At 36.8% G+C, this 144,179-nt stretch overlaps 1 protein-coding gene across 6 annotated transcripts; it reads right to left on the minus strand.

Annotated features, from left to right (window-relative positions):
* Nucleotides 1–5,437: 5,437 nt before the first annotated feature.
* Nucleotides 5,438–97,532, minus strand: UBE3A (ubiquitin protein ligase E3A). Of its 6 annotated transcripts, none has more exons than XM_060155334.1 (14): nucleotides 96,955–97,532; nucleotides 69,242–69,305; nucleotides 66,411–66,530; nucleotides 64,837–65,032; nucleotides 63,249–63,293; nucleotides 38,448–38,752; nucleotides 31,229–32,475; nucleotides 22,041–22,185; nucleotides 18,739–18,944; nucleotides 17,948–18,112; nucleotides 16,716–16,871; nucleotides 16,547–16,620; nucleotides 8,423–8,566; nucleotides 5,438–7,392 (listed from the first exon to the last, which is right to left on the minus strand). In XM_060155334.1, coding segments are annotated over exons 5-14 (2,565 nt in total). In that variant the 5' UTR covers nucleotides 63,251–63,293; nucleotides 64,837–65,032; nucleotides 66,411–66,530; nucleotides 69,242–69,305; nucleotides 96,955–97,532; the 3' UTR covers nucleotides 5,438–7,271. The 6 variants fall into 6 exon arrangements, with proteins under 6 accessions (XP_060011317.1, XP_060011307.1, XP_060011346.1 ...); XM_060155324.1 differs by having other exon boundaries at nucleotides 64,824–65,032; XM_060155363.1 differs by having other exon boundaries at nucleotides 38,448–38,556; nucleotides 96,955–97,531.
* Nucleotides 97,533–144,179: the final 46,647 nt, after the last annotated feature.

The raw sequence follows: 144,179 nt of genomic DNA on the forward strand, positions 1-144,179 counted from the left end.
GAAGGTTTGTGTACCATGACCTGTAGGATAACCCCATGAATGCAGGGTTGGTACAACATACCAAAATCCATCAATGTGATAAAGGACAAAACCCACATGACCATCTTAACAGAAGCAGAAGCAGCATCTGACAAAATCTAATATCCTTTCTTGAGAAAAAACACTCAAAACTAGAAAGGGAAGGAAAATTTCCTCAACCTGAAGCAGCTATGAAAACCTACCGTTAGCATCACACTCAATGGTGAAAGATTAAATGCTTTCCTCATAAAATCAGGACTAAGATAAAGATATCTGTTCTTGCCACTTCCATTCAATATTGTACTAGAGGTGCTAGCCAGGGCACTTAGAAAAGAAAGAAATAAAAAGAACCCAGAGTGAAAGGGAAGAAGTCAAACTATTTCTATTTGGCAGATGCATGATCTTGTATATAGAAAATCCAAAAGAACAAAAAGAATAAAATACTTAGGAAAATATTTAACCAAAGAAACCAAGATTGTACACTGAAATCTATGAAACATCAATGAAAAAATTAAAGACCTTAATAAATGCAAAGACAACCATGTTCATGAATTGAATACCTTTATATTGTCAAATTAGCGATATTCCCCATATTTATTTACAGATTCAACACAATCCCTATCAAAATCCTAGCTGCCTGTTTTGTAGAAACTGATAAGCTGACCCCAAAATTCACATGGAACTGCAAGGCACCCATAATAGCCAAAATGACCTTGAAAAAGAACAAAGTTAGAAGATTCACACATCCCAAATTCAAAACTTACTACAAAGCTACAGTAATCAAGACAATGTAGTACTGGCATAAGGACTGACATATAGGTCAATGGAATGAAATTGAGAGTCCAGAAATAAAGTCTTATATTTACGGTCAATTATTTCTCCATAAGGGTGCCAACACTAGTCACAGGGAAGTAAGTCTTTCAACAACTGGTGCCTGGACAATTGGATATCCACATGCCAAAAAATGAAGCTAGACTCCTACAAGGCACCATATGCAAAAATGTATTAAAGATCTAAATATAGGAGCTAAAACTACAAGACACATATGATTCTTTAAGATATGACACCAAAAGCACAAGCAACAAAAGAAAAAATAGATAATTTGGATATCACCAAAATTAAAGTCTTTTGTACTTCAAAGAACACCATCAATAAAGTGAAAATACTATCCAAAGGATGGGATAAAATATTTGCAAATAACTTATTTGGTAAGGGACTTGCATCAGAATTAAACAACTCAATAATAAAAAGACAACTCAATCAAAAAATGGGGAAATGTTCTGAATAAACATGTCTCTAAAGATGATAAAACAGCCAAAAGCACATGAAAAGATGCTCAACATTAGTCATTAGGAAAGTGCAAATCAAAACTGAGATATCGCTTCACTCCCACTAGGACAGCTGGAATCAAAGTCAGATAATATGTGTTGGCCAGGATGTGGAGGAATAAGAACTCAAGTTGCTGGTGGGAATGTAAAATAGTGCAGCCACGTTGGAAAACAGTTGGCAGTTCCTTGAAAGGATTGGGCATATGACCCAGGAATTCACTCCTGTGTACATAGCCAAAAGAAATGAAAGCTTATGTCCACATAAAAACTTGTACACAATGTTCATGGTTGTAGTACTTATAATAGCCAAACAGTGAAAACTACACAAATATCTACCAAATGAACAAAAATATGGTATAGCAATACAATATTATTCAGCTATAAAAAGAAATGAAGTGCTGAAACATACTGCAACATAGATGCACCTTGAAAACATTGTTCTAAGTGAAAAAAGCTAGACACAAAAGGCCACATGTTGTATGATTCTATTGATATGGAATATCCAAAATTGGCAAATCTATAGACAAAAAGTAGATAAGTAGATTAGTGGTTAGTACTTGGAGAGCGGGGAGAGACAGTCACTTTTAATGGGTATAAGATTTTTTTCTTTTTTTGCAGTGATGAAGATGCTCTAGAATTATATGTGATGCTTGCACAATCTTGTGAATATTCTAAGAGCCACTAATTATATACCTTAAAGGGGTGAATTTTATTATGTGAATTATCTTAATTAAAAAAACAAAGATGAGGGAAAACACTCCTCCTCCATTTTGAGGTAGATGAGGGTCAACTCCTGTAAAAGAAATCACTACAAGCATCTCCAGCCTCTCAATGGATTCCCTCTTCTGTCTTGCAACAGGTTGCCTAGCATCTGTATCTCAACTTCACTGAGTCCTGGATATGATAATCCAAGCTGAAGGAAGGGCAGGGCCAGGACTGAGACCCAGTCATCCAACTCTGAAGGTTGTACCCTCAATCTGTGCACTATTTACTAGACACATGCCCATCACATTTTCTATGGTTTCCTGGAGACTGGAAGATAGGATAATTATTCCAGATCCTGTTCAGCTGAACTAAGAATCCTGATTTAAGGGTCAATTTGTAGCAATGGTTATAAGGTTCTGGCAAAACAGGTATTCATCATGGTGAGTGCTTCATTTAATATAAAAAACACAGTATTTAGCAAAGAATAGCTCCTTGATGTGAGGGTTTGGCAACAACAGGATGGTGTAAGACACCCGCTCCCATCTCCACTGGGAGAGGAGTGTAGCCACAGAGGCTGGCTGCACAGAGGCTCCTGGTTGCCAGAGCACATCCATAAAGCAGGAAAATCTTGCCTTCAAGGACTTTGTTCTTTTCATCCTTCCCCTCTTAGTAACCTACAGTTTCACAGGCTGAAATGACAGAGCCGGTTATTCTGGGGAGCCACTTCCTCCAAGAGCAAGTTCTTTAGCCACTAAATATTCAAATATTTAAAATAAAAACCTTTTTGGGGGAGGAGGGAGAGGAGACAGGAGACTGAGGCCATCTTTAGCGGAAAAAAGAGAAGCTTCATTGAACATTCTACGGCATGCTGAGTCATTTTCAATCATTCATCAGGTAGTGATTGACAAGCTAGTGGAAAAATAGAGCTAATCCTTTAACAAAGTTATTATGCAACTACTACATGGCAGAGGCACAAAGATAAACAATCTTCCCCATGAATCTGCCCACATCAGGTAATGATTATGGGAAAAAAAGAAAAATCCCAGTGATTCCTCACTGTTCGATGTGCCCAACCATGCATGAACTACCATGGAAGTTTGGGTTGCTGTTAGGTTACAGAGACACTCTGGGGGTTGATGAAGAAGTCTTTATGGGTGAGGCGCTTTTAAAATTTTGGCCTTCAAGGTTACTTGAGAAATGTGAAATAATTAAACACAGCATGCTAAGATGTGGGTGGGGATGCAGGGAGACATGCCTGTAACTGATGGTAAATAAGATGTGGGTGGGGACGCAGGGAGACATGCCTGTAACTGATGGTAAAATTGGAAAAGGAGGTGGGGCTGAGCCTATGGAGGGTTTTGGATGCAGACTTGCAGATTTATTCAAAGGGGAACAAGTTTTGAAGCAAAGGATATTTAAATTAGCAAAATTGTGTTTTGGCAGAACAAAAAAGAATGCAAGAGGACGTTAGTCAGGCAGATGAGTTAGGAAGCTACTAACAGCATCCAGGTGAGTCAGAGGATCAGGGGCTGAAAGGAAGTATGTTGAAGGATGGAGGGGGAAAGAAATGATACAAGCAGTGATAACTGAGGGATGAGGGATTCTGAGTTGAAAATGATGCTTTTAAGGAAGAAACAATAAATGGTAGGTACAGACATAAGAGTTTCATTTTTAAGTGCATTGATTTTGAGGTACCAGAAACATATTCTGGGGATAGAGACTGAGCAGAAGACATGGATTTGAGGAAGAATCTTTTTGAGTGGTGGAGGAAAAACAGACAGAATTGGGCAGGTACAGACCAGAACTTTACAATTATAGTAGTATCCATCCAACTGAAAAAGGGACAGTAGCAGATGAACCAAGTTCAGGGTGCTGCCAAGGTTACTGGAGTTCTCACTGGCAAGTAGGAGGCTATGAGTATCTTTCAGGAGAGCATTTTTAGTGGTACAGCAATAGTTTAGCAGCATTTCTCACAGGGACACATCTGCACCAAAATCTTCCTACAGTGGTTAACAAAAGTCAACTACTGGATTTGAATAGGGGAAAAGAAAAAGTCTTGAGATTCTGCACTAGTAACACTCTCTAGCCTCCCCAGGAAATTATACACTAACACTGTAGTAAAAGACAACAAGAGAGAGAGCCAGAGGAAGCTGTGCTTTGAATTCTCTGGCAGCTCAGGGAAGGGGTAGGGAGGGTAAAGATGGTCCTTAGAAGCCAGTGGAAGGTCAAAAAAGAAATTTAAGGTAAACAGGTAAGGGGAGCATGACTACAGAGAGCAGCCTTGGGAAGACACTCCTTCCAATGACAGTTTGAATGAAATTCTTGAGAAAACCCCTTAAAGGGGCCTGAAATCCCAGCACAGTCATGGTATTATGGGAACAGGGAGTCATGTTGCCAGGTTACAATCATGTCTTTTCTAGTAAGATGGACCTGTGCCAATGGGGAAATGAATACCATCAGCAAGTGCTGTTTGAAGCCTCATTTCGTGTATCTCCCTGCTTAGGTATGTATCCCAAAATAAAGCTAGGGAAGTTGTCATTGGATTTTATCACACAACTAAGCACAGCCCAGGAAAGTATATAGGGGAGGAAATCCAACTCAATTTGCTGAAGCGGCCGGGCTCCAGAAAAGTTTGGCTACAGGCCGTGTTTTTTTTTTAATCACACAACTAAGCACAGCCCAGGAAAGTATATAGGGGAGGAAATCCAACTCAATTTGCTGAAGCGGCCAGGCTCCAGAAAAGTTTGGCTACAGGCCGTGTTTTTTTTCATCACACAACTAAGCACAGTCCAGGAAAGTATATAGGGGAGGAAATCCAACTCAATTTGCTGAAGTGGCCAGGCTCCAGAGAAGTTTGGCTACAGGCCGTGTTTTTATTGTATGTTTGAAATACTCAGTAACAATGATATATAAGAGAAAGTTTGTATTTTATTTGGAAAACCAATTACTTTAGTTTATGGTTCTTTATTTCCTCCAGAGCTTCCTGCTGATCCAGGCAAAAGAGTACTTTATAACATGACATCTGGGGTAGATATCTACTACAGTCAAAATTTCTATTTTTTTTCCTCTTCCTAAAGATATTGTTCCGTGACAGTTTTGTAAACAGTAGTGAAAAGGAGGCAATGATAAAAAGTGGTAACATGCCCAGGATAATTAGTTACTAAGCAAGTGAGAGCAATTAGTCTAGACAACCAATGAATTTTTCTCTTAAAATATTTTCAAGAGTAGGTTTATTTTCAACTGTTTGTTAAAAGTCTATTTGATGTGAATTCTATGTCTGATAACCTATACTCAATTACTATTCAAAAACTTCACACAGATATTATTACAACTGTAGAACTTCAATACTGTAGTGATAATAAAACTTGAGAACCAAAGAACACAAATTTCTTCATGAATTTATTATACAAAACGCCCCCAGAGTATTTGATTTCTCTTATTCTCACTTTCATTATACACAAGAAGCACAGGAATGAGAGGCCTTTTAAGATGACTGTAGTAGCATGAGGGTCCCTTGCATCAAGGTAGTGTACATACCTTAACAGTGTTCTAAAGGCTGGCCCAGAAAAACCCCATGTTACTTTATCACAATATGGAAAGCAATGTCTTCTTTTTCCACTAAATTATGGTGAAAAATGTCACTTTTATTTAGCATTATGGTACATAACAGTTAAGTCTCAATTACTAAAAGAATTAAAATAATTCTTAAAGACATCCTCTTTCCCCCTCCAATGATTTGAAAGCTGTATTTTTCCTGCCAATTTCAAACAAATCATCAAATTGATCTGTCATAGTCAGTTAAAACAATCATCGAGGCACAAGCTCAGCACATTAGCTGTAACTTGTAGTAAAAGGATATATCAATATGTCTCTTCTCAGTTAAAAATACATAATCCTTTTATTTTATATTGCAATAAAAGAAATTAACAACACAGACACAGAAGACTAGAAAGGGGAAGAAACTACTTACTTCTGAATGTCCAGTAATTTAAACCAACCTGTACTTTTCCATAGTACATGAAAGTATTATTTAACACTTACTTTTTGAAATAAACTTTAATCTTTGGGGATAGACAATGTAAATAGGACTAAAGAGTAATAGTTCCATTCACTTCCAGGTCTCTGCTTACTGTATGATTAGGTAAAACAAGGCACAGTAGCCATCCTTTCCATTATGTTCCAACACTGATCATGTGCCTTGATAAAATGGCTGATTAGATATGATGGCAACATGAAGGGAAGACTTTGGATTGTCTATTTAAAATGCGGGTAATAAGCAATTAATAAAAAATTTATTTTAAGTGCACTTTCACATGCTTTATGTTTATAATAAACAACAAACTTCCTACCTTTCTTGCAAAGGGTTTGACTACCATTTCTTTTGGCCAAATGCACTTTTCCCCAGTAAACTTAAAACAACAACAACAACAACAACAGTGACGACAACAACAAATCCCTGTCCTTCCATATACTAAGAAAGAGGATTGGCTACTGAAACAGTTCATTGCAAGACACATGAAGACAACATACTGTGGCATGAGTTGTTTTTAATTCGTTGTGCTGTTACTAAAGTAAAGTTCTGAGGGCTGCAGTTAAACATTTCAAGTTCTCCCTTCCATCTTTATTGATTTTAAGATTTTGCACAGAAAACTCTTCGGGGACTAGAACAGCAGCAACTGCATCACACTGTTTTCAAGACTTCAAGTTTCAAAAGCAAATTGTTTAAAAAAAAAAATACAGCTCCTGATTTGAGTTAGATACAGGGACAAAAAAAGTAGCACATACTTGAAGGTTACATGGTCTACAAATGGTGGCAATATTTTCCTTGGGAGAGTAGTTTGTTGGTATATATTTTTTAAATATGCAAAAAGGCTCAACCTCAAGCAGTAATAAACACAAGCAAAAGTGATTTAACCCTTAAAATAAATATTCAGAAAAACCTCTCTGTACATACAAGTGAAAGAAAAAGTAACACTTTCACGCAAAAAAATAAAATAAAATAATAATAATAATAAAGGATTTGTTCATATAAGTAGCTGAAATCTGCTGTTCCAGCCCACATATCCCCAATAAAGAAGGGAGGCACAGACATAGGTGACTACTGTGGTTCACTATTTTACAGCCTTTTTGTACTGGGTCACTATCACCACCAATTTTATCCCTCTTGTTATATTTATTAAAATTTTAAATTTTTTTCTCCCCCCCCCTTTTTTTGTTTTTTTACAGCATGCCAAATCCTTTGGCATAAGTGATGGCCTTCAACAATCTCTCTTTAAGTTTTTCTTTGCTTGAATATTCCGGAAGTAAAAGGACATTAAAGCAAGTATGAGATGTAGGTAACCTATATAGAGAGAAAGGGGAAAAATAGGAAAATAAGTCATGGGAAATACGCTCAGTATTAAATGATCCTACTTTAGATGGTATATATGTTGAGATGGTTTGCAATGCAGACTATACATTAATACAAGTCATGGATAATCTTTCTGCTCTTGCCATACAACTACCAAACTGCAGTTTGTCTCTATCTCATAAATTACTCAGTGCTAATAATGATGATGGTTGATGATAACATATTGCATCCACAAAATTATTACTACGTACCAGATACTGTTTTAGGTACTTAACCCTGAGAGCTCATTTAACTAAATTTTCTCACAATAAACCTACAGACTGGGTGTCAGTTTCCCCACTGTAGAGTTGAAGTCACTGAGAAATTAAGTAACTTACTCAAAGGTGGAGGTAATATATTCAAACCTCGTTTCCAAAATTTCGAAGTCTGGGCTCTTTAATGCTTATTAGAAATATTCTTGTATGACTATGTAATTGATTTGATAACCAATAAACTTACATTAATACCAAATAATACAGACAATACCAAATAATATCAAATAATGTAAAAAACTAATAGAAATGTTTCTATACATTCAAGCTATTAAATATACTACTGCTCACATACGGTCACTATGCACCAAATGTTAACTTACACGACGGAGAGGAAACACAATGTAAGGACTATGAAATTCGTCATTCTAGCATAATATAGGGCTGAATAGACAATCTCCTGAGCCTCAACTTTACTATTCTAAATAGATGACATAATATGGCTTTCAATTAAAAAATTCTCAACCAAAAACTAATCACACCAATTTTTAAAATTTCAAATCAAGTGAACTCCATAATAATTTTTAACCTGGCCAGTGTTTAAAAATTTTCTCAAACATTAACAGCAAAATATTCTCTGAACTAATGTTTCATGTGATTTGGAGATTTCTATATAAAATTGCAAAAGTGCTCAGAAGCTTCTGGATACGTCACACATGTGTAATGTGGAATGCAAGGTTTTCAGTATACAGTCACAATTTAATAATTACCTTTCTGTGTCTGGGCCATTTTTGGCTATAATCATCTTTAATTTTCCTAGTCCGCCCACAGGTGCCCTGTCTGTGCCCGTTGTAAACTGCAAGAAGAGTCTTTTCTGCTCATCTGTAAATGAATGAACAATTTCCCAGAACTCCCTAATAAGAAAAGATAAAATACTGATTTTAGTTTGGCATTCATTATAACGAGCACTAATATAAGTTTATGATTTGCATTAAAACCATAATAGGAGATAACCTGGAAGTTAATATCAAGTACCCTGAAGATTCTTTTCTGGTCATCTAGGACCTAGGAATTCCACTACGCAAATTTATCTTAAGGAAACAGTTTTTAAAAATATAAAAGCTTTTGTTCATCACTACATTATCTACAACAGCAATAACTGGTAAACCTAAGTGTCCAACAAAAGGAAATAATTATGTAAACTGTAAATATATAATCAGTAACAAACAAAAGACAAAATGTGTGTACTGTGAAAACTTAACTCCTGATGTCTTCGGGGGTGTGTGTGTGTGTGTATTTTATTTACCCCTCCTTTATTTTCTTTGTCTACGTGTGTGCATGTGTGTATACATTGTATTTACCCGTCCTTTATTTTCTTTGTCTGCTCATATCTTACACAACTTTGGGGGAGAAGGTGATACAGATAACAGACAAAAGAAAAGGAAAAGAAAAAAATAAAAACAACCCACACACCTAAAAGTACTAATAAAAAAGTATACAATTATTATATAATCAATATCAATAGTGTGTGCTGGGGAAGGGGAGATGGGGTATTATTCTGATATATCTGTCATCTGCAGTTATTTTAAGAGAATAATTTAATCCCTGGCATTCCTAAAACCTATGTGATAAAAGTCATGTTATAATGATGCTTGTTAAACTTACTCTAAAAACAAAATGCAAGCATATTAAGAGCAATCCTGGCATGCTTGTTTGAATAATAATCCATAAATTTAACATACACACTACTTCTCAGATAAAAATTTTTAAGATTTTGGAAAACAATTAAAAACATTTTTCATTGGTGAAAGAATGCATTTTTTAAATTTAATTTTTATTTTATATTGGAGTATAGTTGATTTACAATGTGTTAGTTTCAGGTGTACAGCAAAGTGATTCAGTTATACATATATCCATTCTTTTTCAGCTTCTTTTCCCATATAGGTTATTACAAAATACTGAGTTCCCTGTGCTACAGAATAGGTCCTTGTTGATTATCTATTTTATATACAGTAGTGTATATATGTTAATCCCAAACTCCTAATTTATCCCTCCTCCCACCTGTCCCCTTTGGTAACCATTAAGTTGGTTTTAGAAGTCTGAGTCTGTTTCTGTTTTGTAAATAAGTGCACTTGTATCATTTTTTTTTAGATTCCACATATAAGTGATATCATATGGTATTTGTCTTTCTCTATTTGATTTACCTCACTTAGTATGATCATCTACAGGTCCATCCATGTTGCTGCAAATGGCATTATTTCATTCTTTTTTATGGCTAAGTAATATCCATTGTACATATGTACCACATCTTCTTTATCCATTCCTTTGCTGATGAACATTTAGGTTGCTTCCACATCTTGGCTATTGTAAATAGTGCTGCAATGAACACTGGGATGCATGTATCCTTTTGAATTATCCTTTTCTCCAGATACATGCCCAGGAGTGGGATTGCTGGATCATATGGTACCTCTATTTTTAATTTTTAAGGAACTTCCATACTGTTCTCCATAGTGGCTATATCAATTTACATTCCTACCAACAGTGTGGGAGGATTCCCTTTTCTCCACACCCTCTCCAGCACTTATTTTTTGTAGATTTTTTGATGATGGCCATTCTGACCAGTGTGAGGTGATACCTCATTGCAGTTTCTATTTGCATTTCTCTAATAATTAGCGATGTTGAGCAGTTTTTCATGTGCTTTTTGGTCATCTGTATGTCATCTTCGAAGGAATGTCTATTTAGATTTTCTGCCCATTTTCTGATTAGCTTGTTTTTTGATATTCAGCTGCATGAGCTGTTTGCATATTTTGGAGATTAATCCCTTGTTGGTCACTTCGTTTGCAAATATATTCTCCCATTCTGTGGGTTGTCTTTTTGTTTTGTTTATGGTTTCATTTGCTGTGCAAAAAGCTTTTAAGTTTCATTAGGTCCCATTTGTTTATTTTTGTTTTTATTTTCATTATTTCAGAAAGATATTGCTGCAATTTATGTCACAGAGTTTTCTGCCTATGTTTTCCTCTAAGAGTTTTATAGTATAGTCTTACATTTAGGTCTTTAATCCATTTTGAATTTATTTTTGTGTATAGTGTTAGAGAATGTTCTAATTTCATTCTTTTCCATATAGCTGTCCAGTTTTCCCAGCACCACTTACTAAAGAGACTGTCTTTTCTCCACTGTATATTCTTGCCTCCTCTGTCATAGATTAATTGACCATAGGTGTATGGGTTTGTATTTGAGCTTTCTATCCTTTTCCATTGATCTATATTTCTATTTTTGTGCTAATACCAAACTGTTTTGATTACTGTAGCTTTGTAGTATAGTCTGAAGTCAGGGAACCTGATTCCTCCAGCTCCATTTTTCTTTCTCAGGATTGCTGTGGCTATTTGGGGTCTTTTCTGTTTCTGTACAAATTTTTAAAATTTTGTTCTAGAAAATGCCATTGATAATTTGATAGGAATTGGATTATCTGTAGGTTACCTTGGGTAGTATAGTCATTTTGACAATACTGAATCTTTCAATCCAAGAACATGGTATATCTTTCCATCTGTTTGTGTTGTCTTCGATTTCTTTCATCAGCATCCTATAGTTTTCGGAGCACAGGTCTTTTTTCTCCTTAGGTAGGTTTATTCCTAGGTATTTTATTCTTTTTGATGCGATGGTAAATGGGATTGTTTCCTTAATTTCCCTTTCTGATCTTTCATTGTTAGTGTATAGAAATGCAAGAGATTTCTGTATATTAATTTTGTATTCTGCAACTTTACCGAATTCATTGATAAGCTCTAGTTTTCTGAAGAATGCATTTTAATATTTATTTGAAAGTTCTTTCCAGAAACTTGGCAGAGAATGTCATACTTCCTACATCCATAATTACAATTCTAGTTTTTGATATTCTAGTATTCTAGAATACAATTTCTATTACCAAAATGCTAGTATTTTTGTTGGTGCAATGCCATTATTTCTAACATAGCTTAGCAGCTTTATTAGCATTCTTGGCTCTCTCCACTTCCCTTCCCTGACACTCTAATATCCTCCCCACCCTTCAGTTCTTGTAAACCCCCTATTCACCTAGAGAATTTTAAAGAATTTTAAAATAACTACACAAGAGGAAATTGGACATGGAATGTATAGGCACATCTCTCAGGAAGGAGAGAAATCATACCACAGTTTAGGTCATTCCTTTTGGGTGGCTGGCAAGAAAAAGCAAGTCTGCTGTAACCCAGAGCCCTTTGTCAGGGCAGAAAAGCTTCCTCACCCTTCAGGAGTGTTCTAAAGCCATACTGAATCAGCCACACCTGAAGAGGCAGACCAACGGGTGCCCTTGAGTAGAGGAGACAAACCCTGAAGGAAACAGCAGACCAGCAGTGGTCACTGTGACAAGTTTAGCTGTTTTTTTGGTTCTTTCTAAAAAATTAGAACTTAAAATATTAGGGTTACTCCTATCAGTTTATATAATGAAAACACTTACTGAGCAAAATTCTTCTTTTCCTATAAGTGTTACGTTCTACATTAAAACTGTGAACTAAGAATGCAACTATTTAGAAAACTGAAAATGAAAAAAAGAAGCTTTTGTGTTTCTACATTAAAGTGGTAGCTGTATGGATTGCATCCCACTCACATCTTCTAAAACCTATCCAGTACATAAAGGAGACAAATTCCAATAAAAACACCCATAATCTATGCCTAAGTTAACTAGAAAAACAGAGTGGAAAACTCAAACTGACATGTAAACTGGAGTTTATATACACCTGAGTCCACACCAGCAGAGTCCAGCAGCAGCTATGTGGAAGAATGGGGTGTGCAGAATTACATGGGCTAGGGTTCACCCCAAAAGGGCACCCCAAGAGTGAACTACTAAGGGCAGGTAAGAGCACTGGCAAGAGGAAAGTATCTTGGACCAAATATGGCAGTCTTAGGAAGACATCATGCCTGAAAGGGATAGGGGGCACCCTGGAAAGCAGAGGTGTCCCCTAAAAGTAGCTTCTGGTTGTAAAGGGATGAAAGCAGGTGACAAAAATTGGCCCTAGTCAGGTAGAAGGCACTGGGCCACATAAACACACATGGAACTCAGTGAGAGATGGACAAATCTGAAATAGAAATTAGAAGTCTCTAAAATACTCAAGAAATATGCAAAATAAACTTGGAAATAAAGCTAATTTATGTGGTGACTAAAGGAGAAACAGTATGACTAAAATTTCTACTATGGACATAGGAGGTCAGAAACAGAAGAGCAAAAATAAAAAGTATTTTAAAAAAAACTAAAGAAATACAAAGTATTTAACTGCATAAACATAATAGTTTTCATTTGCAAAACACCCCTGTAAGCAAAGTCAAATGACAAACTAGGAAAAAATATCTGCCAATTTATTCAAGTGCTGATGTCCGTAATACAAATATAAAGTTTCTAAAAATCAAAATGACTGAGCAGCAAAATGAGCAGAACTATAAAAATTACTAATAGCTTAAATATAAGAAAAGATGCCCAACCTCCCTCATTCATAATGAGAAAACCACAAATTATAACTACACTGAAATGCCATTTCTCAACTAACAGACAGGTAAACAGCTGAGTTTAACAACACAATGGGTTTGGGAAAATTGTAAGAAATGAGATACTCATATATTACTGGTGGGAGTACAAAATGTCACAATTTCTGTGAAGGAGAATTTGGCAGTATTTAACAAAATTACATATGTATCTACCATTTGGTTCAACAATCCCACTTTTAGCACCAATTCCCAATTTAATGATGTCTCTACATATGTATGGAATAATCCGTATGTAAGATGATTCACTGTGACTTTCTCCTAACAGGGTTGGAAATAACCAACATGTCTGTCTACACAATACGACAGTATTCAGACACACTTTTTTTTTTAAACTGCTAAAGTAAAAAATGTAATAGGACCCAGGGTCTCCTAACAAAACAGCCATAATGTCCACCATACAATCCAAAATCACCTGTCAAACCAAGAACCAGGAAAATCACAAGGAAGAAAGAGAATCAACCAATGTCAACACTGTGATGAATAAGATACTGGAATTAACTGACAAAGATTTTAATGAGGTCGTCATAAAAATGATTCTACAAGCAATTACAAGTTCTAGTGTTTCAAAACTGAAACATCAGAAACTCTCAGCAAAAATTATAAGTTATAATAAAAAAGAGCCAAATGGAAATTACAGAACTAAAAAACAGAGTAAGAGAAAAATACGAGATGGGCTCAATAGTAGAGTCAAGATGACCAAGGATAAAAATCTGAACAAAAGAGAAAATAGACTGAAAAAAGATAAATAGAGCCTCAGGTACATGTGAACAATGACAAATGACTGAATGTTGGTATCATGAGAGGCATAGAAAGAAAGGAAAAAGAGGGATTTCTCTGGTGGTACAGTGGGTAAGACTCCATACTCTCAATACAGGGGGCCTGGGTTTGATCCCCGGTCAGAGAACTAGATCTCGCACGCATGTCGCAACTAAGAGTTCACAAGCCGCAACTAAAGATCCCACATCCACGATGAAGATCCCGCATGCCACAACTAAGAGTTGGTGCAGCCAAAATAAATAAATAAAGGAATATTTAAAAAAAAAAAAGGAAAAACAGAGTGGTACTGAAAAAGTATTTCAAGAAATCATGCCTGAAAACATCCCGTGTTTGGAAAAAGACACAAACCCAGACTTAAGAAGCTAAGAAACCCCAAATAGCACAAACAAAACTGTTCTTCAGAAATAAAGGGGAAGTCACCCTTAGGCAAAGGAAAACTAAAAGAATTTGTCATTAGCAGATCTGCCTTTGAAGACTAACTAAAGGAAGTGATAAAAGATGGACTCTGAGGCAAACAGAAGAAAGAACAGAAATAGAAGAAATACAGGTACATACAACAGACTACCATCCTCCTCATGAATTTTATAAATCATATGTGATGACTGCTACAAAAATTATAACAGTAGTAATATTCAAGACAACGATATTTAAAGGTGGGGTTTCCATACTTCACAGGAAGAGATTTTGATAGCAATATCACATATGTACAATGTAATGCCAACAGCAACCATGAAGAACACTATACTAAGCAACATACACAAAAAAAGAACACTAAAATCATGAAATCCTTAAAATGTTCAAATAACTAAGTATCCCACAGAAGGCAAAAAGATATCAACAAGGAACCATAAAGAAGAAAGAAACAGAAAACAAATAAAATGGCAGACTTGAGTCCTAACATATCAATAATTACCTTGAATACAAATGGCCTAAATATACCTAAAGGCAAAGATTGACAGACATGACTCAGCTATTTTTAAGAAACTCATTTCAAATTCAGCAACATAGATAGGTTGAAAAGTAAAAAGACATTAAAAGATATACCATGCAAACAAAAAGCAAAGCAATACAAAACCAGGAATGGTTACAGTCATATCAGATTCAGATCAAAGAAAATTACAAGACATAAAGAGAGACCTTACATAATGATGGGGGGTGGGGTGGGGAGTCAAATTAGAAGTATGGGATTAACAGATACAAACTACTATATATAAAATAGATAAGCAACAAGCATTTACTGTACAGCACAGGGAATTATACCCAATCTTATAATAACCTATAATGAAATATAATCTGCAAAAAAAAATCACTATGTTGTACACCTGAAAGTAACACAACATTGCAATACTGCAAATCAACTATACTTCAAAAAAAATTTTTTTTAAGCATTCACATATGATCTTAAGATATGTATCAAGTAGCAATTATGTTATTATAAAAGATAGAAATAAAATTAAGACCTTAACTTAAAAAGTAATTTCTCCATAAGGAGGAGCACAAGATATCTTCAACTATTCTAAGGGAAACATTAAGATGCTACACAGTCATAACTATCTGTGAACAATAATATCACTAACAGAGATGCTGCTGTGATAATACTCACAAGTGAGGTTATCCTTTCATCATGTTATCTCAACCCTTTTATGGGTCACCTTTGAACTTCAAGTAAATAGCAGAACCGTGGTTGCTAAAAGTAAAAAAAGCTCACGACTGCTGCTAGAAATGACCAAGGGTGTGCTAAATAGAGGAAATATCAGTAACCTCCCACAAACCAGAATGAAGAATAAAGTAACAGAACAAAAGTAAACAAGAGAACATAAAATAACATATTGTTTATTTCTAGATACAACTGATATTCATTATGGTTTTCACACACTTGAGTCTTAGAGTAATAACCTTCAGAGACAACCTCCAGGAATGCCTTCCCACCTCACTCCACCAGTGACTACCAGAAGGGCATCTTTGTCCCCTTAAACCCACCTTGGTAGGAGAGGAAGAAGCCTATGTCTTTCAGGACTGGACAGTAGTAAAGAAAAGAAGACAATAGCATTTGCTTGGAAGCAGTTAAGACTGGGAATCTCTGCTTCTTTCTGTGAGAATCTGGAGGCTTCAGATGTACAATAACAATTCTAGTATGTACCTTGCCATGTTGTAAGGATTAAATCAAAGAATGTACCATTTCACACAAAAGATGCTTCATATAGGGTAGGTAAGTAACATTTCACAGAGTTCAAAAGAAAAATACTCGGAAGTGATAGTTCTATTTTCCTCATCATGTAACTGGCAGTAAGCACATTCTAACCAGAATTACTAGGAATATTAGATACGTTATATCCCCAATGCAGAAAAAAACATGCCACTTACATAAAACACATTAGTCAGGAAATAAACCACAAGATTAACAATAAGAACTGGTGACTGATTATATTACAAATATACCTCCAATTTTATAGATTGAGAATTTGTGAGTTTGCTTATTTGGGAAGTAAAACCTGGAGACAAAGGTCTAAAGCATAAAGCACACATCCCTTTGGTGAATTAAATCTTCCTTTTAAGAATTAAGCACTTACCTAATCACAACAGAGTCCCTGGTATAGCCACCGTCATATTCTGTAGTTTCTTCTAGTGCTTGGAAATCTAGATTCTGCAAATTCAAGAAAACATGTCTTAACATCTACACCACACCATTACAAACAATTAATCAATAGAAGATATTTTTGCAAACCCTTGCTTTCTTACCCGGCTTCCACATATAAGCAATTCAATTTCCTCTGGTCTGAATAAGTACTTTAAAGGAGATTCATTGGTCACCATATGAAAACCTCTCCGAAAAGCCTTGAACTGTTTTTCTACTGATTTATTGAGAATGTAGTCAGAATAGAGATTGACAAATTCCTGCAGAAAATATTAACCACAAGAGCATCTTATAATATGCAGTACAACAAAACACAACGAGCTACAGGGCTGCATAACTTGTTTTTATTTTCCCAAAGAAAAAACATTCAAGAATATTTTTTAAAATTCAAACTTTACACACACAAAGGAAAATACCTTTAACAATTTCACAGCCCTCTATTATAGTCAATACTGAACTGTAAAAAGGCCATGCACAAATAAGTTGATACAATTTTAAAGTTCTCTCAATTAGGTATGCAAACAAAGAGACATTTAAACCATTTATACATCAATTTATAAAAATTAACATTTTTAATAAAGTGCAATGTACTGGATATGTATAAGCAAACAAGGAAGTCTCATGTTTTCTATTCTAGAATATTTGGGGAGCTGCCTACTGTATCCAGTTCAACAAAAATATTGGTTTTAATTGATGCACAAGCTACTATACCAAATCATAAATGGAAAATATACTTTTGTATCCTAACTTAGTGAATATAATATTTTATCAAAAATTATATTAACATAAACACACACTTACTAAAGGTTTTATATATATCATAATTTCCCTGTTATGCTCTGGGTTATTCCCCTCTGTTTACAGATGCATACTTTTCTAGTCAACAGAAAACACAAAACTGATTTCTTTAAAGTATTCTTTAATACTTTTCAGACGTATACTTAAGGCACATGTATGTGTGAGTACATTAAATGCAATTATCATCTGTTTGGTTATAAGGACCTTAATTACAAGGTCCCTGTTTCCCTCCCCTCTACAGCTTAATATGAGAAACACCCCACTTCATGCTTTATACCACAGCCACACTGAGCCATTCACTACCTCCTACGCATGCCTTCTTTCTCTAAAAGGGGCTTAATGCCCAACCATGTGCTCTCATACAGCTTACAGCCAAAATTTAGGAAACTGTGGTTATTTCCTTTATAATAACTTGGTTACTTGATTTCTTGGGTCTCTGTACGGATATTAGATACTCCTTTAAAAACTAGAAGCATATATGATTTAAAATTCTGTTAATAAAGAGAAAAGACAAGGATGACATAAAAACATTTATTACCTTCCTGTTTTCATTTGTAATTGGAATTTTATCACCATTTTCCTTTAGATCATACATCATTGGATTACCAAAAAGATCCGTCTGAGATATCTGGAAAGTGATCATCATATCATCTTCCACATTCCCTTCATACTCCAGTAAGTCTTTTAAACTCTGATATAGAACCTAACAATCAGAAATGGAAAATTAAGGCTACCACAGAACTACAAAATACAACAGTTTGTATCACTCTTCTTGGGAAAAGATTAAAAAAAAAAAAGCCTTTAACAATAAAAATTAAAGCATAGATAGTATTCCTGCCCCAATAGTTTATATGTAGAAACTAAAGAAAGACTGTCAGTCATTGGTGATGTCCCATTCTCTGCTGAGAAACCCCACACTAGCTACTTAGCAATGGATCTCACACTGTGCTCTTATGAGAACCTTAGAGGTGTGTCTCAAGGTTAAAGAGCGGCTGTAGCCACCAGCCCCTTACTCAGCGCAGCTCTGATTTAACTGGGCAATTTCATGATTTCATTAAAAACAAACAAACGAACAAAAAATTAAAAACACTTTCCTACAGAATCAATCTTTACAAAGCCAGCTTGCTGACAGCAATATGTAAAAAAGTTCCCCTTCGAGTTTTTAAGTGTTTATGGTACTTCAGACAGATTAAAGCAACTTTATCTTACTAGGTATAGATATTAACAAAGGTTCCAAATGAAAGCTTTAAAATTTTTATATAAATGAAACTCTGTATTTGCTTTTAAATAAAATCTAAAAGAGAGAAGAAAAAATGACCAAAGACTTACAGGGTGCGAGTCTCCCAGGTCAAGAAAAGTTCCTTTTTTCCCCATTAGCTTCCTGTAGACAACCATGGGAAAATGTACATCCAGTATACAGTTATTGTAAATAGCCAGACCCAGTACTATGCCAATCAGAGTGAACTGACCCTCAGTTTCAAAAGAGGATGGATTAAACCAAAACAATTTTGTAGATTCATCATACGTGAACATACCTATAAGAAATGATTTTTAAAAATACATTACTTTCACATTTTATTACAGACTGATGAACAAATATTTATACATATAAAATATAAAAATATACAATAATTATACATGTAAGCTTATGTGCACTACGTATAGAAATATTTTTTCTCTTAGATTAACACTTGAGAAAACAAAGTTCAAATACATATGAATGTTATAAATTGTGGCAAATGGTAGCATATATTTTTAAGAAGCCAAAGAAATAAAGTAATAAGGCATTTTGGTGGCATTTTCTAAGAAGTTAGGGAAAATGTTCATTAAATTCAAGTTCTCTAATCTTCTACTAACACAAATGAAAAGTTAATCTGCATTCACACTTTATCTACTCAATCGTTGAAAAATAAATGCAAAAGGAAAAAAGGCTAATCATACTTTGAAAATGTTTCACTTATAAAAACATATTCAATCCATACATACCGTTTTAAAAAACAATTTTGAATTTCATTAAGTAAAAGTCTGTTTTCTCCCCAAATTGCACAACGGTTCCATGAAGTTTTTCCAGCACCTTTCTAACAAAGATGCCAAGTACTTAAACTCAGGTAAACTTGATAAACTTAGATTATGCCCCAAAATCAAACCCACTTAATACACACATTAACTGTGAGCCAGTAAGTAAAACAAAAGTAATTTGTATTTGTAGTCTTCTTTCAGTTTCACATGGTCTTCACTATTTTAAACGCAAGTTTGGAAACCTTTTTGATATCACTCATTTAAAAATAGGAATCTGAATAGCCATTACCAAGGTAGATTTATCTCCTTCCCTTTAAAGAAATATCTAAGATAAAAGTTAAATGATATTTTAATTGAATTAACAATTTCATTTTACTAAAATGTTTTTCACTTGCTACTGTGAAACTGAATGAAAATATTTTAAGAATTAGGTCTGGAAAAGAGGGGGAAGTTCCAATAGAACAAACTTTAGAAATCAATAGAGCATATAAATCAATTTATAAGTTTTTTAAAAGTTTTGAAAATGTTTCTTCATTTTCACATGCAGTTTAAGTTAAATGTAAAGGGAAATTTAAAAGGTCCCCTTGATCATAAGAACATGAATTAAACTAAGACATTTTTCTAATGCAATTTAATGTTCATGAAATAACATTTTATAAATTATCCAATTCATACTTGAATTTCACAGTTTACATCCAAATTTTTTTACAGGCCTAAGTTACAACATCTACTGAAGTGCTTAAAAACTTCATTTAATTATAAATATGGTATTAACAGGGTCAGAACAGTTAAAAATAATTACAATTAATAACTTTGATGAAATATCACAAATGCATGTCCTTGGTCTCAAGGGCAATAAATTACAAATTAATCAGAATGTAAATTACATAGGTCACTACTCTCATCTTTCTGTGTGGAAGATAATAATATTAAAGTTCAAGGAGATACCATTTGGGGCACATTTATTTTCAGGTCCCTGGAAGAAAAGCTCCATAAAGCGTGGCTCTTCTAAAATATTCCTTTTTGATATTTCTATTGTCATCATTTTAATTGTTTTACTATCAAGTGGATCTGTTTAATGTATGGTTTTTCTTAAAAGTATTTCTGCATATAATGTAAATATACTTTATAGCTAATGTTTAACTTTTTTAGATACATCAGAACCTACAGCTAAAGTTTACCAAATTTATGAAGGTCATAAATTTTCTGTCTCAAAAAGGGCATGGTTCTATGTGTCTAGGTTTACTTTGAATGAATTACATACAAAATGGCATAGCTTTCTGATTAACAAACATTAGCTAAAATACAAAGTCTTAACTATTATATTTATGTCATGAACTCAAAATGTCTATTTTCATTTGCAAGTAGACTAAGAACAATTACAGAAGTCAATTCACTGTACATACTGAGAATCAATAGACTTTAACGGTTCAATTCTCAAAGCTTAAGGGAAATGATCTGTAGTACTCTCTGCCACATTCTTCACAATTATGATGGTAGCTTTTGAGAAATTCTTTTCCTATAACTGTCATGCAATCAATTTTAAAAGTAAGCAAACCCAGTAATCAAGTAGTTATACTGTAGAAATTGAATCAGATCACAATTATACAATAGTATACTACCTAAGAAGCTGTTATCTTTTTCCTGTTCTACTTTGCCAAGTCTGTCTATTACTTCGTCTATCAGTGAAACCCAAATTCTTCACTTTTAGACTGATATATTATAGATCAGTTTTTCCCAAACTGTGTTCAATGAAAACTCTTCTGGGAAGCAAATACTATTAGATACAGGATGGAAGAAGGGTTCTGGAGTTCAAAAAGTTTGGGAAAACATTACAATATTAAGCCCAAGAAATCCTATAGCAAATAAACCAAATTAATTTGATATCAGCCAGTGTTTCCAAACTTTGAGCATGATACACTTGTGAGACATTCTCAACAGTCTTCAGACCATTATTCTATGAAACTCTTGTCTCAGAAATGCTATGGGTCGGACTTCCCCGGTGGTCCAGTGGTTAAGAATCCACCTTCCAGGGGCTTCCCTGGCGGCACAGTGGTTAAAAATCCACCTGTCAATGCAGGGGACATGGGTTCACTCCCTGGTCCGGGAAGATCCCACATGCCACAGAGCAACTAAGTCCGTGTGCCACAACTACAGAGCCTGTGCTCTATAGCCCGCGAGCCACAACTACTGAGCCCGCGTGCCACAACTACTGAGCCTGCATGCTGCAACTACTGAAGCCCACGCACCTAGAGCCCATGCTCCGCAACAAGAGAAGCCACTGTAATGAGAAGCCTGCGCACCGCAACAAAGAGTAGCCCCCGCTCGCCCCAACTAGAGGAAAGCCCATGCGCAGCAACGAAGACCCAATGTAGCCAAAAAATAAAAAATAAAATATCTGTTTAAGTTATCTAAATAAGAACTTGAATAAATGAGTGATGCAGGACCAATCCCCAAAGTCCACAAATTCAGTCATTATCTGTGACTCTAGGTAATCCATACCAAAATCTCCTTCTGCTGCTCTTCATAACTGAAAATATTTATAAACCTAGGTAAATAAATTCTTAATTCAAAAAGATATGACACCATGATCACATCACTAAAATATTTACCAATATCTGGATTGAAGATTTCCTCCACAACCAGCTGAAAAAATTCTTTGGAAACACCTCCCTCATCAACTCCTTGTTCTCCTTCAAATTCCACATACAACTGTTTCTTCAAGTCTGCAGGATTTTCCATAGCGATCATCTCTAGCTAGTGAGTGAAAAGATAAAGTGAAAAGGTGAATGCCAGTATTAGGATGAAAGAAAATAAAAATAAGGTGTAGGGGTAGGGAGCAAATAAAAGATAACGTTTTTGATATATTTTAAATGGAAACAGGAAGCAAACTGGTAAAAAGCCAGCGAAGGCAAAGATTCAGTCTCACAGATAATGGAAAAATAGGACAGAAGAAAAACCGGCATCGAATTCTAAAGGGTTACTTTCTAACTACTGATCTGTTATGAAATTAACATACAGTAGAAAATTAGAATTAGGTTTTCTGTTAATTATGTATATAACAAACCTGGGCAGTAAGATTAGGACATGGAAAAAAGTCAAGATAACAAAAATGCCTTAAGTAACTACTCAAATTATTTCAGGAGAAACAACGGCTTATAGAAGTTTGACTTCAGAACTGTTCACTTGTAGTTCTTTATGTTTACTAAAATAGAAACTCAAGAATTAAGTCTTAATATCTATTAAACCATAAATAAAACAATTTCAATTAAGAAAAATACATTTAGGGAAGCAGTTTATGGTCTCCTAATAGCACCTTAGGTACAAATTACCATTTTAATGGATTAGAACATATTTTATATCCACTTTTTTTTAAAGCAGATGAGACATACACTTGCCTATATCCTTACTCTTAACTTCTAACAGTTATCAAACCCCAGTTTCAACATTTCTTCAACTATAAATCTTTACCAAATACTTTTTGTATCTATAGAATATAATGATTGCTCTCAGTTACTGAGATTAATCATAAAATCAACACTGTATTCTAATGTGAAATATTTATACTGTAATTTGTTGTCTTATGTGTCTGAAATTTACTAACAGCATGCCTGACTGATCATCCACCTTATTTGCTAAAGTGACTTTAAATCTGCCAAAACAGAACATATTTAAGGGTGTTCAGGTTTTTGCAACTATTCCAATTAGAATCTTTAAAATGGTTTTGAGCAATGCAAACATCATCAGAGTAAGTGTACTATAGTCAGTCCTAAAGTAATTACTTTAAGTAACAGCACTATTTTGTACATTCTAGTGTGTCTATAAAAAATAAAATAAAATCTCACAAATTCATGATTCAGGTCAGTTGCCCTAGATCAATGTTTTTCAAGCTGCCAACTGCAATTCATTAGTGGGTAGTCCAATCCATGTAATGAAAACCAAATAAGGGAAAAAATCAGAATGCATTCCACAAAGTACTGGCACCTACTGTTCTGTGAAACTTTTGCTTCAATTATATGTACAGGCAGATATGCACATGAGTACTGGAATGCTATGTAAAATATCTCTTACTAGGGGCTGCAATCAAAAACATTTGAACAAAGCCAAAATGATCTCCTGGATATCTTCGACTTTTGGATTCTATGATTCTGTGAATTTAGAATCTTTAGCTTTAAGGAATGTCTATCCCGTACAACAGTGGTTATCTACCATTTGCAAAATCATTTTTATGCCAAGTTGTATTAAGATAATTTATCTTTGAGACAGTGCCGTTGTGGAAAGATTGAGTCAAATACTCTGTATTAGTCCCAACTGTCACTTAACATAATTTTTAACCTTTAAATTTTAGCAAGGAACTCAGCTGAGCCTGTTTCCTCATCTGCAAAGGGGGAAAAAAATTAGGATGGTATTCTTCACACTGCGAAGTTGTGAAGGCTTAATAAGAATGTATGAGAAAGAGTTCTAGAGTGGGTGATATTAAGATAACACATCATACTGTTACCTTTTAAAACACCTCTGCTCTTTGAACAAAAAATTCTCAATTTGATTTTATAGCCTAGTCTCAAATTTTGAAAATAACTTAGGGGAAAAAAAATAGTTCCAGTTGGAAACCTGTTTCAGGTCACTGGCTATAAAGAATTCCATGGACTAAGTCAGAATTATCATCTTAGCTCAAATGTGGTTTACCCATCAGGCCAATATCCTGTATTGCCATGAAACGCATTGCTAATTTCCTTCTCCCAGTTTCCACCTGCCTAGGTGTTATAGAAATGTACATCAATGTTTATGTACACCCTTACAACACAAAGACAAACCTGCTTCTATCAGGTACAGCTATTCCAAGGTGGAAAAAAATAATTATCTGTTATTTAATTATGTGTCCTGTATCTCTTCCTCACTAACATTTGTAACTGAGAGCTGACTCTGTGTCAATGTGACTGATACTTTTTAAAGAATTTGGTGTAGTTTCTAAAGAATTCAGAGGCCCCGTGTTCTAGTCTTAGCTCCACACAAGACACTTCGTATCACAGGTGAAGCAAATTTATCTTCAGTCTTAATAAAATATTACATGTCTCTCCATTCCCACCAATCTTCACTCCATTCCACACCTTGAATGCCAAAAGAATTTAATGCAATATGTTCTATTATTATGATAATTATAAACAAGTCACTTTATCTCTTTTAGTTTCATCTGTAAAATGAGCATAAAAATATATCAATAAGTTAATGTATGCGAAGCACAGATGAATTCCCTGAACAACAATTCTTTATAAATACTAGCTCTTGGGCTTCCCTGGTGGCGCGGTGGTTCAGAGTCCGCCTGCCGATGCAGGGGACTTGGTTTCGTGCCCTGGTCCGGGAAGATCCCACATGCCGCGGAGCGGCTGGGCCCGTGAGCCATGGCCGTTGAGCCTGCGCATCCAGAGCCTGTGCTCCACAACGGGAGAGGCCACAACAATGAGAAGCCCACGTAACACAAAAAAAAAAAAAAAAAAAAAAAAATACTAGCTCTTATTATTACGTTTGTTTTATTGGCTCTCAAATTTTTTTCAGGCTTGGCTGAAAATTTAACGACTCAGCTATAACAGAACAAAAATATTCCGGTATTAACAACAAAACAATATACAGCACTTAATATGCCAGGACACTTTACACGTATCAACTCATTTAATCTTCATAAGAATCTTATCAGGTCGGTAATATTATTAACCCTATTTTACAGATGCATACCCTGAAGTAATGAGATTCATAAACTTGCTCAAGTCAGTCAGTAAATGGTAGAACAGAAATTCTAGTCCGGGCACCAAGCTCTTTACCATGCTTTACTGCCTCTCCTCAATGACTAGCAACAATCTTTTTTAAAATATTGAGTGATTTTCATTGTTATGCTCTTCTGTATGCTTCAATCTTTTTTTATTACAATAAATATATATTATTTTTAGAATCAGGATATATTCAAATGTAAATATTCACAGAAAGAATGGCTTGAAAAATAGACTGCAACTGAATTCCGTGGGTGAAAATTTCCCATTATTATTTATTTTAGATTATCATTCTCAGATATACTACATGGTTCTCTAAAATATGGTATAATTTATGACATCAGTAGCCTATCTTTTATAAAAATTACATTTGTGGTAACACATAACAAAATTTAGCAATAATTATTTTGACAAAGGCCATTATGAATGGACTGCATTTATTTTTATTTTTCTTAAAAACAAGCACTTCTAATTCATTGTTCAATTAGAGAAGACTTAAGAATTAAATAGTAAAGGTATATCACTTTATGTAATAGACACATACCATTTAAAATTCAATTTTTTTAATCAAAAGCTATCTTGAAGGCAGGAGAATATTTGGAAATTGGAAGCATATGTCAATGAACAGTCTGAAAAAGGAGAATTTGCATGCATCCTTTAATTAAATTCATTTAGTACACAGACCTGGATTTTTACATATAGGTTTTCTTAGAGTACACTTTGTATTAATTTAATATGGAGACTGGCAAAAGACAGATTATGTCAAATGTATCCTGATTCATAGTCGAAAAAAAAATTCCTAATGGTATGGATATTTAAGTAGAAGTAGCAGTATTCAGATAAAACAGACCTAATACTTAAGAATGCTTAGGATCCATAAGAATGGCTGGCTTAAACTACTTCAGTCAACTTACTAGAATTTACGTTTAAACACTTTGCTAGTGAGTACATTAAAACTATTGACTGGAATGAGATTTTTAGATCACCTGGATATATTTAGCTTTTTCATTTCTCTGTAAAGAGATTAGGAAAAGTTGTTTATCTTAAATATAAAGTTTAGATGTCTGGGTAACAGCCAAATCATATAATCACATCTGCCTGTGAGACCAGGAACCCTGAGTTCTACTTCCAATTCTGTTATTAATTTCTGTAGGTCAGAATCTGAGTTTCATTTTCCTCGCATGTAACAACTAAGAAGTTTGACAAGTTTCATTGCTTTAAACTATTTTACGATGAATCTATGTAGATCTGTTTCACTCTCTTGTTCTAATTAAAGGACAAAAATCAGGTATGAAATTCTTCAATTCAATTAGAATAAATCTTAAGAAACTATAATGGCCATTGCATTAAGCACAATATAGTGAATGTAGATGATACAATTAAACATACCTAAACATACCTAAAGGAGCACAGAATAATCTTACTCCTAAAGCACTGTAGGTCAATTGACAAGAATCAAGTTTTGTTTCAATAATAACTAAGGGTGTCTATCAAGAAAAATGCTGGGGACTGGGTTAGACAGTATTGGTATAGCAGAGCCCAGAATAAAATGAGTGAGTGATTTTTAGAAGAGATTGAGCATAACCTCTTGGCAGTAGGGCTTGCATTTGTACCTACCACCTTTAATATGTTCTAGTTCTTATTTTTGGACTTTCCTATCCAATTCTACATCACAGCCATTTCTTTTGGTCTTTAGATCTCTACTCAAAATTCTAGGACTCCCTGACTAATCTGAACCAAGTCTCATATCACCCCTTACCCCTATGCCTACAATCCTCATCACTCTCTTAAAGCCTGCCAGTTCCTAAACATGTAATTGTATATAAAAATGGCCTCAATAAATATGTATATATAAACTTGTACAAACAGCCATCTCCCAAATACTGGTTTCCAGTCTGGCTTTATCAGAATACCTGGGGTTACTAACAGAAATATATATTCCTAGGCTATACACGAGAGCTCCTAATCTGAATCTCTAGAGGGTAGAACTTTGGATTTTTTTTTTTTTTTAAACAAATCTCTCATTCAGATACGAAGGCAGTTTGGGGCACCTCACAGACAAGCAATACTGTCTTCCAAAATACTCATACCCTTAACTCAATTTCCTAACATAAAAGGTAATTAAAAAAAATTTTTTTACATCTTCTTACCTTGAAGATGTTTTGTCTAAGAAAAAAATGACAAATTATCTAAAAGATAATTTAAAAGAACACACAAATAGATAAATGTTATTAGCAAAATACCATAAAAACCTCATCACATTAGGATCGTTCTCATTCAAATGAAAGCTGAGTTCTGAGCCCGTTTATCACTGTACTATTTCCTACGGAACAACAAAAAGTAGTGAAAATAAGTCCTAGGGAGAAATATTCCAGTAATTTAAGGGTGTAGGGGTAGTTTTTTTTTTCGGTACGCGGGCCTCTCACTGCTGTGGCCTCTCCCGTTGCGGAGCACAGCCTCCGGACGCGCAAGCCCAGCGGCCATGGCTCACGGGCCCAGCCACTCCACGGCATGTGGGATCTTCCCAGACCGGGGCACGAACTCGTGTCCCCTGCATCGGCAGGCGGACTCTCAACCACTGCGCCACCAGGGAAGCCCCTGTAGGGGTAGTTTTTAAACGATTCTGATATCTATTTGTGGAAAGACAACTTATATATTACATTTCATTGATTTTTAAAATTTGCTTTTGTTTTCATATTTTAACGTCTCTGAAATCAGGATATAACATAAAATTGACAGCGTCTCAAAACTAAATTGGCAGCATTTGTTCTTTTTAGCTGTATTAAAATAACAGTGTGTCCTACAACCAGTGAAGATATCTCAGGTTTGATAAAATATTGTAAACACTAATACTCTTATTGTCATCAAAAACAGTTCCTCTAAAAACTCCAGTTAGGAAACAATTTGCTACTCTGGTTTGAATTATATGGTACATGAAAGCAAGGAATATATTTTTCTTTAAATAAAAAAAAATCTATAATCATTAAGTTACTACCGTTCCCTCCAAGCTAGTCAGTCTTACAATTAATAACTGAAAAATAAGACCCAATAGAAATACTCAAGAGTGCCACAGTTTCCAGGAAATAGTCACTATTTTCCAGGCCTCATTTATAAACTAACGAGTAGATGAGCTCCAAGGCTCCCTTTAGCTCTTAAAGTCTAAGGTCCTATAACCTTGATTATTTAATTATTAATATTGAGCACACCACAAAGTTTCTCATTTCCTCTTCTCTTCCTGACCCTACTCTGTAGTTCAAAATTAGCAGGTCATAAGAAAGTGGTCAATAGGTTTATTTTGTTTGTCAAACTGTTATATAAAAAGATGAGGCTTAAAAAAGGCAAAGTAGGGCTTCCCTGGTGGCACAGTGGTTGAGAGTCCACCTGCCGATGCAGGGGACACGGGTTCGTGCTCCGGTCTGGGAAGATCCCACATGCCGCGGAGTGGCTGGGCCCGTGAGCCATGGCCGCTGAGCCTGCGCGTCCAGAGCCTGTGCTCCGCAACAGGAGAGGCCACAACAGTGAGAGGCCCGCGTACAGCAAAAAAAAAAAAAACAAAAAACAAAAAACAAAAGGCAAAGTAGATCTTACTGGGGAATAAGATGTTGAAAATCCATCAGTACTTCTGAGAGTGTACCTGAGAGGATCACCTTAAACTACTTTTTGTTACTAAAACACTATAACTTTATCATGATCATCACCTGCTAGGAATGTTTCCCCAAAATTGGCAGATTATCAATTTGACTTCCAAGACCTATTTTGATGCTTTTTATTTTTTAACCTTTTCACACTGTGTTATTAAAGAAGGAAAGAAGGGGAGGGAGGGAGGGAGGGAGTGGGGAGGAAGGAAGGGAGGGACGAGATGGGAGGAAGAAAGTTAGCAGTAAAATCTGCTTAATGTGTACCCCTAAGAAGCTCCTCAGTGGTCATGATTCATCTTTACATCTCTATTGCTTAGCAAAGTGCCTTACACAAAGGGTTTCTGAAGTGGTAATATTCAAGTACAGATATTATCTAGTGAATCCTAGTTTATAATAGGTAAATTGATAATATTTAGCTTTGACATAATTAAGCTGAACTAAGAAAATTTGTTAGCATAATTTAAAAGCTCACAGTTAACTTTACCCTAACACTTGCTCAAAGGACATCCTTATAAACTAAAATGGTTGTTTCCTCAAAATTCTAGAGGATAATTTTAAAAATAGAATAAAGTAAGTATACAATAAGCACCTAAAGTTTCGTAGGTTCTTAGTCTTGCTTTACTGGGGGGGGAAATGTGGGGATGGTGTGGGGGAAGACAGTAAGGCTCAGTAGATTTCTGAGAAGGCAGCTAAGAAAGGTAGACATTTTTTTAAAATTCTGGATTGAATGTCACAGAGAGTAATTTCATTGCTTTTAAAGGCCAGGTACAGCTTTTGGAAACAGATGAAAAGATCCTAACCCAAGAAGACAAAGATAAAATGTGTAGTTTGGGGATTTGTAGTTCTGCTCTAACAATGGAAATTCATAGATAGACCTCAACGTGCTTTCCATAAAATATCATCACACCCTTATACAATACCCTATCATTCTGCTAAACTATGGAAAATAAGTTGTTGGCTGTGTGATGATCTGTTATTAAGTATATTAAGTCAGACTTATTCATGTAGCTCAAAACTACTAAAGTAAAATTAAAAGGGCACCAGAAAGCAAGCAAGCAATAATTACTCTAAGCAACTACTGCCCCTTTCTGTCTCTGGTGAAAAACTGCCTGAGTTGCTTAAATAATGAAGACTCCTTTTTCAACATTAGAGACCTATTTGGTATTAAAAAAAAAAAATAAAACGGTAACAAAGAAAAGAAGCACAGAACCTCTGCAACTTTTAAATTTCTAAGATGTCAAACAACTTTTTCCACTGGTTTAGTTTTATAAATTCTCAGATTTAGATAAATCCATTCTAAAACTAAAATATATTTTGAAATAAATTTCATTACTTTCTAGTTATCTGTGTCATGGGTTCTTTTCCTTTATTAGTATAGAAGACTGACTATCTTAATTTTAGTTGCCATTAAATTTTACTTGAAGTTGATGAAAAAGAACTAGCAATGCCAGGTACATCTAATATTATAAATACAATAAAATCCTGTGATAAAGAACCCTATAACAAATGTAAATGTTGGTACAATGTGATTGGCAATTGGTTTCTGTCTTCTGGAAAGGCTTACATTCTTAAATGGGGGCACTAAAATTCTTATTTTCTGTGGAGGGAAGGAATGAACAAAAAGCAACCCATCCGGAGAAACAGGGAACTAGAAGGTGGGTACCTGTGTTCTCAGTATTCTCCCAGTTCAATCTCCCTGGATTGGGTTGATAATACAGACACCACTAATTACAAGATTCCTGGAATAGTTGCTGTTTTCCCAGAAGTTCCAACCAACTCCAAGACCTGGTGTAGTCCATATGTATATTTAATTGGAAGAAACTACTACAGTCAGGCAGTGCCAAACAGGGACCTTCTGAGTGACCCCGCAGGAACTCCTACCAGCAGCATGCACCACCTGCCCGGGTCACTTCATTAACCTCACAATAATGCAATACTCAACCTCACATGATGGCATTTTTAGACACCACTTATTATTTCATGGTGTGGTTTTATTCTACCATTTCTCCCTATTAAGACTTTACATTCATACTTATTATTGGGTATCTCCACAACCCCCTAGTTTCTGTGCTCTGCAACATCCACTTCTCTTCTGAATGACAAAACTTTGGGGGTTAGTTGTCAAGATTTAGAAAATTTATTCTTTTTCAAAGAGAGAGTGATCATGACACAAGACAACCAATATTTTGTGGAACATTTATGAACTTGGACAGGAGCAACAAAAATATAGTACTTACATTTACAATAAAAAAGTCCATGTGTTCCTATACTATATAATCATATACATACATTTTCCCCCCAAAGAGTCACTTATAAAATGAATTCACTGAACTGTATCACAGTCTCCCCATCATTAGGTATTCAATCTAGTACTAATTTTTAAACAGTAGCCCAACTTACCCGGACGAGGGCATCATCTATGATGTGGTCACGTCTGACTTTGAGTCTCAAATATGGATTCAACTGCTGTCCTTGAACTAAGCTGTAGAGAACAGTGATTCTTCGTTCACTGTACATGCGAATTCTATTGTCATAATACAATCCCAAATTCTTTGTGACAGCATTCAATATAAAGGGACATGTCATAAAAGAGAATTTGTTCTCTGTTTCTACTTTGAAAAAAGTATAATCTTTATCCATTTCTAGAACATCATTCAGTGGTTCATTAATAAACTCTTCAAAAGGGATAAGTGGTTTTCGACAATCCAGAGTTTTAACAGCAAGTTCAGTTTCTAGTGGGTCCACTCGAGGACCTTTCTTGTTCCTTCTTTCTTCTCCCAATAGCTCCTGAAGTGTCAATTCACTGGACTCAGGAATGGGCTCTTCATCATCTTCTTCATTATGATTTGTGTCCACTTCCCCTCCCACTACATTTGCATAGTAAACCATTTTCAAGCACTTGGAAGCAGCAACAATAGCATCATCATCGTTCACTAGATTTCGATTGTTAAAGTCAGTGCTTATGACTTTGTATGTAATAAGCTGTTGAAATGTTTCCATCATTCTCCGAATCTGGTCTGCGCTGTATTTAGACCACAGTCTGACCAGTTTTCCTTGGGCTGCAAGGGGTAGCTTACTCATTGCTTTGCAAAACAGTGGCAAAGCCATTTCCAGATATTCAGGACTGTGGAGATTTCTATTCTCCATGACAATAATGAATAAATTCAGATAATTAGGATCTCGGGAGTATACATTGTGATATGTCAAGTCACATTCCACATTAGGTGACAAATACACAAGTGCATTGAGAAAGGCAGTTTCTATTTTTTCATTAGAGAGCAATCTGGTGTAGACCCTTCTAATGGCCTCAATATCCACAGACACATCGTCAGGACCTAATTTTTGTAAGTTATTATCTCCTTGTGAGCTATCACTTATCCTTGAGGAAGATGCTTCTGAATCTTCTTCCATAGCTGCAGCAGAACATGCAGCTTTTTCCTTTTCATCTTCATCTTTGTCTTCATCCTTTCCTTGAAGAGATTTCAGTTCTTCCTTGGTGTGTTGTTTGACTTTCCGAAAGCTTTGTACCAATGCCTCAGCACTAGAAAAAACTCTTCCAATAACACGAATTAAAGGGGAATAATCCTCCCTCTCTCTACATAATTCTAGAATTTCATATACCGTCTCTTCTGTTAGGTAAGTCACATCTAGAAAATTAGGAAAAAAGAGAACATTTATTTTCATAATATATATGTATGTTTGCTTTCTTTTAATAAGTTCTAGTGAAAAATAAAATTGCCAAACATTTTGCAATAAATACCATTTATGATTTACAACTCTTAAAAAGTATCTTAATACTTAGGTTCAACCAACAAAATATGCTTACCTATTTTTTTCAATGTACTACTAATATTAACAACTTTACTCATTCTTTTACATTCTATATGTATTCTTATATATAGCTTTTAATGAGCTCAAGCTCATTTTCACAATGATGGTATATATTAACGTGCAGTTTTAACTGTAAATATGAACCAAGATATCATGTGCCGACTCATCACAATATACCTCTTACAAGTTCGCTTTACTTTAGAGCAGAAACACCACTATTTTTCTGAGAGGTTTCTTCCTTATTTCACTACTCTGTTTCAAAAGACTAGGAAGGCAAGGTTTTAATAAAGATTTCTTCAGAGTCCTCTTTTGGAAACAGCCCTTGTCCTAAAACCAGACTAGTTCCTTTCTGAGTCTTCCTTTCTGAGTCTTAGTTTTTTTTCAGGGTGGCCATTCTGTGGGTGACTGAGAAGGATTAATATATCATTTCCCATAAGCTCTGAAGTTGACAGACACTGCCATCTGCAGCCAGGTTGGAATAAATCTTACACAGTGACAGGAAATAGTTACAAAGCAGTGAAAACAATAGGGTGGGAAGAAGGCAACTTATGAGCAGACAAGTGAAACAGACTACTATGTAGTCACCAAAATCTGTTTCGTCTCCTTCCTGGGCACAGAGTTGGACACATTCTCCAGCTTTCCCAGCTTTTTGAGATAAGTGCTACTTTCAGGCTAATGCTTTTCTCCTTCTGGCTAATGGGATGATGCTTCCAGGATGGTTCCGAAAATCGTGTGTTAAAGATAGTGCCATTACAGCTGCAACTCTGAATGACTGCATGAACCAGAACTCTCTGCCAGTCTAAAATATTATGGCTGTTAGATGAGCTAGAAACAAATTTCCACTGTTTGTAATAAGCTAGTATTCTTTCTGGGGTCTACTTAATATTGTATTCTAGCTGATCCTTACAAGTAGAGAAGCCTTTCATTTTCCCCATCTTGCCCTCAGAGTCTTTAAAGTACAAGTAATGACCATCTCCCCCCTAAAATGATATATTACCACTGTTTTTACAGCTTGTAGTATTCAAATCCATGGGAGTTTTATTATGATTTTCTATTATATCCATTCTTCCCCATAAAGAAATAACATCATAAAAGGCAAAAATGACAGCAGGCCCTGAAAGGCCAGACTGAATATCAACTTACTACACATTTTCAGAGTTACCGTAATGTTAACAAATTAAAATTCTAATGAAGTCACAGAAGAAACAAAGAAGAAAATACTTCAAGGACTTTTTGAGATAAAAATCTCTGGAGCCATGGACAGTTGCAGGGGTGAAAGAGTTTGTTGCAGTTTGCTGGAATTCATTTTACTTCCTTCTCATATCTGTCTTTAAATATAGTGGCTTAGGCCTCCACTGTCAGCTTTTGCCATTAGACTTTTTACATTTGCTATTATTCGCTTTCAGACAAAACCAGATAAACCTACAGCTCCCATTCTCTTTAACAACAAAATTTAAATCTATACATATACTCCCTTGAGAGGAACAGAGTAAGTTTGGAGGTTACAGAATGCATGAGTGCTTAAGGTGAGTGCCACTGCATGAAATACATTAGAAAAAGAAAGAAAAACTCCATGTGTTCCTTCTCTTACACTTTTCTTACTCGAGAAAATACAAGCACACACACAAAAATGAATTTTAACATGCTGTTTCCTAAAACTGCAAGTTCTCATCTTACTCAAATGTTGATTTATTTTGTGCAGTTTAATATGAGCTTTCATAACGTTTGACTTTTTTCAAAGAAGTTACCGAGTACAATGACTGGAGTGAAAAACAATGTAAAACATTCAAACTCAAAGAGTAGTAAATCCCAATGGTTGGGAATATCATACAATAGGCAGTGGGTTGATTCAACACCTCATATCATAAAACTCCCTGGCACTTACCATGAGTTTCAACTAAAAAAAAAAAAGAAAAAAAAAGAAAAAAAACTAACAATTTTAAAATGAAAATTAGCTTAGCTATAATGTACTCTACCCTCATAATGTTATCAAAAAAACCAAACCCACCCTACATTCTCTCACTTATTTTCTGAGATAAGCCTATATAATTACAAAATTTCACCTACCAAAGCTGAGAAATATAACCCAATAACACTATTTTTTGTTATGACTTGCATGAATATTAGATTACTAGATATAAAATAAAATGTTTTAACAGTCAACAATTTATTGCATGCAATAAACAGGAGCATAAACGATTGTATTTTAAATGAAAATACAGAAGTAAAAATATTTCAATCCTGTAGTCAAATAACTACATTAATAAAAGAAGTGAAAACAGCCTTTAAACAGAAGATAACCAAATTTCACTTTATAAATCAATTCTAATAGCAAAGAAAACAATGAATGCTCTGGGCAGAGATAATTCAAAAACCCTGAAAGGGGGTGGCTGGGAGTGCGCATGCGCGCAAGCGTGTGTGCGTGTGCGCGCACGCGCATTGTGTGTGATCCCTAATGACTATAAAACATGTCTGGCATTACTCAAAGTACTCAAATGTTTGACAGGTAAGACTAACCGATTACCAAAAGGATATGAAACCTCTAATGACCGACCACAAGATCTCATTCTCAACTAACAGAAAGCTGAGTAATGCTGGGTAATACCCCAAGACTTTTGTGTCCTGATTAATAGCAGTTTAGTTTACATGGCTATATCAACTTAAATTTTCATTGCAATTACTTCTAACTCCAAAGCAAGTGCTATCATTGTTCTGTATCTGAAATGTGATCCTCTGAAACTGCTCTCTCAACCTCCAGCTCTCTAATATATCTGGGCAGACACTTTAGGCTGGCTAACTCCAAATCTATTCACCATCTTTACCCCGACATGCCATTGTGATAGAAACTGAAAACTAAACACTAGTATTCCAATCCTCACTTGCATTGGGGGCGGTATGTGACACAGGTCTGCCAGTGACCTAAGTGGAAGCCTACTGGTGGACTTCTCAGGATTTGTTTTCCTGATAAATGAGACAAATATGACTAACTCATACTTTGAGTAGAAAAAAAAAATCATTTATTCTTATTAGCAGATGTACAAAATAAGCTAACTAATATAATTTTCAAATTACCCAAGCAAAGACTATACAGGTCTCTACAAATTATAAAACTGTCCTTCAAATTAAAAAAAAAAAGTGTTTACTAATATTTTGAGACCACTTTTCATACAGGCCAGTAAAAATTATCGAACTGTGGAAGAAATAAAAATGTAGCACCCCAAATAAAGAGGTTTTGCCATTTTGAATTAACTATTCAGGTATGTTATTTTACAGGAAAGAGAACAAATGATATATTTTGTCTGTTAACTCTAAGAAGATGTACTGGCAAAACAGTATTACTGACAAAAGTCTTAATCCCTTTAATCAAAAGAGTGACAGCCTTGTCATCAAATACTTAGGCAGAGGATAATTTTAGAGTCATGTAGATAATCCTATCTTCATTGTGTCAAATGGACCCTTATACTTGTAATGAACACATATAAAATTTCTTAATATGATTCCTACTTCTGCTTTTGTATTTGCTTCATAGTAAAAGATAATACAAAATGCAAATGGTCAGTGAATGAGCAGCTTCCAAAAACTGAACCACAAAAATACCAAATTTTATCACACCACGAATCTAATCTTTGGTCCTTGCTACCAGACTGTCAACACCTTCTTTTATGGGCCATAACTCTTTAAGAACGGATCCTTAAGGTTTGTTCTATTCAGGATATTTAGGCATCTTCTGCTAAACTTCAGTAACCTCTTCCTGAAGTGTGTGAAACTGCTAACTGGGAGCTTATTTCGCACTACTTTAGTTGGAAAAAATTATAATATGTTCTTATGAGACCAGGCCCAAAAAACAAAAACAAAAAACACCTAATTTCTTAAAATGTAACCAAAACATAGTAACTATCTATTATAAATAACTATCCAGTTAGGATGTAGGACACTCTGTATCCTAATCATCAAATAATAACGTTAACGAAGAGTTGCCTTGCATGTAGTAAATATGGCTTATCTTACGGATAAGCAGCGTTCTAGACCCACGCACCCTCTGTTGGCATGACATGCTCTTCAGAACATCTTCAAGTGATTCTGACATTCTACTAATTCTACATAAAATATACCAATACTTTATTCACGTGGTGTTTTGTTTAAAATGTTAAACTGAGTTTTTCAGACATAAATGTAACTTAGTTAAAAAACACTGCATTTTGAAATATAAACATTCATTAACGTTTGGGTATCAATAAAAGGAGGTATTCTACTGAGAAAACAATAAATGAGACATTTTTGTATGACATACCTGTATATTTTATGATATATGTGTATTTGAAAAATACTCAATCTATAAAATTTTAAACTTAAATTCTTATGCAAAAAGAGAGTTTGGGGCAGACTATTCAACACCGGAAACTTTGTAACTAGAGCTAACATATATAATTAACACTCAAAATAAAAGTACTAGTGCAGTTAATATATTTATAATTCCTAGTAAAAATATACTATAGTAAATACAGATGTTGCAGGAAAAAGGGCGCGGGGGGAAAGAGTGTAGTATGTTGGAAGAAAGTACAATGAACTGCTAAATTATATAAACTTGAGCTTAAACAGTACACAAAGACTGAGGATAATCACCCAATAAGTACCTCTAAAATGAACCACATAGCCAAAAAGAAGATGGGTACGTCCATCCTGCACTATAACCCCCATATGGCTTCCTGCCTTCAACTGTGGCAGCACATCCTACATTCACAGTAACGGCTGTTCTTATGGTGCACACTTGCTGGGGAAATGTGTATAATGCAACTTCCACATTAACATATTGACAACGTTCACTTATTTATCTGGTGTGTGAGCTAATTCATGGAATAGAAATATTCATGCAATAAGCTGTAATAAAGTTATGAAAACAGCTTTATTATGGAAACAGAGAAGCTATTAACACAATTCCATTTCACTAATTAATTTAAACTTGATTCAAATGACGTTACTGAAAACTTTAGAGGTAGTATCTAACTTCTATATATCCTAAACAAAAAGCTTCCTCTTTTAAAATACAATTACCTCTGGTAGGACTGTCAGTCATTCAAAAATCTGATTAACTTGTTTCTAATACCGATTTGCCTTCACTGGGAAAAAGAAAGCTTGAATTTTATTAAAAAGAGAAAAAAGTATTGAAATACAGGATCATTTAGAAAGAAAAATAAGGCTTGGGTAAGACCACCATTGTTAGGTAATGATTCTTGGCAGTATGAGTGTGCCAAATGCCTGGGAGAAGGTGAGCAGGATATAGGAAGAATACATTAGAAAGAAAAATTGATTATTTCTCAGGTAACTATTAACAACATTTTGCCTTGCCTTCAGAAACAGAAAAAGACCACTAATCAGTCTGCTACTTTCACTGTATAGTGCTCGGGTTCCAAAATGCATGCCAGATATTTAGTCCAGCTATTCCAACATCTAAATGACTTTGTGGCCTAGTTTAGGTTATTAACTACTACTTAATACATTTTTCCTAGTGGAAAATATTTAAAATTTCTAATCAATCCATTAGCAAAGGAACTTTGGGGAATATAATCTGCTTCTAATTGAAGATCATCGGAACAGTAAAACAGAGTGAAATCATTAACTCAACTATTAGTTCTGTCCTCTATCACAATAAAAAATCGATTCCACCATACTATCATGTCCGAAGGTCAAAAATGAGACAAAAAAAGCAAACAGCAACACCTCACACATTTTGAAAATCTCCAATGTGGTTTTCAGTCCAAAATTCTCAATTAAAAATAGAACGTCTTACCTTTAAAATCATCTCTTGCTCCTTGTCCATCCTTCTTGTTCATTTTCATGTCAGAGCAGTTGTTAGGGGCACCTTTAGAGTTTTCAAGGTAAGCTGAGCTTGCTCCTTTCTTGGAGGGATGAGGATCACAGAGTTTTGCATTAATCTTATAAAGCTCAAGGGCTTTAATAGCTGCTGCATTGTTATCCATACGACGAAAAGTTGGACAGGAAGCACAAAACTCATTCGTGCAGGCCTCATTTCCACAGCCCTCAGTTAACTGGTGGTAGTAGCGTTCTATTAGATGTTTTGCAGCTGCTCGCTTCCTGTACCAAACATTCAAACAATAAGCACAGTGATTAGTAGAGCTCTCAGGTACAAAGCTCAACAGATCATCAACAAGGCAGAAGTCAGTCAAGCACTGAAGTAAATAAACCTGCGTATTAAGATGAGGTATAGAAAATGGAGATACACTATTTACACAAAACTTTTAACTGGTGAAATATGTGATACTTATTTCCTAAGACATATGATAAAGAATATCAATGCTTGTCAAAAATCATTGTTTTAATATAATATGCTTTCCTTTGGTTTGGGGCGCAGTGGAGGGGCGCTTGTTTGATGTGCTTCAATTGTTTAGCACCACAGCTGAAAATCACAAGTTTTATGACTAAGAGTTTTAGTATTCTATCACTTTAAAAATTAACATTAAGAAAATGAGAGTCTATTTAAAGTATCAATCCAGCTTTCCTTTATATAATCACCATTTTGTTTCAGCAGCCTGTAAATACTTGACTTATAGTTAACATAGAACTTCTATGTGGAACAAAGAAGGACCCCCCCCATTATCTACTATACGGAAGATTTAAAAAGAAATTTATAAATAAAATATCCAAACCTTGTGTTATATTACAAGAAAGTGGCTCAAAACATACAATTTTGAACCCAAAAGGTATCAGTAAACTTCCTCATTAATACCATGTCATAGGAACATGGAATATTTTAAATTCCTTTTAGAGCAAAATCTTATGTTACTCTTACTTTGTGAACATAAAGTATGCGAATTAATGTTCCATTATGGCTCTTCTAGCAGACCTAGCAAGGATATTGAAGAAGGGGTTATTTCGTCAAGCAAGAAGCTGGACTAATTTCTATCTCTATGGCTTATTCCAACTCTTAAGATCTATACTTCTACTATTGATGATATGAGATCACCATAACTTGAGTAGTCGACTGGATCCAAAAAAACATAATTCACAGCTATTCCTTTTGTTTCCAAATAGACATGCAGGAATAAAAACTACAAATAATCAAAACTATTTAAAAAATAATTTATCTAATTTAATTCTCAAAATGTTCCTACAATGATCTCACAAACATGTAGGACTAAATGGCAAATGGTATTAGAATTTACATCTTGTTAATCGTGAGATACATCTTGTTAATCATGAGATACATCTTGTTAATCATGAGAAACTGAACAACTTACAAGAAGACAAATAAGAGACACACTAATAAGTCCAATTTTGTCTCAAAAGTAGGACTTTGTCTCTAAACTATCAAGGTAAGTGACAAACAGTAATAACTCAAACACATTCAATTCATTCTGGTGCTGTTTTTCATATGTTCCATGCAAATTTACCACTCAATGCATGCGAACAGAGAAAAAAGAAAAACCCACAAAACGCACTTAGATATTTTATTATATGTAGCTATAAACAATTCCACTCCTGAAAATTAAAACGTATTATTTCAGATATATCACTGTGCAAAATACTAAAGTGACAACATGTAAAGAAAGAGAAATATAGAATTTACAAGGCTTATACCATACACTGCTATTCTTCTTCCAAAACGCTATAGCTTTCCCTAGTGAGAATGTAAATAAGTATGTATTTCCTTTCTGGAAGAAAATTATGAACATTTATCAAAAGTCTTAAAAATGAATCAGAGGATGAACCATATGAATCAAAGATCCCATTTTGGGTGAAAATAATTGGACAATTTTGTTTCTACAAAACCTGGAAAAAAAATTGTCATGCCCAAAAATAGATTACTAAAATGAACTGATAACCATTCACACAATGGAATAAACAAAAATTATCAAGATCTGAATTTGGCATAGATCACTAATTGATCTTTTAATTGTAAAAGACTGTTACAAAGTAGTGTCATATGAAGCCATTTTTATTTCAAAGTGTTAACAGTCATTTCCCTGAATAATGTGATTGAATCAGTTTTTTAAATTATTCTATCATTTTGCTTGCAATTTATTTTTTCTATAACATGCTACTTGTATATTAAAATTAATGAATATGAAAAGGGAAAATGTTAGTGGTTTCAAAACTTCATATACATGATTTGAATGGCGTCAAGGTTTACTAAATTGTCCATATGAGTTTTTAAAGATTAGTTTCAAAAATCAAAATACCAAAACAGTCTAGCTATTTTTCTTATTGTCCTAAAAAAACAAACAAACCAAAAATACCGGTCATACACATAATGCTTCTGAATGTAATACATAAACAAGTGTTAAAAACAGAACAAGACTGAGAAATCAGAAAACCGGCTTTAAGAATCAAAGTAGCTGTACTATCTGAACAACTCTGGGCCTAAGTTTCCCATCTTTAAGACTCCTTTCAGTTCTAAATCTGTTAATAGGGAGGTGAGCAAGGAACTATAATTTGTTGAATGCCTGGTAACATACTGGACACACTGCAAGGGACTTTCACATAGGTTATCTCATCTGAATCCCATGACTTTGAGGATGATCTTCAGGCCACAGCCAAAAAAGGAGACAGAACTGAAAGAGTCAAATCACGTATCCAAGGTCGCACAAAGGAAAGTGCAGAACTAGGATGAGAGCAGGAGTCCAGAGGTCTTCCAGCTTCAGAGTGTAAGTCGTTTCTACTATATTGTCTTACAGGTGATACATTTCAAAATAATTCTTAACAATAGTAGTACTAAAAACTTTTATGGAAAAAAAATCCCATAAATAATGTGTAATTGAAAAAAGTAAAATGCCTTCTGAAAAATCATAATTTGAATCTCAAATTTATGCATACCTGGTATCACACAAGAACACAGTTTCCTGAAGAACAGGTAGCACTATATTCTGTAAATTTAATATATTTATGATTTGTTGAAGACCTACGTGCTAGGCTTACAGATGTTCTTGCTTTAGACGACAATAAACCCTAGAAGTTAAAAGTTCACACTCTGAGGCCAGATTGCCCAAGTTCACATGCTGGCTCTGCCACTTAATAACTATGTCACCTTGAATGAGTTTACTTAACTTCCTGTGTCTCAGTTTCCTCATCTTAAAAATGATGGCATACAGAAGAATTATTATGGCTGTGAGAGAATTAAATGAGTTAATATATAATAAAGTGCTTAGAACACTGCATGGCACATAGTAATTATGGCACATAGTTAGCCGCCATTATTGTTACAATTTTTATTAGCATCCTCACAAGTCTATGATTAGCTATATTAACCTGCATTCTGCTGATGCTCAGAGCTGCTACCTAACAAGTTACATATCTAGTAAGAGATCTGAACCCAGGTTTGACTCAAAACTTGGGCTTTTAATACCACTAAGGGTAGATTTAATATAAAAGCAGCCCCCTCTATTTGATCTGCTTTGCTGCCCCAAGACTTAGAAACGGCAGCTAGACTGATGAAACAGGACTGAAAGGAGGCCAAGACAGAACCTCCACGTTATTAGTGGAATCAACCACACCAAGTATTTTTCTTCTTTCCTCACTTCAGTGACACCTTGAACTACCTGTATATAATTCTGTATCCCCATCTAATTTAGAGCACATAAAAAAGCTCTACATTGGGAATATGTACACTAATAATGACATTTTGGTAAATAACCTGTACAAGGTTAATCCCTATACATCAAGTTGCCAAATCATAGCTTATGGACCAAATCTAGCATGCCACCTATTTTTTTATAGCTTGTTTGGTTTTTAAATTTTAAATGGTTGAAAAAGTCAGTAAAAGAATAACATTTTGTGACATGTAAAAATTACACGAAATTCAAATTTTAGCATCCACAAAGTCTTACTAGAACATAGCCAAGCTCATTCATTTACATATTGTCTACTGCTGTTTCCACATTACAACAGCAGAGTTGAGTAGTTTTAACAGAGACTGTACAGCCTGCAGAGCCTAAAATAAATACCACCTGGCCTTTACAGAAAAAATTTCCCAACTCTTAATTTAGAGACTGTGCTTTCTGCCCTCCAGTGACACTTCCATCCAATCACATGGCCTCCTACTCTTTCTTTTCCCTCAGCAAATCATTTTATGCAGTAAAATGTATAACTCCCTCAAGTATGATTTCAAAAAACAAAGGAGAGAGGGAAAAAGAAAGATAAAGAAGAGATGAGAGAAAAAGAAGAAGAAAGTGAAATAGAAAAAAGGAAAGAAATGAAGAGACATCTTTTCCCAATGGGGTCCCCTTTAGTGACACCTTATCTGTCATTCAAAACTACCCCAAGAGGGGCTATGGCTAACTTTCTATAATTTCCTCACATCTCACTGCCTTTTCTTCTATGTAAAAAACAAACCAAGTATTATACTTTATAATATACTGATTTTTTATAAAGGGATTTTTTCTTATCAAGTCAAGTGACATTTAGTGATAGCGCTCTCAACGCTCTTGAGATTACTTACACATTGAAAACAGGTAATACTTTCCACTGACTTCTTTTACTTCTATGACTGAATCAGTGAGACAGTCCTACAAATAAATGTTCTGTGGAATAATAATATAGAGAGCCAGAGTTACTCTAGAAAACTTGGCGGAAATCTTTTAAAAATGGTTTCACCTTAGGGGGAAGTGTACTGATGTCAGCAATTAACTTTGAAATGTATGGGGGGGGAAGATGGATTGATAAATAGAAGGGTGGACATATGATAAAGCACTGTAAATATTAAAGGTAGAATGTAGATGACAGGCATATGGCATCAACTGTGCAATTCTTTCAATTTACCTGCATGTTTGGAAGTTTTTGAAGTAAAACACTAGGGGAAAATACTGTTGCCGTATTGTAACTTTTTAGACAGCAGATCAAATGGCAGAGGAAATGGTTTCAGCCATCAGGGGAGGAAAAGGAAAACCAATGTCAACATCATCAATGGTACTAATACCACATTTGCCGACTCTGTTTTTGGAACAGTCCGGTACTTAACAAAAACAAACAAAACCCTATAATAATAATGATAAATACAAGAGTTAAACTCTGACCACATTATACACAGCAACTTAATTTGCCTGTCAAGGAAACAAATACTAGGAAAGTATGTTTAATGTTCCTATACCAATGGCAAACCACTGGAATCAGAACCACTGAAACAGCTGCCAACAATATAAGAGATGTTAGTGGAAAATGATCTTAAATTGAACTTAGTAGGAAGTTGGAAAATAAACAATGAATACAAGAACAAAGAAAATGAAGAAATAAAAATAGTAACTGTCAGGGGACTTCCCCGGCAGTCGAGTGACTAAGACCCCGAGCTCCCAACACAGAGGGCACAGGTTTGATCCCTAGTCAGGGAACTAAAGATCTCACATGTTGCATGGCATGGCCAAAAAAAAAAAAGCAACTGTCAGAAAGTGAAGATGTATCAGTGAACAGTGAGCAAACAAGACTGTAATTATAATACAAAACGACAGAACTTAAAAGAAATATTAACTGTGACGTGCAACATAAGAACTATTGGTGGAGGAAGTACAGAATAATGAAAGGAGATTAAAAGGCAAAGATCAAAAGAACATGTGAACGTTAAGTAGAGGGGCTTTAATTGAAAATGAAGTCAAATGAAGACGTGAGGAATCAAGAAGCCAGAGATAAAACAGAAAAGGGCCCAAGGCTTATATAATCAGTCTATAAAGCTAATAACCACTGCTTACTAGCCTCAAAGAAAGTAGAACATCTTTGTTCCTTCTAGGATGTTGCCTTTGTAAATCCTCCACCCCTTCCCCAAAGTTTTATTTAACATAAAAAAATTTTAAGAACGACCAATGTCATCCTAGATAGTATTAGGCCTTACAGAAATAGATCCGACCAAAAATACATCTGTGACACGGCCATGATCAGGTTTATGGCTGGGTCTATTACAATGGATTTGAGTGAATTATTAGATTATTTCAATTGTGAACTCATTATTACCATGATCCAAGCAACAAGCCATTAACTATAGAATAAGATACAGTTTTCACAAAAAAAAGTTTTTATTTAAATTGGTATTTTTTTACTGTTAGAAATATGTTTACTGTAATAACTCCTGAGTATTCTTTTATTGAGGCTTATAATCTCAATGCCTAGAGAGTTTATTATACAGTAAACACAACTGTACAACTAAATATTTATACAAAATTACTCACCTTAAAAAAACTTTTTGTTTTTTAAAACAGTGTGACATTTTAGAGTGAAGAATAAACAAAATAAAAAATATATCCATCCACCTCCCTCCAATTAAGATCCTAAAGGGAAAGGAATACAAAGTACACGTTGGCATTAGTGTAGAGCAACTACTAATTCTCTGTGATGATCATGAAATATGGTCTTTGATTTTTATTTCTGATTCAAAGACAATCAAGACAAAACTTGTACCTTGACTAATTATACACTTGAGTGTCTACCATGGATCAGGCAATATGCTGTAAATTCTGTGATAAAGATCTGGTTGGCAGACTATTCTGCATTCTAGATAACTGGATCACTCTTATAAAATAATCTTTTCTAGGAGGTTAGGGAGCTAAGAAAACCTTGGAGTTATTAAAAAACTTAATAGCTTTTATAAATATTGTTGAGAAACACCTAGAGTTCTTTCAGTGTTAGGGTGAGAAAATTCTTAAGACTTAACTTTGAATTTATACTAAAGATTCAATACACATCAAAGTTAGCTTTGTATAGGTGATAAATGAGCTTATAGGGGCATTCCTATCAACTGAACTGTAGAATTACTACATTTATCTGAACAAAGATTAAAAAAAAAACTAACCAGCCAACCAGAAAGGACAGCAGGATGGAGAAAAAAGAAGCACCAGAACTGATTCCCCCACAGAAACTCTGACTTATATGTGATCCCAAAACCTTTTAGGAAACCTCCAAAACCAATTAGAAAGTTGCAGTACCTCAAGCAAGCTCAAAGCCTAAACCAGCCAGAAATGTGTAAGAAAAGTTGTTTCATATCAATTGCCTCAACCCCTCCTCAAACTGGCACAGTTCACAATAGTGATGAAAAGCCCACCTTGCAGCATCACCCTTGGGAACAGAAAAAAAAAAGAGAAGAATTATGTCCAACATTCTCAAGGGGGCTGCCCAAAGAACTATTTTCTGTCTTGCCTAACTCAGAAAACTGATGGAACTAGCATACACTGGATGCCTAGGGAAAACAAAAGACAGTTCTCTGGCTTGCTCAGAGAACCGTAAGTGCTACAGAAAGACACAAGAGAAGGCAAAATACTATAAGCTCTTGAAAAAACACCAATAAACCTCTTCAATTGGGAAATTACAAGCACAAGTCCAGAGAAGATGCACTCCCTAAAAGGTTTTAGAGGTACCAAGAATCTCTAGCTAGGCTGAATGATGGTGATCTTCCCCTCTATGAAGCCAGACCATAAAGACTGGGAGAGAAGCTGTTTTCCAAATGCAAAATCCACATCAATAACAACAAAAAAAATAAGGCACATAAAAAAACAGGGAATCATGACCCAGTCAAATGAACAAAATAAAGTTCTAGAAAATGACCTAAAGAAACAGAGCTGTGTGAATTAAATGACAAAAAATTCAGCCTAATTGCTTTAAAGAAACTCACAGTACTACAAGAGAACACAGAGAAAAATAGATGAAATCATGATGCATGAACAAATGAGAATATCAAAAAAAATATATATAAAGAACCAAAGATTCTAGAGTTGAAGAATACAATAAATGAACTGAAAAATTCTCAAGAGGTAATGGCAGATTTGATCAAGCAAAAGAAAAGAATCAATGAACCTGATGGGCGGGTCTTTGAAATTCTTGAGTCAGAAGAAAAAAAGAAAAGAAAAGAAAAAGAAAAATGAAGAAAGCCTAAGGGACTTATGGGACATCATCAAGATGACTAATATATGCATTAGGGGAATACCAGCAAGAGAAGAGAGAATGAAGCAGACAGCTTATTTGAAAAAATAATGGCCAAATACCTTCCAAATAGGAGGAAGAAAAAAATGGTATCTAATTTTAAGAGGCTCAAAGGACTCCAACTAGGATGAACCCAAGGAGGCCCATACTAAGATGCATTATAATCAAACTGTCCATAGCCAAAGGTAAAGAAAAATCTTGAAAGCAACAAAACGGAAAATACTGGTCATGTACAAGGAAGCTACCACTAGACTATCAGCAGATTTCTCAGCAGAAACCTTCCACATCAGAAAGGAGTGGGATGACATATTCACAGTGCTGGAAAAAAATACCTTCCAACTAAAACACTATTTACTATCTGGCAAACTGACTTTAAAAATGAAGGAGATATAAAGACCCCCTAGCATAAACAAAACCTGAGATAGTTCACCACCACTAAACCCACCTTACAAAAAATGCAAAAGGGAGTCCTACAACTTGAAACAAAAGGACACAAAACACAACACAAAAGCATATGAAAGTATAAAGCTTTCTGGTAAAGGTAAATTTATAGACAAATACAAAATCCTGTAATATTATAATGGTGGTGAGTAAATCACTTTTAATTCAGGTAGAGAGTTAAAATATAAAAACATTTAAAAAACTCAACTATATGTCAATGGATATGAAATATAAAAAGGTGTGATTTGTGTCATTAACAAAAATGGGAGAGATGTAAAGAAGTAAAGTTTTTGTACACAACTGAAATTGTTATCAGTTTAAAATACTTCATTGCAACTGTAAGATTTTATGTAATTGCCATGGTAACCACAAAGAAAATACCTATAGAAGATGCACAAAAGAAAGGAAGGAATCAAAGCATGTCACTACAAAAAAAAAAATTAACAAAACACAAAGGAAGGCATCTCAGAGAAAAAGAGGGGAAAAAATAACTACAATATATACAAAAAAACAATTAACAAAATGGCAATAGTAAGTCGTTCCCTATCAGTACTTACTTTAAATGTTAATGGATTAAACTCCCAATCTAAAGACATAGATTGGCTAAATGGATTTAAAAAAGAAAAGACTCAACTATATGTTGTCTACAAAACAGTTACTTTAGATACAAGGACATACACAAGCAGAAAGTGAAAGAACAGAAGAAACATCCTATGCAAATATAACCAAAAGAAGGAAGAGATACATATGATCAGAAAATAAAGAAAATATTTATATATAAGAAAATAAAGTCAAAAACTGTCACAAGAAACAAAGGACACATTATATAATAATAAAAGGGTCAATTCACCAGAAACACACTACGATTATAAATATATATGCAGAGCACTGAAACATACTAAGCAAACATTAACAGCATCAAAGGGAGAAATAGACAGTAACACAATTACAATAGGACATTTCAGTACCTCACTTTCAATAGTAGATATATCAACCAGACAGAAAATCACTTGGGAAACAGAGGACTTGAACATCATAATAGACCAAATGGACCTAACAGACAAATAAATGACACTCCAACACAACAACAGCAGAATCTACATTTTCTCAGTTGCACATAAAACATTTTCCAGGAAAGAGCACGAGTCTTAACAAAATTTAAGAAGACGGAGATCATACCAAGTATCTTTCCCAACCACAATGGAATGAAGTTAAAAATCAAAATCAAAAGGAAAACTTGAATATCCACAAATTTATGGAAATTAAACAACATAGTCTTGAACAACCAATGAGTCAAAGAAGAAATCAGAAGAAAAATCAGAAAATATCTTGAGACAAACAACAATGAAACACAACATACCAAAATGTATGGGATGCAGCAGAAGCAGTACTGGAGAAGTTTATAGTGGTAAACAGCCACATTAAAAAAGAAAAAAGACCTTGAATCAACAACCTAACTTTAGACCTCAAGGAACCAGAAAAACAGACTAACTCAGAAGAAAGGAAACAAAGATTACAGAGAAATGAAATAGAGCATAGACAAATGAAAAAATAATCAATGACATTAAGAGCTGTTTTTGGAGAATTTCAAGAAAATCAACAAATCATTTGCCAGACCAAGAAAAAAGAGAAATGACTCAAATAACAAAATCAGAAATGAAAGAAGATAAATTATAATTGATGCCACAAAAATAAAAAGAATCATAAGAGACTACTAACAACAAGTATACACCAACAAATTGAATAACCTAGGAAAAAAATGAATATATTTCTACAAAAGCCCAGGATAAGAGAGCTTCACTGGAGAATTCTACCAAAGATTTAAAGAAGAATTAACACCAATACTTCTCAAACTCTTCCCAAAAAATGAAGAGAAGGATACATACACTTCCAAACTTACCTATGAGGCCAGCACTACCCTGATACTGAAATGAGACAGAACTACGAGACAAGAAAAATACAGGCCAATATCCCTGATGAATATGGATGCAAAAATCAATAAATTACTAGCAAGTAGAATTTGACAACACCTGAAAAGGATTATATACCATTGCCAGGTGGGATTTATTCCTGGAATGTAAGGATGCTTCATCATATGAAAATCAATCAATGTCATACACCAAATTACCAAACTGAAGGACAAAAATAACATGATCATCTCAACTGATGCAGAAAAAGCATTTGACAAACACCCTTTCATAACAAAAAGTCAAACTAGACACAAAAGGAAATTACCTCAACATAATAAAGTCCATATAAGCAAAGCCCACAGTCAATATTATACCCAATGGTGTAAAACTGAAAACCTTTCCTCTAACATCAGGAACAAGGGAAGGATGCACACTCTCACCGTTTCTTTTCAACACAGTACTGGCAATCCTAGTCAGAGCATTCAGGCAAGAAAAACAAATGAAGGCATCCAAATAGGAAAGGAAGAAACAAAATTATCTTTGTTCATAGATGACATGAATATGCAGGAAACCATAAAGATCCCACACAAAAAAATGTTAGAATAAATGAATTCAGTAAAGTTGCAGGATACAAAAATCAACTTGCAAAAATCAGTTGTGCTTCTATAAACGAAAAATGAACAATGTGAAAAGGAAATTAAGAAAATATTCCCATTTGCAACAGCATCAAAAATAAAATACTTATGAACAGACTTACCAAGGAGGCAAAAGACTTTTACAGTGAAACTGACAAAAAATTTCTGAAAGAAGCTAAAGACACAAACAAATGGAAAGACACCCTATGTTCATGGACTCAAAGACTTAGTTAATGTTGTTAAAAGGTCCACACTACCCAAAGCAATCTACAGATTCAATTCAATCCCTATTGAAATCCCAATGGCATTTTCTCAGAAACAGAAAAAGAAATCCTAAAATTCATATGGAATCTCAAAGGACCCCAAATAGCAAAACTAATCTTGAGAAAGAAAAACAATGCCAGAGGCCTCACAATTCCTGATTTCAAAACATCTTTACAAAGCTACAGTATGGTACTGGTATAAAGACAAGTCATACATACCAATGGAATACAACAGAGAATACAGAAATAAACTCTTACACATACGGTCAAATGATCTTCAACAAAGATGCCATGGGTACACATGGGAAAGAACAGTCTCTTCAACAAATGGTGCTGAGAAAACTGAATATCCCCAAGCAAAGAATGAAGTTGGACCCTTAACTTATACTATACAATATATAAGTTAATTCAAGATGGATTAAAGACCTAAATACATGACCTGAAACTATGAAACTCCTAGAAGAAAACAAAGTGGGATAGTTTCAGGACACTGGATTTGGGTAATGAATTCTTTGACACCAAAAGCATACGCAATGAAAGCAGAAATAGCCAAATGGGACTATATCAAACTTAAAAATAAGAAATATCAAAGGAAACAATCAATAGAGTGAAAAGGCAACCTATGGAATACAATCTATTCAATCTTCTGGGCTCAACAGTCTATGTCAGGAGTACAGGAACCAGAGGGTTGAGGCTGGAAGATAGTAGAGGGGCCAAGGGACATCTCTTAAAGACAAGGAAGGACAGATGGGATGACAGAAAGCAAGTAAGAAAGCACACAAAGTCTGCAACCAGAGGTGGGTGTTTTAATTAAAGGTTTCAGGGGTAAAACAGTTCAGACCTACCTGCCTATGGGAATGGGAAGGAGCAGGAAGCAGAGGTGAAGGTTTTTGAAGATAAAATGGGTGGGGAACTGAGATGTTGTTAGAGGTTACCCATGTAAACAAAGACAGCGGATCTGCAGCAGAGTACAAAAGTATGAGTTCTTCAAAGACTGAGAAAGGCCTGGGAGATAACTAGATAATGAAGAGAGAAGATGACACAGCCAGAAAAGCACAGCCTCAAAGGAACAGGGATTCTTATACTGAGAAAATAACAGAAACAGTCCAGAAGCATTAGTGGAAAAAACGAGTAACAGTGTGTAGGAAACAAAGTCAAGGCTTACAGCACCCTGTATCTAGTAATGTAGAGACTGTTCTCACCAAGTCACCACTTTTCACTCCTTATTTTACTTAACCTTGCTGAGAAATGTAGGCCTTTTGGAAATTGTTGACTGTGGGCTTTCAGGACACTATTTCCTGATTTCCTCCTTTCTCTCTGGCTGTTCTTCAGATACTTCCCTTCCTAATCTAGAAATGCTTATTATACTCCCCAGGGACCAGCCATTAGACACTTTTTCTTTTGTATTTCTCTTCGGACAGTTTCATCTTTCAAGGCTTTAGGAACACCTGATGACTTCCAAATGTCTCCTTCAGTATAGTTCAAACTTTGCTTGAGAAACTAGTACTATTCCAGCTCCTATGGCTATTTCTATATGGGCTCTTTCTTCAAGGAACTTACTGTTTAAAGGGGAAAAAAAACAGAAGATTTTAACATCATAGGGACTCAAGAGGTATGGCAATATAAAGAGAGGCAATTTGACCAAGATGAATCACAAAGGATGACTAGGAACTGACAACACAAAGGGTGGGAAGACTGGTTCAGATAAGAGGGAAATGAGTGAGTGAAGGCAGAAGAGCCTAAGAACATGGTCTTATGACAACTGGAAGCAGTTCAACAGTAAAAAGTTCAAAGAAGGACTCAAAAAATATGAAGAGGCAGGGAGAAGCCACATTATGGGAGACTTTATAAGATATGATAAGAAATTCAGATTTTAGCCAGCAGAGGAGTAATCTTACAAAGGCTAATAACTTTCTCCACATAAAAATTCATGCACATATACTCCATCTGGCAAAAAGTTTCAGAACGTTCACACACTATTCATAAACCACTAGATAAGAACACTTGCAGCAGGAGTCACTAAAGGGTTTTAAGCAGGTCAGTGACTAAGTCAAATCTGCCTTTATGATAATTCCATTTTTCTAAACTGGGACCAAAGTTGGCAAAACTGGAGACAGGCAATCGAGTTAAGTGATGACTACTATTATAGACCAGGCAAAGAATGAAGAAGTAGCAGGAAAGAAGAGGAAACTGATGCAAGAAACATTTAAAAGATACTGCTACTACATACTGCTATGTAGGGGCAAATGAGTTGAAACAGCTAATACCTAGGTTTCTAAGATGGACACCTGGGTAGAAGGTAGCGCTACAAGCTGAAATGATAATGATAAACATTCATTAACATACAGTGAGTGGTTTTTGTAAATTATGTCCTTTAATCTTCACAAATTATCCTAAGAGCGAGGATTGTAAACTATTCCCACTAACATTTCTTAAACTTTTTTTAAGGACACGTAAGATATAATGAATAAAATGCAAAATTCACACTGATTCTAAAAACTGCTTCATTGGAGTACTTCAACAAAACAGCAGAATTTTGCTCATTCTGCCTTCTGAGAAGACTCAGTCAGAGGCAGTTCATCTATTCATCCATCCCTACCATGAACCAGAAGCATGTTTCCTTGTACTCAAAACAGAATATATAGGTTTCTACAATGCTTTGTGGTAGAAAAGTGGACAGACTATGACTCATGTCACTTCTATGCCTAACACTTTTCATTAGTTCCCATGTCTATCAGGAGAAAACCAGGGACTTTTCAGTAGTGTCAAGGCCTTTCACTATATGGTTCTAGCTTTCTAATTCCAACTACATTTTTCACCACTTCTCTCGTCTCGTAACTCTGTATTCCAGCATAACAGTTCAGAGGATTTGTTCTGCTGTCTTCCTTGGCTCCAGGTCTTAAAAAAGTTTTTCTTCCTGCCTAGAATACTATGATCTCAACATTTATAACTAATCATCCTCAAAGATTCAGCTTAGCTATCATTTCCAGGATCACGACTGCTGCTCCCACAGTAACCTGTACCTACTCTCAGTACACCTTATAATAACTGCCTATTAATTACATGGTAAGCTCCCTGAGACACATGATCCGGTAATTTATTTATTAATAAATTAATAAATAACCCAGTGAATTTCAGAGCCTCAATGAGGAGTCTTCAATTTCTCTCCTGATATTGTCTAGATAACAGTGTCAATTAACTCTATCTTTTTCTAGTACTTAACCATAAAGGGAAACAGATGTCAGGATACCTCCCAGTTTCTTAGGTATATCAGATGCACACAAAAGAATATGCAAAGGCTCAGTCTGAAGAAGAACGTGCTATCAGAACCCATAGGAGAGAAACCTGAAAACAGAAGAGCTATCTTTATTTGGTTGAAGAGATTTGTATCTTTTACTTCAGAATGTATTTCAAGATGTTACTTAATCCATAAATGTTTTTATACACATGTAAGTATATTTGAGTTGAAAGTCGTATAGAAATATTTTCTCCCACTCCACATTGAAAACAGCATCCAAGCTATATCTCAACTTCTGATTTCTGGTTCCACAAGTAAGGAGCTAGGAAATCACTTCTCCAATCCAATAACAAGTAAAAAGCTAAAGAGACTAAAAAATCCACAACTCTTCTTGAATCCCTAAGGGAGGGAGAACATAAACTGCAAACTGTTGTCCCTAATACTGAAGAGACAAACACAGTTTTACTGAAGCAGAGATCCACAAGCAGGAATCTGTGACAGGACATGAGACTGAGCATAGGTAAGTCTAGAGTTAAAAACTCTAGGGGGGCCCAGTCACAGGGGAGCCCCCACAGTTCTTATGAGACTTACCCCAAGAAGCTCAAGCAGGTTCTCAAAGCAAGTACTGGGGATAATCCTCTCATACTTCCAGCAGGGATAGGAGAAAAGGAACCATTTTGAGACACACCAGAGCCCTCTATTCTTCTTACCAAGGCCTGTCCTCAAGCAAACTAGTTTACCAGAGCCTACCCTGATGGGATATTATCAAATGCTTCCTTTTCCCTTATATCTCACTATCACATTACTAAAGCCCTATTTATAGCAATTCCTTTACTTGGGAAATCATGTGCAGCTATTAAGAAAAAATTACAAAGCATACTAAAAGGCAAAAAACACTATTTGCAACCACAGAGCAAGCATAAGAACTAGAAATGGCAGGGATGTTGGAATTAACACACCAGAAATTTAAACCAACTAAGGGCTAGTTAATATATAATTTACTAGTTTTAATGAATAAAGTGGACAGCATGTAGGAACAGATGAACAATGTAAACAGAGAGATGGATATCCTAAGAAAGAACTAAAACAAACAAACCTGGAGATCAAAAACACTGAAACAGAATTCAAAAATGTCTTTTATGGGCTTAATAGTAGACTGGAAACAACTTTTCTCAGTAGACTGAGAAAAGACTCTCTGAACTTGAAGATATATCAATACAATCACCAAAAACTGAAAAGCAAACAGAGCAAAGACTAACAAACACAAAACTGACTATCTAAGGACTGTGGGACAACTATAAAAAGTGTAGCATACACATACAAGGGATACCAGAAAAAGAAAAGACCATCAGAAATACTTGAAACAATGACTGAGAATGTCCCCAAATTAATATCAGACACCAAACAACAGATCCAGGAAGCTCAGAAAACACCAAGCAGGATAAATGCCCCCCCAAAAACCCTACACTTAGGCATATCATTTTCAGACTATAGATAATCAAAGGTAAAGAAAAAATTCTGAAAGAAGCCAGAGGAGGGAAACTCCTTACCTACAGAAGATCAAAAATAAGAATTACATCTGACTTCTCCTCAGAAACTATGAAAGGAGAGTGAAATGAAATATATAGAGTATTAAGGGGGAAAAAAGAAAGAAAAAAAAACCAACTTAGGGCTCCCCTGGTGGCACAGTGGTTGAGAGTCCGCCTGCCGATGCAGGGGACGTGGGTTCGTGCCCCGGTCTGGGAAGATCCCACATGCCGTGCAGCGGTTAGGCCATGTAGGCCCGTGAGCCATGGCCGCTGAGCCTGCATGTCCGGAGCCTGTGCTCCGCAACGGGAGAGGCCACAAGAGTGAGAGGCCTGCGTAGCTCAAAAAACAAAAAACAAAAAACACCAACTTAGAATTCTGTACCCTGTGAAATTCTTCTTTAAATGTGAGGAAGAAATAAAGACTCAGACAGATAAAAATTCAGGGAATTTGTTGTCAGTAGACCAGCCTTCTTGTTACAAGAAGTTCTCTAGAGAGAAGGAAAATGATACAGGATCAGAACCTCAAATTTACATAAAGAAGGAAGAGCACTGTAAAAGAAATAAGTGGAAAGTAAAGTAAAACCTTTTATTTTTCTTTATCTTAACTGACCTATCAGGTAACAGTTTGTTCAAAATAATACCACCATGTATTTGGTTACGAATACTTATGTGTGTGTACATATATGTGTGTGTACATATATGCTCATATATCTGTATATATATGCTTATATATGTATTTATGTGTATGTATGCTATTATCCAAGTGAAATGTACGACCGCAATGATACAAAAAATAGGAGGGAGGAATTAGGGTTATTTTGTTATTACAAGGTACTCACACTCCCTGTAATGTGATATAGCATTATTTGAAAGTGGACTAAGAGTAGATGTAAATGCAAACTCTATGACATCCACTAAATAAAGTAAAAATGTAGGATAACTGATATGCTAACAAAGGAGAGAAAATGGAATCATATAATATGCTCAAGTAAAAACCACAAAAGGCAGAAATAGAAGACAAAAATAGGAACAAAAAACAAGGGCAACAAATAGAAAATAGTAACAAACATGTTAGATATTAAACCAACTGTATCAATAATCAGTTTAAACATTAACGGTCTAAATGCACCAATTAAAAGAGATGTCAGAGTGGATCAAAAAATAAGACCCAACTATATGTTTTCTATACTTCAAATATAAAGACACATATAAATTTAAAAAGATAGAAAAAATATATGCCATGCTAACAATAATCAAAAGAAAGCAGGAGTAGCTATATTAACTTCAGCCAGAGGGCTTCCCTGGTGGCGCAGTGGTTAAGAATCCACCTGCCGATGCAGGGGACACGGGCTCGATCCCTGGTCTGGGAAGATCCCACATGCTGCGGAGCCACTAAGCCCGTGTGCCACAACTACTGAGCTTGTGCTCTAGAGCCCGCAAGCCACAACTACTGAGCCCGCGTACTGCAACTACTGAAGCCCGTGCGCCTAGAGCCTGTGCTCTGCAGCGAGAAGCCACCACAATGAGAAGCCTGTGCACTGCAACGAAGAGCAGCCCCCACTCACTGCAACTAGAGAAAAGACCATGCACAGCAACGAAGACCCAATGCAGCCAAAAATAATATAAAATAAATAATTTCAGCCAGAGCAGATTTCAAAGCAAAGTAGTTATCAGGGTTAAAAAAGGGGCATTACATAATGCGAAATGGGTCAGTTCTCCAAGAAGATATTATAATCCTTCATGTGTATGCCCCTAACAACAGAGCATCAAATTACATGAGGCCAAAAGTGATAGAACTGCAAGGAAAAACAGATGAATCCACTACCATAGTTGGAGACTTCAATACCTCTCTATCAGGAATGGGCAGATCTAGCAGGCAGAAAATCATTAAGGACACAGATGACTCAATAGCATCATCAATCAACTGGATATAATCGACATCTCTGGACTACTTCATCCAACAACAGATTACACATTCTTCTCAAACTCACATGGAACATTCACCAAGACAGACCACATTCTGGGCCAAAAAACACACCTTAACACATTTAAAAGAACAGAAATCATACAATGTCTACATTCAGACTACAACGGAATTAAACTAGAAATCAGTAACAGAAATATAACTGGAAAATCTCAAAATATGTGGAGATTAAACAACACATTTCTAAGTAACACAAGTCAAAGAAAAAAATCACAAGAGAAACTAAAAAATATTTTGAAATAAACACAACTCATCAAAATTTGTGAGATGCAGTGAAAGCAGTGCTTTACAGGGAACTCATAACATTAAATGCATTTATTAGGAAAGAAGACCTTAAAAAAAAAATCAATCATCTAAGCTCCCACCTTAGTAAACTAGAATAAAGAGCAAATTAAATCCAAAGTAAGCAGAAGAAATAATAAAAGTTAGAGCAGAAATCAATGAAATTGAAAAAAGGAAATCCACAGAGAAAAACCAAAATCTGGTTCTTTGAAAAGATCAATAATAAAACTGGTAATCCTCTAACCAGGCTAATTAAGGAAAAGAGAAGGCACACAAATTATTAATATCAGAAATGAAAGAGGGCACATTGCTACAAATCACATGGACATTAAAAAAACAATAAAGGAGTACTATGAACAATTCTATGCCCACGAAATTGATAACCTAGATGCAATGGACCAATTCCTTGAAAGACACAGTCTGTCAAAACTCACAAGAAACAGACAACCTGAGTAGGCCTATATCTATTAAAGATATTAAATCAATTAAAAAATAACCTTCCAGGGTTTCCCTGGTGGCGCAGTGGTTGAGAGTCCGCCTGCCGATGCAGGGGACGCGGGTTCGTGTCACGGTCCAGGAAGATCCCACATGCCGCGGAGTGGCTGGGCCCGTGAGCCATGCCCGCTGAGCCTGTGCGTCCGGAGCCTGTGCTCCACAACGGGAGAGGCCACAACAGTGAGAGGCCCGCGTAAAGCAAAAAAAATAAAAAAATAAAAAAAATAACCTTCCAAAACAGAAAGCACCACTACCAGAAGGGTTTAACAAAAATTTAAGGAAGAAACTATACCAATTCTCTACAATCTCTTTCAGAGGACACAAGTTATATCACCATAGTCTACTCTGATAAAAGGCTTACTTCTCCCATGATATAATGCATGTACAGTACTGAGCACTATGGCTTGTCGTATGGTAAGTGCTCAAGAAGATGTTATTACCCAAGTTCTGTAGGCTATGTACATATATCAGTTTATTTATATTTAACTGATCCTAGAATATTCTTCCTACATTTCTACAAGGGAATTGAAAAGGTAGAAATAAACATTTTACATAAATGTAGTCATTTCACTCTTTCACATAATAAATACTTACTACCTCTTGTATGCCTGGCACTCTCATTAGGCTTCCATGCTACTGACAGTATTAAATGAGCCAGACAACAAAGAAATCAATAGGAAACCAGTCAGATGACATTAAATCCCATGAAGATAAATACAGCACAGGAAGGGGCACAGGGAAGACAGAGCATGACCATTCTTTGAAGAAAGTTGGTCAAGGAAGGCCTCTCTGATAAGGTATCATTTAAGAGCTCTAAAGCAAGTAAGAAAGGAGGCCATGTGGATATCACAGAGAAGGGTCACAGAAAACAGGCACAAATCTTAAGAACACCAAAACATTAAGGGCAAGAGCATAAAGCCAGTGTAGACAAAAATGGTCAAGAGAAAATGGAAAGGTCACAGAAGTGAAAGGAAGTTCATACAGGGCCTTGTAGATCCTTTGATTTTACTCTGAGAGAGACGGGAAGCCTTTGAAAGGTTTTGAGTATAAGCAACATGGTTTAACTTCGATCTTAAAAAAGATCACTCTGGCTGCTACACAGAAAATACCTTGGTAAGGGGTAAGTATGGAAGCAGCAAGACTACTGGGAAACAACTTCATTCTTTTGGCAAATGATGGCTTTAATCAGAGTGGTTGAGGTGGAAATGGTGTTTAAAAAAAAAAAGTTGTTGAAGTATCAATTAATTTTAAAGGTGGAGTCAATAGGATTTGCTGATGTGAGTAAGACAAAGAGAAAACAAGGATGCTTCCAAAACAAAACTTTGGATGAACTGGAAGAAAAAAAGAGTTGCCACTGATTAAAATGGCAAAAAGATTACAAGAGAAGCAGATTTGAGAGGATGAAAATCAAAAGCTCTATTTTGTTTTGGACTTAAGTGTGAGAATCAGGCATCCAATTATTAGATATATATGTCTACAGTTCAGAAGGTAAGTCGGAGTTGGAGATGAAAATATGCAAGTTGTCATAGTATATATGTTAAAGTTCTTACCTAGAGAGAACAGATAATGATGGCCTGAGAACTAGGTCCTTGGTCATTATCCAACATTTAGAAAAAATAGGCTTTCCAAACACTGAACCATAAATCACTTGATACATTTACCCTTGGTTCCACTTACTGTATTAGTTATAGACCTGAAAACATAGCCTAAGTGTTAGAGATAGGGTTGGGGAGTAACTACCAAAGATAAGAAATCTGAAGTTACTAGAAACTGCTTTGAAATCATTAAGAAAATTAAAGAGTCTAAATTAATATGTGCAAAAAGACTACTACATGGTATATATAAATTTAAACAAAATTCAAGTATATAATACATATATAATTGAATAAAAAGATCTGGGTTATTGTGTTAGTTCTATTTCTAGGCTAAACTATAAATTAGCATGCAGCTGTTAAAAACTTTTACTATGTTTTTCTGCACTCTAGGAAATGGGTGACACTAGGAATTCCTAAAAACAGGCATATTCTTTAATTTTATATAAATTACTATTTTAAATGTACTCAAGGTGTTCCCTAGCTAAAGGATGTCAAATGCAAATGCATCTCAAAGTGCTAAAAAAAAATCATGCTTTAATAAATTTAAGATGTTGCCATTAATAAAACACACTAGCTAATTCTTAGGTAAAAACAAGATTCCTTCATCACCTATTTTGTAAATCAAGACCCACAAGATTAAGGTAGAACAAATCTTACTAAACTACTGCCTGGTTACAATTTCTACAGGTATAGGAATTTGAGAAACTGTATCAACCTCACATTCTTGCCATCCTTGGTTTTTACTACAAAATGCAAGCCTCCATCTTTCCTTTGCCATTCTTTACTCTTGATTCATCCATCTAACCTCCTCCACCAAGATGTCTAGAAATACATTTATGATATAGGCTGTCACCTATCTTCAACTGCTTTATATAATAGTTCCTCAATCTCTTAGCTTTCACTAAAACCTGATTTACCCCCGAAGGCTTTTCTTACATTGCAATCCTTTTAGGTGAGGGTTCCATAGACAACTCAAACCCCTAAGTGCACCATTTTTATTCTAATTGCTTATATTAAAAATAATGCCCATTCCCCCAAACAAAACAATGCACAGCACAAATACAACTTATTCTTTGAAACTCATGTTATCTACCTGAAATCCTTCTTCCTTCCCTCTCTGGCCTGGTAAATTATACCCATATACTAAAGGCTCTATTTTTCCCGAGTTATATTGCTGGCATTGTGACTTCAATGTCTGTGTGCATGATCTATCCCAACACTCTAGCCCCCAAAATATTTGACTTTCTTAACTTGAGGGTCCCTCACCTCCTCTCAATTTCAGCCAATCACCACCTTAGGCTCTGATCATTATCATCTATCTTTGTAAGAGTTTCACTTATACTGAACTATCTCTTTGACCCATCAGGCTTTTTGTAACCAACCCAACATCTTCACCTGGCATCACAACCTTTCCAACAGTGGCCATCGCCAATGACATATAAGTTCAACTACTCCAATGTTAACACTCTACACATATGCCACTTCCCATATGCTCTAATAGCCAACCCTGAAATACCATGCATCTTCGTCTAGCTATTAAAGAAAAGTCTTTAAACTGCAAGTATGCAGTAAGCTAACCTTAGCTGGCCACTCAGTAGCATGAGACTCTCAACAATATCTGGTCCACTTCTTCACCCATTTCCCCCAGTAACTTTCCAAGTTTTCAGTCTTCTCAAATCCCCTAACCAAACTCCGTGTTCCATGAGAACTACTTGAAAATATTTCTTAAAAAGTTACATAGTCAGGACTTCCCTGGTTGTGCAGTGGTTAAGAATCCTCCTGCTAATGCAGGGGACATGGGTTCAAGCCCTGGTCCAGGAAGATCCCACATGCTGTGAACAACTAAGCCCGTGTGCCACAACTACTGAGCCTGCCCTCTAGAGCCCACAAGCCACAACTACTGAGCCCGCATGCCACAACTACTGAAGCCCACGTGCCTAGAGCCCGTGCTGTGCAACAAGAGAAGCCACCGCAATGCAAAGCCCGCGCACCGCAACGAAGAGTAGCCCCTGATCGCCGCAACTAGAGAAAGCCCACAGGCAGCAAACAAAGACCCAACACAGCCATAAATAGATAGACAGATAAATTTATTACAAAAAAAAGTTACAGGGTCACAAAACTACCAAGAAATATCACCTTACTCCCATTAGGATGGCTACTATGAAAAAAACAGATAATTACAAATGCTGATGAGAATGTGGAGAAATTATAACCTTTGTGCATTATTAGGTCAGAATGCTAATTTGGAGCAGCCACTGTAGAAAACAGTACAGAGGTTCCTCAGAAAATTAAAAATAGGACTACCATATGATCCAGCAATCCCACTTCTGGGTATATACCCAAAGAAAGAAAAGCAGGGTCTCAAAGAGCTATTTGTACATTGCAGCATTATTCACAATAGCTAAAACATAAGCAACCTGTGTCCATCAACAGATGAACGGATAAACAAAATACGGTACATACATACAACAGATTATTCAGCCTTAAAAAGGAAGAAAATTCTGACATATGCTACAACAGGGATGAACCCTGACATCATGCTACATAAGTAAAATAAGCCAATCACAAAAAGACAAATACTGTGGGCGCTCACAGTAAATGAGGTAGAGTCGTTAAAATCATAAAGACAGAAAGTAGAATGGTGGTTGCCAGGGGCTAGGGAGAAGGGTGAATGGGGAGTGATTGTTTAACAGGTACATTTTCAGTTCTGCAAGATGAAAAGAGTTATGCAGATGATGGTGGCAATGACTGCACGACAATATGGATGTACTTAATACCACTAAATTGTATACTTAAAAATAGTAAAGATGGTAAATTTTGTTATGTGCATTTTACCACAAAATAATTTTTTTAACGGTTACATGGACACATAAATTTGAGAAATACATTTTATAGTCCCTTCTTGGAGATGCACAATGTACATCAGCATTTTAAAGGATTTCCACTATTTTCAGTAGAGAAATCTGCTGTTTAAGTCTGCATGTCCCAAGCTTAATCCACAACCACTTTTTCAAGAAGCACACAGTGGTGTAGCTACCTAATTTACTAAGAAAATTGACAGTTCAGACACAAATGACTTTGACTTCCCCATTCTTACCTACCAATACATTTAACATCACATATCCATTTTTACCTCCTTCTTCTAGTTTCATAAGATCTGGGTCTTTGCTCTTATTCAAGAGAAATCCCTACACCTATATTCTTCATTCCAACCCTTACTATCTTAAAAACCTTGCTTCAACAATTATCACTTCTCATATTATCTTAAACTTCTTATATTCTCACAGCTAATCACTGAAGTCTTACCTACTTTACCTTCTATTTTTCTTTCATCCAGAAAACTTTATCTTGAATTCCTAATATACCACTGCCCTTATTTAGGCCCTCATTGACTGAAGCCCTGGTCAACGTACCACCACATGATTTCTCCTCAATCCTGCCTCCCTGTTGGCAAAGTTATTAAAAATATACACCTAACAAGGTTACTACCCCTACTTAGCAAGTTCTTTACTGACTCCCAAATACCTATGAGAGACAGGCCAAGGTCCTTTACATAGTATGCAAGCACCTAGTCCTTTCTTTCAAGTCTCACCTCCTTCAATTTCCTACATTTCAGTCAGTCTATGATCTAAAAATCCTCAACTGCCTACTGTTCCCTACATTCACTATGCTGCTTTGTAACTCTGCTCCTGCTTCTGCCTAGAACGTGCTACCTAACTCCCAGTCACACTTCAAGACTTAACTTAGCCTTCCCTGATCACCCCTATTTCCCTGCCATCTGGATTAGGTCCCTATTGCATCAGGGTACTTGAGTACCCTGGTACTTCTTTATGTTCATGTTCCATCCTGGGTATCCTTCTACCACAATGATTGAAATGATTTGCTTCTGGGTCTTTCACACTGACTAGACTAAATTTATGTAGGTTAATTTAGCTTAACTAATCTTATGCATCTCTGTATCCACAAAACAGCACCCAATATCTTATACACAGCAGGCACTTAATAAATGATTGTTAAGCTGAACTCCTCCCCATCTATTTCCCCAAAACTGCTAGGTGAGCAAAAATATGTAAGAATCCAGGGGCATGCAATTATCTATCCAGAAGTAGAAATCTAGTAGCATGTTACCAAGATTTAGAGGTATTTATTTGGTAGGGAAAATATTAGACATGCGTATTCCTATCTTCCAATTTACTTTTTAAAGCATTATACTCTAACTGGAAATTATTTTCAAATAATGTGATACCATTTAAAGCAATCTAGAGCAACTTAAAAGACACCACAGCCTCAACCAAGTTATACTTACATTCGGCTAGCTTCAATGTCGTCAGACTGAGGTTCTCCTGATGATCTGTAAAATGCAATTCAGTAAAGTTAAGCAAAATATTCCATATTTCAAAAAGGGGCAAACATTTTATTTTGGAAGACAAATTTGACAACAAGATTTAATGGTTAACAGTTTTAGAAGTTCAACATGTGAAAAAGTGATCAAATCAGATTGCCATACAACACATTTATTGTAAGGGCTAGACTAATAAAAACTCAGTTCTCTTTTTTTTTTTTTAAGGAAAGGAAACTGTAAACACTATATTTAGATACCAACATACAAACCAGTGTAATAAATCATAATTACTCACAAAGTCAAATATTTATAATAAAACCCCACAACTATGAAACCTTCTACAGCCAAGTACTGGTTACCCACAATATCAAAAGTATTCACTGGTATTAACAGTCCCAAACTTTAGATGAGGGATCAGCAAACTACTGCCTGGGATGACAAACTAAGGCCTGGGTTGGCCGCCTATTTTTGTAAAGTTGTACTGCCACAGAATCATGCTCATTTATTTACGGCTGCTTTTACATTACAAAAGCAGAGCTGAGAAACTCTGTCAGAGACATGTGGCTCACAAAGCCTAAAATAATTATTACCTAGCCCTTTAAGAAAAAGTTTGCCAACCTCTGCTGTAGATAATTCAAATTTCAATCTAATACCCTTCTGAATTTTGAGACACTTAAGTCTGTTTTACCATTCTAACCATGATTACCTTATTTCAACAATGAAAGCAGCTTTCCCTGAAAATACACGGGCAGGATGTACTACCTGTCAAAATTGTACCATCCTAGGGTATTAAAATTTTGCTGTGGATAACTGTGAATTGACTTCAGTTATAAATAGTTGCCAGTTATTTTCTTTTTTTTTTTTTAATATACTGCTGCTATTTTAAGTAGAAATACTGAAAATTCTAAGACACTAAGAAGCCTTTTATTTTCATTTTGGGGCATGAACCAATTTTGCCTACCCCATCATGCTGTTAAAAATAAATTCCTGTTACTCTATTCACTTTTACAACCAGCATCAGTCAATATATAATGTATTAAGGTGAATCAACATAATACTGATTTCTAACACTTCTAATTCACAAAACAGGTAAAATATTTTTTAGAGGTCAAAAGCTAAATTTTCAAACTGACATTACAAGGACTTGATTTGTAAATTTATAACTGACTTGAGACTTCAAATTCTAAACAACTTTTAACAAGAGAATCTTAAAATCAGAGCCACCAGAAAAGAAAAGAATCTGTTTTCCATATTTCTTAGATTTTAAAAAACTCACTTCTTTATCAGACTTTCAAAATTACCCCTCACTGCAGTGGTCCAAGGACAAGAATGCAAAAAATAAAAATAAAAAATAAAAAAAAAATCCAGCAGCTCAAATATTTATTTTAGATCTTCTTTGCAGTATATTTACATTTTCAATTTTGCACAAAATGATATTAGAACTAAAAACTGGGGCATGCTGGAGGTGGCAGTGACTTGGCAGTGACACAAATGCAAAAATTTCACTCCACCCTCTCCCCCAGGGAGCAAGCAAATCACCTTTGTGACACACCTGGTCTCCACCAGCCTTGTGGGTAAGTACCCCAAGATTGCTTCCAAACTTGTATCTCTCAGACAGAAGAGCTAAAAAGTGATGATAACCCCATGTACCAGCTGACTCATTTTTGAAAGTGCGACCCTCCAGCATCAGATGTCATACTGTAAGGAGGCAGAGCAGGCTTGCAAAACAAAAAATAAACCTGCTGGCACTAAGGGAAGAGAGGCAGATTAGAAGCTTTCATACATGTAGGCGGCAAAACTTTCAAAATTAACAGGGAAAGAGAGAGAGGGGAAAAACTGAGGACACAATGACAGGGAAATTAAACTACTACTGCAAAAAGGTAAGATACAAGCAAGAGGAAAAACAAATCCAAGTCTCAGAAGCACAATTTTTAACTGCTGCAAAGTTTTGAGATTCTGAAATGGGATAGAGGTTAAATACATCAAATGGTAACTACATTCTATTTTCCAAAGTCTATTCTCTAAACAAGAGGATATGTAAACATTAGCACCAAAATGTCATGAAATTACTGTAAATAAACTAGATCACTTAACATTAACATATATTAACGTGAGCTACCAAAAACCACTTTAAGTCAAACTAAGTAATTTAAACCAATTCAGTCAACAAGAAGAACAAAAGAATAAGGACTGAAGATTATTACCTTAAAATGATCTATCCTAGGTCTCTTAAACAGAGTTAGCATAATTGTTTTTTATTCAAAACAAAAATTGTTTTTTAATCAGAGAAAGGTGAATATACACTGAACAAATAGAAGCACCTTTTACCTTACAGTGAGCAATAACAGTACCTGCCTGAATAAATTTCTAGTCATTCTGCTTATTGTATTCTGTTTTATTCTAAATATTCTAAATAATTAGAATATTATTTATTCTAAATATTTTACTAATTTTCTAAATAATTTACTAAAGAATATCCTAAAATTAGGATCCAAACTCTCAAAATTATAAAATACCTAAGATCTAACAATAGTTTCCAAGCTTCAATTTAGCCCCTGAAGAGTCTCTTTATTCTTTACTCTCAAGTTCTTGGAAGTAAGGATCTGGTACATATTTTAATTTTACCAAATTGAGGACATATAACCAAAGGAGAAAAAAACCCAAAAAGTATTGACTTAGGTTAACCTAAAGTTCATCAGAATAACAAATCAGAAAAGAGATTTCTATGAGGTCCAGCTTCTCTAGCCTGCAAGCCAAGCCCTTCTACTGTAACTCTCTAGGAGACAAGTATACTAGATTTATTAAAACTCTCACCACGTAAAAAGCACACTTTAAAAGGCATATTAAGACTTTTTTCATAGTTTTTTTTAATGTTCATAATAAAATGTTTATTTAAAAACTAGAAACTTTTTAGAAATACTTTCCTGTTTATTCATACAGATAGGTCTGGGGAAAGGGCACGAAATATTTTAGGAAGGAGATTAAATGGAGAAACAGGTCAACTCTTAGGTCCACTATTCTTAGCAGGCAGTATTCCTGCCAACTGTACATTTTCTTCATTTTTTTTACAGCACGTATTTTACAATGACAGCCTTTTAAAGGCTGTAAAATAACATTCAAAATTACCTTTTACAAGCTGTGGCCATTCGGTGACATCAGGGTGATCACAGCTTTGAGTCACTGATTAAAAACAGGTTGTCACACCAGTCTAGCTGCTAACTTGATCTGAGCGTAGGTTTAATAACTCTAATAAATTAAACAAATCTTTAGTTAGAACACTTTAATATATAAACCCAATTCATTGTTCAAAAATAATCTTCAAAGGTTCAAATTAGGTGCCAATGCAACAACCATCAGAAGAGTAATTATAGAAATGCTTTTAAGGACTATTTTCCAGCATTTTTTTTTCCTTAATGATTTCTTCACTTGAGAAAATATAATAATCTCCTGTACTTTTATGAAATGTTACAGTTTACAAAGCACTTTGGTCAATGGCATCTTAAATCTAAAGATAATTTGGGCTCTACCTATTCAGAGCAGATACTATAGAAAGAATTTAAAAGAAGAAAAAGAAAAAACCAAGCAGCCTTAGAGTGATTAATTGACTTGCCCAAGATTTTAGTATTAGCGTTGAAGCCAGGACTAGGATTAAAAACCCAGATATACTGACTGCCTATCCAGAGTTAGTATTCTGTGATTTTATTTAGTTTTGCTATAGAGTCTCATGATTTAAATATACGAACAAAGATTTAAAATATGGATTGACACCCCACCATTACAATAATTTAAATGGGACTAATAGTAGTACAGTTTTCCAGGTAGTCAAATGCTTAATGGAACAGTTATACACCCACACCCACACAGATACACACACTCACACACCCACACACACACACACACACACACACACACACACACACACACACACACACACACACACACACACAGTCTATTCCAACTTATTCCATATTAAAATAGGATAATCTAACATTAGCCAACACTCCTTGGGTATTTCATGAAAACATGTTCTCCACATCAGCCATAAACCCACTAATATTCAATTTCATGAGAGAGAATGGCAAAATATGAAAACATTTCCTCCTCCTTCAACCTAGTATCTTTTGATCCTCTGACTTGGCCTTAGCTGAACTTTCCTGATTCCTGATTATCATGGTTCACATTTATCAGGCATCCTAATCACACTGTAGTTTCAGGCAAAGATACACATCCAAAATATCCCAGAATCAAGAACTCATGTCCTGCAACTAGTTTTTCCCCTGATGATTTCCCTACCAAACTATATATCCCGGCCAAATCTGAAAAGTGAACTGAGGAAAGATGAGAAAATTAGGAAAGAAAAAAAAAGATCCTTGATAGTTAACACCTTCCAAGTGACAACAGACAACCACAGAAGGTGGTTTACTGCACGGATCCAGAGCCCTATATAAAATAGCAAGTTATCTGAGAACCCTAAGAGAAGGGATGAAACATCAATGCTTGAGCCCATACCTCTGCAGCCTATGAACTTGGGCTTCAAATTCAGATAAGGGTGAGAGTTTGCCTAAGAATACATTAACTTCAGGGGACTCCAATACAGGCATACTTCATTTTATTGTGCTTCACAGATATTGTGTTTTTTACAAACTGAAGGTTTGTAGCAGCCCTGCATCAAGCATGTCTATTGGTGCCATCTTTCCAACTGCATTTGCTCTCTTCATGTCTCTGTGTCACATTTCGGTAATTCCTGCAATATTTCAAACTTTTTCATCATTATTATATTTGTTATGGTGATCTGTGATCAGTAACTTTTGATGTTACTACAACAACTCGCTGAAGGCTCAGATGATGGTTAGCATATTTTAGCAATAAAGTATTTTGTAATTAAGGTATGTACATTACTTTTTTAGACATAATGCTATGGCACACTTAATAGACTGTAGTATAGTGTAGACATAATTTTTATATGCACTGAAAAGCCAAAAAATTCACCTGATTACCTTTATCTGCCTTATTGCGGTGGTCTAGGACTAAACCTGAAATACCTGAGGTATGCCTATAACTGGGATTTTTAATATATATATTAAATATATATATTAATATATATTTAATATATATATAGAAATATATATTCAAATTCCCCAGATTTTCCTATCATAGTTGCATGTTTTCTAATAAAAACCTAGAATATTCCTGAGGTCATATGGGAAAGAGGTAAGGCGCCCCTGAAATGAACAGTGTTTCCTGTGGGGTCCTCATAAGACTAATAGTGTATGTGGATTTAAAAGCTGCAAGTCTAACTTTCCAACCTGTAAACATAAAAATGAGAAAGTCAAAATACCTTTTAACTGATTAATTAATTGAGATGAATTAATTCATTAAAGAGCTACGTGTATTGTGAAAATTACTGAGGCAAGTCCTCTCTTCTAGACCTCCGTTTTCATGAGGTCCAGTGCTCCACACAGCAGAGGTTCCAGAGTCAGTCTGGATTCAAGTCCCTGTTTGGTCACTTACTAGATGGAAAATCTTGGGCAAGTTACTTAACCTCTCCAAGCCTAAGTATCCTGATATGCAGAACTAAGATAACAGTAGTATCTATTTCAGAGGGCTGTCATGAGGATGAACAAACATATATATTGTTCACAACAGTGTCTGGCACATAGTAAGAGCCCAACAAATGGAAGCTATTATTAACTCATAGCCTAACAGCCAAACTTACCCTCTCAACCTTCTTATGCAATTATTTTACTTCTCATAGCATACTAACCTCTTCTAAAATTCTTCAGAATCCCACCTGGATTCCTCATACAGTCTACCTGGTAGCACAGTGATTTAGCACCTAGCACATGCTTTAAAAATGGCAGACACCCAAATCTGCTGAATACATTTGTCATTATTCTAACCATGGCATTAAGATATACATGCAATTTTGAATTCCAAAAAATAAAACGGAAACATACCATATTTCGCCAAACTTCTGAGGAGCTGGTGAATTCTAAAATCAGGCTCTTACAGATTTTTAACCTAAAATATAAAACACCTCACTCAATTCTTTTTACACAGACAACTGGATGGACAACTTTCATAGAAAAAATTTTTTCTAAAATTTATTATAAAAGCAAATTCATTTGTAATACTTATGAATATCCAGAAACATATTAAGAGACAAATGCCCCTAATGCTGTTGCCAGGATGCATGGAAAGGTGGTTAGGCAGGCCCTGTGGTCTGAGTGCTTTCAGCTGGCAGAACCATGATACCCATTTTCATCCAAAGAACTTACTGCTTGCCGTTTCTTTGCTCTTCCCTCCCTCCAAAATGGCTGAAAATATATGAAAACTGTTTAACTACGTGCCTGTAATTCCTTCAGATACCTACAGCAATTAAGCTTTTAATTAAATTCCCTATGCTGAGGACCTGCTGTATTAGGTACATATATGGGCATCTGCCCAACTACCTCCTGAGTAGCAGCCTTTGGCAGGTCCCTTGACCTGTAAGTCTTAGGTGTCAGGTTGTTGTAATAGAGAAAATATTTTTAAAGTATGTAGGACAATGCCGCCTGGAGCATAATAGGGCCTCAGTGTATGGTAGCAAATATTATTTCTTAAATCAAACATTTCATATATCTATCAGAACTTAACTTATCAAAAACCAAATTCTGAAGCTTAAAGCATGCATCCAAATAATCACCGTAAATTCTTAACTCATCTGTATATTACCAGAGCATTCCTCAGTTGAACAGGAACTAAAGTCTTTTAATACATTTCCTCTTATTGCATATGAAGAAACCAAGTCCCCCACCAAATAAGGAAACCCACCCAGCATCCTACAGGTTGATGGCAGAAAATGAATATATTATACTGCATATAAATATTTTTTTAAAATTAACCAAGTGTTAAGAGCACTGAGTCTCAAACTCTGTTCTATAATACAATCACCTAAGGAACCTGTAAAAAATGCAGATACTGGGCTTCCCTGGTAGCGCAGTGGTTGAGAGTCCGCCTGCCGATGCAGGGGACACAGGTTCATGCCCCGGTCTGGGAAGATCCCACATGCCGCGGAGCGGCTGGGCCCGTGAGCCATGGCTGCTGAGCCTGCACGTCCGGAGCCTGTGTTCCGCAACGGGAGAGGCCCGCGTACCGCAAAAAAAAAAAAACAAAAAATGCAGATACTTACTTGATCTCAACCTCCAGAGACTGTGATTCAGTACATAAAATGGGGGTGTGTGAATCTGTATTTTTAACATACATTTCAGGTGATATGCATACCCCAATTTGAGAAACTTTGCCTTAGAAGATTAGGAACACATAATCACAGAATGTACCAAATCTACGAAGATATAGGATAAGTAACAGAAACTGTAAGCACCAGAAATGTTACCTGCACTCTTGGCAAATTTAACCATTAGCACTCTTACACCAGACCTAGTGCCTTTATTTTATTTATATACACATTCCTTTCCAACAGAGGGCTCAGTCTAATAATCTAATAAGAAAGGAATCAAATAATAAGAAATGCCTATACCAATCCACCTGTCCCTGTAACGTTTTCACTTATCCTTAAAATAGCCCATCTGCCTGCTCTCTTTCTCTCTCCCTCTCTACACAGGTGCATACATATTATTATTACATCTGTCATGTCCTTTATCTCCTCTCCAACAGCCTATTTCCTTCACCTCCTTGTAACCCTAGGTCAAACTTAATTTCAGACTACCTTTTCTATCACTTTTTTATTGTGTCCACTCAGCAATCTTGTTCTCCTTTATGCCATGTTTATGGTGTCTTAAATTTATGTGAAAGCTACTTGTTGAAACTCATTAAGTTTTGTACATTTGTAAATTTCACAACAAAAGACTGTTCCAATAACTTTCTTGTGTAAATTTTCCTGTCTTTAGGCTCTCCTCATTCTAGTCCATTCTGCAGTTAGACTAAAATTTCAAAACACTGCTTTCATATAGTACTTTCAACATAATTCCCTCAACTCCATTAACTCTTTACAGTACCATTTCCTTACTCTCCTTCCTTTAACTGCCAGAAAGGCCTGAAAACGGTTAGCTCAGATGCTAACATACAAAACCTTCCACATACTGAAACTTTTCTTATAAAAGTCATCATCATTCTTATATGTCCCAAATCCTGTGGCCTCTTAATCCTACTTTTTCTCTGCAGCATTTCACACTGCTAACCATTTCTCACCCCTCCTGGACTTCCATAATGCTGTACCTGCCTGTGTTCTTCTACCTCTGACAGGAACTAAGTCTTCTGCTAGTTCATCTTCCTACCCCTCAATCATAGCCACTCTCCAAGTTTCTATCAATAGCCCCTTTTCGTAGGTTAAGAATTAATTTTCTGTGCAATGTCATCATCCATTCCTATAGCACCTCTCTATACTTAGGATCCCTAACTCTACATCTTTAAGCCTTCATCTCTTGAGTCATAAGCCTGCTACTCTCAATTACCAATAGTACACATGCACTTGGTTGTTTCATTAGCATCTAAAATCAAGCTCAATTATTCCCAAAAAACGTACTCCACCCTGAATGTGCCTAATCTTGTTGTCCTACTAGTTACAGAATGAAAAAAATTGGTGCCATTCTTTATTATCTCCCCCTCATTTTTATTTAGCCTAACCAATGTATGGTTTGATACTAAAGGTCATTCAAAGAATGTCTACTAGCTAAAACTAATACAATGTTATATGTCAATTATAACTCAGTTTAAAAATATGTTTGAGTGTCTACTAAGTGGATGAAGACATAGTGGTAAAGAAACTAGACAATCTTGTATCTCCATGTAATGGGGGAAATGTGCACAATAAAAACCACAATAAACTAGGTAACTGCAATGCATAGTTAAGTGTTGTGAAGAAGAAATCAGGATATGGTTAAGTGTACATATACAGTACTCTGACTTAGTCTGGGGAAAAAGGAAATACGTTCTTCATGAAGTAACATATAAACTGAGCTTTGAGGCATGAGCAAGGTTTATCCCAGACATATTAAGAAAAACCGTGGAAGGTATAACAGTACCACTGCCAGTCCAGTCACCCATTAGAAAATTCTGAGTCATATTCTAAAGAGAAGGCCCCTCTCTTTGCAGTACAACAAACCGTTCACCCAGTGCTATCAAGTCTACCTCAGAAATTCCCCCACACTCCAACATTGCCCCCAATTATTCCTTTGTTGGCTTTGTTCCAGAGTAACATTTCCTATGAAACTATACAAAATTTGGCCAAAACCTGCCAGTCCAGCCTCTTCTCTCAGACTAGACCACACTTGTAGAGAACACATATATCATTCATTTTTATTTTTACAGTGCTTGAAAATGTTCACAAAATATACTTCACAGGATAAACATCTTATGAAGAGGAAAGTTTTCTTTTACATGACTTGCTTTAGAGGTCATTTAACTAGTGAATACAAGATTAAAAACAAGTTGTCTGATTGTAAAGGCCATGCTCCTTCCCTTGTACACTTCTAATTTATACCCAAATCCTGTAAATTTTTTCTTTGAAATATCACTTGCATCCTTTTTTCCCCATGCATAGTCATGTTATAGATGCTCATTACTTCACCTAGTTTTACTTTTTCCTCTATCCTTGACTCTGCCACTAGAATTATCTTCCTAAACACTCAAATTTGGCCATATCACTCTCATACTCAAAATCTATACTTTCCCAATGCCCACAGGATAAATTTCAAACTATCATATGAAGTCCCTGCCACTGGCTTCCACCCATTCATACAAGCCTTACTGCCCACTCTATGACATCATTACCAAGTACCTGATCTAGTCCCATCATTGGATTACTGGCTATCACATACTGGCCATCTGTATTTCTAATTTCAATGCTTCTGTTTCTCACGACACTTCACTCAGAAATACTTCTCTCTCCTTTGCTAACTTCCACCCCCCACCCACCTATTATGCCCTGTTTAAAAAAACTCTACTCATTTTAAAGGCTGTATCTCACAGAGTGCTCTAAGCTCTTCTGTAAATAACCAGTCTTGTCTGGGAACTATATGTTCCTAATACTATAAAATAATTTCTTAATTTCCACCCTAAATTTATTATTTTATACATTATAGCTATCTGAATAGGTTTCTCAGTGCCTCTAGCTATAAGCTGGTAGAAGGTAGTGCTCATCTCATCCATGTTTATTTTCATAGTAATGGGGATTGTTTTCTTGACACCACACCTCCCTCTACAAGGAAAAAAAAAGGAATAAGGATCATGGCCTGACAAAGGATTCTAAACTAGCTCCAAATGCAATTCATGGATGCACAAACAAGGGTATCCTTTAATTCCAAATTAACACAAATTTAACCCAATGCCAATCTAACAAAAGTTTATTTTGAAGGTCAAACATGTAAGAATAACCATGAAACTTTCATTTTTCTCAAAGAAGAATAATGCCTCTCTCCCAAGAACTTGTTCTACCAGGGACTAAAGCATAAAATATTTTAGTATAATTAAAATCAATACAACCCCTTCAAAAAACTTTGACAGTATCTATTAAAACTAAATCATTTGGTTTAGTCATTTACCCTATGACTTAAAAATTCCACTAAGTACACATCAAAAAGAAATCAGTACATATGTTCACTAGAAGACGTTCAGTGGAATATTGAGAGTAACTATATTCTTAGTAGCCCCAAACCAAAAATGACTAAAATGTCCATCAACAGCAAAATGAAAAACAAAATATAGTTGGCCCTTAAACAACCCAGGTTTGAACCATGCAGGTCTACTTCTACGCGGATTTTTTTTTTCAGTAAATACATTAATACAGTACCACACTATCTGCAATTGGTTGAATTCACAGATACAGAAATGTAAAGTTCTCAAGGCCTACTGTAAAGTTATATATGCAGATTTTCGACTATGCAGGGGATGGGTACCCCCAGCCCCTTACCTAGTTCAAGGGTCAAGTGTACTATACAGAAATTATAAGCAACTGACTACAGCCAACAATGTAGATGAACCTCACAAATGTTATTTGAGAGAAGCCAGACACAACTAAATGTGACTGTTTCTAATTACATAAAATATAAAAACAGGAAAATCTAATCTATGCTAGTAGAAGTCAGGATAGTGGTTACTCTTGGGGAAAGAGAGGTAGTGACAAAGAGAGCACAAGGGGCTTCAGAAGAGCTGATCTTGTTTCTTGATCTGAATGCTGGCTAAACGTGTGTGCTCAGTGTGTGAAAGTTAAACAAGCTATGTGCACATTTATACACTTTTGTATGTGTACTAATACTTCAATCAAAAGTTTATTTTAAAAAGCACAGTACAGTATGAACATTAGCTAAATGTTTAAATAGAACAGGAAGTTAAGTCCAGAGAAAGATCCAAAAGTATGTAAGAGTTGCTTCTAGTCAAAAACAAGAAAACTGGACAACACATGAAACAGCTGTTTTCAGACCCTGGATAACAGGCAGTGTGAGACTGATCCATGAGAACGAACAGAAATGAGGTGAACCCTTCCAATGCTTGAATTTCTTCATGGAGGAGGCTTTCCAACCTGAGTCAATGGAGGGGAAACCCAGTCAGAGGACAGCAGTCTCACTGAGGTAAGAAGCAAGAGGTCAGAGTTGAGGCTGAAGTGGGTGGAATTTTTAATAAGACAGACTGCCACAGAGGGGAGCTATGCAGAGGAAAGTCCAGAAATCTGTCACTTGGGGGTCCTTTCGAGTCTGCCACTATACACAAAACTGCATGAATAAAGGGAAAGACTATATGAAGCCGGGGAAAGAGGAGCTGTGAGCTGAAATATCCCCAGTGATCATACAGGACTAGGAGATCCCTAAGTTTCTCCCAACCAGAGTGAAGAGAATATGCTGACACTGGGGACATTTAGTAGAGAACTAAGAAGGGCCATGCATTTGTAGTAGCTACCAGCCTTAAAGTAAAGCCTTCTCTAGATACACCCTAATAGAGCCTTGAAGGGATCAAGCTGACCAGCGAGTTACTTAGCTCGCTGGCAAAACAAAGTTTAACAGTTTAAAAGACAACAAAATTCAGCCACTCAACAATAGACTATAACAATGTTCAGTATCCAATAGGAAAGTACTAAATATGTAAGCAGGAAAAGACGGCCCATAACCAACAGAAAAACCAATCAATAGACACTGAAATGAAAGAATTGATAGAATCAGTAGACAAGAACTTTCAAACAGCTATTATAAATATGCTCAAGGATTCAAAGGAATACATGAAAACAAATCAAACGGAACTTCTAGAAATACAAAAAGTAAATAAATATATACATATTTATATAAATATATAAAATATCTGAAAGTATTTGACCCTGCAGGGGGAAAAAAAAAGGACAGTGAAATACAAAACAAAGTAAACTAAAGCACAGAGAGACCAAAAAAACTAAAAATGTTAATGACCTGAAGATAATATCAAATAGTCTAACATTATACATATAACCAGAGTAACCCTGGAAAAGAGTGTAGAAGGAAGAGAGCTAACTTTAAAAAAATACATGTGAAGAAATAATGACTAACACTTTTCCAAATTTGATGAAAACATAAACACAGACCAAAAAAACAAAACCAAAAACTCAATAAATCCTAAGCAGGATAATCACAAAGAAAACCAGCAATGAAGAGAAAATCTTAAAGAAAAGCCAGAGGTAAATAAAAAGACTTTAAGTACAGGGGAAGAAAGATAAGTATAACCGCAGACTTCTCATCAGAAACAAATGCTGAAAAAAAAATTTGTCAACCTAGACATATTTATCACTTGATATATCACTTATATATCAAGGGATAAATATCCTTCAAAATATGAAGATAAAGCTCTATACATCTACCAGAATGGCTACATCAAAAAGACTGACAGTCCCAAATGCTGACAAGAATGTAGAGCAACTGGAAACTCTCATGTAATTGTTGGTAAGAGTATAAAACAAAACAACCAATTTGGGGAAAAGATCTGGCAACTATCCTATAACTCAAACTGCACTCCTAGGTATTGAGCCAAGAGCAAAGAAGCCATACATATCTACACAAAGTCTTTCATACAGCTGTTCACTGAAGGCTTTTCACAACAGCTAGAAACTGAAAATAGCCCAGGTGTCCCTTAAGAGAAGAATGTAGTTACAAACTACTGACACATGCAGTACCATAGATGAATTTCACAAACATTATGCTAAGGGAAACCTTATATAAATAAGTACCATGATTTATATTTATATGGAATTCTAGAGCAAGCTAAACTAATCTATGTTAAAGTGATCACAACAATGATTGACTTAGGGGTGTGGGTAATGTGGGGGCAGGAAATGGCTAGGAAGGGGTACAGATTCCATAACTTGATAGGACTTTGTGTTGCAAAGCTGTAAGCATTTGTCAAAACACATGGAATGGTATATGTGGCAGACTGTATATTCTAAAGATGGCCAGCCACAATATAATCCATCCCACATGCTCTTCTTACAAGGTTAACATTGGCATTCTCCCATCAGCTGGTAGGGTCTATGTGACTTCTTGAATTTGAGCAGCCTCGGTGACTTTCAATCAAGAAAGTACGGTGGAAGTATGTGCTCTTTTATAAGCTAGACTTTTGATGCTAGGTTATAAAAATGCCATGCACTTCTGCCTTGGTCTCTTGAGATACTACTCACTCTTGGAACGTAGCCACTCTACAGTGATGAAGCCAGCCACTTGGCAATGAAGCCAAGCAACCATATACAAAAGCAACATCTAAGTGTTCTAGACCAGAGCTCCAGTTGAAGTCCTGACAGCCAGCATCAATATCCAGATGTGTGAGCAAGACTTTAGATGATAACAGCCTCAACTTATCAGGTAACCTCAACTCCAGCTCAAATGCTTGAAGTCAAGACAAGCTATCCTTGCCAGTCTCTGCCAAAAGTACAGATTCATAAGCAAAAGAAATGACTGCTGATGTTTGGGGTACAGTGAGTTTGGAGTGATCTGTTAGGGAGCAATAGATAACCAGAACAATATACTAAATTCAGTTAATAATACTAAATTTAAATAATACTAAATTTCTAAGTTTTAGTTGACTATATATGATGACTATATGACTATATATGATGAAGTTAAGGATGAGATATTCTACTATATATGATGAAGTTAAGGATGAGATGTTCTAACATCCACAACCTACTTTGAAAAGCATCAAAAAAAATAAGACAAATTAATAGATGGATAGATATAAGACAGTAAATATAGTAAAGTGTTAATTGTGGAATTACATTCTGGAATTATTTCACATCCATGTAAGTCTGAAAATTTACCTAATAAAATGTTGAAGAGTGAAATAAAGTCATTTTCATACAAATAGAAGCTGAAATATATTTTTGGCCAATAGACCTGATGCTTTAGAAACTTTTTAATTCTTCAAGTAGAATGAAAACAACACCACATAGAAACTTAGGTCCATGAAAAAAGTCCACACAAATCTACACAAAGGAAAAGAAATGAAAATGGAAAATATGGGCAAAACATCAAAGAATGCTGCTTTTCGTTTTTAAATTTCTTTATAAAACAACTGTTTAAAGAAATAATCAGAAATTCTATTCGGGAATTAATGGAAGACTACAATGGCAAAAAGGTAAACGAATTTATAATGTATTAGAATTCTTACATTATACTCTAAGAGGTCTAATTTTGAAGGCAGACTGAAATAAACTAAGGTGCATACTGTAAATACTAGTGCAACCACTGGAAAAAAAACAGAGGTAGGTATAAGCTAATACTGGAGATAAAACAGACTTCCGAAAAAATGCTCAATCCAAAAGAAAGCAGGAAAGGAAGAAAAAAAAGAAGGTAGTATAAATGGTACAACTAGAAAACAAATAGTAACCTGGTAGTGTTACTATTGAAAATTACAATAAATATAAGTGGACTGAACGCTCAAATTAAAAAGCAGAGATTGTAAAAAATCCAAAAAATGCAACTATACACTATCTAAAAGACTTATTAAATATAATGGCATATAAGTTGAAAATAAAGAGACAGCAAAAGATATAATATGCAAACACGAATCCTAAGAAAGGAGAAGTAGCTATATTAATACCAGACAAAGCAGACTTTAGGACAAGGAACATGACCAGAGAACAGAGACATTTCTTAATGATAAAGAATCAATTCATCAAGGAGATCTTCCAGTCCTAAATGTGAATGCATCTAATAACAGAACTTGAGAATATATGAAGCACGGGGACTTCCCTGGTGGCACAGTGGTTAAGAATCAGCCTGCCAATGCAGGGGACATGGGTTTGATCCCTGGTCCGGGAAGATCCCACATGCCACGGAACAACTAAGCCCATGAGCCACAACTACTGAGCCTGAGCTCTAGAGCCCACAAGCCACAACTACTGAGCCTGCATGCCACAACTACTGAAGCCTGCATGCCCTAGAGCCTGCACACCGCAACTACCACATCCCGCACGCTCTAGGGGCCCACATACTGCAACTACGGAGCCCGTGTGCTGCAACTACTGAAGCCCACCTAGAGCCCGTGCTCTGCAACAAGAGAAGCCACCGCAATGAGAAGCCTGCATGCCACAACAAAGGGTAGCCCCCACTCGCCGTGACTAGAGAAAGTCCACAAGCAGCAACAAAGACCCAACGCAGCCAAAAAATTAAAGAATAAATAAAGAAAATACATGGAAGCAAAAATGAAGAGAAGTGAAAGAAAAGATAGCGGGTTCACAACTATAGTTAAAGATTTCAACATTCCTCTTGTTAATTAATAAAGTAAGTATCCCCCCCCAAAAAATCAGTAATGATACAGAATACATGCCTGTCTAAAAAAGGACCTGTATCCTGAAAAGAAAAAGAATGTGCAAAATATTTGGATACTCACAAAAGAAGACATACATGTGACCAATTAATACATGAAAACATCATTAGTCATCACGGAAATGTAAATTAAAACCACAATGACACTGCACACCCATTATCCGGCAATTATTTTTTAAAAATAAAAACAACATATTAGCAAGGTATTAGCAAAGATGTGGAGAAATTGGGACCCTTGCAGGAAGGTAAAACAGTACAGCTGCTATGGAAAATGGTATACTGGTTTTCAAAAAAATTAAACACAAAATTACTAGATATATTACATTCCTAGATATATACCCAAAAGAACTGAAAGCAGGGACTTGAAGAGATCTATTTTTAACACCCATGTTTATAGCAGCACTATTCACAATAGCCAAAGGAAGGAAGCAACTCAAGTCTCCATCAATGAAAGAATGATTAAACAAAATGTGGTATATACACACAATAGAATATTATTCAGCTTTAAAAAGGAAATTCTGATATATGATGTAACATGGGTGAACCCTGAGGACATTATGCTAAGTGAAATAAGCCAAAAGCAAAAGGACAAACATCATATGGATTCCACTTACATGAGCACCTAGAAAAGTCAAATTCGTAGTCAGAAAGTAGAATAGGGGCTGGAGGGAGGAGGAAGAAACTGGGGGGTTACTGTTTAATGGGGATGGAGTTTCAGTTTGGGATGATGAGCAAGTTTCAAAAATGGGTTAAGAATGATGGTTGCACAATGTGAGTATAATTTATGCCACTGAACTGTACAGTTAAAATGGTTAAGATGGTAAATTTTATGTTATGCATATTTTACTACAATTAAAGAAAAAGAAACTGCAGTGGGATACCACTACACATCCATAAGAATGTCTGCAATTTATTTGAGAGTATCAAATGCTGACAAGGATTTGGAAGAAACGGAACTCTCATACGTTGCTGGTAAGAATGCAAAATGGTATAACCATTGGGAAAATAGTTCATCAGTTCCTTATAAATTTAAACATAAAACTACCACACACTTCCCTGGTGACGCAGTGGTTAAGAATCTACCTGCCGGGCTTCCCTGGTGGTGCAGTGGTTGAGAGAGTCCGCCTGCCGATGCAGGGGACACAGGTTCGTGCCCTGGTCCGGGAGGATCCCACATGCCGCGGACCAACTGGGCCCGTGAGCCACGGCCGCTGAGCCTGCGCGTCCGGAGCCTGTGCTCCGCAACAGGAGAGGCCACAACAGTGAGAGGACTGCGTACCGCAAAAAAGAAAAAAAAAATAACCTACCTACCAATGCAGGGGACATGGGTTCGATCCCTGGTCCAGGAAGATCCTACATGTCACGGAGCAAATAAGCCCATGCACCACAACTACTGAGCCTGCGCTCTAGAGCTCGTGAGCCACAACTACTGAGCTCGCATGCCACAACCACTGAAGCCCGTGCACCTAGAGCCTGTGCCCCGTAACAAGAGAAGCCACCACAACGAAAAGTAGCCCCCACTCGCTGCAGCTAGAGAAAGCCCACGCACAGCAATGAAGACCCAATGCAGCCAAAAAAATAAATTAAATAAATGAATAAATAAACTTTAAAAATAAAAAAAAGATAGGTGCACTTTACTGGATATAAATTCAGTACTTCAATAAACATGATTTTTTTCTTAGTTTATGAAAACAATATATAAAAAGATGGTAATTTAAATCAGTGGGGAAAGGATCCCTTAGGTGGTCTAGAGCAGGGGTCCCCAACCCCCGGACCAGTACTGGTCTGCAGCCTGTTAGGAACAGGGCCACACAACAGGAGGTGAGCGGCAGGCGACCAAGCGAAGAAGCTTCATCTGCAGCTCCCCATCGCTTGCGTTACCGCCTAAATCATCCGACCCACCCCCACCCCCTGTCCGTGGAAAAACTGTCTTCCACAAAACCGGTCCCTGGTGCCTAAAAGGTTGGGAACCGCTGGTCTAGAGAATTAGCTGCCCAAGTGGGGATATTTAGATATTAGAACTTAGAAAAGTTAGATATTTTCACACAACATCCAAACATATGCCAAATGCAATCCAAATCTAAACCTAAATCATACAATATTCAAAAAAATGCTGAATGTATTCAGATCTAAATCTATAAATCTAAATCTATAAAGTAACCTCATAGAAGTCCTAGAAAATATGAGATTTCTGTATTATCTTTGTAAGCATGGTGAAACTCAGAAGCCATAAAGGATAGATAGATTTACCTATATCAAAAAATTCTAATTTCATGACTAGATACTATATAATAAGCAATGAGGTAAATCAGCAGTCCTACACAATGTGCTGGGAATGAAACTTGATTAAAAAGCTTTTTTTTAAAGAGTAATTGACAGTATCTATCAAATCTTTAAGCTGACATAGCCTCATGGTCTAACAGTCATTTTATAGAAATCTACCTTACAGAAATAATATGTACCATTATTTGTAATATCAAAAATTGAAAACACGGCTTCCCTGGTGGCGCAGTGGTTGAGAGTCCGCCTGCCGATGCAGGGGACACGGGTTCGTGCCCTGGTACGGGAAGATACGACATGCCGCGGAGCGGCTAGGCCCGTGAGCCGTGGCCGCTGAGCCTGCGCATCCGGAACCTATGCTCCGCAACAGGAGAGGCCACAACAGCGAGACGCCCGTGTACCGGGAAAAAAAAAAAAAAAAATTTTTAAACAACCTAAATTCCACAATAAAGAGTTTCAAAATATATTATGAACTCTGAGTTAGTTTCCTAGTTCAGTTCTAAAGGCTGATAGAAGTCAAAGGATTGATAGTCTTCTATCAAGTTTACTTCAGGACATATGTTCCACATCTAACATTCTTTTCCTTTCTTGAGTTTTTTCTTTTGCTTCCCTTTCCACCAAGCTGATACGGTAAAATTACCTGTAGTTATGTGGGCATGTGATACCACACATAGATTTAATGCAGTAACTAAAAAGTACTGTTCAACTCCATACTTTCAGTTGTTCTAGCCAAAACCTCAGTGTCATCTTTTACTCCTCCCTTTATTTCACACTTATATCTGACCTATTACCAAACCCTACAGACTATAATTTCAACATGTATCAATAATTCAGCCACTTCTCACCAACCTGATAGGCCTCACCTTGTCCAACCCACCGTCATCACCTCCTATCTGTACTGCTGTAATAGCCTGCCAACTGGTCTCTTGATTCTGCCCTTCTCTTTCAATCTACGATCAACATGGCAGCCAGAGTGATCTTGCTAAAATCTAAGTCAGAACTTTCCACTCTGCTCAACAACCTTCAATGGCTTCCCATCTCACTCAAAGGTAAACGTCAAACTCTTTATTATGACCAAATGATCTGCATCCTACATTCCCTTTCTGACTCGATTTCCATCATTAACTTTTCTACAGCCCCACAGGCCACCTCACTGTTCCTCAAACAGATCAGGCACTCTCCCACTTCAGTGTTTCCTTATTCACTACACTCTTTGCCTGAAATGCTCTTCCCCCAGTCATCCACATGGCTAGCTCTCGCATCTCCTTCAGTTCTTTACTCAAGTTATCATCTCAGCGAGGCTTTCTCTGGCCACACTAAAATTTGCACTCATCCCCTGCACTCTCAAATACTTCATATACCACTTCCTTTATTTTTCTCCTTAGAAGTACTATGCAGCATACGATATATTCTACATATCTTGTTTTTGATGTTTATGATCTCTCTTTCCCTACTAAGTATAAGTTCCATGAAAACAGGAGTTTTGGTGGATTTTGTACACTGCTGTCTCCACTAGCACCTAGAAAAATGCCTATGACATAGTAGGTGCTCAATAAATATTTGCTAAATGAATGAGGTAGATGCACATGTAACCACTCACATGGAAAAGATTTCTATAACAAATAGTTAAGAGGGAAAAAAAACAAGTTGTACAGAATACAAGTTCAGGACAAAAATCTATACACAAGCAATGAATAATCTGTAAATAAAATTAAGAAAAATTCCATAAGCAATAAAATCAAAAAGAATGAATCTTAGGAATATATAAAATACATTTCTTTTGAACAGAAGAAGTGTAAGACCTGTACAACGAAAACTACAAAACACACAAAAAAAGTAAAGACCTAAACAAACAAAGACATCCCATGTTCATGGATCAAAAGACATAATACTAAGGTAGCAATACTCCTCAAATAGACCTACATATTCAACACAAATCTTATCAAAATCCCATCTGCCCTTTTTGCAGAAATTGACAAGCTAACCCTAAAATTCACACAGAAATTCAAGGAACCCAGACAGCCAAAAAAAGAAGAGCCAAGTTTGAATATTCACATTTTCCAATTTCAAAACTTACTACAAATCTACAGTAACCAAGAATGTGTATTAATGGCTGAAGAACAGACATACAGATTAATGGAAGAGAACTGAGAGTCCGGAAATAAATTCTTACATTTATGGCCAGCTGATTTTCAACAAGGGTACCAAGACAATTCAATGGGAAAGAATAGTCTTTTTCAGCAAATGTTTCTGAGACAGCTGGATATCTATATGTAAAAATAATAAAGTTGGACCCCTACCTCATATAACACCATATGCAAAAATTAACTCAAAACAGATGACAAACATAAATGTAAGAGCTAAAACTACAATACTCTTAGAAGCAAACAGGTATAAATCTATATGACTGGTCAGACAATGGTTTCTTATTGTGTTGGCCAAAAAGTTCATTCGGGTTTTTCTGTAAGATGTATGGAAAAACCTGAACAAACTTTTTGGCCAACACAATAAATAACACCAAAGACAACAAAAGAAAAACAAACAGGACTTCACCAAAATTTATAACTTGTGTGCCTCAGAGGAAACAATCATGAAAGTGAAAATACAACCTTTTGGGGGAAAATACTTGGAAATCATATATCTGATAAGGGACTTGTATCCAGAACATATAAAAACGCTTAAAAGCCAACAATAAAAAGAAAAATGACCCAATTTTAAAACAGCAAAGGATCTAAATAGATCTCTGAAGATGGACAATTAGGGCATGAAATGATGATCATTAGTCATTTAGCAAATGCAAATCAAAATCACAAAGATGCCTTCACATCCACAAGATGGCTAAAATAAAAGGGACAGACAATTGGTTTGGCAAGGAAGTACTTAGAAAGAACCCTCATATACTGCTGATGTAACTGTAAAATAGTGCAGCCACTTTGGAAAAAAAGTTTGGCAGTTCCTCAAAATGTTAAACACAGTTAGTTAGCTAAGACCCAACAGTTTCACTCCTAGGTACTTACCCAAGAGAATGAATTTATATGTCCACACAAAAGAGCTTATATATGAATGTTTGTAACATGATTCATAATAACCAAAAAATGGAAACAATCCAAAGTTATCAACTGATTACTGAATAAACAGTAAGTGTATACTTACTGTCATTTAAGTAAAGGAAGACATACACAAAAGGACATATATTTTATGATTCCATTTACATGAAACGTCCAGAATAGGCAACCCATAAAGTAAGGAAGCAGATTAGTGGTTGCCACTCTTCAGGGGCTGAAGAAGGAAAGAATGGTGAATGACTGCTAACAGGTACAGGGTTTCTTTTGGGGATGATGAAAATGTTCTAAAATTAGATAATGGTGATGGTTGCCAATTGAATATACTAAAACCCACTCTAAATGGTGGATTTTATGGTATGTGAATTATATCTCAATTAAGTTGGAAATTATAAAAAGTGTATGGAATGATTTTTTATAAACCACCCCAAAAAAGAATAAAACTACAAGTATCTGTTACACAGATGTATTTGTTTGGTATTCACCAGATGTTTTTATGTTTTTCTACATTTAAATTGAACAACAGTTAAGTTTTGGAATTGGCTAAGAAAGGAAGAGAAAACTTTCACTTCTTTTTATACTTTAAAAATACGTATTTTTTTCTGTATTTCCTTATTCTCAAAAATAATTAATTCTACACACCAATATTTGAGGGGAGGGGCAAACAACCATGACATATAAAAGGCTCTCTGGAAATATGAAAGTTCTAGGATTTCTGGTTTTATGATTTACAGGAATAACCTAACATTTAAAATTGAGGCCATGCTGGCAAATCTCGGTGTATGGTCAGTTTATATACAGGAGTAAAATTTTAGGATCACAATCACTGTGCATTAGAAAAGAACGGAACTCTCTAATGTGACCCTTGGCCCTCCCCTCTCTCTGGGTTCTGTGAACATTCTCAAAAGTAAACAAACTATGCTTATTTACCTGTCTGAAAAACTATAAAAGGTAAACCCATGATCTGCCAACATTAAAATGCTCTTTCCCCAGTGTTTACTTAAGTGTTTATTATGTGACTTACTAGCAGTGAGAGAATCTTATCTCAGTGTAGATCCCAAGTGTCATCTATGGAAAGCCTTTAAAAATTCCAAACTACCAGAATTATTTCAATTTCCTGACTTTAATTATAAATCACTTATTGCAATCAACAATTCCATGATCTGAAAACAGAAGCAATGTGCCACACACATAGTCCCAATGACTTATTATTCTGAAATTTTCCTCTGGGTTCTTTCTGCACAATAGTTAAATTGAGTTCAATCTTACATAGAACTTAACCGAAAATTAAACACAGAATTACATTAGTATTCAGCGCACACACAAAAAATATTTATAATGCAATATACTAAAATAACTAAAGGTAGGTGAGTTTTCCTAGAAATAATCATGAACACTATTTTATGTTTAATTTATTACATTTCATCTATCAAATGTAGCATCTAAAGTCATAAAATCTGAATTAAGGATAAAAGACCATTAGCTTCTAATTTAACTTCAAAATGCTTTTAAAAATTCACAACATATGGGCTTCCCTGGTAGCGCAGTGGTTGAGAGTCCGCCTGCCGATGCAGGGGACACGGGTTCGTGCCCTGGTCCGGGAAGATCCCACACGCCACGGAGCGGCTGGGCCTGTGAGCCATGGCCCCTGAGGCTGTGCGTCCGGAGCCTGTGGTCGGCAACGGGAGAGGCCACAGCAGTGAGAGGCCCGCATACCGCAAAAAAAAAAAAAAAAAAATTCACAACATATAATTTTAAGTGAACTAGATTGCATCTGTTAAAAGACAGAAAATTGTTTTTCTAAAGACCATCCATACTCGAAGGACATAAATATTAAACATTGAGAACATTTAATTTTCTATTAATGTCTAGTAAAATACTAAAGTGTAGCCTAATTACGAATTTTCTTTTGAGCAGTTACCAACTGGAGTAATATTTCTCTAACTGGAAAAAAAATGCAATTCTGATCAATCAGTAAACATCCAACACTGACAAATGCCTGAAACTGCACGTGAAAAAAAAATGAGACCGACATTTGTTTTTCTCATTGAATCTTCAATTCAAAAGTAATTATTTAATATCAGTTGAGCTAAGTACTTATCCAGAAAACACAGAATTCAATAACCATACCATACAAGAAAGCCCTAATACTAGTAAGTACAAAGAGATTCTAAAAGGAAGGCTTCCCTGAGTAATATTTAGGCTGAGCCCTACAGGATGGATAAAATTTGTTGGCTAACTGTGTTCTAGGCAGACTGAAATGCACTGGGCAAAAGGTTTGCAACAAGGAGCCTGGATAGTTCAAAAAACTGAAAAAAAGGCCAATATTGTTAGGTGGTTCCAAAAAAAGGAGAGTGTGAATTAAATCTTAGGAGGCAGAGAGAATCCAGATCAGATGGGACCTTATAGACCAATTAAGGATTCTGCATTTTATTCTAAAAGCCACAGAAAGCCAAAGAATAATTTTAAACAGAAAGTAACAAAGTTAGACTTGTATTTTTAAAAGTTCACTGGAAAAGACAGAATTGTTGTTTATAATAATCTAAAAGAATTATAAACTAATAAAACTGATGGAGTTCACCCAAGTTAATGGATACAAAATTAACATCAGCAATGATCAAATGTAACAGAAAAAAGATCCTATTTACAGTGCAAAAAAATATGTATAGATCAAATATCTAGGAATAAATTTAACAAGGTATGTATAAAAGGAATTTAGGAAGAAAACTAAAATACAGAATAAATGGCAAGATAAACTATGTCAATTCTCAAGTTAATTGATGTATTCAATGCAATTCCAATTAATATCCGCAAACAAACTTGATACACTGGTTTTAAATTATTATGGAAGAGTGAAAGTCTAAGAATAAAAGTTCTGAAAATGAATAAAGGAGTAGGCTTTGACTCACACTTCAAAGCTTAACATAAAGCTATTTGAAATAAAACAATGTACTACCAGTGTTTAAAAAAAAAATTAAAATCAAACCCAAGCATTTGGCAAATGATACAGGTGATATTTAAAAAATTTAATGGGGAAAAGATTCAATACTTAATGTTGGGACAACTCGTTTTTCATTTAAAAAAAAAAAGATTCCTAATTCCCTCCCAGATGGACCTAAATGCAAAAAAATAAACAACAAAAACCTCTCAACTATTTGCAGACAATATTAAAAGGGATTTCTTCAATAAAAAACAGAAATCATAAAAGAAAAGACTCATGAGCTTCACTTCAAAAATTGAGATATATCCCAAAAGAGAATATCACAAAGGACAATAAGTAGGGTTTTATATTTTATTCTTATTCTGATAACTTTCCCGGCTGCATCATAAAGAATGCTGGATGAGATGATCTCCAAGACCCTTTACAACATAAACGTTGTATAACACGTTGTCTCTTACTTTCTTTTAAACCATTTCTTTATGAAACATTTAAAACATACAGAAAATAATAAAATTCATATCCATATATCCACCACCCAGAATAATCAAGGAAATGCTAAAATGAGAGTAATATTTTGCTAAAATTTCACACCCATCAAATTTGCAAAAGTTTTAAAATCTGACAATCTCAAGTATGGGCTAGGATGCTGGAAAAAGAAATGTCCGTACACTGCTGATAAAGTATATACTGGCATAACCGGGCTTCCCTGGTGGTGCAGTGGTTGAGAGTCCGCCTGCCAATGCAGGGGATACGGGTTCGTGCCTCGGGCCGGGAAGATCCCACATGACGAGGAGCAGCTGGGCCCGTGAGCCATGGCCGCTGAGCCTGCGTGTCCGGAGCCTGTGCTCCGCAACGGGAGAGGCCACAACAGTGAGAGGCCCGAGTAAAGCAAAAAAAAAAAAAAAAAAGTATATACTGACATAACAATTTTAGAGAAGAATTTAGCAACATCCAGTAAAGTTATTCACAATCTATTTCCCAGCAGTTTCACTTCCATGAATCTTCCCAAAGAAATATGTGCACAAAGAAATGTGTCAACATGATCACTGCAGCATCATTTATAATAGCGAAAAAGGAAAAAACTCAAAATATCCATTAGTAGTGGGACACATATATTTGATATATCATACAATGGAGTACTATACAGCAGTTAAACTAAACTAGAGCTACATGCATCAACATACATACCCCAAAAAATAGTTTAAAAAAAAAAAAAGCTGATGAAAGATATGTACAGTAACAATACCATTTTGTAAAAATTTTAAAACACAAAATCCAACACCATATATAGCATTTACAGATACAAGTACACATATACAGTAAAAGTATAAACAAGGATATGAAATTCAAGAACCTCGGGATAGTTATTACCTTGGGTAAAGAGAGAAGGTAATAGGACTTGGGGGTGAGGTGGCTACAAGTGCATATGTAAGACTGCATCTGGTTCGCTAAGGATCAAAATTGGCGTAATTTATAGTTCTGAGTGATGGGTAAATAAGTACCTGATATATTATTTACTGTTTTAAATGTTTTTTTAATTAAAATATATACATATATTTTAAAAAGAAAAAAGTGAGCATATAATATACAAGCCGAAAATTACTTTGGAGATCTTCTAATCCAACCTACTTCCTTGATAAAAGAACTAAGGAAAGATATCAGAATAAGAACACAAAATAAATACTATTGGAGTCATCGCCATTTTAAACACATACTACATAGCTAAAAAAGCACTTAAGGGGATTAGACCTTGTTCGCTGGAGAGAAAACCTTGGTAGGCTGAACAGCGATCAGCCCCAATTTCTCAAAATCTGGTGTCAGCTAGTAATATGGAATGGGCATGTGTGAGCACATGCGCGCGCGCGCGCGCGCGCACACACACACACACACACACACACACACACTCTCTCTCTCTCTCTCTCTCTCTCTCTCTCTCTCTCTCTCCCCCCCTCTCCTAGGAGTGCCTTGTCAAATTCAGCACAGGAATAGGCAGTAAAGTGGGTCTCTGGCCCACTATCCAGGCTGACCCCTAGTCCATCTTTACTTAAAATTACTTGAAGTTCTGAGGCCTAGAGGATTGTTCCAGATCATACTTCATTATATCCTGATCATAGTTCATTAGCCCACAGCACATATCTAAAAGTAGTCCTGAACTAACTAAAAAGTAGCTCATTCATCCAGCACTTATAAATACCTAAAACAGCACACGGAAAAACAAAAGAGAGAGAGAGAGAGACAGCAAATATTTAGTGTTCACACAGAATCTTCAATCCAGGAGTAAATAGTTTAATTTCAGCTGAGATAAGTGACCTATCAATATTTTACAACTTGGATCCATCTATTTTTAAGTTCACCCCTCCCTACCCTTCATCTACCCAAAACATGTAAGAGGAATTTTGAGGAGGGAGGAGACTGACTCAGATACTGAGTTAAATGAAACCCTAAGATTTTACTTTTTATTTTGAAGATAATATGAAATACAGTACACTGGGTAATAATTAAATTTAAAGAAATAGATGATTTTAAATGCAGAAATCTAGTTTTATGTATATGAAAGTCTAATGTTTGTTCAGCTTTTCTAATATATTATACTTAAGTGTTCTCATGTCAACATTAAAGTCAACTTTTAAGAAGCAGTTCCACCCGTTTACAGGGCAGAAATAGAGACAGATGTAGAGAACAAACGTATGGACACCAAGGGGGAAAGTGGCGGGGGCGGTGGTGTTGGTGGGATGAATTGGGAGACTGGGATTGACATATATACACTAATATGCACAAAATAGATAACTAATAAGAACCTGCTCTATAAAAAGTAAAATAAAATTCAAAAAAAAGCAGTTCCATTTTATCAAGCACAATGTACCCCTACGTTAGCTACCAAACTTTATCTATTTCCTATTTTCCTCCTCTGTTCTTTAAACATGTTTGATATGTGTCCTAGTCCATTTAGGCTGCTTATACAACAAAACACCATAGACTGGGTGGTGTATAAACAACAAAAATTTCTCACAGTTCTGGAGCCTAGGAAGTCCAAAATCAAGGCACCGGCAGATGTGATGTCTGGCAAGAGTCACCTTCCTGCTTCATAGATGGCCATCCTCTGGCTAGATCCTCGCAGTGGCAGAAGGGAGGGAGGGAATTCTTTGGAGTCTTTTAAAGGGCATTAATTCCATCATGAGGGCTCCATTCTCATGACCTAATCAACTCGCAAAGGCCCTACCATCTAATGCCATCACAATGGGGGGTCAGGATTTCAACATATGAATTTGGGGGTTGGGGGGGACATAAACATTCTATAACAATACGTTACAGACATAGCAAAATGTGTAAGAAATTGAATATGAATGAAGCAGCTTAACTAATTAGGGAAGGTTTTCATTTCTTAGGAGCTCTAAATTTGGATTATCTTAAACAGCATAGTTTTCTATCACCAACATGGAATATGGCACATTATCAGCTCACTTCAGAAAACTAGAAAAAATGTTACCTAAATATTCTTTGTGTGAAATGGGATTTATCAATTAGTATACATGTCACATACAATAGGTGTTCAAAAGACAGGTATTTTTTAATTCTCAAAACAAAAACTTTATTTAGCAAAGGTAAATATTTAGTATCCTTATTCATGACACACTGTAAGGTTATCAATATTGGCAAATAGAAACACAAGGCACAATAAGCAGAATTCCTAAGAAAAAAGTACTAAGGTAATTAATAAGTTGGAAATAACCCAAATTTCTCCCTGTGACCCATTAGCTTTATATAGAAAACACTGCTGGGCATCTCATCCTTTCCCTTCCAAAAAACAGGATTATGCTTTACATATGATAAAAGATAGGAAAGTATTTGTTGTATGAAGAAATTCCTGTAGTGGTATCTGCAGTGCTAGAGCTATCGTCTGAGAAGAAAATAAAGAACATCCCTTTTAGAAAGGGTGCTAAAGAGTGCAAGTGACAAAATGTGACATTTGTCCATACTGAGTGGTACATACATGGTTGTTATATTATTCTTTCTACTGTTTGTATATTTAATTTGTAAGGAAAATTCAGAATTTACACTGTATCACAAAGAATATAAAAATAACCGAGTTAGCATATTGGCTACAGCTCACAAGGGCAATTAATCCTAAGACTATTTCTCACATTCAAGGAGACTGCTGAGGTAGACGTCTATTAGAGACTTGAAATGGATAAGCCATTCTTTTTGATACAAGGAGACAAAAGTCAACAAATGAAAAGAATATGTGTAAAGTACTGGTAGCATCTTCATTCAGCCCCTAGCTATGTAATTTGTGTGTTGCACTACTTGTCTCAAATGTGAAAAGGAACATTCTCAATTACTGAAAGTATGAAAAAATGGACACCTATTAAGACCTAAAAAAGAGCTACAAGCCTGCATACCACAAAGAGACAGGTCAAAAAAAAAAAAGTTTCATGTTTTATTTCTGTAACATAAAGGGATCTGTGCTTGACTAACCTCATCTCTTCCCAAAGGGTACAGAAGATCAACTTCTGGAACACAATGAACTGTTAAAGAGTCACCACAGTAGTCTCCACACTGGCAAGCCAAGAGTTTCATTGAAAGAAGATTTTTATCCTACTTGGGTTAAGTGTTCAGGGCTCATACACCACCTCCTTGCTTTATTTGCAGCACAGATGTTGACTTTAATTAATGAAGTCTTACTTAGGATTCTCTTCCACAATCCACATATGACATCTTATGTGAGATTCCAGAAGATTTCCTAAAACTGAACTTCAGGAATAATTTAATCTAGTAAGGTTCTAAGTCTCCAAAACCTCTTTTCCTTTCAGGTCAACCTTATGATTCACTTGCCTTTATCACATTAACAGGAGAGGTCAAAAGTAAAGCAAATTACAGAAGTGATTTGACTTTGGACTAATAATACTGAATAATGCATCACTAACTATTAAGATCTACTGTTTATTTCAAATGTAGTTACCAAATATAAAATAAATTCACATACTAAGTATTTCCAAAAATAATATTTCTATGGAAAGGTTAAAAATGTTAGTAAAGAAAAGCATGAAAATACACCAAGGTTCCAACAGTCTGTCTACCACTAACCAAGCTGTTTTCTTGGGCAAGTCACTAAATCAGTTATAAGGTCACTTTATAGAGTACCATTAATTTACTTTTTCAAGAATGATCTCATTTGAAAATCATTCCTCAGAAACAAAGCAAGTATCACCCTTACTTGACAGAAGGAACAGAGCCAAGGCTTAGAAAGCTAAATGGCCTACTCATGCCCAGCTAGGAAGCTAGAGAAGAAGGATGAACCCACAATCTTCCGACACCAAAGTTAGTGTTTCTTCCTCCACATCAATGGTTCTCCATGACTTTCGTTCACAGAACCTGTTGAGACTCTAAAGCACTTAAATTTTTATATATAATTTTAGGGCGTTCACAGTCACAAGGCTTAGAATCAAACAGTAATAACAGTCAGCTAAATCTCATGTGCAAACAACAGTAAAAAAAAAAAAAAAAAGCACTAGCCTTATTTCACTTTCAGATAGACCTTATACTTAATGATCTTTTTTTTTAACTTACTATCCATAATGGTATTTATGTTAAAGATAACAGATAACTCAGATCAAAGCACTGTGACAATTTTGAGATTAAATGAAAAGTTGGCAAAGAAATTTATCATGTATTTGTAAGTAATCTCATTAAAAAACTATTTATAGGGACTTCCCTGGTGGTCCAGTGGTTAAGACTCCGCACTTCCACTGCAGGGGGCGTGGGTTCGATCCCTAGAACTAAGATCTCGCACCTTGCATGGTGCAGCCAAAAAAAAAAAAAGAAAAAAGAAAAACCTATTTATGTAGCATCTTTAAGTATTTCAAACATCTCATGTTTTGGACATAGATATAGGCTTGTAGATTAACACTATTTCCACTTACTGTAATTTTACTTTATTTTCTTTATTAGAAGAAAAAGCCCCACTTCCTCCAGTAACTGCTATGGTCAGAAAAGGCATCTTGTTGAAGGCTGCCTTCTACTAATATCATAGAAAACACTCACTTAACTGCAATAAGGTGGGTGGGCATTCTCAAAGCAAAGTAACACTCCTCCTAACTGGTAAGACAGAACATGTACCATTATGTGCAGAGTCCTGACCTGGAGTCCAGAGGCTCAATTTGTGCCCTGGCTCTGCCACCTGGTGACTTTAAGAAAACCATCTTAAAGCTCTGCACTTCAATTTCCTCATGTGTAAAACAGGAATAGCCCTACTCAGGCTCACAACTTCTGTGAATTTATAACCAGAAGACAGAATGATGACTGTCCCAGAAAAATACCAGAGTATTTACAGGCAACTTGCCAAAGTAAATTTTTTTTTTTATACATATACATACACACAAACACTAACATACTATGTGCCAGACACTGGGTGGAGGATTGGGACCAAGATATGAAGTATCTAACATGTGCCAGACAGTGTATAAAGGAAGCAGTAAAACAATATTCTTTAGAACAGGAGCTGGGAGTAGGAGGTGTTGAGTCCATAGAACTGCCTGAGGAGTGGAAGGGCACCAGGAGAATGGGGCTCCATTATTTGACAGGGTTTCACAAAAAGTGTTATATGGAGAAAGTCACTAGACTATACACTTCCAAAAGACAGAGACATGAGTCTTGTCTTTATAGCCCCTACACCAAGCTCAGCTCAGAGTAGCCACAGTAGATTCCTAATAAATGTTAGCTGATAACTAAGTCATCCATACTCTGGTAACACACTCTCTGGTAAACACTAGAAGTCCTTGTCCTTAAAAAGTGAGTTCAAAACCAGTAAGCAAAGTAACAATGTAAAGGATAATATGTTAGAGTCCACTGTCTATAAGGTGCTTTGAGAACATTCGGAAAAACTGGGTAGGAAGATTTCAAAGGATAATACTTATTAAGTGCCTATGTGTTAGGCATTGCACATGCTTTAATCCTCACAACTCTGAGTTAGTCTCACCACCCCATTTTACAGATGACAAAACTTGCGGCTCGAGATTAAGTAACTTGCCAAGGGTCAGACAACCAGGGTAAGCCAGAATTAAAAGCAGGATCTAACTCCAAAGCTATTTCCACTATACATACCATAATGTCTTTGGTTTTTATACTTTACCTTTACATTTGCAGTGGGGAGAGAGCAGGGACTATCACAATCAGCCAAAATTTTGTCATCCTGAATCATTATGAAAAGAGCATCTAAAACTTTACCCAAGTATTTTACTTAAAAAATCACTTCTGAAAATTGGTCTTCACTCATAAAAATCATAAAACTGATTTTTTAACAGCTGCATATGTATATTTAATGTCATGTTTCTACATTTTGACCTATACAACTACAGGTCTAAACAAAAGGGCAAAACATGACTGAAGAACATGACCAGTAATCATTTAAGAAAACAGACACTTTAAGTGTTTGGGCTGAAAAATTTAGGTATGATCCATAGTTTTATATTATTCCACTGACTGCATATTGAGAGAAACAGCAAATTATTCCAAATATTTTTTTAAGGGGAGAGAGGATTGTTTTTGGAGGGGAGAGAGGAGGAGTCATTTAGAAATGATCTATGGTTTAAGGAATAAAACATTAAATGTTACGTGTCAAAGACACTGTAGGTACCCAACAAATCTTGTTAAATGGACTGGGCAAGTTGGATGAGAATGTGTCTTCCTCTCGCTTCTGACTACTTACTTAAGAAGCTTTTTTTTAAGCCATGAAAAAAAGTGTAAATTTAAGAGATATGAAATACAAGCAGCATATAAAACCTGTGAAAATGAATCAGAACATTGTAATTTGTGTCTCTGTGTAAACTCCTCAGTAACCCAGCAATGTCAGAAGATGGTGTACATGCTACTCAGCACATTAATGCTACTTAGTAAATACTGACACAGTAAGACTTTCATAGTTTACGTTCTAATGTTTAAATTTTTTTAAAACTGTTTTTGGTTTGCTATTTAAAGCATTCCTTTAGTGCCACAGGAGTTTAAGTCTTTTTTTTTTTAATATTTATTTATTTGGCTACGCCAGGTTACAGCTGTGGCATTCGGGCTCTTAGTTGTGGCATGCGGGATCTAGTGCCCTGACCAGGGGGTCAAACCCCGGCCCCCTGCATTGCGAGCCCAGCGTCTTAACCACTGGACCACCAGGGAAGTCCTGAGATCATTATTTCTTCAAGCTACTTCTTGTTTCTGTTTTGTCATGATTAATAATTTCTTTAATGGGCTTCTGGTCATTCTTTGGATTTAGCAGCACCATCATTAATATTGTATTGTTTCATTAAAAATGTGATAAGCAGTTCAGATTTACAAGCAGGGTCTAATTCCAAAGTTATTTCCACTTCTTTTTATCTTCCTAAACTCTAAACTTTTTTACATGGTTTACAAAATAATCTCTTAAGTAAGGGTACTTACTCGTCAGAGGTGTGAGATAAACACTTCTCAGCCCTCTTGTCCAAATCACTTGACAACATTTACTGGGTATCTCAAGTGTCTTTCACAAGTAACTTTTTAACAGTTGTACTTCTGAACTTTAGGTCGTTTCCATTTCAATCCCCCTTCTCCCCCGACCCCAGACAAAATTCTGGGGTAATCTGCTGCTTCTCTCAATATTGCAGATAGTGGAATGATCTGAAATTATGGGTCATACCTGTATTCCTTTCTGATTGATGGAGGGTAACTTCGGACTGTAAATCCCATATGCCATTAGCTGACATTTTCGACGGCACCCTAGCCACTTAATAAATATAATAACAGACTTTGTAATGTTTCTTTTTTAACATATCCACAGAACGTTTTAAAAAATTCGGAAACTAAATTATCTTTCAAGAATTCTAAGATTAACCAACCAGCGTCATATTAAAATTATTTTTAACAATTTTATGGATCAAAACATCTGTCGCATTAAATTCTGACTTTACCAACAAAATCCTCCACACCATGACGAGTCCTTTTCATTTTCTCAACTGTAAAAAAATAAGGGCCAACTGTTTGCAGGTTTGCATTTAATAGTCTCCAGCAAACCCAGTAGCTCACGTTTAATTTCAGAACCTCGATGAGTAATCTGTGAACACAACCCTTGGGCTTGATTTAACAATTCATCCGCCCTCCCTCCCCACCAGTCCACCCCCAAAACCCCAACCCACCAAAGCACACGTCTAAATATTTCTTCACCAAGAAGGCCAAAACCTCGAAAGCAGCGAGGAAGAGCTCCCCTTGGAAGGAAAAGGCCAGCCCTTCCCAGCCTGAGGCCCAGGCCGGCCCTGCTAGCCCCACTCCAAGAAGGGCCACCTCTAGATCGCCAGCACGCCCCGCCCCGGGCCCGCTCGTGTCCCCTCGGGCGACAAAACCCTCCCTCCCTGCGGCGCCCAGCCAGGACTGACAGTCACGGCAGGAGCAGCAGCAGCCGCTGCTAGCAGAGGCCTACTTCTGGCACCGGCCTCTCCAGACCGCGCGCGCCCCCAAACACTCGCCCCGGCGGGGGTGGGGGCGTCCCTACCCTCGCCGGAGCCTGCCCCGAAGGGGGACTTGGGCGGCCGAGGAGACGATGGGAGATGCCACCCAGCCGCCCCGGCCCAGGCCCAGTCCTCAGCCACACTGACCTGTCGTCGCCCCCGCGCCTGGGCTGCGGCCCCCGCAGCAGCAGCAGCCGCTTCACTGGTCGTCGCAGCCCTCACCCGCCGCCTCCGCCCGCCACCGCCTCGTTCCCTTTCGCTGCCGCCACCGCCGGCGCTCATGCGGGACCCGCGCTTCCTTCTCCGGAGACCGCGACCGGGAAAGGAGGCGCAGGGGCCGCAGAAAACCCCGCGCTCGTCGCCAGCCGCCGCTCCGCCGCTGCCTGTCCGCACCGGGGGGCTACGCGGCCCGCCTGGCCAGGGCTAGGTGCGAGGTGGTCCGAGCACAGCCCCGAAGTAGAGCCAAGAGAGGTGCCGCCGCCCGCGGCCGTGAGCGCCGGGTCGGCAGAGGTGAAGCGCAAGTCGGCGCGGCGGCGGATGGCGGGCGCCCGAGCCGGCGGAAGGCTACGCGGAGGCGGGGTGCGCGAGCAAGAGAAGGGCGGTGTGTCGAGGTTCCGGCGAAGGCGAGTCAGGCTCTATCGTCTCCTACAGTCACCCCGAGCCCAGCGCCACCATCTTGGGAAAAACGCGGATCTCGCGGCCGCGGCGTAAGCGGGGAGGACTGGCTGGGCGGGCCGAGTATCCCGGCAGGCAGCGCGCGCCACCCGGCCGGGCGAGGGCTCCAGGCCTGGACGCACGGACGCGGGGCGGGGCCGGTGTGCGGGCGGGAGGGCGCCGCGCTCTGCCCCGCCCTCCACCGCCAGCTCCGCTCCCCTCCTGCTTGCCGTCGTCGCCAGCGCAGGGGCTGTTGGGAAGGGGAAGTAGCTAGCGCCTCCCGGAGTCCCACCAGGTTGGTCGCCATGTTGGCACTGGGAAGAGGGGGCGATGCCTCTTTTGAGCCACCGTGGTCTGTGGCCCGACAGAAAGCAGGCGGTACACTCCGGAAACGCCCTGGAGCCCTCTGGAGTGTTGGCGAGTCCCGTGGTCAACCCAACCGAGGAACGTGCCTGAACTTGGACGCTCCCGATTTTGTTGGGGAATGAATCGGCTCCGAAATTGCGCCAAGGGGGCTTTGATAGCAGCTAGCCCCGCGGTGGGGCAGAACACTCCATATTCTAGGTCTCCGATCCCAACCCTTTTACGCCCTGAGCTGCTTTGTAAACATTGCAGAGGTAGTCCAAGAGTGTGGACCAGCTTTCAGGGGACCAAGGTCATCTGCTTAGGACTTTTGCCAACACACGATGTGTCACTAGTTTACATGAAGGTGAAAGCCTGTCTCCTGCAATTTTGACCTTCAGTAGGTTGTCGATAAAGAGAAAGTGGCCCCTTAGTTGACCCCAGCTGGATACAGGCTAATTGTGATCCGTATGACGACTGAATCCATTTAAAGCCGTGCGCCTTCATATTTAGCACCAAGGTCACCATCTTATTTAAAAGGATTTTTTTTATGGCTCTGCAAGACTTACTAGCAAAGCTGCAATGGGGTCACTAACAATTCATATCCTTAAGGTTTGCGGCTTTTGCTGCATAGAATACTGTATGAGATCCCATTCATCTAGTATTCAAACTTTTTATATCAACAATAGTACATAACAGTGAATTTAACTGTCATTCTTAGAACATCTTTTATATATTTATATGTATATATATAATATAATATATATTTGTATACTGCTTCCCAACAACAAAAAATAAGCTAGTGGAATTTAAATTATTCTAGGACAACTGATGATAAATGACAGTATTAAAGCATGCCCAATTTTAACTCAGTTCCTTATTTTTTCATTTTCTTCCATTACAGATTCTCATTTGGAAACTTTGCAGTTATGTTTTATGGGAGAGATTAGTTAAAATCAGTCTCTTAAGGATTTATCTTTGCATATTATCAAAATAGGCTAGTGTAAATCTTTAAAGACTTCATTAAAGTAAAATATTACTACAATATCTAGCATATGAAGATTCTTTTAGCAATTCTACTTCCTCTTACGTAAAAATTGTCTGAATAATGTAATTTTTTTTGTAATAAACTGGTATATCAAATGTGGCAGAAAACCATGAGTTCCAAGAAAATTAAAGACAAGAGAAATAAACCTCTTAATTAAATGTCAGTTAAATGCCAGTTCTTTACTAAGATCAAAGAGGATCCCAATTCCTCCTTGAAATCTGGAGAAATTACCCATAGCCCTTTTAGCTCGTTAATATTAAATAGGCATTCTTATGTGTGATGCTAGTGTCAGACTTGTTTCAAGAACCCACCGTGCTGTTTGCCTTGTCCATGTTCAAATTTCAAAATGTTTGCTGGTAAAAATTACCAGTATGGAACATTGTCAGGAATCCTTAGAATACTAATAGTGTTCCATCTCCATATATATCAGTTTTTATGAATAATTTTTTTTCCCAAGTCAAACCCATATTTTTCTTCAGGTACGTTTTCCCAGAAAAACAACTTAGTAGCTACCAAGTTAAGTAGTAAATTTGTTAGACTATTGTAGGCAAAATGAGACCCAGTAGTTTCTAAGTTTCTCATTTCAGGTATAAAGTGAAAGGAGCAGTTTAATTTTTTTAGCATAGTGCATTAATTCCTTTAACAAACTTTGAACTTCTACTATTTACCCAGAACTGTGCCAGGCTTTGGAAAACAATAAAAGATCAACAATCCCTATCCTTGCCCTCAAGAACTCACAGTCCAAGAGGAAATCACCAGTAAAATGAAATTTATTTTGGAGTAACCCAACAGTTTTTATAGAACAGTGTTCCCCAAATTGCTGATGCAGTTGGTTTTTCAACAGGGCTGTTTTGTTGCTCAAGATTTCTTTTTGATGTGAGTCACAACAGATGAATCAAAATGCAAAAACACAATTTTTTATTACCTAGCATGCCCCTGGGATCAGGAAGAAGCTGAAAGAATGGAACAAAAAATGGTTGGATATGGTGGGATAAAAGTTACTGTTGCTATATTTAGGTTGCATCAAAATGTTACACACTCAACTATTGAAAAAGACTAGGCTTTCAGTATATGAGTAGCTCTCAGTATTTAAGAAATACTGTTGTAGCAAAATTAATTCCATGAAAAACGTTGCCTGGCATATGACAAGTGCTCAATAAATGTTAGTGCTTAGTAATAGCTGTAGTGATATTAGCATTATCTGTATCATTGTTTATCATTACGGACTTCAGGCATTAACTCCTTCACACCTTCACCCTTATTCCTACAGATTACCCAAATCTGTACTCCCCCTGATCTCCTGTCCTAAAGTATGAGCCATCTTTCTTCCTTTCTACAGCTAATATATATATTATATATATATATGGGGAGAGGTGCCCCTCAAGACTTAATCCCTCAGTCATTCCCTCTCCTGTTCATTAATTCTCCTATTAACTTTGTCCTTTCTGTTTGGAAAAGCTACCAGATTGCCATTTTCTTCCAAGTCCCTCTTCAACTACTGAAATTTAGCATGTGCCCCCACTTTACTAGCAACATATACATTGCTAGTATTAATGTCAGTAATGGCATAATGATCAAATTTAAAAGTTGCTTCTCAATTTTCATGGTATATGACCACTTTGCAGCCTTCCACACTGCTAACCACTACCTACTGGAAACTGGTCCCTTGGTTTCCATCACCGTGAATTCTCCATCTTCTGTGTCTTGGACCACTCTTTCTCAAGTCTTCTTTACAGAATGCTTATCCTCTCTGCTTTTGGTTCTCTTTACCCGCCATTATTACAGTCTCTCACAGAACTGTTTATGTATACTCTTTCTCTATCACTTATATAAGTCAGGAATGAAATCTGAATCTTGAACACTGACCTCACTCAGAAACTTGAGACATGTATCTTCAGTCCCTTATTGAAAATTTGTATTGAATATCCTACAGGCACCTCAAATTCATCCACGTCTGAAATCGAACTGCTGACTGTGTCCCATTTTTCATCATTAGCTGAGATGTGGAGAATTGTGGAGAGAAGCAGGTTTTGGAAGAATAAGCAGGAATTGGTTTTTGCAAATGTTAAATTTGAGATGCCTATATCTCTGTAGTACAGACTGATTGCTAGTTGGCCCCTAATATGCACTCTACTCTACTCTTCATACATGATAATGGAATATCTAGCCAGATACACAGTTGCCTGTAATAAGCTCTCTAAGTGTGGCCATGTCACTAAGTTCTGACTAGTGAGATGTGAGCAGAAATGATGTGAGCAACTTCCAGATCATATTCTAAAAGAAATGAGATGCTCCTTTCCCTTTGTCCCTTTCTGATGATTGGAATGTGGGGTTGTGAGCTAGAGCAATAAGATGTGTCCCTGAGGACTTCCTGAGTCACAGTTTGTATACCAGTGAACTTTGGTGTGAGACAGCTACTAACTTCTATAATCTGCCATGGTTATTCTAGATACCTTTCACTGCAGCTGACCCTGTATCCTAATATCCAAATGAAGAAATCAAGGAAGCAGGTGGACGTAGGCATCTGGAGTTAGGGGTGAATGAAACCAAATCATCCTACATTCTTTGACTTGATTGATGACTCTACCATCTGTGGCAGTCCCCAATCATAATGTTAGTAATCCTAGATTTCTTCCTCTTCCTCACTCTCCTGACATTTAGGAGGCAAAGTTACATATTCCTTAAAGAATTGATTTTAGAATTAGGTAGCATAGCAAAGTGGTTAAAAGCATAGGTTAACAACTGCAAAAATGCTGGGCAAAATCATAAACTCCTCTGTGATTTGGTTTTCTCATCTGTAAAATGGGGTTGTTGTAAGGATTACAAGTTAGTATACATAAAAGCACTTAGAGTAATGCTGGGCACGTAGTACAAGCTCAGTAAAGGTGAGCTTTTTTTTAATCCCATGCAAATTCCAGTTCTGCCGCTTACCAGATATAGAAACTTCAATTAAATATTCAATTAATCTTTCTGTTTCCTCATCAGTGAAGCAGGAAAAATAATAGTACTGACCTCATCCGGCTACTGTGGAGAGTGAACAGGGACAATATATGTGGAGTGTTTAGTGCCTGGCATATGGGAAGCATCCAATAAATGGGAATAGGCACTACTATTACTATTAATAGCTGTTATTGTCATTATTATTATAACATCCATTTCCTTCTGTATAATCCCACTGCTGCTACCATAATTTAGATCCTTAGTGTTTCTTACTTGAACCAGAATATAAGCTCCAGAAGGGCAGGGCCATTTTATCTTACTCATTATTGTATCCCCAACACCCAACACAATGCTGGTCCAATACTTTCCTACTGAAGCATCTCATCATGGAATGTTTTTTAAAGAAACAAATGTGAATCTTATTGCTCCCTTGCTTGAATATAGCAGTGGCTCTTCATAGCTTTCTGGAAAATGTTCAAACTCCAAGAATAAGGCCCACTGGAGGTGGGCTCTGCCTCCCAGCCCCGTTTCCTTCCACTCCCCTCATGGATCCCTTCCTGGAGCAGTACTTTACAGTCATTTGGAGCCCTTTTGCCTGCAATTCATTCTGTCTTTTAAACAATTTCAAGCACCTCCTCTGAGAAGCCTCTCTAATCTTTCCAGGCAGGGTTGTTGCTCATGCCACTTCTTCCTATCATGTCACTTTTCACATACTGTTGGTTTATGTGCTGTGCTTACAATTCTGTCTCCCCTTAAGTTCCTTGAGAGAGGAGAGTGCCTTTGGTTTGCTTTTTGTTCCCAGTATCTATCTCCGTAGCTAAAACCTGGCAAGTCCTCAAAAAGTGTTTGAATGAATGAGCTAATATATGGTAAAGTAGTGTATCTTTGGATATTTCACTTTTCAACTGTGCCAAGCAGAGATACAAGGTGCAGAAGTGCCTGCCTATACAATTTAGTGGGGACAGAAAAATCAGGCAAATAAATTTGTTTTGATAAATTATCAAAGTAATATATTTTAACTTGTGAACTCCAGCAACTAAGTAAGCAACAATATATGTCTTTTAATCTTTTGGGACCTTAGTACTATTATGTATAAAATTAAGATAGCAAGATAACCTACAAAATTCTCTTAAATCTACAACTTATTCAACCACTAAATTTCACTAATTGCACATATATCCAAGACTACTTAAGAAGTCATTCAAGGGCTTCCCTGGTGGCACAGTGGTTGAGAGTCCGCCTGCCAGTGCAGGGGACACGGGTTCGTGCCCCGGTCTGGAAAAATCCCACATGCCACGGAAAGGCTGGGCCTGTGAGCCATGGCCGCTGAGCCTGCGCGTCCGGAGCCTGTGCTTCGCAACGGGAGAGGCCACAACAGTGAGAGACACGCGTACCGGAAAAAAAAAAAAGTCACTCAAGCAAAACCCTGCAAGTCATTAAATCATGCTTTTACTATGGTCATTTCAGTCTTTGTGCCAGCCTTACCCAGCTGGAGAGTAGATGGAAAAGAGGAGTTTTATTGAACAGCGGTTGCTGCTTTCACACTGAATTCATGCGTCTAATACAATTTTTAACATATATCATACTGATCCTAACAGAAATTCTAACAATTTTTTAAAACTAAGGAAGTGCGTTGTTTAAATAAAATCTTGGTTAGTAAAAATAGTGTAGACAACTATACTTACTGTTTTTCTTTGGGATACCTCAACTAAAGAAAATATCTAGCAAGGGAAGAATCGTGAATATAGTTTGCAATTGATAAGCAATATTTTCTTATTCTTACTCAACACAAGAGAATAAAAAATTATCAAAATGATAAAATTTACTATTGGAATTTTTTGGTATTCCTTGAAACAAAGCTTGCCTTCTTTTTGTTGTTTTTATTTTTTCGTTGTGACAGTAAACCATCATTATAATATAAAAAGACAAAGGTTTTTAAAAATTCTAACGCTGATATTATTCTTGACATAAAATATTTTATATTGCTTTTTTTAGTTCCTGCTAAGCATGATAGTGATTGCATATATATTTCAGTACTTAACGCAAAGTTCCTGAAAATGAATTCATTTCCACAAATTGCATTTCTGAACCAATTAAGTGTTAGTTGCTTAAATACATTGTACTAATACTGACAACAATCTTTGCTATTATGCATTTCATGGATTAGGAAATTGAGCTTAAAATAAGTAACTTGCCCATGTCCCACACCTAAAACCTAGTAGAGCTAGGGTGTAAATCCGTGGGCGGGGGGGGGGGATGGGGGTGGTGTGTGTGTGTTGCAGCTTTCCCAGAAAACAAAGATAAGTTTTTTCAATTGCAAAAATATGTTTCCTTGAAATGTTTTCTCAATTTTCCAGTCATCACTTTTATTCATTGCTTCCTAAAAGTATTATAAGGAAAATATTCTCCTTTAGCAGTTGTTGTTAAGCTAGTTTGGTGGTGCTGAACTCTCTCAGCTTTTGCTTGTCTGTAAAGCTTTTAATTTCTCCATCAAATCTGAATGAGATACTTGCTGGGTAGAGTAATCTTGGTTGCAGGTTTTTCTCCTTCATCACTTTAAATATGTCCTGCCACTCCCTTCTGGCTTGCAGAGTTTCTGCTGAAAGATCAGCTGTTAACCTTATGGGGATTCCCTTTTGTGTTATTTGTTGTTTTTCCCTTGCTGCTTTTAATATGTTTTCTTTGTATTTAATTTCTGACAGTTTGATTAATATGTGTTTTGGCGTATTTCTCCTTCGATTTATCCTGTATGGGACTCTCTGTGCTTCCTGGACTTGATTGACTATTTCCTTTCCCATATTAGGGAAGTTTTCAACTATAATCTCTTCAAATATTTTCTGTCCCTTTCTTTTTCTCTTCTTCTTCTTGAACCCCTATAATTCGAATGTTGGTGCATTTAATGTTGTCCCAGAGGTCTCTGAGACTGTCCTCAGTTCTTTTCATTCTTTTTTCTTCATTTTGCTCTGCAGTAGTTATTTCCACTATATTATCTTCCAGGTCACTTATCCGTTCTTCTGCCTCAGTTATTCTGCTATTGATCACATCTAGAGTATTTTTAATTTCATTTATTATGTTGTTCATTGTTGTTTGTTTCCTCTTTAGTTCTTCTAGGTCCTTGTTAAACGTTTCTTGCATATTGTTCATTCTATTTCCAAGATTTTGGATCATCTCTACTATCATTATCCTGAACTTTTTATCAGGTAGACTGCCTATTTCCTCTTCATTTGTTAGGTCTGGTGGGTTTTTATCTTGCTCCCTCATCTGCGGTGTGTTTTTCTGTCTTCTAATTTTGCTTATCTTACTGTGTTTGGGGTCTCCTTTTTGCAGGCTGCAGGTTCGTAGTTCCCATTGTTTTTGATGTCTGTCCCCAGTGGCTAAGGTTGGTTCAGTGGGTTGTGTAGGCTTCCTGGTGGAGGGGACTAGTGCCTGTGTTCTGGTGGATCAGGCTTGATATTGTCTCTCTGGTGGGCAGGTCCATGTCTGGTGGTGTGTTTTGGGGTGTCTGTGGACTTATTATGATTTTAGGCAGCCTCTCTGCTAATGGGTGGGGTTGTGTTCCTGTCTTGCTAGTTGTTTGGCAAGAAACATGAAGGAAAAGACCTACAATAACGAACCCAAAACAATTAAGAAAATGGGAACAGGAACATATATATTGACAATTACCTTAAATGTAAATGGATTAAATGCTCCCACCAAAAGACACAGATTGGCTGAATGGATACAAAAACAAGACCCATATATATGCTATCTACAAGAGACCCACTTCAGATCTAGAGACACATACAGACTGAAAGTAAGGGGATGGAAAAAGATATTTCATGCAAATGGAAACCAAAAGAAAGCTGGAGTAGCAATTCTCATATCACACAAAATAGACTTTAAAATAAAGACTATTAGAAGAGACAAAGAAGGACACTACATAATGATCAAGAGATCGATCCAAGAAGAAGATATAACAATTCTAAATGTTTATGCACCCAACATAGGAGCACCTCAATATATAAGGCACATACTAACAGCCATAAAAGGGGAAATCAACAGTAACACATTGATAGTAGGGGACTTTAACACCCCACTTTCACCAATGGACAGATCATCCAAAATGAAAATAAATAAGGAAACACAAACTTTAAATGATACATTAAACAACATGGACTTAAATAATTTTTATAGGACATTCCATCCAAAAACAACAGAATACACATATTTCTCAAGTACTCATGGAACATTCTCCAGGGTAGATCATATCTTGGGTCACAAGTCAAGCCTTGGTAAATTTAAGAAAATTGAAATTGTTTCAAGTATCTTTTCCGACCACAACGCTATGAGACTAGATATCAATTACGGGAAAAGATCTGTAAAAAATACAAACACGTGGAGGCTAAACAATACATTACTTAATAACGAAGTGATCACTGAAGAAATCAAAGAGGAAATTAGAAAGTACCTAGAAACAAATGACAATGGATACACGATGACCCAAAATCTATAGGATGCAGCAAGAGCAATTCTAAGAGGGAAGTTTATAGCAATACATTCCTACCTTAAGAAACAGGAAACATCTCGAATAAACAACCTAACCTTGCACCTAAAGCTATTAGAGAAAGAAGAACAAAAAACCACCACAGTTAGCAGAAGGAAAGAAATCATAAAAATCAGATCAGAAATAAATGAAAAAGAAATGAAGGAAACGATAGCAAAGATCAACAAAACTAAAAACTGATTCTTTGAGAAGATAAACAAAATTGATAAACCATTAGCCAGACTCATCAAGAAAAAGAGGGAGAAGACTCAAATCAATAGAATTAGAAATGAAACAGGAGAAGTAACAACTGACACTGCAGAAATACAAACGATCATGAGAGATTACTACAAGCAACTCTATGCCAATAAAAAGGACAACCTGGAAGAAATGGACAAATTCTTAGAAACGCACAACGTGCCAAGACTGAATCAGGAAGAAATAGAAAATATAAGCAGACAAATCACAAGCACTGAAATTGAAACTATGATTAAAAATCTTCCAACAAGGGCTTCCCTGGTGGCGCAGTGGTTGAGAGTCCGCCTGCCGATGCAGGGGACACAGGTTCGTGCCCCGGTCCGGAAAGATCCCACGTTCTGCAGAGCGGTTGGGCCCATGAGCCATGCCCGCTGAGCCTGCGCATCCAGAGCCTGTGCTCTGCAACGGGAGAGGCCACAACAGTGAGAGGCCCACGTACCACAAAAAAAGAAAAACAAATCTTCCAACAAACAAAAGCCCAGGACCAGATGGCTTCACAGTCAAATTCTATCAAACATTTAGAGAAGAGCTCACACCTATCCTTGTCAAACTCTTCCAAAATATAGCAGGGGGAGGAACACTCCCAAACTCATTCTACGAGGCCACCATCACCTTGATACCAACACCAGACAAAGATGTCACAAAGAAAGAAAACTACAGGCCAATATCACTGATGAACATAGATGCAAAAATCCCCAACAAAATACTAGCAAACAGAATCCAACAGCACATTAAAAGGATCATACACCATGATTAAGTGGGGTTTATTCCAGGAATGCAAGGATTCTTCAATATACGCAAAACAATTAATGTGATAAACCATATTAACATATTGAAGGAGAAAAACCATATGATCATCTCAATAGATGCAGAGAAGGCTTTCAACAAAATTCAACACCCATTTATGATAAAAACCCTGCAGAAAGTAGGCATAGAGGGAACTTTCTCAACATAATAAAGGCCATATATGACAAGCCCATAGACAACATTGTCCTCAATGGTGAAAAACTGAAAGCATTTCCACTAAGATCAGGAACAAGACAAGGTTGCCCACTCTCACCACTCTTATTCAACATAGTTTTGGAAGTTTTAGCCACAGCAATCAGAGAAGAAAAGGAAATAAAAGGAATCCAAATCGGAAAAGAAGTAAAGCTGTCTCTGTTTGCAGATGACCTGATACTATACATAGAGAATCCTAAAGATGCTACCAGAAAACTACTAGAGCTAATCAATGAATTTGGTAAAGTAGCAGGATACAAAACTAGTGAACAGAAATCTCTGGCATTCCTATACACTAATGATGAAAAATCTGAAAGTGAAATCAAGAAAACACTCCCATTTACCATTGCAACAAAAAGAGTAAAATATCTAGGAATAAACCTACCTAAGGAGACAGAAGACCTGTATTCAGAAAATTATAAGACACTGATGAAAGAAATTAAAGATGATACAAATAGATGGAGAGATATACCATGTTCTTGGATTGGAAGCATCAACATTGTGAAAATGACTCTACTACCCAAAGCAATCTACAAATTCAATGCAATCCCTATCAAACTACCATTGGCATTTTTCACAGAACTAGAACAAAAAATTTCACAATTTGTATGGAAACACAAAAGACCCTGAATAGCCAAAGCAATCTTGAGAATGAAAATTGGAGCTGGAAGAATCAGGCTCCCTGACTTCAGACTATACTACAAAGCTACAGTAATCAAGACAGTATGGTAGTGGCACAAAAACAGAAATATAGATCAATGGAACAGGATAGAAAGCCCAGAGATAAACCCACGCATATATGGTCACCTTATCTTTGATAAAGGAGGCAGGAATGTACAGTGGAGAAAGGACAGCCTCTTCAATAAGTGGTGCTGAGAGAACTGGACAGGTACATGTAAAAGTATGACATCTGATCACTCCCTAACACCATACACAAAAATAAGCTCAAAATGGATTAAAGACCTAAAGGTAAGGCCAGAAACTATCAAACTCTTAGAGGAAGACATAGGCAGAACACTCTATGACATAAATCACAGCAAGATCCTTTCTGACCCACCTCCCAGAGAAATGGAAATAAAAACAAAAATAAATGGGACCTAATGAAACTTCAAAGCTTTTGCACAACAAAGGATACCATAAACAAGACCAAAAGACAACCCTCAGAATGGGAGAAAATATTTGCAAATGAAGCAACTGGCAAAGGATTAATCTCCAAAATTTACAAGCAGCTCATGCAGCTCAATAACAAAAAAACAAACAACCCAATCCCCAAATGGGCAGAAGACATAAATAGACATTTCTCCAAAGAAGATATACAGACTGCCAACAAACACATGAAAGAATGCTCAACTTCATTAATCATTAGAGAAATGCAAATCAAAACTACAATGAGATATCATCTCACACCAGTCAGAATGGCCATCAAAAAAATCTAGAAACAATAAATGCTGGAGAGGGTGTGGAGAAAAGGGAACCCTCTTGCACTGTTTAGTGGGAATGTAAATTGATACAGCCACTGTGGAGAACAGTATGGAGGTTCCTTAAAAAACTACAAATAGAACTACCATATGACCCAGCAATCCCACTACTGGGCATATACTCTGAGAAAACCATAATTCAAAAAGAGTCATGTACCGGGGACGAGGGAAAGATGGCGGAAGAGTAAGACGTGGAGATCACCTTCCTCCCCACAGATAGACCAGAAATACATCTACACGTGGAACAACTCCTACAGAACACTTACTGAACGCTGGCAGAAGACCTCAGACCTCCCAAAAGGCAAGAAACTCCCCACGCACCTGGGTAGGGCAAAAGAAAATAAAAAAGAGACAAAAGAATAGGGACGGGACCTGCACCAGTGGGAGGGAGCTGTGAAGGAGGAAAGGTTTCCACACACTAGGAAGCCCCTTCGCGGGCAGAGACTGTGGGTGGCGGAGGGGGGGAGCTTCGGAGCCGCAGAAGAGAGCGCAGCAACAGGGGTGTGGAGGGCAATGTGGAGAGATTCACGCACAGAGGATCAGTGCCAAGCGGAACTCACCAGCCCGAGAGGCTTGTCTGCTCACGCGCCCGGGCGGGCGGGGCTGCGAGCTCAGGCTCGGACTTTGGTCCGAGCGCAGGCAGAGGACTGGAGGAGCGAGCACAGCCTGCAGGGGTTAGTGCACCACGGATAGCCCGGAGGGAGTCCGTGAAAAGGTCTGGAGCTGCCGAAGAGGCAAGAGACTTTTTCTTCCCTCTTTATTTCCTGGTGCGCGAGGAGAGGGTTTTAAGAGCACCGCTTAAAGGAGCTCCAGAGACGGGCGCGAGCCGCAGCTAAAAGCGCGGACCCCAGAGATGGGCAGGAGACGCTAAAGCTGCTGCTGCCGCCAGCAAGAAGCCTGTGTGTGAGCACAGGTCACTATCCACACCTCCCTTCTGGGGAGCCTGTGCAGCCCGCCACTGCCAGGTTCCCGGGATCCAGGGACAACTTCCTCGGGAGAACCCATGGCGAGCCTCAGGCTGGTGCAACGTCACGCCGGCCTCTGCCACCGCAGGCTCGCCCCACACTCCGTGCCCTTCCCTCCCCACGGCCTGAGTAGCCAGAGCCCCCGAAACAGTGGCTCCTTTAACCCCGTCCTATCTGAGCGAGAAACAGATGCCCTCCGGCGACCTACACGCAGAGGCGGGGCCATATCCAAAGCTGAGGCCCTGGGAGCTGTGCAAACAAAGAAGAGAAAGGGAAATCTCTCCCAGCAGCCTGAGAAGCAGCAGATTAAAGCTTCGCAATCAACTTGATGTACCCTGCATCTGTGGAATACAAGAATAGGCAACGAATCATCTCAAATTGAGGAGGTGGACTTTGAGGGCAAGATTTATGATTTTTTCCCCTTTTCCTCTTTTTGTGAGTGTGTATGTCTATGCTTCTGTGTGAGATTTTTGTCTGTATAGCTTTGCTTCCACCATTTGTCCTAGGGTACTATCCATCCATTTTTTTAAAATTTTTTTTAATAATTAATTTTAATTTCAATAACTTTATTTTATTTTACTTTATCTTCTTTCTTTCTTTCTTTCTTTCTTTCTTTCTTTCTTTCTTTTACTTTCTTTCTTTCATCTTTCTTTCTTTCTTTCCTTCCTTCCTTCCTTCCCTCCTTTAGACAACGAATCATTCCAAATTGAGGAGGTGGACTTTGAGGGCAAGATTTATGATTTTTTCCCCTTTTCCTCATTTTGTGAGTGTGGATGTGTATGTTTCTGTATGAGATTTTGTCTGTATAGCTTTGCTTCCACAATTTGTCCTAAGGTTCTGTCTGTCCGTTTTTTTTTCCTTAATAATTATTTTTTAATTTAATAAATTTATTATATTTTACTTTATTTTACTTTATCTTCTTTCTTTCTTTTGTTTTTCCGTCCTTCCCTTCTTACTTCCTTCCTCCCACCATCCTTCCCTCCTTCACTCCCTCCCTCCCTCCCTTCCATCTTTCCTTCTTTCTGTCTTTCTTTCTTTCTTTCTTCCTTCCTTCCTTCCTTCCTTCCTTATTCCCTTTCTTTCTTTCTTCCTTTCTTCCTACTTCTACTAATTCTTTCTCTCTACTTTTTCTCCCTTTTATCCTGAGCCGTGTGGATGAAAGGCTCTTGGTGCTACAACCAGGAGTCAGTGCTGTCCCTCTGAAGTGGGAGAGCCAACTTCAGGACACTGGTCAACAAGAGACCTCCCAGCTCCACATAATATCAAACAGCAAAAATCTCCCAGAGATCTCCATCTCAATGCCAGCACCCAGCTTCACTCAACGACCAGCAAGCTACAGTGCTGGACACCCTAAGCCAAACAACTAGCAAAACAGGAACACAACCCCACCCATTAGCAGAGAGGCTGCCTAAAATCATAATAAGTCCACAGACACCCCAAAACACACCACCAGACATGGACCTGCCCACCAGAGAGACAAAATCCAGCCTCATGCACCAGAACACAGGCACTAGTCCCCTCCACCAGGAAGCCTACACAACCCACTGAACCAACCTTAGCCACTGGGGACAGACATCAAAAACAATGGGAACTATGAACCTGCAACCTGCAAAAAGGAGACCCCAAACACAGTAAGATAAGCAAAAATAGAAGACAGAAAAACACACCACAGATGAAGGAGCAAGATAAAAACCCACCAGACCTAACAAATGAAGAGGAAATAGGCAGTCTACCTGAAAAAGAATTCAGAATAATAATAGTAAAGATAATCCAAAATCTTGGAAATAGAATGGATAAAATGCAAGAAACATTTAACAAGGACCAGAAGAACTAAAGATGAAACAAACAATGATGAACAACACAATAAATGAAATTAAAAATACTCTAGATGTGATCAATAGCAGAATAACTGAAGCAGAAGAACGGATAAGTGACCTAGAAGATAAAATAGTGGAAATAACTACTGCAGAGCAAAATGAAGAAAAAAGAATGAAAAGAACTGAGGACAGTCTCAGAGACCTCTGGGACAACATTAAATGCACCAACATTCGAATTATAGGGGTTCCAGAAGAAGAAGAGAAAAAGAAAGGGACAGAAAATATTTGAAGAGATTATAGTTGAAAACTTCCCTAATATGGGAAAGGAAATAGTTAATCAAGTCCAGGAAGCACAGAGAGTCCCATACAGGATAAATCGAAGGAGAAATACGCCAAAACACATATTAATCAAACTGTCAAAAATTAAATACAAAGAAAACATATTAAAAGCAGCAAGGGAAAAACAACAAATAACACAGAAGGGAATCCCCATAAGGTTAACAGCTGATCTTTCAGCAGAAACTCTGCAAGCCAGAAGGGAGTGGCAGGACATATTTAAAGTGATGAAGGAGAAAAACCTGCAACCAAGATTACTCTACCCAGCAAGGATCTCATTCAGATTTGATGGAGAAATTAAAAGCTTTACAGACAAGCAAAAGCTGAGAGAGTTCAACACCACCAAACCAGATTTACCACAAATCCTAAAGGAACTTCTCTAGGCAAGAAACACAAGAGAAGGAAAAGACCTACAATAACGAACCCAAAACAATTAAGAAAATGGGAATAGGAACATACATATCGATAATTACCTTAAATGTAAATGGACTAAATTCTCCCACCAAAAGACACAGATTGGCTGAATGGATACAAAAACAAGACCCATATATATGCTATCTACAAGAGACCCACTTCAGATCTAGAGACACATACAGACTGAAAGTAAGGGAACGGAAAAAGATATTCCATGCAAATGGAAACCAAAAGAAAGCTGGAGTAGCAATTCTCATATCACACAAAATAGACATTAAAATAAAGATTATTAGAAGAGACAAAGAAGGACACTACATAATGATCAAGGGATCAATCCAAGAAGAAGACATAACAATTGTAAATATTTATGCACCCAACATAGGAGCACTTCAATACATAAGGCAAATACTAATAGCCATAAAAGGGGAAATCAACAGTAACACATTGATAGTAGGGGACTTTAACACCCCATTTTCACCAATGGACAGATCATCCAAAATGGAAATAAGTAAGGAAACACAAACTTTAAATGATACATGAAACAACATGGACTTAATTGATATTTATAGGACACTCCATCCAAAAACAACAGAATACACATTTTTCTCAGTGCTCATGGAACATTCTCCAGGGTAGATCATATCTTGGGTCACAAGTCAAGCCTTGGTAAATTTAAGAAAATTGAAATTGTTTCAAGTATCTTTACCGACCACAACACTATAAGACGAGATATCAATTACGGGAAAAGATCTGTAAAAAATACAAACACGTGGAGGCTAAACAATACATTACTTAATAACGAAGTGATCACTGAAGAAATCAAAGAGGAAATTAGAAAATACCTAGAAACAAATGACAATGGAGACACGACGACCCAAAATCTATGGGATGCAGCAAAAGCAGTTCTAAGAGGGAAATTTATAGCAGTACAATCCCACCTTAAGAAACAGGAAACATCACGAATAAAAAACCTAACCTTGCACCTAAAGCAATTAGAGAAAGAAGAACAAAAAAACCTCAAAATTAGCAGAAGGAAAGAAATCATAAAAATCAGATCAGAAATAAATGAAAAAGAAATGAAGGAAACGATAGCAAAGATCAATAAAACTTAAAGCTGGTTCTTTGAGAAGATAAACAAAATTGATAAACCATAAGCCAGACTCATCAAGAAAAAAAGGGAGAAGACTCAAATCAATAGAATTAGAAATGAAAAAGGAGAAGTAACAACTGACACTGCAGAAATACAAACGATCATGAGAGATTACTACAAGCAACTCTATGCCAATAAAATGGACAACCTGGAAGAAATGGACAAATTCTTAGAAAAGCGCAATCTGCCAAGACTGAATCAGGAAGAAATAGAAAATATGAACAGACCAATCACAAGCACTGAAATTGAAACTGTGATTAAAAATCTTCCAACAAACAAAAACCCAGGACCAGGTGGCTTCACAGGCAAATTCTATCAAACATTTAGAGAAGAGCTAACATCTAGCCTTTTCAAACTCTTCCAAAGTATAGCAGAGGGAGGAACACTCCCAAATTCATTTTACGAGGCCACCATCACCTTGATACCAAAACCAGAAACAGATGTCACAAAGAGAGAAAACTACAGGCCAATATCACTGATGAACATAGATGCAAAAATCCTCAACAAAATACTAGCAAACAGAATCCAACAGCACATTAAAAGGATCATACACCATCATCAAGTGGGGTTTATACCAGGAATGCAAGGAATCTTTAATATATGCAAATCCATCAATGTGATAAACCATATTAACAAATTGAAGGAGAAAAACCATATGATCATCTCAATAGATGCAGAGAAAGCTTTTGACAAAATTCAACACCCATTTATGATAAAAACCCTGCAGAAAGTAGGCATAGAGGGAACTTTCCTCAACATAATAAAGGCCATATATGACAAACCCACAGACAACATTGTCCTCAATGGTGAAAAACTGAAAGCATTTCCACTAAGATCAGGAACAAGACAAGGTTGCCCACTCTCACCACTCTTATTCAACATAGTTTTGGAAGTTTTAGCCACAGCAATCAGAGAAGAAAAGGAAATAAAAGGAATCCAAATTGGAAAAGAAGAAGTAAAGCTGTCACTGTTTGCAGATGACATGATACTATACATAGAGAATCCTAAAGATGCTACCAGAAAACTACTAGAGCTAATCAATGAATTCGGTAAAGTTTCAGGGTACAAAATTAATGCACAGAAATCTCTGGCATTCCTATACACTAATGATGAAAAATCTGAAAGTGAAATCAAGAAAACACTCCCATTTACCATTGCAACAAAAAGAATAAAATATCTAGGAATAAACCTACCTAAGGAGACAAAAGACCTTTATGCAGAAAATTATGACACTGATGAAAGAAATTAAAGATGATACAAATAGATGGAGAGATATACCATGTTCTTGGATTGGAAGCATCAACATTGTGAAAATGACTCTACTACCCAAAGCAATCTACAGATTCAATGCAATCCCTATCAAACTACCATTGGCATTTTTCACAGAACTAGAACAGAAAATATCACAATTTGTATGGAAACAAAAAAGACCCCGAATAGCCAAAGCAATCTTGAGAATGAAAAATGGAGCTGGAGGATTCGGTCTCCCTGACTTCAGACTATACTACAAAGCTACAGTAATCAAGACAATATGGTACTGGCACAAAAACAGGAAGATAGATCAATGGAACAGGATAGAAAGCCCAGAGATAAACCCATGCACATATGGTCACCTTATCTTTGATAAAGGAGGCAGGAATGTACAGTGGAGAAAGGACAGCCTCTTCAATAAGTGGTGCTGGGAAAACTGGGCAGGTACATGTGAAAGTATGAGATCTGATCACTCCCTAACACCATACACAAAAATAAGCCCAGAATGGTTTAAAGGCCTAAATGTAAGGCCAGAAACTATCAAACTCTTAGAGGAAAACATAGGCAGAACACTCTATGACGTAAATCACAGCAAGATCCTTTTTGACCCACCTCCCAGAGAAATGGAAATAAAAACAAAAATAAGCAAATGGGACCTAATGAAACTTCAAAGCCTTTGCACAGCAAAGGAACCATAAACAAGACCAAAAGACAACCCTCAGAATGGGAGAAAATATTTGCAAATGAAGCAACTGACAAAGGATTAATTTCCAAAATTTACAAGCAGCTCATGCAGCTCAATAACAAAAAAAACAAACAACCCAATCCCAAAATGGGCAGAAGACCTAAATAGACATTTCTCCATAGAAGATATACAGACTGCCAACAAACACATGAAAGAATGCTCAACTTCATTAATCATTAGAGAAATGCAAATCAAAACTACAATGAGATATCATCTCACACCAGTCAGAATGGCTATCATCAAAAAATCTAGAAACAATAAATGCTGGAGAGGGTGTGGAGGAAAGGGAACCCTCTTGCACTGCTGGTGGGAATGTGAATTGGTACAGCCACTATGGTGAACAGTATGGAGGTTCCTTAAAAAACTACAAATATGGGCTTCCCTGGTAGCGCAGTGGTGAGAGTCCGCCTGCTGATGCAGGGGACGTGGGTTCGTGCCCTGGTCCGGGAAGATCCCACATGCCGTGGAGCAGCTAGGCCCGTGAGCCGTGGCCACTGAGCCTGTGCTTCCGGAGCCTGTGCTCCGCAACGGGAGAGGCCACAACTGTAAGAGGCCCGCGTACAGAAAAAAAAAACAAACCTACAAATAGAACTACCATATGACCCAGCAATCCCACTACTGGGCATATACTCTGAGAAAACCATAATTCAAAAAGAGTCATGTACCAAAATGTTCATTGCAGCTCTGTTTACAATAGCCCGGATATGGAAACAACCTAAGTGCCCATCATCGGATGAATGGATAAAGAAGATGTGGCACATATATACAATGGAATATTACTCAGCCATAAGAAGAAATTAAATTGAGCTATTTTTAATGAGGTGGATAGACCTAGAGTCTGTCATACAGAATGAAGTAAGTCAGAAAGAGAAAGACAAATACCGTATGCTAACACATATATATGGAATTTAAGAAAAGAAAATGTCATGAAGAACGTAAGGGAAAGACAGGAATAAAGACACAGACCTACTAGAGAATGGACTTGAGGATATGGGGAGGGGGAAGTGTAAGCTGTGACAAAGTGAGAGAGAGGTATCGACATATATACACTACCAAACTTAAGGCAGATAGCTAGTGGGAAGCAGCCGCATAGCACAGGGAGATCAGCTCGGTGCTTTGTGACCGCCTGGAGGGGTGGGATAGGGAGGGAGGGAGGGAGGGAGACGTAAGAGGGAAGAGATATGGGAACATATGTATATGTATAACTGATTCACTTTATTATAAAGCAGAAACTAACACACAATTGTAAAGCAATTATACCCCAATAAAAATGTTTAAAAAAAAAATAAAAGAGTCATGTACCAAAATGTTCATTGCAGCTCTATTTACAGTAGCCCGGAGGTGGAAACAACCTAAGTGTCCATCATCGGATGAATGGATAAAGAAGATGTGGCACATATATACCATGGAATATTACTCACCCATAAAAATAAACGAAATTGAGCTATTTGTAATGAGGTGGATAGACCTAGAGTCTGTCATACAGAGTGAAGTAAGTCAGAAAGAGAAAGACTAATACCGTATGCTAACATATATATATATAGAATTTAAGAAAAAAAAATGTCGTGAAGAACCTAGGGGTAAGACAGGAATAAAGACACAGACCAACTAGAGAATGGACTTGAGGATATGGGGAGGGGGAAGGGTAAGACGTGACAAAGCGAGAGAGAGTCATGGACATATTTACACTACCAAACGTAAGGTAGATAGCTAGTGGGAAGCAGCCGAATAGCACAGGGAGATCAGCTCGGTGCTTTGTGACCGCCTGGAGGGGTGGGATAGGGAGGGTGGGAGGGAGGGAGACGTAAGAGGGAAGAGATATGGGAACATATGTATATGTATAACTGATTCACTTTGTTATAAAGCAGAAACTAACACAGCATTGTAAAGCAATTATACTCCAATAAAGATGTAAAAAAAGAAAAAAAAGAGCAATATTCTCAAATTATTACCTGAACAGAAAGCCCCTTTTCCATACTCTTCAGTTCAAAACCGGGCTTCTGAGAGCCTCAGCCAGCCAGCACTGCCACCACTCCCTTCCAGTACTCAGTCCTAATTGTGTGATTTGGGGCCAGCTGCTTATCTTCTTTAAGCCTCAATTTCTTCATCTATAAAGGGGATGATATTGTGATGATTAAAGAGACAATGTTCTGCTAATGACTTGGCTCAGTGCCTAGCACAATATAAATGCTCAATAAATGTTTATGAATAAATGCGTGAATGGATGAAATTGTCTCAATTTGGGATTGCCCCAGACACAGATCTTGAGAAAATGATTTGGGTACAAGTAGTTTATTTGGGAACTGATCCCCCAAAAAAAACATTAGTAGGGAAGTAAGGAAGTAAGTTAGGGAAGGGAGACAACCAAATAAAGGGTGGATTATGAATCAAGCATCCAGTATGGGCAACTAGTATGTATATGTTGTAATTAGTAAGTAATCTGAGTGGTGATACTTTGAGAATTGAGTAAATATTTCAGTATTTTACCCACTAGTTTTAGCATCCATGGGTGATCATTGCCTAACTCAACTTTACACTGGTGATTGTACAATGATAAATTTTCCTCCATTCCTTCTAGGTTTATTAGTCGTGTTCTTCAGAAAGGAAGAAATTTTCTGCCTAACCACCACTTTTCTTTAGTATTAATCTGGATTCATAGCTTCCCTTTTTATCCATATGGCATAATACATTACATCATTATTCTTTTTGGTGCTCAAATTGTCCCAGATTTGTCCAGTTGGGGCTCCTCAAGCCAACTGTGTATCCTTTTGACATGTCCCTATCCGCCTGAGCATTTCTTTGATTTTGGCACAATATAATGTTCAGATTTATTCTGCCCCATTTCAGCCATTTCTCAGAAACCTGGTTCCTTTTAGTAAATCTGGGCACTAGTCATTGCATCTAACTTGTCACTTCTTCAATGGCCATACTTATGGAGTATATACATATATATATATTCATAATGATATTTCATATCCAATGCTGGATTCTTTTGCATTTCCTCTCATTCCATATTTATTTCTCTTCTCCCACAGTGAGAACCCAATATATTTATCACAGGCTCTATCTTACAATACACACAAATTACCAATACCACTATCAACAACAAATCTACTAAGTTTAAGATTTCTTTGCAATTCTTTTAGTCCTTAAACTAAATTCCCATAAAGATGTTCAGAGTATTATGTTCAGAAGTTTCTTGAATTAATTCTTATTAGTTTGATACATAATTAGATTTTTTTGTTTCTGTCTGTAGGAATTTTAGGGCTTGATTCTTTCATCTACATTAGTTTAATTTTAGTTTTTGAATATGTAAAATATTTTGATGTTTCAAATATGAAAACTACATAAAAGATATACCTGGAGATGTTTCACTCTAATTCCCACTCCTTCAACCCCATTCCCACCCACTCTCTATAAGTAGCCACTTTTATTTTTTTAAGGTTATCCATCCTGAGTTTCCTTTTACAGAAATAACCCCAAAAACACACACATTTTTATATGTATATGTAATATATATTATATATCCTTATAATTATTCTTCCTTTTTCCTTTATATTTACTAAGTTTATCTCTTTTGGTATTTAAGAAACATAAATTATGACAGAAAACTTTACACTCATACTTTATATAATCCCCTTAGGATCCTTTATTGAGATTTCTACTATTTGATTCAACAGCTATGCAATATCCTTTGAATTCTACCTATTGTCTATGTAACAATAAATGAGCATATTCTTCTTTCCCTGTTCTCTCTCCCCTCCCTTCTTATTTTAAAAAGGATGTTAGTTCTACTTTGTAACAGCATATTTTTACAAACTATTCTTACACCTAATCAACAGTTTGTTTTAGGGTTAGAGCTATAATTAAATATATTTAACTCTTATAATCAGTCCTTTTACTGATGTTTCTTCAGTCATATCTTGGTTTAATAAAGGCTGTCTTTTAGTAAATTCCTCAGGAAGAGATCAGGCATACAGTATTCCCTGAGTTTGTTTATGTTTAAAACTGTTTTCCTACAGCTTTGATATTCAAGGCACAGCTTAGTTGGCTCTAAAAAATTCCTTGGTTCACATTTTATCTTTGATCTTCATGTATATGTTGCTCCACTCCTTCTTAGCTTTTGTTGCTTTTAAGAAATCTGATGGCAACTGGATTTTCTGTCCTTTGTCTGGTCTTTTAGTGTGGAGTCCAGATTTTTCTTTATTTTTAATGTCTAAAGGTTTTACTAAGATATGATTTGGAGATGACCAGTTTTCCAAGTTCACAGTGAGGACCTTTTCAACATACAGATTCAGATCTTTTATTTCCATAATATTTTTTTGAAATGTAGTCATAGGATCAGATAGGACTAGCAACAGTTCATCGCAACAGTGGAAGTGATATATCCAAGATCAGTCTTAAGCAGATCCAAACATCACAAATAAGCTGAAAGAACATCTGTCTCTCACCCCCATGTTATTCACCACTGTTGCACTGTTCCCACTCCCTGAGCTCACACCTTTGACCCAGTAAAGTATTCCCTATAGCCAGCTAACAAAGAAGAAAAAGACCTGAGCTTGATTCACTATGGGTCAACTTGTGGTGTTGGTATGATCAGAAAATGAAAAACAGTGGTGTAGGGTAGTGGAAAGCCTCTCAACGGGTAGAGCTTTGGGTGGTACGTCATCCATTTTGGGGGAGAGAGATACACCTGGACTCGTGGGCAATAGCAAATGACTTAGCTGATTGCAGGGGCTATAGACAAAATTGTTCTAAATAACAAGAGACTAAGAGCATTCCCTCAAAATTAAGACAAGGATTTTCACTCTCATTATTTCTCTTCAATATTTTCCTGGAGGTCCTAGCCAGTGAAATAAGGCAAGATGAAGAAATAGAAAGCATACAAATTAGAAAGGAAGAAGTAAAACTATTATTATTCATAGATGACAAAATTATATACTCTGCTATAATAAAGAGAATCCAAATGAATCTGTAAGCCTACCTTTAGAATTAGTAAGGAATTTAGTGAGATTGTTTGAAACAAAACCAATATATAAATATCAAATTTTTTCTATATGTTAGTAACAAGAAATTAGAAAATGAAAAATTTTGAAAACATTATTGATTATAGCATTGAAAAAGCAACAAATACTTAGTAATAAGTGTAATAAGTGATATACTACTCCTTAACATAGAAAATTACAAAACATTGCTGGGAGAAATTAAAGATCTAAATAAATAGAAATTTATTCCATCTTTATAGATTAATTGACTAGTTTTAAGACGTCAATTATCTTTAAATCAATGTACAGATTCAATGCAAATGTGATTTTAAAATCTCAGCATTATTTTGTGGAAATTAGGAAAACTGATTTTAAAATTCACGTAGAATAAAATATTTAGGATAAATTTTTTTTTTTTTTTGCGGTATGTGGACCTCTCACTGTTGTGACCTCTCCCGTTGCGGAGCTCCGGACGCACAGGTTCAGCGGCCATGGCTCACGGGCCCAGCCACTCCGCAGCATGTGGGATCCTCCCGGACCGGAGCACGAACCCGCATCCGCTGCATCGGCAGGCGGACTCTCAACCACTGCGCCACCAGGGAAGCCCTAGGATAAACTTAACAAAAGGAGTGCAAGACATGTACACTGAAAACTACAAAACATTGCTAAAAGAAATTAAACAAGAACTAAATAAAGGGAGAGATATATCATGTTCATGGATTGGAAGATTCAATCTTCTTAAGATGTCAAGTCTCTCTCTAATCTATGGATGCAATGAAACTTTTTTTTTTGTAGAATTAACAAGATTATTCTAAAATTTATATGGAACTAACAGCAAAATAATTTCTTGAAAAATGGTTCTTCTGTTTGTTTGTTTTTTTGTATACTACCTGATTTTGAATTTTATGATAAAGCTAAAGTAAACAAGACAGTTTGGTATTAATATAAGGATAGATTTATAGATGGATGAATCAGAATAGAGAGTCCAGAAATAAATTCACTTTTATGGTCAACTGATTTTCAACAAAAGTGCCTGAGAAATTCAGTGGGGAAAGCATAGTCTTTTAAACTAATGGGATTCTGGGGCAATTGGATATTCATAGGCAAAATATGAACTTATACTCTTACCTTATACCATATACAAAAATTAACTCAAAATGAATCATAGACCTAAATGTAAGAATTAAAACTATAAAACTTCTAGAAGAAAACATAGGAGAAAAATTTTTGTCCCCAGAATGGGTAAAGATTTCTTGGATATGACAACACCAAAAGCACAATCCATAAAAGAACACAACAAATTGAACATCATCAAAATTTAAAATTTTTTTTATCAAAATACATTATTAGTAAAATGAAAAGCCACAGACTGGAGACAATATTTGAAAATTATCTATCTAATAGAAGATATATTCAGAACATATAAAGAACTCCTACAAATCAAAAATAAGAGGACAGGGAGACTTCCTTGGTGGTTCAGTGGTTAAGACTCTGCGCTTCCAATGTAGGGGGCACGGGTTTGATCCCTGGTCAGGGAACTAAGATCCCACATGCCGTGGTGCAGCCAAAAAATAAAAATAAATAAATAAATAATAATAAGAGGACAGATAATCCAATTTGAAATTGACCAAATATTTGAATAGCCCTTTCACCAAACATAATATTCAAATTGCTAATTAACACAAGATATTCAACATCATTAGTTACTAGCGAAATTCAAATTAAAACTACAAAGAGGTACCACTTCATGCCCACTAGGATGACTACAATTACAAAGGCTGATAATATAAGGCTGTTGTCCAGAATGTGGAAAAATTTCTGGTGGATATATAAAATGGTGCAGTCACTTTGGAAAGCAGTTTGGAACTTTCTTGAAAAGTTAATCATGTGCTTGTCATATAACCCAGCAATTCTTCTCCTAAGTTTCTATCCACAAGGAATGAAAACATACATACCCACCAAGACTTGTATAGCATTATTCATAATAGCAAAAACTGGAAGCAGTGCAAATCTCCCCCAGTTTGTATATCTGTACAACAGAATGCTAATCAACAATAAAAAGGATCAAACTACTGATACATACAACATGGATGAATGTCAAAACATTATGCTAAAGTGGAAGGAGCCAGACAGAAAACACTGTATATTCCATTTATATAAATTATATAGAATTCCATTTATATAAAATTTCTAGAAAAGGCAAAACTGAAGAGACAGAAAGATGATCAAAGGCTGCCTAGGACTGGGAGTGAGAGCAGAGATTGGTTGCAAACGGACATGAGAGAACCTCATGCAGTGATGGAATTGTTTTAAAATTATACTGTGGTGATGTTTGCAGAACTGTATATATTTACTAAAAATTGTTTAACTGACACTTATGAGTGAATTTCACGTATGTAAATTATACTTCATTAAAGAGACATGAAAACATAAAATATTTGACAATCATTAGATTATTTTTACTAGTAGGCAAGGCCCTTGTATTTTTTTTTAAAGATTTTGTTTAATGTGGACAACTTTTAAAGTCTTTATTAAATTTGTTACAATATTGCTTCTGTTTTATGTTTTGTTTTTTTGGCCATGAGGCACGTGGTATCTTAGCTCCCCAATCAGGGATTGAACCTGCACCCCCTGCATTGGAAGATGAAGTCTTAACAACTGGACTGCCAGGGAAGTCCCAGGGTCATTGTATGTTAAAAGTTGCTTCTCTCTCTCTCTTTTTCTCTCTCCCTCTGTGTCTCATTCCATGTGCCAGGATATATACGTTCACTTGGGGATCCCCTGGGGTCCCAGCCATTGTATCTGTATATTTGGTTGCTTATTGCCCAACCAAACTGGTCACAGGAGTTTAAATGTAAAGGACAATAGGTAGTCTAAGCTTCGTGCTTTAATATAGCATTTGTTGGAATCTATACTGAGAGTTATTAGGAATACGTTGGTGTGTTAATAAAGACACACTACGATTCTATTTTAGTTAGGATTCCATTGTTGATTACCACAGTAGGAAAATAGTATTCAGGCAAGGGAAATTGGTAAGGCAGGATTTGGGCATGCCTGGGTTCCTAAGAGATATAGTATGAGAAAACACCATACTATCTTTCTTAGCCACAATGTTGGGCTGAGAAGATACATGCATAGGGACTGGCATTTGGAAACAAGTACCAAGAGGAGAAGTTGAAACTGCTAGTGGCACCAGCAGGTACATAATTAGGGTTGGATTAGTAAGAAAGAACCTTCATTTTGAGAGTAGAGTGAGATTGTACCTCAATGGTTCATGGCCTCAGCCTAGAGCTATCTTTATTTGGAGATTTTGTATATATATATATACACACACACACACACACACACACACACACACACACACACACACACACACACACACATATATATCACATTTTCTTAATCCAATCATCAGTTGATGGGCGCTTGGGTTGCTCATTGTTTTACATGTGGCTGTCCAGTTTTCCCAGCACCATTGAAGAGACTGTCTTTGCTCCATTGTATATTCTTGCTTCCTTTGTCATAGATTAATTGACAATAGGTGTGTGAGTTTATTTCTGGTCTCTCTGTTCTGTTCCATTGTGTCTTTTTTTGTGCCAGTACCATACTGTTTTGATTACTGTAGCTTTGTAGTATAGTCTGAAGTCTGGGAAGGTTTCTTCTGTTTTTCTCAAGGTTGCTTTGGCAGGCAAAGCCCCCTCACCTGCCTGCTTTTATCCCTCACTAGCATCCTATATTAATATATCTACTTCTTGACTTCACTTTGCCTCTTGCTGAATTCCTTCTGCTCAAAAAAAAAAAAGATTGCTTAGACAATTTAAAGTCTTTTGTGGTTCAAAATAAATTTTAGAATTATTTGTTCTAGTTCTGTGAAAAATGTCATTTTGATAGGGATTACATTAAATCTGTAGATTGCTTTGCGTAGTATGTTCATTTTAACAATATTAATTCTTCCAATCCAAGAGCACCAGATATCTTTCCATTTCTGTTAAGCCTTTTGAAATTGCCCTTCATCTCTTTGAAACTCTATCCATTTGTTTTTCAATCTCTCTTCTTCATATTAGATGATTACTACTGATTTATCTTTAGGTTCACTGATTCTTTACTCTGTCATCTCCATTCTGCTATTAAACCCATGTAGTTAATTTATTTCAGATACTGTACTTTTACAGTTCTAAAGTTTTCTTTTTTAAAGAAAAATTAATTTTTTTAAATTCATTGCAAGTGTATTTTCCTTTACTTCACTGAGCAAAGATACAACAGCTGTTTTTAAATTCTTGTTTGATAATATCTGGGTCATCTCTGGTTGGCATCTGTCAACTTCTTTTCCCCTGAGGCTAAGTCATATTTTCCTGGTACTTCATGTATCAAATAGTTTTGTATTATATCCTGGACATCAGGAAGACTTATGTTATGGAGACTCTGGTTTATGTTATATTGTTCTGAATAGTGCAGGCATTTAACTTGGTTATACTCAAACTGAAAGCTGTCATAGCTGATGTGGGGAGCATGTGCACACTGTTTTCAGTTTGCTTCATCCATTCATGTTTCAGTGATCAGCAAGAAAGTTTGGCTGAGTTTAAACACGGAATTTGCGGTTTGCCTTCTCTCTCTTCTTTATGGGGTTCCCCCTTATTCTCTGATGACCCTGATTACTTTGGTCTCCTTTTATTGGTTCCTCTCTCCAGAAGATAGCAACCTTTCTATCAAATGTTATCTGTCCCACATTGTCATCTCCCTAACTGTGGCTGCCCTCGGGGCAAAGCTGGAAAACATGGGAACTCTCTCCCTTCATGTCACTTGTTCCCAATTTCAGCTCTTTCCCCAAATCTATTTGTTCAGTCTCTAGAGCCCTCAGGCATTTTTGTATTGTTGTTGTTATTGTTCAGAGTTCATAGCTATTATTTGCAGGAAGATTAATTTATCAGGCTTTTGATCTTATATAAACTGCTTCCAATTTCTGATGGAGTGCAGCTGGGCACGGCCAACTTTATTATGGCTTGGTAGATTAAATAATAGTCCACCATGGAAATTTCAGTTCATGAAGTAACTTGATGTCCCCTTATCACGCATTTAGTCTCTTTCAGAACCAAGTAGCAAGCTAATTGGAAAATTTCAGAATAGGATAAATATCATTCACTGTCTACTCAAGAGTCACCATGGCTTACAGTTCCTGACTGAGAACATGCATCTTCCCAAGGTGATAAATGTTGGGAAAGGCCTTCCTTTTAAAATGAAATCTCACTTATCTACTCTATTATCTCTATGTCTTACCCAGGCATCTTTGGTATCTGCCACTCCCAGGTTTCCAGTGTCTCTCAGTAAGATGTCATCAATGTAGCAGACAAGGATGATTTCCTGTAGAACGACAAGATAAGCAAATCCTCTGCAGGTTGTTCTGGCACAGAGTTGTAGAGGTTACTCCTGCCAGACACAATGAATTCATTCAGATGTTTTCTGGTCATTGAGACACAGAACTTACATCTTGCAGATTCATCACTATGTACCAGTAACCAAGAACTGTATTTATTTGCTCTGGTAAAGAAAATATACCTGGGATAGCAACTGTAATTGTAATCACTATTTGATTGACATTATAGTAATCTGCTGTCATTCTTCAAGACCTATTTTGTTGCAGGAAGGGGGACCTCTTCTGGGGCCCGAGAGTGGGCACTTGTCTAACACTCAGAAATGAATTGTCCAAGGAGACACATGTGCTGACAAAGCAAGAGACTTTGTTGGGAAGGGGAACCCAGGTGGAGAGCAGCAGGGTAAGGGAAACCAGGAGGAGTGCTCTGCCACGTGGCTTGCAGTCTCAGGTTTCGTGGTGATGGGATTAGTTTCCGGGTTGTCTCTGGCCAATCATTCTGACTCAGGGTCCTTCCTGGTGGCCTGCACATCACTCAGCCAAGATGAATTCCAGCAAGAAGGATTCTGGGAGGTTGGTAGGACATATGGACTGGCCTCTTCTCTCTCCTTTTGAGCTTTCCTGAATTCTTACCATTGGTGGTGGCTTCTTATTTCTGCGTTCCTTACCAGGACCTCCTGTCACAAGATAACTCATGCAAACAGTTACTGTGGGCCTGGCCAGGGTAGGCAGTTTCAGTCAGTGGTTCCCCTAACAATTTGATCTCCAGAGATGTGATAGGAATCACCAACTACTATATATTTCAAGCCTTTGAATGTGGTATGATCTTTGAAATTTTCACAGGCATGTGTTTTTCTGTTTTTTTAGAGGGGCAGCTCCATAGTTTCCTTTGGTCTTTCATCCAATAATATGCTTTGCTCCACTGACTAAGGAACCAGTTGAGGATTCTGTCAATTGCTAAGGTTAGTCCAATCACACTCTCAAGATCTAGGAAAATAATTTCAGCTTGTTTTCATGGTCCTCTGAGACTTAGACACAGGCTCAAAGTCTTTTTTTTTTTTTTTTTGACCCTTAGTGTTACCTATCTGTTTAGTGAACCACAGAATTAATTCCAAGTGTCCACAGAAGACCTGGGTTTTTCTCTTTCTTCAGCACACAATTGGCCTTGTAATTGTCTGCTACTCAGACTGGGAAATGTTAGGAGGAATATTTACCATTTGTACTCGTGATATTATCAGAAATTGCTTCCTCAAGCAATTCAAGGGGCTCTGGGTCTGTGAAATAACTACAACTTGGGACCTGGTGAAGGATTTTGAATCCTCATGGTATTTGTTCCCCAACTAAGAATTCCTTTTGCAATATGGATCAAGTTAAATTGCTTTATGGATTGCTCCTATATTTTTCTTTTATGTACCTTGTGATTGATTGCCCAACACCAAAGACCCCCTGTAGGGTAAGCCTTGCTAATTATCATTCTGGGCTTGTTGCATATTGTAGCTTCACACTCACCTTGTCTCTGGCAGTGAGTTGCTGCTACTCTGCCTCTGCTTTATCATTTTTCTATAATAAGTATCTGAGTGAAAGCAGAGAATTAATGAAGTCAGAAATTCAAGCACTGTAGTACTGGACTAACTTACTAAAGTATTTGGGAATGGGGGAGTTAACACCATAGATTGGGATTCAGTAGGTCTTAGATGAATCTCAGGAACCTGAATTTTTGCCAAATGCTTTAGGTGATTTCAATGGTAATTATCCAGACACCCCCCACCATTCATCCTCCCAACAATAACCCACTTCAGAGAACAACTGTCATTAATCATTAATGGCTGCCCCCAATTCTTTTGAACTCCCTGCGGTCATTTTGATATGCTCTGACATTTTGAATTCTACCTCCCAAAGTGGAATTGAAACAATCTTACATTCCCCAGTCTTCTGTCTTTCTGTGCAGGGGGACTTAGGCTGTACATATTAGTTAGTGGTAGCCTTCCATTTGCAGCAAAAATAGTCTTGTCTGAGACAGCATCTCCATTAGCAGGCCATCTCTATGATATTGTTCTGAGAAGTGTTCTCAGAAACCTAACCTAGAGGCAGTCCCTTCTGATTGTACTGTGATCTTTGTGATATTTCTTTATAAATCTTTAACTGCTGGGCAGGAATGGGTTAACTCAATAAGCCTGGGTAGTTCAAACACTGCACATTCTAAAGAAGGGCCTGCCTTCAAGACTAACCCTTGACTGGAACCCTGGGAAATAATCTTTGAGCCCTTGTAACAGTCTGTCTTGTAAGGCATTACATGTCTACATGACTGACCCTGAATAAAAAATCTGAACACCACGGCTTGGGTGAGCTTCTCTGGTTGGCAATATTTCATATGTGTTGTCGCACATCGTTGCTGGGGGAATTAAGCACATCCCCATGTGAATACATGGGAGAGGGCACCTGGAAGTTTGTGCCTGGTTTCTCCTGGACTTTGTCTCATCTCCTTTTTTCTTTGCTGATTTTAATCTGTATTCTTTTGCTACAATAAACTGTAGCCATGAATATAACAGCTTTTCTGAGTCCTGTGAGTCCTTGTAGCAAATCATCGAGCCTGAGGGTAGTTTAGGGAAGCTCTGACACACCTGCCTAAACTGGTTACAGTGGATTCTGTTGTCTTCAATCAAGAACTATTACTGACACAGAATTGATCCAGAAAGATCCTCAAAGAAATAGAAATCTGGGACTAGTGTCTGAAATGGTTGGTTGAAGGCAGTAAGAACACTAGGTAGTGTTAGAGAATGGGACAGTAGTCCACAGCAGCTAGTAACCAAGTAGTTACTTAAATGATAGCCTGTAGTCAACTGGACTAAAGTGGGTATTGAAAAAAAGACTTTGATGAACCAAGAGATTCTTTGTCCATATCATTAAGAAGGCTCCTAGATGACATTTACAAAGTCCACCTTAAGAGAAGAATTCTTACATAAAAGAGCTAGAATAGAAATCTGAATGGTTTGGCCTACACGGATATTTAACAGAGGCTAATTGGTCAGAAAGTACCAAGGACTGAAATAGTTGTGCAGTTCACTATGCCTTTTTTGATAAGTACAATGCTAGTTCTGGTTAACCAAAGCTTGACTGATGCCATCTGAATAGAGACAACATACTTCCTAGAAAGACACCATGGTCCCTCAATCAGAATGGGGACTTGTGAGTACCAGCTGCATCATTTCTCAGTGGTTCCAGTAGGTCCACAAGCCATCCTGAGATTAATTCTCCAGATTCTGAATGTCAGTTGTAATAAGCATGCTTGTCATCTGGCAGGATTCTCACATCAGCTCCCTGACCCATGGAGTGAGGGGCTATTGTGGTATAAACATATGCACCTACCCTGTACTCAAAACATAAACCCAAAGTAGTGCCATTTTACAATGGGAATGTTGGTGATTAGTGTTACCACCCAAAACTTGAAGGATACAGAAGTGTTGATTTTTACCACCTCTCCCATTTAACTTGCCTGTATGTCCTGTGCAAAAATCAGATGGATATTGGGGAGTCACAGTGTAATTATAATAGGTCTAATCAGATGGTGATTTCAATTGCAGTTGCCATTCCTAAAATGGTTATCTGCCTCCCTCCCTTCTCTCTCTCCTACCTCATTTTTTCCTCCATTCCTTCTCTCACGTTTTAAAATTTTACGTTGTAGAATATATCATACTTACAGAGAACTGTATAAACTCTATAAGCACTGTTTCATCAGTGATAATAAAGTGTATCCCCATGTAAACACTACCCAAGATAGTATATGAACTATTGCTAGAAACTTAGAAGTTTCCCACATGCCCTTCTCTAATGGTAAACCTTCCCTTGAACCTAGAGGGAATCATTATGCTGACTTAAGTGACAATCATGCCTTTGCTTTTCTTTATAGGTTTGTTATCCATATATGTACCTCCAGGGAACATAGTATTTTGAACACTACATAAATAAAATCATACTATATATTTTGCTTTGTGATTTCTTTCTTTACCTTAATATATTAGTGGTCTATTGCATTGTAACTAATTACCACAAACTTAATGACTTAAAAACACACATTTATTATCTCATAGTTTTCATGGGTCAGATCATCCGAGTTAGTTGAGTCATCTGCTCAGAGTTTCACCAGGCTGAAATGTAGGTGTCAACCAGGGCTGCAGTCTCATCTGAAATTCAGAATCCTCTTTCAAGCTCACTGGTTATTGGCAGAATCCAGTTTATTGCAGTTATAGGACTGAGGTTCCCATTTTTTTACTAGCTGCCAACTGGAAACAACTCTCAGTTTTTACATCCCTGCCATGTGGGTCCCTCCTTTCACAGGATGACAGCTCATTTCTTCAAGGCCAGCAGGAGAATTTCTCACCAGTCTGCTACAGTGGAGTCATATTACATACCATAATAAAGGGAGTGACTGTCCCATCATATTCACAAGTCCCATCAACACTCAAGTGGAGGGGACTATTGTGTGTATACTAGGGCTTTGGAATCTTGGGGCTATCTTAGAATTCTGCCTACAGCACTAAACATGATATTTATACTTCATTTATTTTAATTGCTGTGTTATCCCATTATATCTATAGTATTCATTTACCATTCTACTGTTGATTTACAATTGTGTTATTGTCTAGATTTTTATTATGACAAACAAGTTACCATGAACATTTTTATTTACGGGTCTTGTTACAAACTTCTTGTGCAAGAGTTTCTCTATAGTAAGTAACCAGGAGTAGAATTGCTTGTTCATAGGTTATGTATGTGTCCAACATCACTAGGTGATGACATACTGTTTTCAAAGTCATTTACCAATTTATACTCCCTCCAGCAAAGCATGAAAATACTCACTAGTCTACAGTCTTTCCAATTCTTGTTTTATTCAGACTTTAAATTTTTTGCCAAGTTGGCAGGGTAGTAATTTTATATCATTATGACTTTGCTTTGCATTCCTGTGATTGCTAATGAAATTGAGCATCTTTTTGTATGTTTATTGACTATCTGCTTTTTCTGAAAATAATCTCCTAACTGGAAGGGCTATGATGAAAGAGTGGTTGTTGGGCTTCTTTGGGTTTTGGAGGCAACATATGCCACATTTTAGCATGCTGCTCCAAAAACTATTTACTGAGGAATCAATTAGGCTGCCAGCTCTTAGTGATCTTGAGCAAGAGAAGGCTCTCCAGCTGGAGGCTTCAAGAAAGCATCTCTGCCATCTAGCCATTAAGAGGCAATGGATCCAGTTAAACTTGAGTGCCTGTGATTGACTAGATACTACATGGAGTCTGTGGCAAGTCACAATTAGAGAATCACTGCAAAGAACCCAGGGTTTTGAAACAAAGCTAAGTTTTCTTTGGTAACTATTCTCCCTTTCAGAAAGAGCTCTTCTCTTGTAATTGAGCTTAGGTAGATGGGACATCATATGTCCATGCTGAGTGGCCTTCCTGTTCTGCAGGTTATCTGGCCCACTAAACAATAAAGTTCCACCATATGGGTGGTCTACAGGACAATGAATTCAAGCAGCTATGAGGGTTTGGTAAGTTGCTTGAGCAGCTGGCTCACATTCCCAGTAGGCCAATTCTTGACCCATTGCCACCTCTCATTCAACCTTCACCTACAGACTTATGGAAGGTTTTACCATTACCAGTTGATCTGAGCCTAGTATACAGTTGGTCTGCATGAGATGCTCTCACCAGCCAGAAATGATTAATCATTGCATTGTTTTATCTCTACTACAGAGAATCTCTGAAGATTAGTGGGAAATAAATCTTTCAGATGGGAAGAAGCTTGAGTGGCTCACTGAGTTGTTCCTCTACTTATAGAGTCAACTGCAGTGGCTAAAGGATAGCTAGATGGCCAGGGACTTGTAAGGAACAACATGGATATATCAGTGACAAGATGGTTTGGTTTGAGGGTGGAACTCTAAGAATGTGCCTGCATTGTGAGCATATCAGTGTCCCCTGTGAATGCCACCAAAAAGACTCCTTGTGCAGTGTATCAGTCAGGGTCCAATCAGGAGAAAATTCACTTAATAATTGGAGCAGGGAAAGTTTAGTGTAAAGAATTATTAACTATATAGGGGATTGGAGTACTGAGGAATTGGCTAATTAGAAGTAAAAAGAACACTAAAGTATACATGGATAGTGGATAAAGAGAAGATCTGCTGACCCTGGGCTGATGAAGAGCCCAGAGCCTGAGGATGCAGACCTTGTTGGAGATGGCATGGCCATGGCTCACTGAAGAGCAGAGAAGCTGCTGTGGTGCTGTGCTGATGGTACCTTCTGCTCTTCAGGAAAGGTGTCTCACCAGAGGCACCACCTAAGGGAGAGTGATGCTGATGGAAGTTGCTGGGTGGCTGACTACAAAGCACTACAGAAACTGGGCAATGGAAAAGTTGCCCACATTACAGGAGCCCACTGTGTCAGCACTAGAACCCTTTCCTCCTGAAATATCTCTTCAGTACCCTTTACTGAAAAAGTTTAATATATACCAGCTGGCAAAATAAATAAATAAATAAAAGGAAGAGAAAAGAAAGAAAATTTAAAGGGTCCAGATCCATTTTCACAGAGTAGGCAAAAAAGAGTAAATTTGGAGCTGAGAGGCAATAAATCGTAGGCCTAGGAGAAGTTGTCAATGACCTGGTGAACACAGTGAACTATTCTGTAGAAGTCAGTCTTCTCTCCTCAGCCACCTCAAGTGCTTCCTCAATGGACTCATGAACAATCAGCCAATGTGGCAAGGGTGGACATTATGCATGGACCCAACAACATGAAATTATCCTCACCAGGGTTGTCTGGCTATAATTAGTAATGAGTGACTAATCTGTCAACAGCAAAGAACAACTGAACAACTTTGAGCCCTGCAAAAAGGCAAAAACCACCTGATGGCAATAAAATATATTTGTCCTATTCCATCATGGAGAGGAAAATGAATAGTGGATTAAATACCCACTTTTGAAAGGAAATTGGAAATCCTTTATCCCAGCTCCAGTTTGAAAAATTACAGAAAATGTCCCTGATTGTCCTAATTTGGATCACAAACCCATATCCTGGTTTAATCACTGGGGCCTATGAAGTACCATGATTGGCCTACGTCATGTCTTATGTCTGTGACTAAGAGAATAAGATCTTTATGAAAATGAAAGCTGCCATTCAGACCACATGGATAGAATCATGGAAGGTGTGTTAGTTTGCTCAGGCTGCCATAACAAAGTACCAAAGACTGGTTGGCTTAAACAACAGAAATGTATTGTCTCATAGTTCTGGAGACTAGAAGTTCCAGATCAGGTTGTCATCAGGTTTGGTTTCTTCCAAGACCTCTCTCTGTGGTTTCCAATGGTCATCCTCTTGTTGTGTGTTCACAAGGTCTTTCTTCCATGCACATGCATCCCTGGTGTCTCTCTGTCCAAATTTCCTCTTCTTAGGAGGACAGCAGTCATAATGGATTAGTGCCTCATTTTAACTTAATCACCTCTTTAAAGGTTCTATCACCAAGTAAATTTCCATTCTGAGGTCCTGGGTGTTAGGGCTTCAACATATGCATGGCAGGTGGGGGGTGGGGAGAGGCACACAATTCAGCCCATAACAGAAAAGGAGTGATTTCCCAAAGAGGAAAATTATTTTAGATTATTTGTGACCACTTGAACAATTATCTTGCACCAAGGTGGGAGGGGCACAACTTAGAAGCAGGGAGAACCAGAAGCTGAAATTCAAATGTCACTGGACTCTGTCTCTTACCTACTTCTCTCAGTAGGCTGACTCCAAAATTTTCTACTTGCTTCATGTAGGTGTTACATTCAAGAGGCAGGCAAATTTACTTTTATTTTTATCGCTCTCTCTTTCCTTGCATTTTTTAATGTAGGGTTGTTTCTTCTCTGTCCCTGGATGAAATTTATGGAAGATTCAATGACTTCTTGGGTCCTTCTTGGGTAAGAAAATATTCCTTGATCACCCCAGTTCCTCCAAAGTCTCAGTTTAATAATTAAAATGTCTAATCCAAGGTAGTAATCAGAAATGCCAAACTTTATTGCTGTGGCATATTCTCCTCCTCCTCCAACTTAGGTTTATTGTAGACTGACCAACTGCATTGGAAAAGGAGGTGTGATTTCCATCTTCTGTCTTCATCTCCTTGAGCTTCTACTGATCCTCCTCTACTGTTCCTCCTTCCATCTCTCAAATCTGTTTTTACTTCACTCAGACAAAAGGAGCAGGGAATTCTTACCTGACTAGTTATGAGATGGCATGGAGATACGTGGATTTTTTTAACTGACTATCTCAGGGATGTTTCAGTGGGTTGCCTTGAGACTGTTGATCCACATCATTGAGGATCTCTCCCCTGTAGGTCCCTTGATATAGAAAAATAGATCTTCTGTGACTGATTGTTTTTTAGCTTCTGGGATTTTGGAATTTTGCTCTGCTGTTGAGTTCCTAACATATTGGTGGCTCTCTTGGACAGGATCTAAGATAACTCCACAACAGCTCTTTCTCAGGTATGACCCATCTCTAATCCCTGGGAAATGTTTATCCATTCTTTTCCCTGAGAAATATAGGCCTGAAGGTTTTCCAACCCAGTCACACTTTCTTGCCACACAGAGTGACTAGCTAACCATTTTCCCTTTTAAGATTTTTAGGTATGAATAAGTGTATTAGTTTCCTAGGGCTATCATGACAAAGTACCATAAGCTGAGTGGCTTAAAACAACAGAAATTTATTTTCTCATGGTTCTGGAGGTTAGAAGTCTGAAATCAAGGTGTTGATTGGGCTGTGCTCTCTCTGAAGTCTCCAAGGGAAGACCCTTCCTTGAGTCTTTGAGCTTCTGGTAGCCCCAGGTGTTCCTTGGCTGGTGACAGCATAATTCAGTCTCTGCCTCTGTCTTCACATGGCCTCCTCCTATGTGTCTCTGTCTTCAGTTGGTCATCTTCTTATAAGGAGAGCAGTCATATTGGACCAAGGGACCACTCTATTCTGGTATCCCGTCATCATAACAATGACATCTGAAATGATCCTATTTTCAAATAAGGTCACACTCCAAGGTACTGGGGTTAGGACTTCAACATATCTTTTTGGAGGGGACACAACTCAATGCATAACAATTAGCTACCAGGTCACTCTGTGAGACTGTGAGGAGATGCATTAAGCTCAACTCTTGACTGATGATGAAGTGGGATGCAATACTCTGCAGCCTACCAACAGCTCTCTCCCAAAATTCCTCTAGTAATCTCCAATCTTTTTCACAGTCTCCCCAAATTCTTTTATAGTGGAAGAGTGTATTCTTGAAGGCATCAGAGGGCTGAGAAGTATCTGGGAATAAACAGAAATCTAGAGAGGTAAAATTGGCATTTGGAACTTCTTACCAGGGAGCCTTTTATACCAGAAGAAATGGCTGAAAATAAGCATCACTTTTTAAAAACTTGTAAGCCTGGCAGACAAAAGTTAGAATCCAGGGCCTATCATGGATGGAGTCACCATGCTTTGAGATGAGACCCTGAAGGATGGAACCTTACACGTAAGGGCAAACATAAGTAAACCAAGATATTCCATAAAATTGCAAACCTGAAATTTAATTAAGTTGACCAAGGATTATTAGTATCCTCAGGAAGGATTTAAATATAATGTAAGTGGCAAATCTAAATGGATGCTGAAATAATAAAGAAATAAGAAAATCTAGTGGGGTTTAAAAATATGTATAGAATTAAAATACATGACAACAATACCTATAGGTTTGGAGAGGGTTAATGGAGTTAAAGTGTTCCACAATCCCTGTAGAGTCCAGAAAGATGACCAAAACAAAAAATGTTACAAGGCAAGGATGCAGGATTATTTCCATCATGACTACTTATAGAATAGTAGAAAAAAAAACACTTCAAAATTTAGAGTGAAAATTGCAATATAAAACCAATCAATTAAATATAAGAGAAAAAGAGAAAACAGAAGCAGAAAAGATGGAAAAAAAAGATGGGAGAACAAAAATAATTTTGTTGGTAAATACATTAAATGAAAATAGACCAAATGTTTCAGAAAAGGGGAAAAATGGTCACACTGAATAAAATAAAACCCAACTTATGCTATTATCTTAAATATAAGGATACAGATAAAAAGAAATAGGAGAAAGTTAAAGGAAGGAAAACATACACACTAATGAAAAGAAAGCTAATATTACCATATTAATACGAGATAAAATAAACTTTAAGGCAAAATACTAAATAGAGATAAACCGGGATACATCATGACAATAAAATTTCAAGTTACTCAGAGTGTAGAATTGATCTAAATATTTATGTATCTAATAATAGAGCTTCAAAGTATGTAAAGGACAAATCCTCAGAGTGGAACATGTTAATATAATCCTCTCAGTAACTCATGAAACAAGTACACCAAAAATTGATAAGCATATAGAAGATTTGAATAACACAATTAGCAAATCCAACCTAATTGACATATATATCGGTTTTCCTCACAGGGCAGTTGTTGATTTATGAGACAATGTATGCGACCAGAAACTTGAGCCTGAAAGGCAGAATGGAGTCTCCCATGGTCTCATGGTGCTAAATTCCATTAGAGAGAGAGACCTGCAATAAACAGATAATTGGTCTAGATTTTGAACCTCATGACATTGGCCAGATTTTGACCCTGCACAGGGTAAAATAATAGCTAAGTTCAAACCCTACGAAGGGCAAAATTTCCAGGTTTGAGGAGATGGAAAATTTTACAGTCTCTTAATCAAAGGGCTGGGAGGACCATCTATGATTAATAGATTTTTTAAAAAAAGTAAGAGATGAAAAGACCAAAAAATTGAAGATTTTCAACAGAGAATTGAAACTATAGAAGGAATACTTTCAACAGAGACCTGAAACTCTAAAATATATATACATTTCTAGAAATGAATATTCTAGAAATGAAATGTATATTCTAGAAATGAAAAATACCACGTCTAAAATTAAGAACTCATTGGATGAATTTAACAGCAAACCAGACATAGCAGAAGACAGGAACAATGCAGTTGAAAATAAGTTGATAAAATGTATCCAAACTAAAGTGCACAGAGAAAAGAAGAATGGAAATAAAGAGCATAAAATATATGTGAAATAAGTAATCAACTAATCTAAACAGTCAACTAATTACTGTACATTTAATGTGAATTCCAGCAGAAAAGAAGAGAAAAAAAATGAAGTAGAATGAATATTTGAAAATAGACTAGCAACAATTTCTTCAAACTGTTGAAAGCTATCAACCCATAGATTGAAGACTGGTGAACCTTAAGCAGAATAAATAAAAATATATGACAACAATAGCACAATAAACAAGAACATTAAATAGATTAAAAATGCTACAAAGTTTTTGCATTGCTCAGGTGGTAAAAATAACTAACTTAAGGTAAACTATAGTAAGTGAGGGATTCATATTAAATCTCTAGGTAACTACTAAAATTTTCGAGAATAGCTAATAGAGATGAATAATCAAATAACAAAAAATGTTTAACTAATACAAAAGAAGCCTGCTAAGAAAAAATATGAAACAAAGAACAGATAGTTTAAACAGAAATAAATAGCAATATTGGAGACTTAGATCCATTTATTTTATTTGTTGCATCATGTATGAATAACTAAATATTCCAACTAAAGACAGAGATTGTCACACTGGACACAAAACCAAGACTTGAGTATGTGCTATCTATAAGAGGAGAAGTTTAAATATAAGGACACAGGTAAATGGAAAGTAAAAGGATAGAAAAAATTATATCATGTAAACAGTAGCCAAGAGAAAACTGGTTATTTGTATATAATATCAAATTAATAGACTTTAAGGCAAAAAAAATCACTAGAAGCAAAGAGAAATATTTCATAACAATAAAAATATAAACTAAACAGATAGTCATTCTAAAATTTTCTGTATTAATGTTTCACATATGTGTACGTAATAACTCGAAAATATACAATGCAAAACTTAACAGAACTAAAAGAAGAAACAGCTAAAATCATGTAATAGCAGTTGGTGATTTTGATACATATCTCTAAGTAAGTATTAGAACAGCAGTCAAAAAATCAACAAGGATATAAAATATTTGAACAACATAATCAAATTAATCAAATTTACCTATGTAAAATACCATGCTTAACAGCTGCATATCAATTTTCTTTTTATTGGAGACTTAGATCCATTTTTTTATTAGTTGGAACAATGACCAAAATATACCATATGCTGGTCCCTCAATCAAAGTCTCAGAAAAAAAAAATAAATGAAAAGATTTAAGGTGTGCTCTCTAACCACTTTGAATTTAAACTGGAAATAAAGAACAGAAAGATAAATAGACAAATCCTTAATAGTTTAGCAATTAAACAACTTGCATCTAATTAACCCATGATTAAAAGGATAAATTATAGTGAATATTTAAAAAATAGTTTAAACTGAATGGTAAATGTAGGTCATATCAAAGCCAGTTAAATGCAGCTAAAGCAATGCTTAGAGGGAGATTAATGGCTTTAAATACAATGAAATTTAAAAATCAATGATCTGGGCTTCCCTGGTGGCGCAGTGGTTGAGAGTCCACCTGCCGATGCAGGGGACACGGGTTCGTGCCCTGGTCCAGGAAGATCCCACATGCCACGGAGTGGCTGGGCCTGTGAGCCATGGCCACTGAGCCTGCGCGTCCGGAGTCTGTGCTCCACAGCGGGAGAGGCCACAACAGTGAGAGGCCTGCGTACCACAAAAAAAAAAAAAAAAAAATCAATGATCTGAGCCAGAAGCCAACAAAATTTTTCTGTAAAGGCCCAGATAGTAAGTGTTTCAGGCTTTTGGGTCATATGGTCTTGGTCTCAACTACTCGTCTCTGCCATTGTAGAGTAAGAACATTCATAGACATTTAGGAAACAGGTGGTTGGCCAACAGGCCAGGTTGGCCCACAGGCCATAGTTTGCAGACTAATATGAAAAAGAACTATGAATAATGCACACTATTTAGATCTAGTGATCTAAAGCAGTTTATCTGTTCAACCCTAAGGACTAGGGCAAAAAAATGAACAAAATCACCTCATAGCATATACAAGGAAATCATGGAAAACTTCCATTGCCTCCTCAGAAAGGTCTCCCCTGGCTTGTAAAAATCGAAATCATATTCCCCCACACACACTTTTACTTCTACCTCTTTTCCATGGTACATTTTTTTCAAGTCTAGCTACTACTTTAAATTACATCTATACATAATTTTTATTATTTATTATTTGCCTTTTATCTTCCCATCTCAATTGCAAGTTCTATAAAGGCTGAAATTTTGTCTCTTCCACATGTTGTATCTTTAGCACAGCCAGAAGACTGCCTGGCATCGGGTAGGTACTCATAACTATCAGTCGAGTCTGTGAATAAATGATGGGGAAGAGCACTTTAAGTTAGAAAGTCCTAAAAGCCCCAGAAGTGACATTAAGGTATGTGCATGAATGAAGAATAACTCAATCACTTTCAATCATTCTGTAAGAAATGTGGCCTCAGAAGTGGGACATGATAAGTAAACCCTGGCAGATTTTTTTTTCTTTCTGTATGTATTTTTTTATTGGAGTATAGTTGCTTTACACTGCACAGGGAACTCTACTCGGTGTTCTGGTAACCGTGGCAGATTTTTGACTGCTCACTTCAAACCTGCACTGTCCTTTATACAAAGAAATGAGGATTCGAATTCCCTTTCCAGTCAGGAGGACATTCACTGAGAATTGCTGATATAACCCAAACACAGTATCCTCAGCTCCCCCATCAGCATAAACAGGCAAGATCCCTGGCCAGGAAAGGCCAGTATGAAATGATAGACAAACTTGACATAACCCTCTCTCTTCCCTAAAGGAGACATTTATGGAGATAATTACCTTGCATTTCTTTATACTTTAGCTACCCAAGTTTGAATTCCTAAACACTGTAGTTTAGTTTTCTTGTTTTTTGAACTTCATATAAATGGAATTGGAATCCTATCTTCTTTCACTCAAAACTATGTCCGTGAAATTCATTCATGTTGTGTCATGGGTCTGTAGTTTATTTCTATTGTCATACACTGCAAATATACTACATTTTGCTAATCCACTCTACTGTTGATGGGCATCTGAGTTCTTTCTTATTTTTGGATATAATGAATATGCTGCTAGGAAGATTCTTGAAGTGGATGTAAACTGCTTCTGCTTGAATCATGACCAAAGGACTCTTCTGCCACAGAAACAGTGTCCCAGGTTCTCCAGGCTTGCTTATTACCATCCAGTTTTATGATCTTCAATAGCTATTTGACTGACTATATTCTTCCATAGACAGCATAATTCATCAACACAAAATAAGCTTTATTTTCCTTATTGCTCTATTAATATGTTTGCCCACTAGAGAATATTTTGATAATTAAGGAGATTTAAGATTCCTGAAGTCCTTTGAGCCCCTTGGGAGACATGCACTAGATTCACTCCCTGCTTACTTATACTAATGGGATCCAGGTATAGGACAGATACATGATATCAACACATTAAAATCTCATTTCAGTCATACAGTTCAGTCATACAGTATATTCTCCTCCAACTTTCTCAATAAACCTTCTGAGAGCAAAATTAATAGTAAGAACTAGCAATGACTGAATTGTAGACATCTGTAAGATTCACCTGGATAGTTTGCTGACATTCAGCTTCCCAGGCTCTACTCAGTGTCTGGATCAGCAAGTCTGAGGTAGAGCCCAGATAACACACTTTTAACAAGCACCCAGAGGAGACATCAGTGCAAGTGTTCTTTGGACCCTGCTGTGGCAGAGCTGTCAATAAACAAAAACAGGAGGAGAAAACCATAGAAGACCAAAAAGATGTAGGAAGATTACAAGAAAACCAACTGTACTTCTTGCTGGTCACAGTGGTGAAGTCCTGACCGTGTGAAGTGATTAGTACCCAGGATTCTCCACTCTGGACACATCTCCCTCCCACACCAGGGCTGAGGCAAGTTAGGGTTTTACCTTCCACATTGCCTAGTAGATGAGCTAAAACTTTAATGTTACATGTACTTACACCAAAAGAAGAAGTCATTTGAGGAACACAATTATTTCAAAACTAAAAATAACATACTCAATTATAGATTGTGTCAGATGTAGAAATATTAAAAGAGGACAAATAAATCAAATTATCCCAATAAACATACTCAGTGAGACAAAAGACAAAACTGGCAATGTGAAACAAGAAAAAAAAGTCTGAAAATAAGCAGAAATATTAGGTAACAAAAATAATACTTACAATAAAGAATACATTCAATGGAATGTGTCTGAGGAATGAGTTAATGAGTTAGGAGACAGACTGAGGAAATCTCTTGGAAGAATAGCCAAAAAAAAATTTTTTTAATATATGAAGGAGAGAAATAGAAGTGCCAATATCCAGAGAATAGGAGTCCCAGAAAGAGAAAATATAAATGGAGATGAGGAAATAATTGAAGGAATAATGGAGATTAAATTTTCCCAAATTAAATAAAGATGAAAGACCTCTGTTTCAAAGGCCTCATAGAGTGCCCTCAAAGAGAGGTAAAGAAAAGCTGACATGAAGGTACCTTATAGTAAAACATAAGATATCAAAAGTAAAGAGAAATTAGAGGGCTTCATAGACAAAACAAATCACAGACGAGCCCAAGAATCAGATTGACATTAGATTTATTTTTCACTACCAACTAGCTGCAAGAAGACAATGAAGTAGGATATTCAACATATTGAAGGGAAACAAGTTAGGATCTAGAATTTTATATCCAAATAAACTGTCATTCAAACTTGGAGACATGATAAGATATTCTCTGAATAGAAGGTCTTAGAAGGTTTGCCAAACAAAGATCTGCATTGGAAACTAGGGTGAAGTATTTGTATAAGTGGAGAGAAAAGTCTAGGAGATGCTATAGGAGATATATGAGGGAACAAGAGATTTCATACCTTGGTAATATTTGTCTTTAAAAATAAGATCAAAGAGAAAGAAAAATATACCGTAATATCTGTGAATTTTAAATCTAGGTATTACCAACATAAGGACTGAAGAGTCTGGAATATTTAAAAGTGTGTTAAACTTCTTTCTTTTGGGAGGTGGAGGAAATGTAAACATCAATATCCCCCCAAAAAAGTGAGACATTAGAATAATGGAAAATGTGAGAGAGAACTAAAATAATACACTGAGACTGTAAAACTAGGTTTTGTTAGATCAGATTCCCCCAAAGCACACTCTGATATGAGAATGGATCTGGACAGAACACGACATTGTCTGCTACAAATGTCCAAATTGATCAATAATGTCAATAAATATAAGTGAAATAAACTTACAGTGAAAACTACATGGATGTGTAAAAGCTGAAAATATAAGAATGGAAAAAAGACACAATTGTATAATGACCCTCTCCAACTCCACTAATACTTATGGTCTTAAACCCTATTCTTATATTATTAGATAAGAAAGGTCACTACATAATGGTAAAAACTTCAGCGCACCAGGTTGCTATCTCAGTTTTAAACATGTATGCACCTGATAAAACAGCTTCAAAATATTTCAAGCTGATAATTCAATAATGTAGAATAGCAGGTTAAATAGTTAAGTTGAAAGGCCAGCATAGTATGCATACAATTTATAAAACATGTTTATAGCAGAATTTCTCCAGGTCCTTAAGGTATTTAAATCATTAAAGCTATTGTAGAGCGGGTAGAATGGTCCCTGGAAAAAATTGTTTCTAGGTCCAAAATAATTGGGTATTAAATTATTTTCTTCATGATATGAAATTATTATATAAATGTAAGCAGTAGAAATTAAGAAGCCCAGATTGTTGCATGGAGAAGGGGTGTGAGGAAAGTGATAATAATCATGACAATTTATAGGGGTTTTCCTGGTGGTGCAGTGGTTAGGAATCCGCCTGGCAATGCAGGGGACACGGGTTTGAGCTCTGGTCCAGAAAGATCCCACATGCCGCGGAGCAACAAAGTCCACGCGCCACAACTACGGAGCCTGTGCTCTAGAGCCCACAAGCCTCAACTACTGAAGCCCGCGTGCCTAGAGCCCACACACTGCAACAAAGAGTAGTCCACGCTCGTGCAACTAGAGAAAGCCCACGCACAGAAACGAAGACCCAATGCAGCCAAAAATAAAATAAAATAAATAAATGTATTTAAAAAATAATCATCATCATGACAGTTTAAAAGGAGAGCCTGGAGTCAGGACTACTCAGGGAATGATACTGGAGCAAACAGATGTGGTTCCAAATTAGAGAGGAAGCCTGAGGTTAGAGGAAGAGATACAACAAGTGTTTTTGATGGAAGAACTGCCAACACGGGTGGCTGATGGCATATTTGGACAAAAAGGAGGGAGAGAGTTCAAGGTCCCATCAAAGCTTTGCACTGACTGACAAAGAGCATGAGAATGCCATTGGCAGAAGCTGCCATCTTGGGAGGCCCTGACTGGTGAGCACTGAGATCCCATGTGATAACTCTGTTCACGCAGCCTCATGGAGATGGTACCAGGGAGACATGTGTTGATTATAAACTATGAATTATTATTCTTTGGGCCACCGGAGGGAGGGAGGAAGGAAAGAGCATCTCCACAGGGCATGGTGTGCATGGTGGGGCAGATGCCAACATCTTTGATAGGGTCGTGAGTGGCATAGGACAGGAGCACCTGCTGTCAGCAGGGGACAGGACAGTTGCTTTGCATGTACAGGTGGAGAATTGGGAAAAAGAGAATAACTGGGGCATGGATTCCAGGAGACTGGTTTTATAAGGCTTAAACATTTTCTCCAATCTTAAATATCCCAATAGGGAAAAAAAAGTAAGCATAAAGTTTATATAATGTAAAATGTGAGGGTTGTGCCAGTGGAAAAGGTCTTGAGGAAGTCAGTGAAGCTTAACGTATTGTCCACATTAGTTTTGGGGACTGAAATCCTATAGTATTGAAAGTTAATTTATATTACTAAGACCTGGGATGTTTTGTATTATGTGGAATGTCACTTTAACCATGGTCTAGAATCAGATCTGAGTCCCCAGCACGTATTTTAGGAGTAGCAGGTGAAGCCATTGAGTTTGGCACATTGCTGAAAACTGTGCCCGGGAAATAAACCCTGACATCACCCAGCCATCTTAGCTTACTA

The sequence above is a fragment of the Lagenorhynchus albirostris genome, chromosome 1, assembly GCF_949774975.1.
Source record: "Lagenorhynchus albirostris chromosome 1, mLagAlb1.1, whole genome shotgun sequence".
NCBI classification, from domain to species: Eukaryota; Metazoa; Chordata; class Mammalia; order Artiodactyla; family Delphinidae; genus Lagenorhynchus; species Lagenorhynchus albirostris.

Excerpts from the sequence above, each read along its gene's own strand:
- UBE3A (XM_060155315.1), bottom strand. The coding sequence starts at position 66,430 with ATGGCCACAGCTTGTAAAAG. Across the intron at positions 38,753-63,248 it reads GACATTGAAGCTAGCCGAAT|GAAGCGAGCAGCTGCAAAAC; the intron begins GTAAGTATAACT and ends TGTTTGGTACAG. Across the intron at positions 16,621-16,715 it reads TGCTTATATGTGGAAGCCGG|AATCTAGATTTCCAAGCACT; the intron begins GTAAGAAAGCAA and ends TTGAATTTGCAG.